The sequence below is a fragment of the Falco biarmicus genome, chromosome 8, assembly GCF_023638135.1.
Source record: "Falco biarmicus isolate bFalBia1 chromosome 8, bFalBia1.pri, whole genome shotgun sequence".
Classification (NCBI taxonomy): domain Eukaryota; kingdom Metazoa; phylum Chordata; class Aves; order Falconiformes; family Falconidae; genus Falco; species Falco biarmicus.
The window spans coordinates 46,196,037-46,337,346 of NC_079295.1; the positions used below are offsets into that span (position 1 = coordinate 46,196,037).

A 141,310-nucleotide genomic window follows, 5' to 3' on the forward strand; every position below is an offset into this window, starting at 1 on the left:
GCCTTTACATCTCCCCCGAAGCAGCCCTAGCCCTGCAGTGCTGGAGGCGACAGCTACCTTTTAAGGGTAATTTGGAGCCACAGAATTACCAGGGGGCTTCACGCCTTGCATTGTTAGTGCTTGTCAAATATTTATGAAAAAACAATCTGGGGATAATTAATTCAACAGCGATGGCAAAGCTTGGCTGAGATTTATTTGATGAATATGATTGGAGCATGGACAGAGTTCTTCCAAGTCCAGGAAAGTGTATCATCAATAATAGATTTGTCAATAGATGAAAACATCATCAGATAAGCTAGCCTTGAGTGCCACCTGGCCAGTACATCCCAGCAGTCATCCATGGCCAGTGCCTTAGAGATGTGCTCCAACCTGTCTGGGCAAAACAGCTGTCGCTCAGCTCCCAGTGCCACCTTTCTAGGCTGGAACCCTGGCAGCCAGTGGCAGGGGACCAGCAAGAGCATCTCCAGGGCCACTCCACGAAGCTGGCCCCACAGTGGACAAGGGGTGGAACACAACCAGCTGCAAGGAGGAGAGGCTGGGGGTAAAGAGCCCCGGCACTGGCCATGTGCCATCCTTCCTCTCTTTGGTGTCAGTGCTGTCCCCAGGGGAGCCCCAGCCCTGGGATTTGTGGCACAAAGGCGACCTTGAGCACTGGGAGGTCCGTGCTCTTTCCCTGAATAGCTGCCCCGCTGTGCCATGCCCGCAGGGTACCCCTGACCCCAGTCCTGCAGCCCAGCAGCGGCTGGTCTGGGCTGTGGGGTCTCATGGGGGGCTGCACACACTGAGCCCATTCATCGGGCAGAAAGGGGCCCTTGTTCCCTGCAGACAGGCTGCAGGGGCCGGGCCAGCTGCAGCAGTGTGGGTCCACCCGGGGCAGCGCCAGCCCCGGGGCACTTCACAGTCTCGCTGGCTCCAGCAGGGCTGGCCGAGGAGCTTACGCGATGTTTCCCACTTCTGGCAGCTGCCGGCTGCTACTCCTCCAGCACCCACTCCTCTCCCGAGGCTGGGGCAGGCTGTGCTGGGACATACCCTCTCGTTCCCAATGCACCAGCAGGGACAAGACCCCACTGCTCCTGCGTCCGTACCTGTTGGATCCAGGCAGCCAGGGGACCATCACCGTCCCCTGGCCTATGCCACGCTGGGTGGACACGGAGCAGCACAGCAGGGAAGCACTGTGAGCTGGCTCAGGTGGAAGCAGAAGGGGTGTCAGGGGCGGGGGGGGTGATGTAGTGATGACCCCATCTTTCCCTGCAGCCTCTCCTCTCTCCGATGCTCCTGCTCTGACAAATCCCAGCACCTTGCTTGCAGCACTCTGCAGCCCCTGGCATGTGGGGCCATGAGTGGGGCATCTTCCATGGGGAACGACCCAGGCAGGAGGTGCTGGGCTGGGCTGAACCTGGGGGTCTGTGCCTCCCTGGGCAGGGGTACCCCTGCTCCCCATGGGCATTGGGAATCCCCAGCAGCCCAGGTCGTTGGCTCAGGCTGCTTCTCATCCATCTGCTCTCCTGTCACATCCCTGTCTCCCTGATTATTTTAATGAGGATAATGATTCACACCTGGGCAATTCAAACCCGCTAACAATAACAATTTTAATTAGTTTCCACTACAAATCTGAAACATCGTCATTAACATTTAAAATGCTTGCGATTGGCAACTCCATATAAAACAAGGCCTGGGTGGGCTGTGGGAGGGTCAGGCAAGGCTCAAGGGTGGAGGTGGGATGGGGAACCCACTAGCAGGGGGCAAGGCCAGATACCCACACACCATGGCCCTGAGCAGGTCCCTTTTACTTCGGCCAGCCCCCAGCCCATCATGGAGGCAGGTGGCAGGGAAATGGATCACCCAGGCACTTTGGTAAGTGCAGGCAGGGACCAGCACCCAGCAGGTGGTGGCACTTTGGCTGCTCACTGTGGCATGTGAGCTGCAGCCTTCAGGGACCTGTGTAGGCGGGCAGACCCACGGTGGGGGACACCCATCACCCAGGCAGCAGTGCATGCCTTGGCAGGGGCACCTACATGCCAAGTACAGCAGGTCACCATGTCCCACGCCATGCATACAGGGCATCAGGAGAAGGGAACGTGTCCCAGGGGCTCATCACACTTCTTGAAAGCTCTCTTGAACCCCAGAAAGCTTCTGCTCCAACAAAAAGCTTTGCTACAGACTTCCCACTACACCACAGCATCTGAAGACCATGAGCGTTGGGATCAAGGTTGTCTCAGTCCTACACCCTGGTGTGTGCCCCACAGCAGCTCCCGGTGCCCCTCCCACCAGGCAGTCCTGTCCAGCCCCAGCACAACTCTGCCCAAGCAGCCCTGCAAAGATGGGGAAGACCTTGCAGGGAACCTGGCAAGGATGCAAAAATGCTCCTCTCTCACATAAGGTGTAAGACTGACTGGGGAAGAAGTGATGATGCCCTGGAGGTGGATAAGAGGTTTTTTTCACGGGAGTGGAAAGAGACAGTGCCCTGGAGTGCAGAGCAGGGTTAAGCAGGCTCTGGCTTGTGCAGTCTGTGTGCAGATCATCCATCACCTGTGGGCACACATGAGGAATGCTACCTGGATCAGCAAGCCTTTCTGATCCAGCCCCTCCAAGCTCACCTCACAGTACATCTCCTATACCCAAGGGCCCTTGTCACCCAGGGTACAGCTGCAGTGGGTGGGATAAAGGGAGGGGGGCTCTGGACCTGCTCCTGCAGTGTCTGGAGAGTGGGCAGCACAGGTCTGGGGCTCCAGAGGTGCTGAGAGCAGAGCAGCTTAAATACAGCTGCAGAAGAGATCTGCTGTTGTTACCCTGCACATGCTGGGGTCCCACAGCCACTCACCCTTTCCTCTGCACAGCGGAGGATTGCCTGCTCACCCCGGCTCCTTTGCAGCCTGACACAAGCTAACATAGCCCTGTGCTCCCACTGCTCTTGCATCTGCCTGCAGCCTTTCCTCCACTGGAGGCATTTGTGGCCCTGTTGGTGGGCTTTACTCTTGCTTGGCTTGCTCAGGCATGTGTGGCAGGGGACCTCACTCCAAGAAGATGCTCCAGGCACTACAGGGAACAAGGGGAAAAGACAATGCCAATGATGCTGTGGTCCAGCTGCTACCCCTGGGACACAGGGTCCATGTCCCCTAGGATCCTGGGGTCAGCTTTCCATCAACACCAGGTTTGCCTTTGCAAAGTGAAGCCTTTCTCAGGCTGCTCCTGCAGCTCCTGGCACTGATGCTTGCCTGTCCCTGGAGGAAGCTGGAGGAAGAAACACTTCCACAGTGCCCAGCTCAGGCAACCTGTCAGCGATCACATCAATCATTCAGCCAAGCCTGGTCTCACGGGATGTGTTTAGCAGGAGGATCTGGCATAATGCTGGGCAAGGATGTCGAGTGGCACATGTGAGGCCCGCGTGTGTGTCACTGCAGCAGCAAGGCAGTGAGATGCTCTCCCGAAGGCAGCAGAAATGAGCAGCACAGCTGAAGCTGTGGTTTCAGGGCAACAGGGACTTGGCAGCCCCCCAGGGGTGCCCCAGTAACAGGGGAGCAGGCAGGGCTCCTTGGGCCCAATATGTCCTGTTAGCTGGATGGCACAGGGTGGGAGGGTGCAGGATGGAGGCTTTGGCTGCTGGGAAGGGATGTGGCAGCTGCTTGGGGAAGGATGATCCACAGCCTGGACAGAGACCTTGGGGTCAGACTGGGGACAGGGCTGCAGTCCTGAGGCTGATGTCCTTGGAGCTGTTTCTCTCCAGGCTTGTCCAGCTCTTGGCATGCTGATGGAGGGAGCTGCCCGCGTCCTGCCCTGCTGAGAGCTTTTCCCCAACCTGGCAAACCTGAGGGTCACCAGGGCTGGAGCTATTTCCTTTGTGCCTCCCCTGCTAGTTGTTGTACAGGGACATGAGGGGCAGTCCTGGGGCTATGAAAGGGCCCGCGGGTTTGGGGTGCCTGAGTGGGAAGGGGACGGGGTCTGTGCCTCTCCACAGCAGTCCAAGGCCACCATCAGCCAGGACACCCTTCAGCCCCTCACCTCCTGGACTCCCACACCGGTAGGGAAGGCCCAGTTGTGCTAGCAAATCCCCTACCCCAGCTACATCCCAGTGCTGGTGCTCTCCCTCTTGGCACGGTGAGATCCTGCCTGTCTTGTGCCCAAGGTGCAGTGGTCTCTGGCCCTGGGACATGGGGCAGGGAGGAGCTGTGCACCTTTCCTGCATCTCTTATGAATGGGAGGTGCTGGGCAGTGGGGAACAGCATTGTGCCCAGGTCTTGGGCATGGTGAGTCCTGTTGTGGTCCTAATCCTGCATCCTTCTCCTAGGTAGAGATGCCCCTCTAACACTTCCCTCAAGGGCCCCATGCCCAGGGAGCAGGCAAAACCAGCTCTTTTGCAGAATGGACACTGGCAGGCTTAAGGCAGCATGGGCAGCTGAACCCCTTGTCCCCGAGAGCCCCCTAACCTCAGCACCATGCAGGGGATCCCTGGGCAGACGTGAGTGCTGCAGAACATCCTGCCCTCACTGGCCCACAGCAGAGAGGAAGACCACAGCAGAGATGGGATGATGAAGCCAACATGCAGGGCTTGAGATAGAGTGGTAGCATCACTGCTGAGCACCCTGGACCATCCCTGCAGCCAGGCCCTGGCCAAACCCAGGTTCAGCAGCTTCCTGAGGGGCTGCCAGGAGGCAAGCTGCCGGGGCAGAAAGAATTAGTGAAGATTACAGCCACCTCCTCTCCCTCCCCCAGCTACACCGGCTGTTGTCTTAGTGTAAACAAGGTATTTAATATGCAGAAGCACTCATTAGCATCTCCTGGTTTCAGCGGCACCGTGTCTGCAGCTGGACTCGTGGGACATGTCACAGGAAATCTCTACACACAACTTTTAATTACAGACAAATGGGTGGACACGTTGTCATTACCAGCTCCTGGTGCTTCCTGCCAGTCCAGCTCTGCCTCACCTCCAGAGGAGCCTGTGGCCAGGCTGGGGCTGCCTGAGCTGCTGGGGGTCCCAAGGCAGCGGGAATGGGGGAACGCTGGGGGTGGTGGGCACCTGGGGGATAAACAGATCGGGCAGCAGAGATGCAGCCTGGACATCGCCAACTTGCTGCAGCTTGGAGCCAGGTGTAGGAGCCCCATCCCCACTTTTAAGGCTGGGGTCTTGGCAGCGTGGGTCAGACCCTTGTGAGTGCCTGAGGTGACATGAATGAAGCCCGCCCTCCTTCCCTGGGATCCTTCCAGACCCTGCTTTAAGGTGTTCAAGCTGCTGTGTCCTCCATATATGCTTTCTGGATCACAGCCATGGACTGTAGCCATCCTTGACCCCCTTTGTCACTCCTTGTGGTCCTGTGGGTCATGATGACAAGGGGACAAGGAAATACTCATCCCTTTGCTGGGGTCAAACCAAAGAATCCTGGAATGGACCTCGTTCTTCCCAGTGTGCCAACACAGAGGCTGTGTGGGCTTGAAGGTCATTGTGCAGACAGAGGGCCACTGCTCAACCATTTTTACCCAAAATCAGAGGTGTTGGCCCAAACCAGCCACTCCAGCATCCCAGTGCCCATACACTTCCAGAGCTCAGACCTGCCCATCTGTGATGAGATGGGCAGCCAGGTCCTGCTGGCTGGTTGCAGAGGGGAGCAGCGGGGACAGGACAGCTGGATATAAACGCCACATCCCCGGAGGGAGCGGTGTGCAGGCAGGCACCAGGGCTGGTGCTGAGGCACCTCATGCGGTGGGGATGGCAGCCCGAGGCTGACCCACAGCCTGCATCCCACTCTGCAGGCAGGCATCGACCAGGGGAAACTGGGGCGCATCTGGATGGAGACCCCTCCTGCACAGCCCAGCTGTGCTCTGGCACTGCTGGAGCTTGCACAGACACCCCCTACCCCCCCACCCCCCTTCCCTCTGCCTGGTGTCAAGAGCATGTCTAGGGAAGTGGTTTGGCCTGGGGCATGGGCGGATGTGTTGATTACTCTTTCCATCACACAAGGAGCTGTAGGCCTGGTTTCTGATGCTGGGCTGGTTGAGAAAGCAGCTGTTGTCCTCCTGGGTTCACCTCTGATGCTCTGGGACATCAACCAGCTTGCTCGGGCAGGGGCTGCCTACTTGAGAGCAACACTTTTTGAAGGCAATCTCGTGCAGGTTTGCTTTTGCAAGCAATCAACAGCTGATGGTTTCTTACTTGCTTTCCCTTGGGGACACTTGTGTGCTCAAGGGGGGGTGGAGAGGGGCATGCAGGCATTTTGCACACAACCTTTGGATATTTTTGAGGCTGCAGTAAGCGGTGCTCAGGCCGCAGGGTGCTGCAGACAGCTGGCACCGGCGACCGCAGCTGCGCCAGGGCCCTTCCCTGCACAGACCGCTGCTCCCAGGCGGGTGCTTCCCTGGGGAGGCAGCTGGGCAACAGCAGGTTATAATTTCTCTTCCTGAAAAGCTTTTATCAAAAGCCGTTTGTTGGCTGCTGGAGATACCTGTGATACCATCCCAGCCATGAAATGGCCCTCCTGAGGTGGGCAGCAGGCAGCAACCGGGAGCCTTCCATTTAGCTGAAAGGATGCCCCGCTCACACTGGCACCAGCCTTCCCATCCCAGTACATCCTGGACAGCTGATGCAGGCTGTGATGTGGGGTGCTGGAGGCAGGCTTGGATCTGTACAGTGTTGCAAGGAAGAACTGGCTCATTCATGTGTAGTTTGGGTATCTTCACGTTGTGTGGCAATGAGGCAGCTGTGCTTCCCCCTTGTTCCCTTGGAGTGGCCAACCAGAGGGCCACAGAGACCAAAATCTTGGGTCTGGCCTGGGTTTCAGGAGCCTACACTCCATAAGAGGGCAGGAGGGAGTTACAGCAGCTTCCCCATGTCACACTCCCAAACACCCATGGCACTCCAGTCTGTGAGGGTGCCAGCTGCATTTGTCATGCACCTGGCCCAGACCTCGGAAGGCATCTCCTCCTCCTTGTCAGGGCTGAGTGTGCTGCTGGCACCACTTTGCTGCATCCTCCCCAGGGACCGCCAAGCAAAGCGCAGGCAGAGATGCTCTGCAGCCCGGGCGTCACTGGAGGTGAGCAGAAAGGTGATGTGTGGGCATGTGTCCTCTCCTGACGTAGCCTGGGTGCCCTCCCATTCCCTGTTGCCCTCCCCTTGACTATGAAGTGATCTGGGATCCCCTGGAAGCATCAGAGATGACAGATAAAAGGATCTCACACATCCGCCTGTTCCTTCCTCTCTCCAAATTGCAGTCCCTTAAATTGCTCTGGCCCTGCGGATCCTCACGGCCAGCCACATCCCAAAATCAGCTGTCTTAAAAATAAGTCTCCAAAAACCCCAGCCTGGCTTGGCACATGTGCAGCCGGGGGCTGGGAGTGAGCACAGGGAGCTGGGATGTGGCTCAGCAAGCGGCAACCTCTGAGACCCTGTGCCCTCTTGGCTGTGCGGATGGGTGTGTGCGCTCACCCATATAACTATGTGCTTATATATAGCCTGGGCTTTCTGCACCACAGTGCTCTTGGAGCTGCCATTTCCTCCCCACAGTGCTGGCACCAGGGCCATGCAGCCACATCAGTGCCAGGGTGACACCTTTCCCAAGGGACCACAGCGCCCATCCCAGGGGAAAGGCAGGGAGAGATGCAGCAAGGACACGTGCCTGGCAGGAGGTGGGATTTGAGGGTGATGAGATGGGTGTCTGTGAAGGGAGCGCTGGCTGGGGGTGCTGGCTGTGTGGGGGTGGCTGTCACAGCTTTGGGTGGAGGCATGGAGAGATGACCATCCCAGCCAGGAGTAAGAGGGGTGGATAATGAAAGCCTAGCTGGAAAAGTCTGAGGGCTTTTGCAGAGATGCTGCACTCGGAAAATCAGCAGGATTTTCACCTGGAATGTGAAAACTGAGAGAGAGAGAGCTGAGAGGAGGGTCTCAACCAGGGTAGGGGGTGAAAAGAAGTGTTCTGTGGTGCTCTCCATGGCAACTGCTGGAGCTGGAGGAGGGAGTGCTGGGAGGAGGATTAAACAATGTATTTTGGCCATGCTGATCCCAAGCTATTGCCTGAACGTCTGTGAAGCATGGTGGGTGTCCCTGTGCCTCCGTGTGCCCTCCAGAGTGCTCCCAATAGCGGTCCAGAGGGGCATCCACCTGCTGCTTAGCAGGAGGTACCACCACCATCTGACTTGACAGCAGAGAAAGGGGTGATATGGGGCAAACCCCACCCAGCTGCCTCCCAAAACCCAACAGCAGGGCATCCAGCACCCTCTAGTTGATGCCCCCAGGTTAAGCCCCTGCCCTGATGGGAATAAGCCTCCTGCTCCCTTGAATGCTCAGGTCTTGCTGCTGCCTGCTGAGCTCTGCAAGGGGACCGCTTCTCTCTGGGGAGGGATTTTTAGGCCTGGCTCCTACACCCTCCTGATGCTCAAAGCCTTACAGCATCACTGCTGTCTAAAAACACGGCCCCTTTCCAGTTTATCTGTCCCACACGGTCCATTCCTGAGCATGCAGCCCTGCGCTGCATGTATCGGGTATCGGGAGGCGAGTGGCCATCATGTGGCCTCGTATGCCAAAGCAGAGGTGTCCCAGCTCCACTGAGAGCCAGGCAAGGAGTGTCTCCCTCACCCCACATCACCACCACCACTGACCTGGATTCCTCCCTGAGACACAAGCCGGTGACCTCAGCAATAAACAAAGAAGTGGAATAAAACCAGGGCAAGATAGATGCCTGTATTATAGGCTTTTTAAAAGCTTTTGACTCATTCTGGCAGTCAGGACTAACCTTAAATTGCTATGTGATGGAACTGGTGGAAAATCATCTGGCCACATCGAAGATATACAGTGATCCATCAAGTGCAGGATAAAAATAAACAGCATGCAAACGGGCCCTGGGGCTGGTGGGAGGAGCAGGACCCTGTACCTCAACACAGCACCCTCCCTTCACTCTCAGGGATGGGGCTCAGTGCTTTGCAGGGCTGAGCATCCTCAGTTCCCTTACAACACAGGAGGTATTAGCCCTGTGCAGGATTTGGCCCAAGGGCTGGCATCTCCCCCCCTCACAAGATTCTCCAGTGGAAATGTCCTTGGCTGGGATCCCATCGCTGTGCCTGGGCCTCTGCATCACCCCACGGGACTAAAGCTGGCATATTTTCTTCCCTGGCAAGGTTTATAAAACAGACCCAGGTAAGCATCCTGCTCCAAGGAGGGAGGGGAAGCTTCATTCCTAAACAGAGCTGAGATGTCTGCTCTGGAGAGGGTGCACCTGCCACATCCCCTCCCCGGGCCAATGCCACAAGGAGCATTGCCTACCTCAACACCTGGATGGAAGAGCAGGACTGGAGGGATAAGCCCAGCAAAGCTGTACCCTGCATGTCAGAAAGCCAGACAAACTCAACCCCATGAGCAAGCCCAGCTGTGTGTGGTGAGGGACCAGCACCAGCCACTCGGGCATCATCTGTCGCCTTCCCATTGGGGCCCCCACTGCCCCAACAGCAGCATCCCCAGGAGAACTGACCTGCTCCTAGCTGCATCCTCAGGTCACTAACCCTGTGTGCAACCCCCAGATCTGATCTTCCCCAGCACCCAGGGATGACTTACCAGGAGTGTCCTCATCAGACCTGCATCCGAGCAAACCTGCAAGGAGCTGGGTGCAGAGGCAGGTCCAATCCCCTGGCACCCTTGGCGTGCCTGTGGGTGCTGGCAAGCATGGATCTTTCCCAGGATGTGGCACTTGTGTTGGGGCATCCAGGGACCAGGGTGGGTGCGCAGTCTTGATACTGGCCAGCCAGCAGCGTGGTGGCTGGTAAGCCCATGTCACCCTGGGGACACAGAGCTGGGAGAGCCCATGTGACTGCCTGTTTTGCCTGCCTTTCAGCAGAGAGCATTTGCAGCATCAGATGTGCTGCTCCGATCTGGAGGGCTTTGAAGCCGCTTCTAATGCATTTCTAATTCCTGCTTATCGCTGGAGCCTGTCAGAGCTTGTCTCCCCAGCCCCTCTCAGTGTGGTGCTCTCAGCTCAGCTCTGTTACAGAAAGATCTCAGCTTCAGACCTGCGGTTTTTGCCTGGAAAATCTCCCACAGGCCCCTGCCCTTGTACTGCGGTGAGGGAAGCTCACACCACATCAGCTCCCTGCCTGTTTCTCTCCCACTCCGTGGATCCTTCGGCACTGGATGGCATGAGGTCCTGGCCCTTGCTAAGCTCTGTTGGCATCTCTGGGCTGGCAGGTGCCCCTCTGCACTCTCTCTGTCCACAGGCCAGGTTACCTTTAGGAGCTGAGGGGAGAACTTGCAGGATGAACTGTGCAACCCATCTCTGACCCCAGAATCCCTGAGAGACCTTTTTGGGGTGACAGAAAGTTCTCAGTGGAGAGGACAAGTGAAGTGCCACCTATGCTGGAGGACTGGCTGGCCCAGAGCCATGGCCATGGGGCAGGGAGCTGAGTCCCAGCCCCTGGTCCTCCTGTTTCAGCCCCTGGCAGTACTGGAAGGGCAGTGGAAGTAGCAGCCTTGGCATCCCTACACCAGCCAGCGCTCCCGGATGAGGTGCTTCTGGGCTCCTCGTATCTCATGTAATGGGGAAATGGCTCAGCGCAAAGTGCTCTGAGGCTGTGGATGGGAAGTGCCCTCTGCACTGTGCTGAAAGCTGTTATTAGTGCTAATGGCTCTTTTGCTGGGGATATTCAAATAGCAACCACTCCGTTTTCATTGCAAATCTTTTCCCCCCTCCCGCTCCCCCGCGAGGAAGACAAAGGCTCCTCACTGCAGAGTTCGGCTCCCAGGGACCATCCGTGCTGCCAGGGGCCGAGCCCGGGCGGAGCAGGCTGCAGACACATGCATGGATTGAATGTTTGCAAAGGAAAGGTCCAAAGAAGCTGCTAAACCAGCACTGGGGGGGCAAAGAAAGACCCCTTGTGCAAGGAGCAGATGTACCCAGGTAGAAAGCAGGGATGGAGGCCAGCACGCACAGCCCGTCGAGGCCACAGGCACCGGTGGGAGCCAGAAGCTGGCAGCGGCAGTGCAAAAGCGCAGAGCATCTCCTCCGTGCAGCCCTCAGCCCGAGGGGGGGGGGGGGGGGGGGGCTTGGGGCTGGCTCCTGGTCAGCAGCAGCCCTGGGGCAGATGGTGACCCAGCCTGCCTGGCACTGACTGCTGTATTTGCATTTCTGGGATTCACCGAAAACGAGAGTGATTTTTTTTTTTTACTTAGTAAGCACAGAGTTTATGTTAGTTGAAAATTGAGTCAATAAATATTTCAGCCAGTATTTTAACTGCATGTGCGGGTTTCAAAGGCTATTAGGGGAACAGATTTATACAAACAGGCACCATATCACACTGGCCAGAGCACTTTATGGACCAAGGTATGAAGACTGCTCCTGGGGGAGCTGTTCTTGCCACTGTCCAGTTGGGATAAAGTAATTTCGCCTGCAAGCTGGTAGGGATGGGACCTGGGACTGGCATCCCTGAAATGCCAGCAGGCACCACTCACTGAGGAAGATGCTCAGCTGGGGTTTTGCAACATGTGGTACAAGCCTTGGTGCTTCCTTGCTCTGGGAAAGTTCATGTGACTGATGTCTCTGCAGGACCTGCTGCCAAGCATTGAGACCTGGGTGCTGCTATGGGGCTGGAGGGGCTGAGGCACTGGGAAGGCCAGTAGCTGCCACTGCCGGACTGCTCCCTGGTGCTGCAGAAATGAGCTGAGAAGTGGCAGGGGAGGGTGCAAAGCCCTGGGGGAATCGTCTTCCTCCTGCCTGGTGGGGAGAGGGAGGCAATTACCGCTTGCAGAGCCCTCCCCGTCTGCCTGTGCACTGAAATGGCCCCATGGGCAGGCTGCCAGGCATGCGTGGCTTGGCCAGCTCAGGCTCTGCAGCTCCCAGCATCGGCACTGCTCACGCCCTGTGCTGCTCTGAGCTGCCTCATCCCAGCAAGGCACAGCTAGATGCACTGTGAAAGCAAGGATTGTGTTTTGGGCACCTTGACACCCCCGTCACCCCCACCAGGTGCTGTCCTCCCTCCCTGCCTACCTCCCCATCAATGCTGGTGCAGGCATGTGTGCTGGAGCCCAGCAGACCTGGAAATGCTCACAGCCAGCCAGACAAGTGGAAACCACTCCTCTCCATTTGGAAATTAAACGGGAGCTTTAAATATTGCTGAAGCCAATCGATGGGGTGGGCAGGAGCCCAGTGCAGCCCTTGCCAAGAGCTGTCCGGCATGGAAGGGAGAGGGCTCAGGTGCCTGGCTGCCTCAGCCCCAGCCCCAGCATCATCACCTCAGATATCCCCATCCCTGTTCCCCTCAGCCAGAGCATCCACACCGGTGCATGGGGACACCCCATCATCCTGAGCCCTCCCTGATGGCCACAGCATCCCTGGAGTGACAGATGAGGGTGGCCCTGGTCCATCAGTGCCCCAAGCCGCATCCCTGACCCATGGTGCAGATCGGTTACAGATCTGCTGGCAGGCGGGGGGCAGGGAGCCTTGCGCCAGGATTAGAGCAGTTTGTTCTGGGATTAGAGCGCTGTTTAGCCATAGCACGGCGCAGTAACGCCGCTCTGCTTTACTGAGCTCCACGGGATTAATACTTTGTTTCAAAGGATTAGGGCGATTAGGAGTGTTGTGGGGGGTGCTGCAGGATGCAGAGTTGCTCAGTGGTGCCACACAGCAAACAAGCACTGAGTCAAAAGGACTTGGTCCCTCAACTGGCTGGGAGGGCTCTGGGGGTGCCCCAAACTCACATTCCCACCTCTGTGGGCTGCTGGTGCTCATGGGTCCATGCCCAGAGCATCGGGGCCATGAACAAAGCTGCAGAAGACACACTGTGCCTAGCCCCTCAGGGGGGGTGCAAATTTACTCTGAACCATGCCAACTGCACCCAAGCCTGGCCTGATCTCATCTTCCCCAGCCACACAGCTCAGCTGCCTTCTCCACATTCCTGCACAGCCTTGGCTCAGGGACCCATGCAGCAGGCAGGGAACAGAGACAACATGTGGAGAGTCCTTGGAGAACAGGGAAATGTGAAAAAACAATGTTACGAGCTGTCCCCAAGTCCCCATACCCAGCAGGGACCTCTCATCCCTGACACACTGGCCAGCAGCTTCTGGCCCTGGGACCCTCTGCACCACCCTGGCACCACAAACCAGCTGTGTCAGTGCAACAGCTCCTGCAGCCCTCCATGGCCAGGATGCTGCATTGGGCAGAGCTGGTGCCTGCATCCCACGATCACCTCCAGCCACTCAGGGCTCCCTGGCACATCACGTGCTCTCTCTGACTGGTTTCCCAGTGAGCTGAGGTGCTCCTGTGATTCCCTTGCTCCCCAAGCCATCCACAGGACTCCAGTTCCTCCTCTGAAATACTGTTCTGGGGCAGGAACCACTGGAGTCCAGTACAAGGAGCTCAGTGGGGCTGGAAGCAGGACCAGAGGAACTGTTTCCCTCGAGTCTATCAGAGCAGGAGTGAACCTAAAACTGCAAAACCCACCCAAGGCTAGAAGCTGGAAAAGCCAATGAACAGCAGCTGGAGACTTCGGCCCTGGGTGTCTGGCTGGGTATGATGCTCCACGTAACAGGGTGCAATGGCAGGCAGCCCTATGTCATGATTGCAGTGCCAGGGATGGTTTCTGAGCTCCCACATCTGAGCTCTCATTCTCTGCCAATATATTTGCTTGCCACGTTATGCTGCAGCCCAGATCACTGAATTGATCCAGTGACAGAGGACTTGGCTCCATTCCTGGCAAAGCCCCACCAGCAGCATGGCTGAGGGCAGGCGAGAGGCTGTGGCGAGTGAGAGGGGTGCACAGGACCCCTGCCCCACAGCTCCTGATGGCTAATGCTCCTGGGTCAGCAGCATTAGAGCCTGGAGGGCTGTGGGGAATGAAGCAGCCCCCAAACCTCTGCTCCTTGCCTGCAGCCAAGATCCTGAAGTCACATCTGTCGTTACCATCTCGGGTGGACACAAAGCTCTTTGCTGGGGTCCCATCACCGTCTTTTCTGCCCTTGCTGCCTCACAGGTAACACCCTGCAAGGGGGCTATAAGCTCTTCTTGACCTACAACCCATGCTGCACGAGGCGAGGCTGTGGGATTTGGTCTGGTTTAGCTGATCAGGAGGTAGCTAACAGCAGCATGCAACAACCTAAAGTGGCAAAGATGCTGGAGGTGAACCCCTCTATGGTGGCAGATGGCATCCCAGGCAGCCAGAGGCTGCATCTCAGCGGCTTGTGCTGGCTGTAAGGAAAAACTTCTTCCCCTGGCACAGGTTGGTAGAGAGGAGGAAGGATCTGCCTCTTCAAAGGTTTGGCTGGGCAGAGCCAGGGCCGACCTTGCCTGGTGCTGGCAACAGTACCACACACAGACCCCAGCATACCTGTGTGTGCAGGTGTGCCCACCAAGGGAAGTTGCACGTGTAAATTCACACTTGCAGAGATGTGACTGCATGCACTGAGGGAGAGGCACACACCAGCACACATACAGAAAAGCACATGCTGTGAGTCTACCAGCCACTGGCATTTTGCAGAGGGATAACCTGCGTGCAGAGAAATTTTCTCCTTTGCAAAGAAAATGTGTAAATGCTGCTTTGGGTAGAGCCACACTCAGACCCCAGGGCAGACTCAGCGACCTGGGACTTCACGTGTCAGTGCCCAGCTCCTGCTAAGGGCCAGCCCCTTCCCAGTCCCTTCTTTGGGAGAGAACCCAGCTGTGCTGAGGACCGGCTGTGCCTGGAGAAAGGAGATCTGCAGGTCTGGGGTTGAGCTGGAGAGCATCTGCAGAGGAGGGAGGGCTGGGTGGGTCGGGGTTGGGGGGGTGCTACTGCCTGGGGGCTGGTGTAAGCAGAGATGGTTTTCATCCTTTCCCCTCCTCCAGCCTGTAAGGAGAGCTTTATTTTAAATCCTTTTCTGCTGCTTACTCCCCCCCACCCCCCCTGAGCTCGCGCTGTGCTGGAATGGTTTAATATTGAAGAGAGACAAATGAGTGACTCACACACATGCAGAGGATAAAAATACTTGGGCCCCATACATCCCACAGCCCGGACCCGTGTGGTGTGGCCATGCAGAGCAGGGCGGTCGAGCATGTCAGAGGTGACAAGCCTGCTCTGGTGAGCCTAGCTGGGGACCGGGCACTCCGGGGACCTGGTGAGTGTTGCTGCTGCTGCCTTGGTGTTCAGATAATGCTGCTCTCACACCAGGCGGCTCTGGCTTTGCTGTCCATGAACGAATGGGATGTGCCGTGGGGAGCTAACCAGGGCTCATGTGGACTTTGTGTCCTTCATCAAGCAGAGGAAGATGCAGCTTTTGGCAATAGTCCTGGATCCCACTGCTGTGTGAGCACCAGGCCAGGTGATATGCCATGTTGCGAAACCAGCAGCATGTACACACAGCCTAGCTGCAATGCTGCATCCAAGGGATGGCCACAGGGCAGGATCTTGTCTCCTTTGGTCTCTTGAGGGGTAACACAGCCCTTTCGGGCAATGTCAGCAAGGTGTGCCCAGCTTTCAGTACCACCCTGCCTTGCCAACAGTGGCTTAGCTTGACATGTGCAAGCGTCAGACCAGAGCAGCTTGTACTAACCCTTGCTTTCCTGTTCCTAGGTGGAGGAAGGAGGTTTGGAAGCAGAGCCTTTAAGTTTGAGTTTCTTGTCTTTTGCATAGCTGATTTTTGAAAACAGGACATTTTCCAATGTTTTTGCATGCTTTACACTGCTTTTTGCAAGCTTTACGATGAAAGACTCTTATGCCAGTGAGTGCACACACTGCTGTTAAAACCCAGGGACCATTCATGCCCACCCTTCCTGTTGCTTTGTCTCCCAGTGCAGAACTGGTGGGTCACTTGTCCCATGCCCTTGTGGAGCCTGCTGCAGTGTATGTTGGTGGCAGGCAGCAGCAGGGTTGGGAAGGGGCATCACTCAAATGTCTCTGAAGGCTGGTCAAGCCCTGCTGAACTGCAGAACATGGCACTGCCCAGCTGGCAGCAGCAAATGGGCAGAAAACATAGAAACCCCCTTGGCACAGCAGGTGTGCAAGAGGAGGACATGTCCTTTGGATGAAGGTTTCTGTGACTCAGCCTGATAGAGTCCCCTGCCAGAGTGTGGTTGGTGGTGACTTGTCCTCCACTTCATGCTGCTGCTTCTTCCATGTTGGCTGAGGAAGAGGATGGCAGCCAGAGGAGCTCCCGCAGGTGTCCCCGTGGCACCCACAGGTACGTGGGCACTGTGGTGGGAGTCACCAGTGATGCTGTGCTCTGTCCCCAGGTCCATGTAGCACCCAACTTCCCACTGGGTTCCCTGGGACCACAGCCTGGGAGTCAGCAGAGGGCAGTGGGGGTGTGGGGAGGGGGTCTGAGCACCTCACGGTGCCTGCGCCCCATGCTCCCAGCCAAGTCACCCACATCCTGGGCGTTACTTGTCCAGTTAGTGATTTTCCAAAGGGGGAGATGACCACCATCAATTTGCCCAAAGAAAGGTTAGACGAGGAGCAGGGGAGTCTCCTGGCTTGGGTATGATCTCAGGTCTTGTCAGACATTTTTAGGGTCCTGCCCCACTCCCCCCCAGTGCTTCTGAAGCATGAACTGCTTCCCTTTGCATCCCCCAACCTGCTGGTGCCCATCAAGGAGTTTTCTTCAGCTCTGAATCTCAAGAGGCTCTGGTGGGTTTTGGTTCACCAGAAAGTTCTCAGACAGGGGCAGAGAAGAGGTCCAGATGTTCTGGCAGTGGGACCACTGGCAATGTACCTCACAGTGAGGCATGGACCACACCAGCTGCCCCACTGCCATAGCTGTGGGCAGCAGTGTGGGGCAGTGGGAGAAAACGTTCCTCCCCATAACCTGGCAGGCTTGAGAGATCACGTTTCTGACATTTAGCTGGAAGCTGAAATGCAGGAGACGGGGGTCTGGCAGGGATCCCAGCACTCTCCGCTTTACTGGTAGCAGGGTGGGGAGCTGCTATGGCTAGGCAGGAGGCCAGCCCAGGGCTGGGGAGCAGAGGGAAGGATGCTTTTGCATGGATGCAGCCCTGGGAACCGGCTGGAGCAGGAAAGGGCAGAAAGCCAGGGTGGGCAGAAAGCAGGGTGGAAAAGCAAGCAAGGTGCCAGGCAGGAGTGGTGGGTGAGGTGGGAGCCCTGCTCGGCGTAGGGCTGCAGTCCACCTCGGGAGGCTGTGCAGAACTCAGGCACGTTAGCAGATGCAAATTGCTCCATCCCTGTTCACCTGCTCCTCTTAGCTCTCCTACATGGCTCTGTGCACACGCCTGCTCTCCCAAAGGCAAATGTGAGAAAGCAGAGGCTGTTTGTCACCCTCTTTAAACCTGTGTGCAAGTGAGCATGGGGACACGCTCCTGGGCTGAATGCAGCTTACCTCCACCACAGAGTGCTGCCTGGAGGAGACCGAGTGGTCGACTGCAAGGGGGATTCTTACTTTGACTACAGAGGCTGCGTGATTTTGTGGGTCCCATGTGCTGTAGGGCTCTCTCCCCACTGCTAGCCTTGCTCACTCCGCTGGCAGTGGTGGCATACTGGGCAGAGGGGGCAACTGGGGCAGTGCTGAGACAGTGTTGGGCTCTCCCACTCCTGGTTGTACACTCCTTGAGCTTGTCAGGCCACTGGGCTGGGGGTGATGCAGGGAGCTACCTTGCAGAACTAAGCCAGGTTAAAATATATGTATATGTATGGCAAAAGGAAGGGCTATTTTTAGCCTGAATTAGCTCCTGGATCTGGATCTGACTCCCACTGTCAGTCTGCATGGCTGTGCCAGAAATGCTGGGTGGCACTGGGGCAGGAGCAAGGGGACGCGAGGCAGGGTGCCCTGAGCTGACATCGGTGCCAGTGCAGGCAGGACACAAATGGGGACACAGGGTCACCTCCCAGAGGCAATTGCACCAGTGCAGTCTGCCCAAGCCAGCTGGGGCACCAGGAGAGGCAGAGGTGCTCTGCCATCCCATCCCTAGCTGCATGGTCCTGCCACCCCAAGTCATGACAATCCAGACATGAGTCAGTTTGATGAAAAAAGGCTCCTTTTCTCTTTTTTTTTCTTTGCTGTATCACTTCCTAGCTGGATAGCTTGCTGAGCTCTCTGCTTCGCAGCCTCCCTGTGGCCAGTGCCAGCACAAGGAGGGAGTGAGACGGTTTATTCTTGAGGGAGATGGGCATTCTCTGCAGATGGGAGTATTTCTGCCGTCTTTTCCCTAGGGATATATCCAGCAGCAACAACCCCTCACTGCTCCCATAGCTTTCTAAGTCTTCAGGACACGTTTATCTGGTTTTCATGGGAACTTAAACGCATCTTAGCAGCCAGGGCCTGGCCAGTGCTTCAGCCTCAGAAACACAGGGAGGGCAGGAGCCTCCTGCCTGGGGTGCAAGGGAGCTGAGAGGGAAATCCATGGTGCATAAGGCACTGCATCTCACATCAGCTGCATGGCTCAATCTGTGCCATGCCTCGCTCACCAGCAGGCTGCAGGACTGTGCATGCTCCTTAGCCAGGGCTGCGCTGCCAGGTCCTGTTTGCTCCTGCAAACACCTGCCTTGTCTTTCTCTGTGGCTTGACTATCTGTAGCCAGGCAGAGGGGTTCATTGGCATGGATCTAGGTGCAACTTTGAGAAAGCCAAGAGCTAATGCTGCGAACCCTACGTGCCTCCTCAGGCAGGGGCTGAGGCCTAGTACTTCTTTGCACATCCATGAGCCATCAGTAGCACATCTCTCCTCCTCTGCTCAGGATCACAGCTGCCCTTTCCTCAGTGCTTGTAGGGATGCTAATGCTCACTTGCTATGGCTCCCGCATATTTCTTTTCAAAACACAAGTCTCAGTTTGGCAGGAACAGCCTGCACTGCTTGTTCCTAGTTATAACTCTCAGCTGGTTGTATTAAATAGGATGGTTGGATTGGCCTGTGCTGGTCTGAAGACTGCTGTCTCTTCATCACTATTTACTGCTCTGCCAGGCTCGTGTGTCAGCTGCAAATATTAGCAGCAAGATCTTAGATTTACTTCCAGACCACTGATGAAAATGTGGCATAGCAACAAACAGCACTTTTGCTGGTCTCCACATCCTCTGGGGAAGTTTCCAGCAAGAGAGTTTCAGGGTGCGGGGGTGGATTCATGGGTGGAGGGGACCACCTTGGGCTGGTAGGTGTGACACCCCCTGCCGTGACCACCATGCCTGGTCTCATGGGTGCTCCCACTGCCGCTGTGGGGTGACCCTGCAGCTGCTGTGCGGCTGTAAATCACTGCCCAGCATGTTTGCAGTGTCCGTCTTCTGCCACAGAGGTTCAGTGGCTGCTTCACCAGCAGTGCAACAAGTCTGGCAGCCCAGGCAGAGGGTGGAGCAGGGGCAGGAAACACTGTCCTCAAATTAGCCCACCCGGGTGTGAATCAGAGCCTTTCTTAACCCCAGCTATTCAACTACTGATTGATTGAATAAACATGCCATAATAACAGCTCATAGCCTGTAATGTGGCACCCATTATGTGCAGCCACCCTGATCCCAGAGCAGATACTGGCAGAAAGTATCTTGCTGCTCTGTACCCAGCAAGGAAACCCTGTGCAGGTGAGAAAACCTACACATAGCAAGATGAGGCTCTTACAGGCTTTTGAGCTTTGCCCCAGAAGGAGTCAGGCTGGTCCCTACCATGCCACCAACACACCTTCAGCATCATCGCTGTGTGAAAGAAGGGAAAACCTAGTCCTTGCTCTTGCTCTTTTTTTTTTTTTTTTTTGACATGAGATAGCAAGACTGCATGACTCAGTTCCTTGCAATGCAGCTCCTCTGTGGCTTCCTGTGTCTTGAGGACTGCCACTGGCTAAGCGTCACTATGTCGGTTTTGTCTCTAGCTAAATTCCTCTTCTGTGGGAAATGTGGGGTCCTCCAGGCTTGACATCCCCTGAGCAAATTGCCTGTCCTGTTAGAGGATGGGGTGATCTTGCGTGGGCCCCCAGGTCTCGCAAAAACAGGCAGCAGGACATGAAAGCCTGAATCCATGGAGGATGTATAGGGAGGATGGGTCACACTGGGGGAGTGAAATGAAGCCAAGCAAAGCCATCCTGAGCAAGAGCCTGCCTGCAGCTTTCCAAGGGGCTCTGGGTCCCATTCATTTGGTGGTCTGGTGCTGCTGCAGGAAGCCATGGGCTTTCTGGTGCTGACGGTATGCATGCTGCTCACTGGGGCTTGCTTGCATTTTCTCCACGTGGGCATTCAGAGCAGGTTTGCTCTGTGGGTCTGGTGCGAAGTGTGGCAGGCATTTTCATGCACTGATAATCTGTAACAATAGGGTGAAAATCTCTCCTGCATTGTTGTCAAGTTTCAAATCTCTGATGGATTGGAACAGAGACAAAGCTCTTCTGGTTTGCTCCTTTTTCATCTCTCATCATTTGGGCTGAGTGGGCAGATCTCTCCAGAGCTAGGCAGGCAGGGAGCTGCATGATGTTTTCTGGTTTCATGCTCTTTACACTGTGATGTGTCCTCCAGGACCTCTTGTTTCCATTTTGTTGGATGAGAGGCAGCATGTGGCCCATTGCTCCCCCTCAGATCCATTCCCTGAGGTCTCAGGTGTTTACCTGAGCAAGGGGAGCTGAAGGGAGCTGCTCCAGCATACCCAGCCTTCATGCTTCCCACAGCTCTTGAGGTGCTGCCTACCCAGAGATCAGAGGAATTGTAGTCTGTGTTGGCCATCCCCAAGAGTCCAGGAGCTTTCAAAGCAGGGAGCAAACCTTGCTCTTTATGGGCACTTTGATGAGTGCTGGTCAGAGGAGGAGGGGTGGGGGGATGAGTTTGCAGGATCTTTCTGGGGATGGGAGTGCTGCCCGTGCCTCCCTGATTCACGGGTGTCCACAGACCACCAGTTCCCTTCCCTGCAGTGGCTGGTGGGAAGGTGACATCTCTACCATCTAGAACTGGAGACACATTGTCTAAGGTGTTGCAGACTCAGGAGCATCTCTCCACCATCCTTATCCCTACATCTCCATCACTGCTGGTGCTGTATTCATCTGCCTCCAGTGCAGAACAGTCTGCATCAACAGAGCAAACATCACTACATCAACCCCACAGTGATGCCACTGCTGCAAGCCACCGCTACAATGCCCCTATCCCACCAGCCATGTCCCCCCACTTATAGTGTCCACCCCTAGCTCCCTAGCCCCGCTGCCATCAGCCCCATGTCCTTGCTGATGCATTTCTCCCAGGTCTGGCAGTTCCTTTGCTGCCCTGGGGAGAAGGCAGGGAAAGATACCAACCCTCTAGTATTTTCCTAGCCTGTCTCCCCCAGAGCTACACCTCCCACTGTGTCTGGAGGCAGCGCCGAGCTGCCAGCTGGGCTGAGCTTCTTGGGCACTCATCTCCACTGCGAGGGCTGCGCCATGGAGCCCACGCCGGCAGCACCAGGTCACGCCGCAAGACTCATTTATATTCCTTAGCGTGTGGTGGGTGCCTGTCTCTGCTCTGGGTGGTTCTGGCTCTCCGCTAGCAGGTGGCCTGCTGGAGTTTGCTGGCAGCCGTGAGGGGAGGGTATTTTTAGCTTTCCACTCCCTCTTGCTGTGGGCGGTATGTGGCATTTATTTGTCGTTAAAGTATTTGTAATTAGGGTAGCAGGCTGCTTACATGGCAGGAGTGATGGCATGGAGCTGAAACGTGCTAAAGGTACCATCACTAACCCCCAAGCCCCTGCGTGCTGGGGCAGCAGTTACACGGGCTCTCCCTGCTCCCATGCCCAAAGGTCCAGTTGACTCTCCCCATGTCATAGGGAAGCTGGATGTCTTGGTTGGAAATGCAAGAGACCCAAGTCAGCTGGTCATAAGCTGTAGATAGAAGCACAGGTGAAGTCCCAGGGTCACAAATCCATCTGTGTTTACGCCACCATTGAAGCCATGCTCAAGCTCTATGTGACAGCATTTGGGTGTCCTGCTTCCCCACACCCCTGGGAGATGCCATCTTTAATCAGGCAAGAGCTGCCTGCTCTTTCTAGCTTCCGTGTGTCTATGCCCAGGTTGGGCACGTTTTTTCTCATGCCAGCCCCTTGGCTCAGCTCCTGTTATTCCCAGGCCTGCATCCAAGATCCCTGCCTGCCTGTCCTGCTCCTCTGTGCCTGCCTGTGTGACTCCTGCACAGGTGTCTCCAGGGAGAAAACACCTTGTAGCTGTGAAATGGTGCCCTGCAGGAAAATGCTATCCAACCTGTCAGGGTAGTTCTCTGCAAGGAGTCCTGTGCCTTTCCCAAACCTCTGCAGATTGCTGGAGCCTCCCTGGCACATGAAGTCCTCACTGCAAGGATCACACATGCGCTGGTGTGGGGGAGAGCCCTGCTGGAGGCAGCTCCAGGGCATGGGGCCAGGCGTAGCATCATGCTGGGAACCCGAGCGGGAGCACTGCGCCTGCACGTGGAGTGCATGCAGGCTGCTGGCTGCACCAGTGGTCCTGGTGCAGGGCCAGGCTGCCGGGCTGTAGGCAAGCCCTGCACTCTGCAGCGTGGTGCGGAGGCTGAGTCCAGCCTCTCTGCCGGCCTTGGCTCCTTCTTGCATGGGTGTCACACCTCTGGCTCCGCTGACCACATGGACACATCCTGCTCCCCCCCATCTCCTTCTCCTCCAACCTGATTGCAGGGGCTGATTCCCTGTGAGCACGCTGAGGTGTGGTGTGTCAGAGCCAGACTTTCAGAAGCTGGCATCGGCCCAGGTTTGCTGCTGCAGCTCCTTGTGCTGGCATTAGAAACCCAGATCAGAGGCAGGGGGAGCATTAACTGGTGCTCGTGAGAGTACTGGCTGCGGGAAATGTGTGGAAATCAAACACAGGGGAGAAAACAGAGGCTGGGAAAGCAGATGCCAAGATGAACCTTGGAGACATCTCCCAGAGCTGAACAGGAGGGTGTCTTGGCTGTTTTGCTGCCTTGGACCTTCTGTTGCTCACCCCACAATAAGATGTGTGCTTGCACATATGTGCACATCTGTGTGAATGCACATACACCTGTCTGTGTGTGCAAGCTCACAGGTATCTTCCCTGCAGTGACACAGCTCTTGGGCAGCCTCCTTAGAAAGGACCTGTTGCAGCAGCCTCTCCGGTGCCTGCATGGCAGAGAGCAGACAAGAGGTGACTCACTCACTGCAGGGCCCGATGCCATGGGAGGCCTCGTTTCAGGTCCTGGCTGCACTAGGCTCCAAGTACGACCAGTGACAGCTCCTGGCTTGTGCCTACACCACGAGCTGTAGCAGGAGCCCAGGTTCAAAGGTGGTGTCTCACAACTGCACTGCTCCACCTGAGAACCTTCACACTGCCTAGGAAGAATGGAGGGCAAGATTTCTGCCAAACAGTAATGCATTTGGCTTCTGCATGTCCAAATTATATCCCCATACGAGTGGGAGCTTATGCTTTCATACGGATCCATGCCAGTGTTTCTTCAGGAGCTGAGCCACTGCTGGTACCTCAACACCACCAGTGTCTATACGCACACAGTGGAGCAGCAGAAACAGAGACATGCTCAGGATAGGTGCCTGCATGTTCCCAGAAAGGCAGGCTGCATCTCGGGGTCATCAGGCATTGTGAGCAACCAAGGGATATCATATTCCTAGGGCCCCTCAAGTCTTCTGCTCTTGTTGCAGCTGGGTGCCTGCAGCACTAGGTCTGGAGGAATGCCCATGGGTGCCGGGTGATGGACGAGCAGGCAAAGAAACCTTCCTGATGCAGGATGATGCAGTAACCGTGGATACCAGAAAGGTAATTGGCGAGAAAGAAAAAATCTGTAAAAGGCACCTGCTGCTGAATTCAGCCATCACGAAGCTCTTTGAGGTAGCTGCCGATTTACACATCAAAAGAGGAAACTGAGAAAAGCCTGCCCAAAGGTTGCAGCTGAACTGTGCTCAGGTCCTCACCCAGATGGCTACTGGCCTCAGAAGATGGGGTAGGATGCGTTTCTCCCAGCTCAAACTGCATCCCCGTTGAGTCTGCTCTGAGTTGTCCCTTTATAGGCTGTGGGGGAGGCAGACACCTCTGGAAGACAATTTGTGACATTCTCAGGTAACTCCAAGACAGGACTCTTGACTGCTCCTGGAGCAGCCTGTGGACACAGATCCTGGGATTTGGTTACATGAGGGAACAACTGGTGGGATGGAGAGCACCATGGCAAAGTTCTCATGGCCAGGGATCCCACACGTGTGTGGCCAGACAGGCACCATCTCTGACACCTTAGCAGCTGTGTTAGGGGTTGTTGTTGTCAGCCTTTTGTCTTGTGCTTTACACTGTCGCCTTGTCCCAGGCCTCACAGAAGGCTGGGCAGTGGAAGGGGCATTCTCCACCCAGGGCTCGTACCTACAAAATCCCATGGTTCCTTTCTTGCTCTCCCACCATCAAACGTTTTCAAAAGAGCTGGCACCACATGCACACCCCTAGCAGATCAGGATGGAAGGGATAGCTTTCTGAGTCGTGGAGTAAAAATGCTTTCTGAAGGATTGGCTGGAACCAGCCAGATGTTGCCACCATAGTTTTGCAGGCCCAAATATCTTCTCTGATAAAGCAAATTTTGGACCATCATCATCATCATTAGTTTAAGTTACACCTCCTTCTTCTGCTCATAGAGTTGGACCTGGAGGAGAACAAGACTGGGGTGCAGAAGGAGAAGGCTGAGAAGCTGTTTCACAAGGGACCTCTTCTTGAACTGTCTTTATCCTGCACGTGGCTAAGCTGGTAATGGGTGGGAGCAGAGGCTCAGCTGCAAGCCAGGGCTCAGAAGCTCTGGCTGCAGCACTCCAGGATGGCAACAGCAATTCCTGTGGTGTTTTACAACCTGTTAGTGGGGCAGACTGGCTCTTGGGGTCCTGCTGAAGGGGACAGGCATCATGTGGTCACCATCTGCTAATATGTTTGTCCATCCAGCTCCTGTCTTCTCTTGTTTCCTGGATGGTATCCACACATATTGGGTTTTGGACCTGCAGCCCTGCCTTCGCTGGGCTATCAGGAGGCTGTTGACTGCCAGCAGCCTCCACTGTCCTATTCCAAAAATCAGCTCCCAGGGCAGCTTCTCTGGCACAAGGGATGGGGCCAGGGCTAAGCCCCCCTGAAGTCTTGGTGCTTGCAAGGAAGGGATGTACCCTTCCATGCTCACCCAGCAGCCCCCTGCAGCTTTGGCCATGGCATTTCCAGCCAGCAAGCCTCTAGGAAGCTGTTTGCCAAATACAACAAAACCAGCTGCAGCTGATTACACTGGCTTGTCCTCCTTCAGGGACGTGGCGGTGAGGAGCAAATGTCCAACATCCAGCGTGGAGTGCCTGGCTGTCTCACTGTGCAGGGAAGAGAGGAGCATCCCATATCACCTAAGACCTGCCACAGCCAGCCAAAGCCAGGAGCCCTGCTCAGAAACCAGGGCCAGGCTGGAGATATCCACTGCTCCCAGGGAGCAGGGGGAGCAGAGTGGTGGCCTGGCGAGGCAGAAGCAGCGTGTGGCCGGCTGGACCCGGCCTCAGATGCAGCCCACATTAGCAGCCTGCCTGGAGTCTGTGTATTAGCCGTGAATTAATGTCCTGCAGAGACTGGGAACCAGGATCATGTGGGGATTAAAGAGGCATTACCCCTTTGTTAAGGCTGATGTTTTGGGGATAATCTGGAAGCTTTAGCTAATACATTATTACAGAAACTCCTTCAATCACAGCGGCAGACAGTAAGCAGATTTGGATATTACTGCATAACTGTGCACAGGCCTGCTGCTGCTATTCTTCTTTGCCTGGGCAGCATCATGGCACAGCCGTGTGTGTCCTGCCCTGGGAGCTCGCCAAGGACCCCATGGTGGCCTCGTCTCTTAGAAGAGATCCCTGTCTGGAGATGCTACAAGCACAACCGAAGGAAGACTGCATCCTGGCAGGGGTGCTCAGTGCTCCTCTGGGGAAATCAGCAACTTCAGAGCCACTCAAGAGGCTTTATCCATGGTGGAGTGCACCAGGAGCTCCAGCCCAGGTACCTGAATCCCCAGACCAAGTACCGTGAAGCATCTCTGAGCCAGTGAAGCTGGTAGCGTTGGCACAAATCTTTCCTTGGTGCTCCTGCCCTGTTGGATCTGATGCTGCTTGGACCTCAGAACTGCTCCATTCTCTTTTCTCAAGAACCACAGCAGGTCTAACACAAGATAGCCTTTCTCCATCCCAATGTGGACAGCAGCACCAGAATTTGGGGTTTGTGGAAGAAGCCATTTGGAAGATGCTGCAGGACTTCACACATGGCTTCTTGACACTGATTTCCCAAGCCTCATTGGGACTTTGGTGGAGATGCGTTCCCAGTTTTCTGTTTCTCCATCACATATTGTGTCTCCTCAGGTGTGATGCCCCAGGGCACAGGTGGCTGCCAGGGATGCTTTCCTAAATCCTGGCTGGGAGGCTGCATGAAGCTCATGTGTTCAACAGTTCATTGCTGACCTGGACTGTGCAGGTGGGGCCAGGCCCTCAGGTGCTCATCAGCACAAATCATGGCAAGACACTGATGGTCCGCAAAGTCCCTCTCCTCTGGCTGAGGATGCCAGTGGTCTGCAAGCAATATGCCAGTCTCTCTTCCTGGGAGCCCTCCACCCTGCCCAGGTTCCTGCCTGCTGGCAGATTGTCCTGAAGCTCAGCACTTCCCATCCCTCCACAAAAGCTTACAGAAATAGGGAAGTCATAAGGAAAGATCACAAAATCCTGCTGGGAGTAGTCCCCTGGGTACGTGGCATGGTGTCTGCAGAAGGGCATGTGGAGCAGGAGGCAGCACCTGTGAAATGAAGGTTGAGGTGGGAGAAAAACAGCAGCTGCGGGAGCTGTTCCTGCTGGGGTATCAGCTCGCTGCTCCAATGCTGTCCACACCGGGTGGTACTACCTTCCCCACCTATGCACCCCTGCACATCCACTTCCCAAGCCTTGCCGTGCCACCTCAGCACACAGAGCACATAATTTATGCATACCCAAAGCTCACGCTTGCCCTAGCATCAACATGAACCCAAGCCCTCGCCCTAAGCAGAGTGGCATGCCCTTTCCCTTCCCATGGAGGTCCCTGTTTAGGCTGTCCTGCCCTGTAAATCTGGCACAAACCAGAGCTGGGCTTAATCTCAGTCCCTGCTTGTGACTTTGCCCGATGCTGCCTCGCGGGGATGCTGTGATTCCCACACGGCAAGCCCGCAGACATGGAGGCAGGTGATTAAAGCTGCCCCACCTGGGAATGAAGGAAGGGCAGTTCTCACTGCAGCACACCTCCTAGAAGTGGTGGGTGGAGGTGACGGAGGCTAAACCGTGGCCCTGCAGAGCTGCGGGAAAGGCAGAGACCTGAATGTGCCAGTGTGCAATGTGATGGGACTCGGGCTCACGCCTGCTTAGCAGTGCTTTGGGGACAACTGGGAAGAGAAACAGGGAAGGTTCATATTGCTTTTATGGCAGATGCATGAAATTGTTTGAGCCAAATGCTGTTGAGGAAATAGATATTAACCTCCAGAGAGCTAACAAAAAGAAAGAGAAAACGCAGCGGGTAAAACGTGGGATGGAAATTGGGAGGCAGAGATGGCTGAGAGCACACAGAGCCGATGTGATGCATGCGCAGGGGAGCCTGCTGGGAATGGGGCTGTGGAGGAAAGTTGGTGAAGCTGTGGGACCACATGGCCAAACTGAGGCATCCCAAAATGAAATCCTCGTGCAGGAGCAGGGAGCCATGTTCCTGAGCTCATCTTCCTCAGGCAAGGAAGCAAAAGACAGAGATGAAGGATTCAAAGCCACGATGCTGGAATGCACAAAAGGTAGCAAATCCCCGAGCCCGGGTGACACATCTGGAGTCCTCAAAGAGCTAAAAACAAAGTGACTAAGCTCTTAGCAATAACACACAAATTCACATCCTCCAACTATTGGACCGGGGGCAGTAAATGCTGGGCCTACATTTTAAAGAAGGCCCCGGGGTGTGCTAGGGATTACAAACCAATAAGCTTTGCTTCAGCGCAAGGAAACGGTTGAAACAATTATGCAGAAAAGTAATTAGAAATCTCATAGAGCAGGGGTTCCTGAGCTGCTGTATCCAGCCACTTCAAACGAGTGCACATCGCCTGAGCAGCTCCCTTTTCTAGGCCAGGTTATTTGTAGGTCTGGTCCCCTCATGGGCACACAAGTTCTGTTGCCCATGCAACAGGAGGCACAGTTTGGAGCCAGGGTGGAGGGGCTGGCAGCAAGCAGGGCTGCCATGAAGCTGTGGGCAGACCCCAGGGGCTCGGGGCCAGCAGGACCCTTATCAGACAGAGGGGTATAGACTCTGCCAGGTTGCTGGTACCTACACTAACAGCAGCAGGTCAGACCCAGAACAGCCCAGGGCATGCAGCTTTGTCCCTGCGCTCCAAAAAGTCACTTTCCTCTTCATTTCCCCAAGATGCTGCATCTGGCATGGATGCTCTCCATAAACAAGGAGGGGATTGCTGTGAGGAAGGAGCACATTCAAGTATGGAAGGGAACCTGCTGTTAGTGCACAGACAAGGAAGTTGCCGTGGGAGCACTGGGCAGCTCCATCCCTGGTGTTTCTGCATGTCTGCACATCAGGATCTGGCCCCTAACTGAGAACTGGCCCCTGCCACCAGCACCGTGGCTCAGAGGTACTGCAGTGCTGGGAAGATGCTGGAAGCCATGCAGGAGGTTGCCATTTGCTCATGTCGTGCCTCTTCCTCTTCCAGGGTACCTTCTGCACCTCCCCACAGCCACCCGCCAGTTATGGGGTCACCACAAAGAACATAAATCCTGCAGAGCTTGCTCCCATTAGTGAAATCAGCCAAGAGGTAAAATTGCTTCATTTCCTTAGAAAACCAGGCTGAAATACAAGGAACATAAGCAAAACACCGAAATGACCAAATAGCCATCAGTCCCCTGCAGCCAGCCAGCATGTCTGTGAGTGGGCTGGTTGCACCGGTGGGGATTGGGCATGCTGCCTTCCATTGATGCTGGTTTGGGTTATAATTTTTCCATGCTAACAATAGCAATTGCAAAACAAAAACATATTATGGGATCTGTTGTATCACTTCCTCCCCTCCCACTTTCCTAAATAGGTGGTGGGGCATGGAAAGGTTCATAGGGTTTTAAATACCTGACTCAGACTGAAAAAAAAACACCCCAAAAAAACCCCAAACCAGCTCAGAAAGACTTTTCTTTAATACCTTTTGTGACAAAGCTCCTGCAAGGAACTTCAGGCCCTTGGGACCAGAGGTCCTGATGCTCAGAGAGTACCTCTTTGCCTGCTCCAGTCCTTTGGAGCTCACCATACCCCCAAACCAGCCCTGCTGAACCCCTAGTTGTTAAGAGATGGGGGTACAGGCAGCCAGCCAGCACAGATGAATGTTTCTGCCCTGGGCTTTTCTTGGCAGAACGAAGAGCAAGCACCTCCCTCAAGGGCCTCCTCTGCCTGCCTTGTGCCCTGGGGCGTTCATGCACCTTTCTCTAGAGCATTTGCACAGGGCACCACAGAGACTGCAGGCTAGTCTGGAGGGATGCTGGTCTAGAAATCCCTGCTGCAGCTTCCCACAACATATGCCAAGGGGCCTGAGGACAAGAAATCAGGAGGGACCCCCGCCCTGGCTCTTAACTGTTGAGAAAGTAGGACAGGTCTCCCAGGCTCTCCTGTGCTCCTTCCATCACTCCCAGCATCTCTCCAGTTCACTCCTGCCTAACCCTGCCCTCTTTTGCTCCACCAATGCAATCCGTAAACTCAATAGTCCCTGATTTAACTGCACCCCTTTAGCTGGGTCTGCCTGGTGTCTCACAGGGCACTAATACTGCAGGCATGGAGTCACAAAGAGCTTTTGCTAGGGAAGGGCAGGGAAGAGGAGCACACTGCCCAGCCTGGGAACTGCCCCTTCAGCCCAACTAAAACTGCCGCCGCAGACAGCTCAGGAGCCTCTTGGTGCTTGATGAGGCACTTGCACTCTCTGACATCCCCAAGATGGACCAGAAGGTGATAAGCACCATGCACATCACCACTGGATCTGGTGCTGGTGTCCCTGCAGTATTGACGTGGTGGAGCAGTGGTGTTACAATTGCCCTGTCCTCCCTATATCTCCTACACCTTCCATAATTGCACCATCACAACCGTCTGTGGGGCCCCACTGAGGTGGAGTGTGTTTTGTACAAGGGCCAACAGCTGGGCTTTCACTTGGGACCAGCCCTGCTTCAGCTTGATGGGTTTTGAACCCACAGGGCAGCCCCTACACAGAGTAGGGGAGCAGGAGGTGGAGTGCAGTGTCCCCTTCCCCCTTGTGTTTCAGCAGCCTGTGTGCTGGGTGTATCTTGCATCCTCTGTCCCCCATCTGCTATCTCTCCTCATGGAGCACCCTGGTGACACCAGCATGCTGCCCCCTTCACCTTTCGCCACTTACAAGGGACTGAGCAGCTCCCTGCGCCACTTCACAACACCCTTTGTCTGCAGCTTTTCAGCCCACTCCAGGTCCAAGTGACACTGCTGTAATCACGCCAAGAGATTTAATTTTGTGAGCACAACATAATGCGATCAAGTTCACTAAAAACGTCTCGCTGAGACCCAGGTCAACACTCTCCAGTGTTTTTCCTCTCTCTGCTCTTCTACCCTTCTCCTTCAAAATGTGTCCAGCACACAGAGCCCTCTCAAACCCCAGTGGCGCTTCCCATGCTTGGTTCCACTTACATTGCTTTCACGTCTCATGCACAGTGCCACTGAGCTTGCTGGGTGGGAGAGATCAGTTTCTTGCCACACAGCACCAAATTCACTTTCCTCTGGCTCTTACCAAAGCTGCCTGTGACACCTCTCTGACTCAGAGAGCCATCTCCATACTCTGGCTTGGGATGCCATGACTTCAGAAAGGCTTTCCTTGCTGCCTGCTGGCCAGGTCATGGTGGTTTTGCCAGGGACCTTGGATGGATGGATGGGATCTCATTATCCAAACCTCCCCTCCAGATTGTCTAAGGACATTGGTTTTACTTCTTGCTATGGAGAAGACCCAGACACCAAGGTTGCCTTTTCTTCTTTGGCCCCTAGATCCTACAGCTCAAAGCCTTTTGTCATTAAAGCTTTGATTACTGTGGGCCAGGATGGAGTTGGAGGGCCAGGGCAAGGCTCTGGCCATGAGAGGGGTAACAGGAAAAACATCCCCCCCATGTTGGTGACTGTCCCCATCACTCCCTAGAAAGACACAGACTGCCTCAAAAGCCTAGTCCCTATCTTCTCCAGTCCCTGTGTGTCTCTTTACACCCCATCACTCCTTGCTCTCAGTCCATCCCATCGATGTGCCCACCTTGCACTTTCTCATTTCACAGCTCTTAAATCCAGGCACACTCCACCCATTTCCAAAACTAGCCCCTGGGCAGCGGAGTCCAGAGCTGGGCACAGCACCTGGGCCAATGCACCATCGCCTCTGCAAGAGGGCACGCCAGGCATGCTGCTTGCCCCCCTCCCAGACTCCAGCAAGGAAACATCTCCCTGTCACCCTTTGCAAGCTCTGGCCTGGAGGTAGCCACCCTATTTTCCAGGGGCTAAGCTTGTCTCTGGGTCACCCCACATCATTGCTAGCCCTAGCAGAGGGCAGGGTCCAGTTCTAGCAGTGCAGGGCCAGCTCACGCCCTGTGCCAGGCCACCAGTGACGCATGCTGCAGGCGGTGGCCGTGGACTTGTTTGCCTGCCTTGCTCTCTCACCCCCTCACTTGCCAGGCTCACACGCATGTGGGCTGCAGTGCCCCTCAGGGGCCCTTGCACCATGCCAAGGGAGCTTTTCTTATCTTCACAGGAATTAAAACCTTTCCAAAATCAAAGTGCTTGGGTGGCTTTGAAGAGTTTCCTCTGGAGACGAAATAAGGCTGTTTGCAAGCGTGAGCAATTGCTGCTGAAGCTGGAGCTCCTGGTGGGACAGTGGGCTGCTGGTGAGCTCTGGGCCAGGTCAGTGGTCCTGCTGCTACCCCAAGCTGGGCACTTTGGTGACCTCAGCAGGCTTGAGGCCAAGGGAGCCATCCTCCAGGCTGAAACTCCCCCCCTCAGACAGTGCCCACCAACACAGGGCTTTTCTAATTCCTTTCTAACTGGCCGCATGCTGGCAATTGTGTGGCATGAAAGACAACTAACAAAGGAACATTTTAGAGGATTATGTGGAGATGCTATAGATGTTCAAAGGGCACCCTGCACAATAATGTGCTGCACAAATCCTCAAGTCTCCAGGACCCACAGGGCCCATCTGGAAGGGAAAAATAAATGCAAGGGCCAGTGCAGCAAATCAGTCTGAAGAAAGCTTCGCCTCCTGGAGGAAACTACCCAGACTGGGCTGTTCTGCTTTGAGATGCTGGATGAACAGTAGAAGTGGACAGACCAGAGACAATCTTGCTGTGGGCTTGATCTGGGGCTCCCCAGCACAGGCTGTACCTGCCAGCATGCCCTGGGGACCAGAGAATGCCTGGGAAGCCAGTATGCATGTAGATTATTTGTTGTTTGATATTTTCCCTTTAATGCTTTTGTCCTAAAATAAACATACAAAAGTTCAGGGCCCTGCAGGTTGTGTCTGTTAGCAAGAGAAACGGATGACTGAGTCAGTTATTGCTTTGGAGCAATCGATGCTATTTGTTTACTAGGATGGGCAAAGTCTAGTCTCCCTGGGCATGTCTTGCTCACAGCTCCTCATAAGCCTGCCCCAAAGCTGTCTTGTCACCCTGCCCACACAACCCTGCCCGCTCTCCTCTGCCTCCCTGGTCTTCCTGCTTGTGGGAAGAGCCCACTCAGCTGCATGGCACCACGCAAATCAGCTGACAGGCTGCTGCACAGGTCAGGGGGTCTCCTGGGCTTTGGGGACAGAAAGACTTTGTCAAGGAGCAGGAGAGGCGAAGGCCCACACTGGATCCCAGCCTGGGGTGGTGATGCTCAGGGACAAGAGGAAGCAGGATGTGTTGTGCGCTGTGTTACCCATGAGTCCATCACCCCGGCACCTGGGCACAAGCAGGGAGCGTACAGAGCACAGAAACACTCACCACATGCATCCCATATGCAGTATGCTACCCACTGCATCCCGGGTCCAGCTGATCCCCACACCAGCACAGATACCCTGGCACATCCATCAGCCTCATGCGCCCCAGCCTCGCATGAAGATCCCTACACAAGGATCCCACCACACTGCAGGTCTCCAGACCTCCCAGTTCAGGCTCATTCTCTCCCTAGGGATATGCTGTTCCTTCATGGGCTCAATCAAGGGCCCTGTGGACAGCCCTGCTGTGCAGGGATCCCACTGCTGGGAACTGCATCCCTTGTGAGAGTCTCAGTTAGACTTTTCAGCAGAGTTTGTCACTTGTTTAGCACTGCATTCCCCTTGGAATCTCATTCAAGTGTCTCTGGATTTTGCCCTGGAAGAGTGTTGGCTCTGGGATACTGGAGAGCAAACAAGCAGAGATAAAGGGACAGCATCATCCTGTCAGAGCGAAAACAACTCTCCAACCTCCATGCCAGTGATTGCAAAGGCCACACAGGTCCACTACTGCCATCACCTCCCACTCCAGCCCCTTGCTGGCCCCAGGCCTCTGCCTGTGCTCCTGCCTGGTGGTGCAAGGGGAGCCACGTGCCTTCTCCAGCAGGCAGCACACCAACCTCCCACCAGATACTGCCACATGCCCTCAGTATTTCTCCATTTCCAGCCCCATGCTCTCCTGGTCTTCCCTATCCATGAGGTCCTAGTGTCAGGGCTGCCTGTTCCGTGCCCACAGTGATCTTGTTTCCACCCTGCTGGTGCTCATGGCACCTTGGGGTCCCTGTCCTCCACCTCTTCTCCTCTGCTGTCTCCATCCACTAATCTTGCCTTGGGCCCCCACCTCTCAGCCTGTTCCCACCATCTCCTGCCAAGTCCATGCTGACCCTGAGTTCTCCATCTTCTAGTGTCCATGCACGTGGTCTGCCTGCCCCTACCGTGGTGCCTGGGGCATGGTTGGTACCCAGCACCCTCCCTGCCATGATGCCTGCTCCTGATGTGACCCTGAGCCCTGCAGAAGCACATTTGACAGCACAGCTAGCCAGGGCTCCCTGAGATGTGCCTGTCCTGCCAGGAGTGGGGCTGAGGGGAGCCCAAACTCTCCCTTTCTCCATACACAGAGCAGCTCCTCTCCTGCCCAACCTGTGTGGGCAAGTCAGAACGTGAGTTTTCTGCTCCTGTGTCTCCTGTTGCCCATGTAAGTCACACTGGGCAGGGCAGGTCTGATCTGGTCTCCTCTTCCCAAGCTTCCTCCTTCCTCCCTTAGACCAGCTAAGAGGCAGGATCTGTGGGGAGAGGTCACGGCTGCCTTGACAGCTGACGACTCCTGTTCTGAGGATGTGGAAACCTCTTTTCACCAGTGCTTGCTCATAGAGACTGTCTCCAGGGCTGGACCATCTACCAACAGCAGCTGGAGGATGTCTGGAGGTGAGCTTACAAGCAGGAGAATATTGGAGCCTAACAAAAGCAGGAAATGGATGTAATTCTCCTTGTGGAGGAAGTATGAGTAGCAGATCCCCCAGAGGAGGTGAGGCCAGCTTAAAGAGCAGCAGGGATGTGGCAGATTCAGCTAATTGCTTGCAAAGCTGTGCTTCCAGACATCTTCCCTCTTTCTGCTCCTGTGCAGCTTGTCCTCTCTTTGGGCCAACTCTGCTGGACCCCGTGCTAAGCCCCAGGAGCAAAAATTTGAGTCTGTAGGGTAACAAACGGAGTGCCAGAGGCAGGGGATGGGAGGGAGGCCACCACAGCCCAAGTCCCTGGCATGGGCATGGTGCTGGGAACAGCAGGAGCTGCCCCTTGCGAGTGGCTCACAGTCCAGGGAAGTAAAGCATCCCCATGGGCTTCTGATAGTCTGATAATCTCTGGGAAGCTCCTGTCAAGTCTGAATCCCAAGACCAGCTCGGGCTTTGGGCACCAAAGCTCAATTTTCCAGCAGGGTTTCAGTTTTGGTGCTCTGCTGTTTCTACTTGAAGAAATCTCTGGTGCGGCAGCAGATGGGTGGAGATTGGAGAAACCTTCCGGTTCTCTGCAGAAGTCTGCCTGAACCCTGAAGCAAGAGATTGATTAATCATTGCTTGAATAATTGCAGGGCACTGCAGACAATCTGTTCCCAACGGCCTGTGAAGGGAAGGGATGAGTTGGACGATTGGGCCCTGAGAGGCCAGGGGAGGTCACTCACCCCAGCCCATTCGCACATCAGCCTCAGAGTTACTCCCAGAAGCAGGATTAAAAGGTTTCTTTTTAAAAAAGAGATCTATCTCTTTACAAAATCTTGAGCAATGCTGTGAGCCCATCAGCTCCCTGAGACAAGCTCTTCCAACCTTCAAATGCTTTCACCACTAGGACACTGGCTTTCAATTCAAGACTGAATCTGCCTCTCTTCAGCTCCCAGCCCACTCTTGTATGCCTTTCTGTGGGATTTAACAGTTCCCCACTATCTTTTCCACGTGGCAGAACATAGGCCAGGTCCTCAGATCACCTGACAACATACTTTTTAACACGCATAACATCATTAGACCTGGCTTTCCAGCCCATGGTCAGGTCTGCAGTGCTCCTCCAAGCTCCCCCGGTACTTCCCTGCCTTCCTCCCAGTGTGGGTGCCCGATGCAGCACGCCGGCAGCGAGCCATTTACTCACTCTCCCCTTTCAGACACCCACAGCAGGGTGCACCAAGTTCATTTTGGGGTACCTGTTCTTCCCTAATTCCTTTTCCACAAACAGATCTGCTTCACTGGAAGAGGCAGATACTCCTGAGACGACTTCAAATGAGCTCCCTTGGTTGCTGGTTAAAAGGCAGTGTTCATATCTCCACCCCGTATAGGCATGCCGAGAGTCACTGCTTTCCAAGATCTAGCCTGCAGGCTTAACATGCAAGCTTCATTTCCAGATATATTCCTGTGTTTATCTGTATTCAAATACACCCTGACCATTTAACCAGGTGATTCAGCATGAAACCATCCTCGCTCCTTTCTATCTCATCATTCTTGGTGTCATTTTCAAGCTTTACCAGCAAAGATTTCGTATCTTCATCTACATCATTGATAAAAATGTTTAATAGCAGTGGACAAAGAACGGGTCCCCAGAGGGAGGGAGGTAGAAATAGTGCTACTTACTGATATCTACCCATTAGCAACTACCTCTGAGATCTGCCAGGGAAGCATTTTTAATCCATCTAATATGTGCCCTGTTAATTCCTTATAATGCAAGTTTTAATCAAAATGTCAGGTGGAAGTAAGTCAAATGCCTCGGAGAGATCCGAGTGTACTATATCAACACAATTGCCTTTCTCAACCAAACCAGTAATCCTGTCAGAAAAAGACAACAGGTTTGTGTGATAAGCCCCACCATCCATGCCACCACGCTGGCTGTAGCTCCTGATTCTGGGGGCCTCACATTACCATTTGTTCCTCCAGCCAGGGATCCACGTGTGGACCGAACACCCACTGGACACCAGCAAACCCCACTGAGTAATAACCTCACCCCCTTCTCCTAGCTTATTATCCATGTTTCTTCCTCATTTGCAGTGATGTTTTGGGGACGGTGGTCCCTGAGGAAAAGGGTGAGCTTTCAAGGTTGGACAAAGAGTTCTGTGATGTTCAGCCCCAAGGGTCCAGCCCAGTAGGAGCTTCCAGCGTGGCAGTGGTGGGGCCCTTGTGGCCCTGAGATGCGAGGCGGGCTGAGCACCGTGGGAGGACCAGAGCTCAGGGGCTTCCCCGGCTTGCAGGATCTTTCATCCTCCGTCACCACAAAGCTGGGCCAGATCTGCATTTGCAGCAGCCCACAGAAGCTGCCTCTGTTGTCTTATTTTTGTTATTTTTGAGAGGATATTTTAGCGCTGAGCACATTCCCTCCTGTTGCCATGGCAGCCATGACAGGGGTTATATACCGTGAGAAAAATACCAAAATTAATGAGTGAGTGAAAGTGCAGCCAAGAGAAAAACAAGGTTAAAAAAAGAGTTAAAACAGTAATAAAAACAATCTCCCAATAATTTGGCAGCAAGCGTCCCACAGGCAAGACAGGCAGTGACCATCCGAGCCGTTCAGGCCCTCCATCGATCCCGGCACAGGGGTTGGCCACCTGCATCCCATGGCCAGCACATCTCCTGGCTATGCCCGCCAGCACGGCATGGTCCAAGAGACGCACCTCTCCCACAGCATCCCGCTTACGCTCTGGATCGGGCTGAAGCCGCCCAGCCCCTTCCCCCGCAAATCTGCAGCCCTTCATTACGTGGTAGGCATGCGGAGGAGAAGTTCTTTAAAGTGCTCATTTCCTTGCATTTGGGTTTTGAGGATCTTTTTGTTTTTAATTGTAGAAACAAGCGAATTGTCAGAACATCTGTGTTATTAGCATTTGCTGCCCAAATCCGCGCTGCTGCTTCTCCTGTGGAGCCCAGAGCTGATAAGAGAGAGAACAGAAGAGCCTTTGAACTCCTTGCAGCAGACGGCAGCCAGGTTGCTGCGTGTGTGTGTTGGGGAGGGGGTATTTATTCTCTTGTAAGGTTCATTTGCTCTCCGTGTTTCCCTTTCTTCTCGCTTTCCCAGAGATTTAGCTGGATGCTCGTCCCTCGCAGGCTTTGTTCTTCTGACAAGGCCCCACCGGCACCACGAAGCAGCTGTCTCTGCGTGATGCTGGAGCATCCCAGCACGGGGTACCCACTGCACAGGGCAAGCCAGCGCCTCCAGCAGCATCTCCAGGGTTGGTGGCACTGTTAGCACTGGGGCAGGTGTGTGGGAAGGGTCTGGAGGGTCTCACAAAAAAACTCTGTGACCAAGGCTGTGGTTTGATGGTTTCCCATTGCTTAGACTAGCCCTGCTTTCTGGGAAATGGCCAAGACAAGGTAAGGACTGGTGACTTATACTGTAAGACCCAAGCAAAGGGAGGATAGGCAATGCCAGCATCAGGCTTTCCTTGCTGCCAGACGGCAACAGGCACTCTGGGAGGAGCCCAGTTTCTTTCAAAGGCAGCAGGCACAGGACGAAGGTGGAGACAGACAAATCAGCCCTGGGATGCCACGTCTTTGGCCTTCCACCATGTCCCGTGGCCAGCAAGTGTTGGCACTGCAAAGGGCTTTGCCAGGCAGCTCCTATGGGTTGCAGAGAGGCAGCTCCTGAGACTGGGGCACTTTTTCCCTCCATAACCTTAGAGCCTGGACCTGCCTCTCAGAAACATGCCTGAGCAAAGGCTGCAGATGGCAGTCACTGGTCCCACACACATAGGCAGCATCTAGTAACCTTCGTGCATGCTCAGCTTCCCTGGGTGCTCCCAGCGCAGCCTCTCAACTAGCTGTGTCTCTTGCCAAATGGAAAGCTCTGGTCACCAGCGATCTCTTACGGTTGCCTTTACTGCTCCACAGACAGCCTTGGATCCACAGTGTCACTTCCTCGGTTCTTCCCTTTGCTACAGTCCTTCAAAGAGGGCTGCCAGTGACTGACAGATTAAATCTCACGTTGTTTCCAGAGAGTTTAATTCCTTCTCTCTGTCCAGCTCCCCAGCTCACACTGTATCAGCAGGGTAAACCCTGACAAACCCCGCAGCTCCTTTCTCTGCCCTTCTGTGGTGGGCTTTGACCTTCCCCGGGTTCTCACTTCTCATCTCCTGCTAAATTGGCTTCACAAGAATTGACACCCTGAAAAAACAACACGCAGAAGAAGACGCCGACATGGAGAAGCGGACGTCTCTGCAGGAACAGAGATGGCCCTGCCACAGGAAAGTCTCAGAGACCTGGATTTTTCACCCAGAGGGGATGACTCTCCAGCCCCTCTTCCACCCGGCAGCAAGAAGCCCTGCCAGGGGCTGAGCTCCCTTCTTGCCGGGAAAAGCAGGGTTGCTCCGGGCTGAGCCGGAGCCAGGGCTGCTCCGAGAAGCCGGCGCAGCCTCTAGATGGTGCAGCGATCGCAGCCGAGCTGAGCATGTGTGCAGCCGAGGGAGCTGCGCAACAGGTTGGCGAAGCTCCGCGGGAGGCAGCGCTCCTGTCCTCCCGCTGCGGGGGAGCGGGGGGGGACCGTCCAGCACCCTGGCGACAAACCTGCGCTGCAACCGTCCGAGAAGGCGGGGGCAGATTGGTGAGGGGGGGGGCTGCAGCCCTGTGGGGTGCCCAGCCCCCGCAGGGTGCCAGGAGCCACCCAAGCATTTCCATCCGAGAGCGCTGAGGCCTTAGGCAGGGCCAGGCTGCAGAGCCAGGCCGTGGGCAGGGAGCACCGGCTCTCCTCGCAGGAGCACAGAGGCCAGTGGAGGCCTGGAGGGAAGGGGTCCCCCTGGAGCACGATGTCCCCTGGTCCCCCGGGTCTTGCACTTGCCCACCTGAGGTCCCACGGGGGCCATCTGGGCAGTGAGGACCCGGCTGAGGTAGCACAGCTTGCGAAGGCATTGTGAGGGCAGCCGGGAGCTTGCAGGTGCTCTGGGGAGCTGGCAGGTGCTCGCTGTTCCCAGCATCCTGCAACACAAGCAGGATTCACCACGGTGTGACGGGAGGGGACAATTGCTTTTCCAGGCCCCACTACCTCGCCCCGACAGGGCTGCAGGAGCCATTGCTTGCTGGCTGCCTGCCAGGAGCCCTGCTCGGCTGGGGGGATCTGAGGAGGGGTGGGCGCAGCCCCCCGGTGGGCTCGCTCCCACGAAGGGGCCCTCTCCTTAGCAGAGCGGGTGCGCTGCTCTCCGGGCCCCCTTCCCCGCGCGGCGGGGCTGTGGAAGTGCAAAGCACCAGGTGGAAAAATCAATGAATGAATAAATTAAAAACATCAAGAGGGGAGTGAAAGAAGAGACTCATCCCACACGTGTGCGGGCCAGGAGTGGAGGGGCCCCCGGGGGTGAAGGGGTCCTGGGTGGCTCCGAGGATCCCCCCCTCGCTACCGCCACGGGGCTTGGCGCGGTGCCTGCAGCCCGGAGCCGGGCGGTGCGAGGGGCAGGCGGCTCTGCCCGGCAGCCGGTGCCCGCTCGGCCCGGCCCGGCTGGGCTGGGGATCTGATAAGGAGCCGGAGCTCCACCTCCCCGTGGTGGCGGCGAGAGGCGGAGGCAGCGGGGGGGGCGGGGGGGAAGGGGCCGTGCCTGCGCTGCGCTTCCCTTGCACATCCTCACACACACCGAGGGACGGAGGCGGGCACGGACGGAGCTGCCCACCGGGGCTGCCGCCAGCCCTGCCGCCGCCGCTCCGCCGGAGGAACCGCAGCCCCGGCCCGGGGGAGGGGGGCGGTTCCCACGGGACAATTTTTTTTTGCCCCCCCCCCTTTTTCTTTTTCTTTTTTTTTTTTTTTTAATTGGGTTTTCATCCGTGAATAACGATCGAGAGGAGCCGGGGGGTTGGGGGGAGCCCGGTCCCGGTGGGGAGGAGGCGATGCAGACGCCGCTGGATCAGCGCGCAAAGGGCCGGCACGGAGCGCAGCGCTGTCCGCATCCAAGTAAGAGCTGCGGCAGGGCCGGGAGCCCGCAGCCGCGGAGGGCTGCGGAGCTGTGCGGAGCGGTGCGGGGCGGTGCGGGGTGCCCCGGGCGGGAACCCGCCGCTGTGCGGGAGCTCGGGGCCGGGCGGCGGCGGGAGCGGCGCTGGCGAGCATCCTGCTGCCCTCCGCGCCGGGATGCGCGGGCGGCGGCACCGGGGGCGCGGGGCTCGCGGGCAGCAGCGGCCGGGCGGCTCCCGGTTACCGGTCTCGCCCGGCGCTGCCACTTGTTGTGCGGCGCGGGAGCGGAGCCAGCTCCGGCCCGGGCAGGGTGGGCGGCGTGGGGTGACTGTGGGTGCGCGGCTGTGTCGGGGGGAGCTCGTGTTTTTCCGCCCCCTCCGCTTCCCGTCGGGGGTGGCTCTGGGTGTGTGTGTCCTTTCCACCCCTGGGTGTGTGCGCTCGGGGCGGGTGCTCGGGGTGCGCGATGCGTGGGAGCGAGAGAAGTTGCGGGTGAGCTGGGAACCGGGGCGGGCGCTGGGTGCTGGGAGCGGGGCTGTGCCTGTGCGAGGGGCGCGGGGTGCGGAGGCCGGCAGGTGTGCGCGCCCCTGGCCGTCGCGGGGGTCCCTGCCTGTGCCTGTGCCGCCGGGCTGGGGGGCTGCGGGGGCGGTGTGCGTGTCGAGGAGCGGGCTGCGCTGGCGTGCGGGGAGGGAGGTGTGTGCTGGTGTGTGTTATGGGAGCGGGGTGTGTGTGTGTGCGAGTGTGTCAGCGGGATGTGCATGCCTGCGCCTTCGAAAATCTGTTTCCCTGCCTGTATGCGAGGCTGAGTGGGAAGCCGGGGCTGGGAGAGCGGCTCCCGCGTGTTTTCCACGGGTGTCTGCGTGTGTGTGTATATATGTGTGTGCGTGTGTGTGTGCGCGGGGCTGGCGGGAGGGTCCGCGTTCATCCCCCGGCGCTCGCCGGGGAGCGGAGCGCTTTGCCGGGGCTTCGCCGGCTGCGGGAGCCTCAGCCCGGGCAGCCCCGCCAGGGGCCGGCAGCGAAGCCTCCATTCCCCTTCCCGGGGAAGGTACCGGCGGGAAGCAGGGCGCTCCCCCGCATCCTGAGCGGCAGGGGGTCCCCTAGCCCCCCACCCCTCCCCGAGCCCCCTCAGGGCCGCAGTCCCAGCCGGCTCCCCGCGGCCCTGCCCGGGTGCTTCAGGCCCGCGATTATTTTTGCCTTTCCCCCAACACCCCTCCTCCAGGTCTGGACGGTGGGTGGGACGGTGGCAGGAGGGGACAGGAGCCCACAGAATCCCGCAGGGGCTATGGGGGACCCCTGGGGTGGGAGGATGGGGGCTGCCACCCTTGGGAGGCTCTGACAGGTCTCTGCCTCGCTGGCTGCCAATTGGTAATGATGTGGAAAAGGAGGGAGGGCCCTGGGCTTCACCCTCTTTTCATCACCGTGCAGCTCTAAGAGATGATTTGGGGGTAAAGCTGTTCACAGGCAAGTGGGGTTCCTCATCATGGGGTGCTTCGGCTCGGGGTGCTTGGGCCCTGCCTGCATAAATGCAGAGCAGCCGCAGTGGCAGCCAGAGCCGAAGGAGACTGTGGGACTTGCCACAAAATGCCCGGGATTCAGCCCATCCGTGCCTTCTATGCAAGACTGAACATCAGGGGCCGCTTTTTGGACAATATGGTCCTTGATCTCAGCCCCTCACACAGAGTGGAGCCATGATTAGCATTTGCTGCTTGCTTGGATGTTGCTCCAGCTTCGAGCATCAGAGTACAGCTTGGGCAGAGGGGGGGGGGGGACGGGGGGGGGAGCGGATTAGTACTTGTGTGCTTAGTGCAGGGTTTGGATAGACTTGTAAGTGTGGCTCCGAGCCACGCAATCAGCCGTTGGGAGCAATAAAGAGGGTGGACTTTGGTGCCCGTTCCCGGAGTGGTGCTGCCTTCTGTGGAACCGGGCCAAGGGGCTGTGGGAATCACAGGGAGCACAGGCTTGTTCAAGCAGATGCTGAAATTCTTGGTGCTTTGTAACCTCTCTCATTAGAGCTTGGGTTGTTGGTTGGGGTTTTTTTTGGGTTTTTTTGGTTTTGTTTTTTTTTGGGGGGGGGATGGCTGAATTCGGTAGGATTTTGCATGCCACTGTCCTCCGAGAGCTTCCCAGTCATGCATTAAGCAGCGTGACTAACGCCTCTCTCATGTGGTTCAGTCTCCCTCACACTCTCCCCGTAGGGAGAATTGTGTGTGCGGAGGAATAGTTGTTTTGGGAGGGGTTTTTATTTTTAAGTGCTCTGTGCTCTGCCAGCAGGTCGGAAAAAGGTGCCTGGCACCGGAGAAGAAAGTGTGGGATGGTCCTTAGATCCCATGGGAAAATAGTCCGATGCCTTGGACTGGCCCCTGGGAAGCCTGTCTCCTGCACAGACGTGCTTTTCCCTGGTGGTAGAGGCTTCCTCCTCTTCCTCCTCCTCACACCCAGCTCTGGGCTCTCATGTCTGCGCTGTGTCATTCACTGGTGCCAAGCAGGATCCCTTACCCTGGTGAACCCAAGGCCCCATCAGCAGTCCCTTGTGGGGTGGTGGTCCCACTCAGGTTCCCAGCCCATCTCTTCTTCCAGCCTCCCTGCTTTGGGAGTTTCCTTCACCTGCTGGAAAGGGACTTGGGTTCAGGCTCCAACCCCTTTTCTGGAGCAGAAAGCACTGTTTCTGGGCACCCTTGGGTGACTCCCTTCCTCCTCCAGCTGGCACAGGGCTCCTGACGTTTCCGGCTCTGGGGCCCTCCCTCCTGGCTCAGTCAGGGCCATGTGAGGCATCGCACCGCGTTGAGACTTTCACCATTACCTGTGATCTTCCACCTCACAACAAGGCTTAGTCAGGATGGCACTACGTCATCGGCAGTCATGGCCCAGCCTAGTGCAAACAGCCTTGTGCAAACAGTTTGCCAGTGAGTGCGGGTGCCTCTCCCGGCTGGGTCATCCTCTGGGAGCCCCTTCCCAGTGGCCGGGGCTCCTTCCTCTTCCGCTTGTCCTCACCGCACAGCCATTTCCAAAGGGAGCACAGAGCAACGGGATGATGATGGTCAGTGTGGGTTTGGACACCCTGTGAAGGCTGGTGGACATGCGTGGGGGATCTGGTGTGAGTGCACACGCATGCAGCAGGCAAACACGTGTGTCACCCAGCCGGGGTATGCACATGCACAAGGTGCAAGTACCCCTGCACAGGGTGACATCACACAGATGCACACCCGGCAGTGACAGGGGCATGCGCACATGCTCCCCCTGCACAGGCACACGCGTCACCCGGTGCACACACACGTGCGCTTGGTGCAGGAATGCAAACTTGTGTCTGGTGCACAGGCTCTCCTGGTGCAGGCACAGATGTGCTCCTCGCTGTGCGTGCATGCGTGTGGCACACCTGCACACCGTGCTAGCGTGCATGCATGCACAGGTATGCTTTCTCCTACAGATAAGCAGTCGTGCTCTGTTGTACATATAGCCATATGTTCGTAGTGTGCACACGGGTATGCACGCACTCAGTGCAGACACACGCATGTGCACATACATGCGTTGCTGGGTTCTGCCTGTATTGATGCAGAGACGTGCTGTGTTTCTGCTCAACTTCTCACTTCCATCGTCAGCACCATGCAGGGAGGGAACAAGTCTTGTTTGCCTCTTCCCTTCCTCCTGGGGATGTGCATCTCGGAGGTATCTGCATGCAGCACCACTCTGGACAGTTATGCATGCCCTCAGCATGAAGGATGCTTATGGAACAAGGGTCAGGCTAGGCTTCAGGACCATAGTTTCATCTCCTGAAACAGAGGTGTATTTTCACCTGCGGCAGGAGAGCTCCTTTCTTCCCTGCCACTGATGGGGCACTTGCCCATGGGCAAGCAGAGTGGAGGGACTGGGAGCTGCTGGCTTGCAGGAAGTGCCAGGGTAGACAGTGCAGGATGCTCCACTTGTTGAGGATCTGTAAAACGTCGGGGTAATGAGGAATTAGGCATTTGCTATGTGGCACCGTGGAGGGGAGATGGTGGAGGAGTGCCCTTCCGTCCCACAGGCTGGGTGCAGAGTATGGAGAGAGGGAGCGATGGGAGTGGTGAGAGAGGGTTGTGGCTGTGAGGCCATGGCAGATCCTTGTGGGTGTTGATTTTAGGGTACCCAGCCACTGGGCTTCCTGGGTGCCGGTGAGCTGGGCTGCACCCCTTCATGTTCATGGCTCAGCAGTAGCTGCAAGGGTGCACCTTGACCCTGGAGGAGGGTGTGTTCTCAGAGAAAGCTGGGGATAGGAAAGCTGGTGGCTGAGAAGAGCAACAGGCAGAGGCTTGGTGACAGGGCATGTGGCTTGACGCAGAAGTGGACAGTCTCTATGGGGCTGGCAGTGCGCCTGGCACTGCCTCTGCAGTGTGTGCGTACTGGGAGGAGGTTTCCAGTGGCTGGGTGCCTGCGCTACAGCGTGTGCAGTGTGTGTCTCTGCAATGCAGGGGGGCAGTACTTCTGTCACTGCCTCTGCAGCGGGTGGGGTGGACACTGGTGCTGGGTGGGCAGCGCGGGGCTGTCCCTGCAGGCAGGGTGGGCACCCAGTGTGTGTGTGCAGTGTCCCAGTTTGGAGTGGTAGGGAATGGTGGAACAGTGTGTCTGCAGTGAGTGAAGGGAACAGTATTTGCTGGTGCAGGGTGTGGGGTTGCCTAGTGACTGCAGCAGAGGGGAGATGCTGTGCCTACCATTGCAGTGTTGCTGGGGCTGTGCAGTGCCGCTGCTCTGCGGGGAGGCACGGGGTCTGCCCTGCGGGGTCTGCCTGCAGTGCAGTGCAAGGTGGGCGGTGAGTCAGTGTCCCCCTAACACGGAGCTGGGCAGTACCCCTCTGTCTGAGAGGGGCACAGGGGGATGGCAGTGCCCCGCATGCAGTGCAGGCTGGATGGTGCACGGGGCTTCAGCATCCCTGCAGTGCTGGATGGGTGGTGCCTTCGTATCTCGCAGTGGGAGGCTGGCAGTGCTGCTGTGTCGGCAGTGCAGGGAGGGCAGTGCTGCTCTGTCCCTGCAATGGCAGTGCCCTGTGTCCCTGCAGTGATTGGATGGGTGTTACTCCGGCAGCACAGGCAGTGCTCTGAATCCCTGCAGTGATGGATGGGAGGTAGCTCTGTATCCTGGCAGTGCCCCATGTCCCTGCAGTCCTGGATGGGTGGCATCCCTGTGCTGCCTTGTGTTCCTGCAGGGCTGGGTGGGTGGCAGCCCTGTATCCCTGCAGAGCAGGCAGAGCCCCTGCCCCCCTTTTGGTGCTCCTGTTTCTGCAGTGCTGGCAGATGCATGCAGTGCCTCTGTGTCCCTGCCGTGCGTGGCAGGCAGTGCCCCTGCAGTGCGTGACACACAATGCTCCTGTGTTTCTGTGGTGAGAAGCTGTCTCTGAGCCTGGCTGGCTCCCATTGGGTCGCTGACAGCAGGCTGCGTGCAGTCCACCCTGTTAGTGTGCTTCCTTGGGTCTAATTACAGTTTGCATGGTGACAAAGAGGGTGGACAGTGGCAGGAGTGGCTTCCTGCAAGTGAGAGGAAGCCAGGGCCGAGGTTTCAATGACTGGGTTGCTCACTCAAGCAGAGCGTTGCAGGCACTTTGCAAGCTGGGACTGGTCCTCCTGGGCACTTGCTTGCGGAGGCTGCCAGGAAACCACGGCTGGGGCCAGTTCTGCCAGGTGAGCCCCTGAAGCCCCATCCTTTTGGGGGGCTGCTTTGGGACCATGTGCAGCCCTGCATGGCACAGGGGATGGACCAAAAAGGATGCACCAGGGAAGTGGGCTGGAGCAGAGTGGTCCTGGGGGCCTGGGGCTGCCTAACCTCCAGTGTCTGTGTCTCCTTGCAGCTCCCCTGCAGCGCAGGATGAAACAGCTGGCATCCTGCATGGGCCTGTGGCTCCTCTTGCAGCTCCCTGCCCTGGTCTCTGGGACACGTGTGGTCTACAAAGTGCAGGAGGAGCAACCTCCCAACACCCTCATAGGGAGCCTGGCCTCCGACTATGGCTTCCCAGATGTGGGGCACCTCTACAAGCTGGAGGTGGGGGCCCCGTACCTACGTGTGGACGGCAAAACTGGGGACATCTACACCACAGAGACCTCCATTGACCGGGAGAGCTTGCGTGAGTGCCAGCACCTCCTGCCTGGAGAGCCCTGCTTCCTGGAGTTTGAAGTGTCCATCACTGACCTGATCTTGAACAGCAGCCCGCGCCTGCTTGAGGGTCAGATAGAGGTGCTTGATATCAATGACAACACCCCCAACTTTGCCTCACCTGTTCTCACCCTCTCCATCCCTGAAAACACCAACATTGGGGCACTCTTCCCCATCCCCTTAGCCATGGACCGGGACTCAGGCCCCAACGGTGTTGCCTCCTATGAGCTGACGGCTGGTCCGGAGGCACAGGAGCTCTTTGGACTGCAGGTGGCGGAGGATCAGGATGAGAAGCAGCCGCAACTGATTGTCATGGGGAACCTGGACCGGGAGCAGTGGGACTCCTATGATCTGACCATCAAGGTGCAGGATGGAGGCAACCCGCCACGGGCAAGCAGCGCCCTGCTTCGCATCACCATCCTGGACATGAACGACAATGCACCTAAGTTCGAGAAGGCTCTGTATGAAGCGGAGCTCTCTGAAAACAGCCCTGTGGGGCACTCTGTCCTTCAGGTGAGTGTGTGGGCTTTCTTCTCCTCCCCATCTCTCTTACCTGGCTGCAACAGGGACAACGGGGGAGCATTTATATGGCCACTTGCCACAGTTCCTCAAGGGAGGAGTGAGCCCAGAAGGGTTGCAAGGCATAGGACCCCACAGTGTCACCTGGGGCCAGCAGGCAGGCAGGTCCCAGGGACATCACATCTGCTAAAACAATGTTGGAAAGGATAGGTGGGAAGGTGCAGCCAGATCAGGGGCTGCAGGACATGACTGTGGGGTGGCAGCAGGGCTGGCGGGTACATGGGAGCAAGGCTCTGGGTTATGGAGAGGGCGGGGACCCGAGGTCCACGGGGAGTCTGGCTTCATGCCAGGCCAGTCTCAATGCTGCCCGCAGACAAGACATAGACCCTTTCATAAGTTGCATTCCCTTGGCCGCTCCATGGAAACTCAGGCTTGCACAGGAGATGGGGGGCAGGCAGCATCCCTGCTGCCTGTCTAGGGGGGCTGCCCATGACTCTGGGGGTGCCTTGGTGTCTGCAGGGGCCAGGGGCTCTGCCTCATCTTGGGCAGCAGTGCAAACTGGCCCGCAGAGCCCAAGGGGATGGATCTTGGTGGATTTGGCTTGGAGGGGGCATTGAGATGATAGTAGCCGACATCTGTTTATCTGCAGCTGCCATCTTAATAAGCGGTGCGCAGCCAGCTCTCATCTGCTTGCTAATTCTGATGTGAAATTTTTAAGAATTCATTTTTCACTGTTAAAAGAATGGAAGTTGGAAGCAGATAAGGGAGCTGCATGGCCGGGAGGAGAATGGGCTGAGACGCCGATGCTGCCATTGCTCAGCTTTTATCTTTCAGGGGGAAAATGACTTCCGCCTTTTTTGTGAGTGGAGGTAAAAGGTGGAATTTACATTTAACAACTTTCGTTCTCCATCCAAATCTGCTGAGCAAGATAACGGCGGAGCAGCAAATGGTGCAGAGAAGAGGCTGCTCGGAGAGCCGATTAGGGAGGCAAATGTTAGACAAACCTCATCTTCTTTAGAAAGCAAATAATAGGCGTAGAGGCAGGTTTATGTGAATGAAGAACTCCTGATGGGTGGGCAGGGATGGCTGGTGCTGTGCAGAGCTTAGGCAGCCCTGGTCCCCTCTTGGATGCATCCCTGAATGCCGGGATGGAGCTGCTGCAGCTCCACAAATCCTCAGCTCCCACTTCCTCATCCTCACCTCAGCCAGGCAGCTGCTGCAACTTCTCCTTGGGGAGGGTTTTGTGGAGCAGGAACAGCCAGAGGCTTCCCTCCCTGCTGCTGCCTGGGTCGCAGCGGCAAGTGTTCCTGGAGGATTCCCTGCATGCCGGAGCTGGCCGGGACAGGAGTGGGGCCAACCGGCCCAGCCAGTTTTGCTGGAAGAGCAAAGAAAAGCCTCTGTGCCAGAGGGCCGCTCCCAGCTGCTCTGCTGGTCTCAGGCTCTTTGCCCCATAGTCTTGGCCCCAGAAGAGGAAATCCTGGTTTTTCCCCCCAAGCTGTACCCAGAGGAGTCTATGATGGGCAGCGTGGCAGTTTGTGGAGGGGCTCTCGCTGCCTTGCCCTCCTGCTCACCGTTTCTCCCTCCATCCCACAGGTGAAAGCCAACGACTCAGACCAGGGTGCCAACGCTGAAATTGAGTACTCCTTCCACCAAGCCTCAGACATGGTGCGTCGGCTGCTGCGCCTGGACCGCGCCACGGGGCTCATCACCGTGCAGGGGCCCATTGACCGTGAGGACGTCAACATCCTCAAGTTCTCTGTCATGGCCAAAGACAAGGGGGCCAACCCCAAGAGCGCCCGTACCCAGGTGGTGGTCACCATCAAGGACATGAATGACAATGCACCCTCCATAGAGATTCGGGGCATTGGGCTTGTCACCCACCAGGATGGCATGGCAAACATCTCGGAGGATGTGCCAGTAGAGACAGCAGTGGCTCTGGTGCAGGTGTCCGACCGAGATGAAGGTGAAAATGCTGTGGTGACGTGTGTGGTGGCTGGTGACGTCCCATTCCAGCTGCGGCAGGCTAGTGAAACAGGGAGTGACAGCAAGAAGAAATACTTCCTACAGACCACCACGCCACTGGACTACGAGTCAGTGAAGGACTACACTATTGAGATTGTAGCAGTGGACTCGGGGAACCCGCCCCTCTCCAGCACCAACTCTTTGAAGGTGCAGGTGGTGGACGTGAATGACAATGCTCCTGTCTTCAGCCAGAGCTTCACCGAGGTGGCATTCCCTGAGAACAATGAGCCTGATGACCTGGTGATGGAGGTGAGTGCCAGCGACGCTGACAGTGGCTCCAATGCCAAGCTAGTTTACTCCCTGGTGACGGACCCCTCCTCCAAGGGCTCCTTCACCATTGACCCTGACTCTGGGGAGATCCGGGTGAAGGCCGTGCTGGACCGAGAGCAGCGGGAGCGCTATGAGTTTTTGGTGGTGGCGGCAGACAAGGGCAGCCCCAGCCTCAAGGGCACAGCATCTGTGGCCATCAACGTCATGGACAGGAATGACAATGACCCCAAGTTCATGCTGAGTGGCTACAACTTCTCAGTGATGGAGAACATGCCGCCCCTCAGCCCTGTGGGCATGGTGACGGTGATCGATGCTGACAAAGGAGAAAATGCCCGCATTCAGCTGTCAGTGGAACAAGACAATGGGGATTTTGTCATCCAAAATGGCACTGGCACCATCCTCTCCAGCATCTCTTTTGACCGGGAGCAGCAGAGCACATACACTTTCCGACTCAAGGCAGTAGATGGTGGGGATCCTCCCAGGTCTGCCTATGTGGGGGTGACCATCAACGTCTTGGATGAGAATGATAATGCTCCCTTCATCACTTCACCCTCCAATGCTACCTACAAACACATCCTGCCCCACACCAGCCCTGGCCAGCAGGTGAGCAAGGTCAAGGCGGAGGACATTGACTCTGGTGTCAATGCAGAGCTGACCTACAGCATCACAGGAGGCAACCCCTTCGAGCTCTTCCAGATCTCCCCGCACAGTGGAGACATCACCCTGGAGAAGGAGATCCTGCGCAAGCACCATGGCCTGCACCGCTTGGTAGTGCGTGTCAATGACAAGGGCAAGCCTTCACGTCACGGCACAGCACTGGTGCACTTCTATGTCAACGAGACACTGGCCAACCGCACACTGCTGGACACACTGGTGGGGCACAGCCTGGACACACCACTCGACATAGACATTGCCGGAGACCCCGAATATGAGCGCAGCAAGCAGCGAAGCAACATCCTCTTTGGAGTCATCGCTGGCATTGTGGCCGTCACCCTGGTCATCGTGCTGGTCGTCCTGGTGCGCTACTGCCGGCAGCGGGAGGCCAAGAGCGGCTACCAGGCAGGCAAGAAGGAGACCAAGGACCTGTATGCACCCAAGCAGGCCAGCAAGAGCGGTAAGAGCAAGAGCAAGGTGAAGAAGAGCAAGTCTCCGAAGCCGCCCAAGCCCACGGAGGATGAGGAGGAGACGGGGCTGCAGAAATCACTCAAGTTCAACCTCATGAATGACTCTGTCAGCGACAGCCCCCGAATCCACCTGCCCCTCAACTACCCGCCGGGCAGCCCAGACCTGGGTCGCCACTACCGCTCCAACTCACCGCTGCCCTCCATCCAGCTGCAGCCTCAGTCGCCCTCTGCCTCCAAGAAGCACCAAGTGGTGCAGGACCTGCCAGCCACTAACACCTTTGTTGGCACCGGGGACAACAACTCAACGGGCTCCGAGCAGTACTCGGACTACAGCTACCGCACCAATCCCCAGAAATACACCAATAAGCAGGTAGGAGAGCTCATCCTGAGGCCGGCAGCGGCCCCCCCCCCTGCACCGGGGAGCCATCTGGACAGAGGTGTGGGAGTGAGCGTGGACTGGCCCCCAGCCCTGCATGTGTGACCTGGGGGCTGGCAGAGGACTGCCCCGGAGCCGAGCCACGGAGCCTGGTTGTGGGGTGGGGAGGGGATGGGACGGGGGTTGGGGGGAGACCAAAAACTGTTGGAGCCCTTGCCAGAGCGCCCGGGGCTGGGTCCTGGTGGCGCTGCCTGGGTGATGGTGATACGAAGGGCGCTGCATGCGTGTGCCTCTGCATGTGGAGCTCCGGGGAGGGAATCCCACCCACCTGGGTCCCTTTTGGGGACTGGCTTTAAGAGCACTGAGGAGGAGGGCAATGCCCACCCTCCCATCCATCCCTCTACTTTGTGGGGAGGAGAGACTGGTGCAGCTCCTGGTGCAGCTCTGGGCAGCTAGTTTCCAGCAAAGGTCCTAGCCTTGCTGTTGCCAGCCCAGCTCTCCTGGTGCTCACCATCCCTGTGCAAAGCCGCCTGAAAAGGAGTTTTGCACGCACTGTGGCTGCCCATGCAGGTGGAGCTGGGTGGAGGAGCAAAGCTCTGCCTTTTCCCAGGCTCAGACTCTGGCTTCCCCCAGGCTTGGGCCCTCTGCCATAGCCAGCACGGTGGAAACTGGGCTTCCCTTAGCGTGAGCATCAGGCCCAGAGCTGCGGGAGCCATGCTGCAGCCACTGTGGAGAGGGAGAGCGGATCCCAGTGGCCGGGGCGCTTCCCCCAGGTGGCACGGGACCGGCTGTGAGCCGGGGCTGGGGCTGGGTTCTCATGCTCGGGCTGGAGGAGCGGGGCACTGGGGTCTCTGCTGCGTGCTGTGGTCAGGTCACTGCTCATGGTCTAGCTGGGGGTTTCTGCTGTGCGCAGGGCAAGGCAGAGGCAGGTCTTGGCTGTGGACTGGGAAGGGCTGCTCGCTAGTGTGCACTGGAGCTTGGAGGTGTCCCAGGAGGTTGTGGGATGAGCCCAGAGCTTGCAGGACCCTCTTTCCTTCGGCTGTCTGGCCAGTTAGCTTGCACCACGTTTCTGCTTTGGCGCCTGTCGGGTCTATCCTTAACTAGCTAGGGAGGGAGAGGGGGGACAAGTGCCTGTGGCTTTGCCTTCTTCCTGGGGCCCCATGGGTAAGGACCACCAACTTCCGCACCATGCTGTACCCTCTGCGCCCTGTGGAGACCCCTGCTCCCTTCTTTGTATCCCGGTGAGCGGCAGGCTGGGCTCCTGCCGTGGGGCTGGGCTCAGCTGCCCTGTTGGATTTGACTTCAATAAAGTTTTCTATTTTTGACCAGTTGTGCCTTATTTTCCCTGATGCCCCTGAAGATGCTCTTGCTCCCAGCAATTCCCAGGCATATTTTCGACGTCCTTGGCCATTGGAGCACCCAGGTCCTGCAGCAGCCAGAAGCGATGCTCACATGGGCCAGCCATCTCCACAAGCCCTCCACTGTGCCCCAGCGTGGCCAGTCCAGAGGTCTCATGGTACTGACCACTTTCCCCAGATTGACATCTTCCATCTCCAGCCACTGCCTGGCCCTCTGAGGAGACAGCTTCCTCCAGGACATGGTTCAAAACATGCATGTACCTATGCACATACATGTACATGTGTGGACGTGGAGGCAGTCTGAGCCATAGACCAGCCAGCCCAGCTTTCTTCCACCCCAACATCCCCCTGCATATCTTCTCCTGGTTCACCCCCACATCCTTTTGAGACCCACCCATGTCCCAAGCCAGCACATGGAGGAACAGATATCCTGGCTGCGCGGTGCCTGGCTAGCATGACCCAAATCCTGTCAGCAAGGGCTGGAAGATGCCTCTCACCCGCCGCAGTGCTGAAATGAGGATGCATGCGGTTGCAGATGGAGCCTTGTGTGTCAGCAGCGCTGGGTAGAAACACCCGAAGCAAGGTGCTCCCCCCAACCCAGGATGTGATGGGCACCCTTGCAGCAAAGGAGAGGTCCTCCCAGGGAGGCTTGCTTGTGGCAGTGGGGCTGGGGGAAGGCAATGGAACCAGGCAGCCATACTCCCAGCAAAGATGGCTCAGCCTCTGCTGCCAGGCAGGTGGGGGGTGATGCTGCTGCCATGGGGCTTGCTCAGGCTCATGTCTCCAGCAGGCTGGAGAGAGGATGGGTCCTGGCAGGCTGGAGCAGTGTAGCATCCCTTCCCCAGGCCCTGGATGGGGCCATCCTGTACCCCCCTCCCTCCAGCCAAACATCACATCTCAGGGCCCCCCCTGAGAGAAAGAGAAAATCTTTCTCATGATTTTTCTTTGGGGGAAAACTGGGGCAGACATCCCTGCCGTCACACCAGCTTCACCTATTCCCCAGGGGCTCCAGCTGGCCTCACCAGGCTGCTGGAGGAGAGGAGCTCTGGCGCTGGGAGAGATTAGATTATCTGGGGAAACCAGTGGTTCTGGCTTCGGTGGTTTCAGCCCTGTGCCAGCCTTGGCTCTCACAGCCTCCTAGTTTGTTTTGCTAACAGCGTAAGGTTTTATCTTGAACCATCCAGGAAGTGTCTGGGCCTCCTAGGCAGGCAGGGCTGGGACCTGCGGGGAGATGCGATGGCTGCAGAGGAGGAAAGGAGACACCAGCAACCACCTAAATAAGTAGTCCCTGCAGGGCTGGGCAGGGCAGTCTGGGGGCTTGGCTCAGCGCTGCTATCTGCTTCCCTTTGGGAACTTTCTGAAAGAAGTTTCCCTTCTTTCCTTGTCCTCGGCAGCTCTTTGATGAACCCCGGGGCGAGAACACAGCCTCCCAGATGCTGGTGTGGGGAGTGTCTCTTTCTTCTGCCCGTCTCCCAGGCTCCATGCTTTGGGCCCTTTCGATACCAGAGGGGGCTATGCTCCATCCTTTCCTGGCTGCAAAGCTGAAGACCGCCCCAGGTCCTCACAGAGCCCCCTACCATCTGAGAAGCTGGCTGGAGTGGTGTTAACTTCAGCATGTTACTGCGAGCTCAGCAGAGGTGCCTGCACCTGCCTGCAGGCTCAGGAGCACGGTGCAGTATTAATTACTCTCTGCAGGGTGGGGATAAGAGGAATATTGTAACTGTAATGGACAGAAATGAAATTGTCTTGTTTTAGAATTTAGCTTAGAGTCTTCATAAATTGCAGGTTTAGGTGTTGGCAGATGTCTGGGAAAGTCCCCTACTGTCCTGGGTCAGTGGATTTTCTCAAGGTCGTTCATGTGGAGTGAGCTGATAAATGGATCCAGCAATGAGCTGCAGATGGAGCTGAGAGTTCATGGGGGACCTGCCCTGTTTTTCCCCAGTTTCAGAAAGGCATTGTGCTGGGAGCAGTTCCCAGGCACTGCAAATCAGCTCCTGCTCCCAGGATCAATTGGATTTCGTTCAGATTTGGCTCTGGTGTGCGGAGACCAAATGAAGGAGAGTGTCGGTGAGGTCCCAGAGGCTGTAGTGTGGGGGCCTGAGCCCTAGCTGTGCAGGGAAGGATGACTGGGTTCTGCAAAACTGTGAATCCACAGCGGCTTGTGACCATCAGTGGCGTGCTTGTGGAGGTGGGGGAGCACAAGAGGGGGCGAGGAGTGGGTTGTACACTGTGCTGGCTTCTGGGCTGTCGGTGAGGATGCTGAGAGCCCTGTGAACAAGGCAGGAATGTGCAGTGGCTCCTGGCAGGTCTGTGCTGGGGGACTTTGGTTTATGGCAGGGAGGGGTGCCTAAGCTTGGGGGAGCACCATGGGGCATTTGGGACCTCAAAATGAAGAGTTTCAGCCATGAGGGATGAACAACCCCATGGTACAGTCTGGTGTGTACAGCCAGAGACAGTGTGGGTGTGCGCAGGCTGTGCTGTGGAGGGAGGTGACAGTGGGGTGTGCTCAGCCTGCGTGCCCTGTGTGGGAGTTGACAGCAGGGCTCTCACGGCCCTTGCTCCACAGAGGGGTGGCACAGAGGGGTGCATGGTCTCGGTGGTGGGGCGTGGCAGAGGCATGTGTACAGGTTGTGCGCTGAGGGTAGGTGATGCAGGGAGTGCAGCCTGTGTCTCCTGTGGGAGGAGGTGGCACAGGGAGGTGCAACTTCTGTCCCCAGGGGAGGTGGCAGCACAGCCTGTGCTGCAGGCGGAGTGGGCATGAGGGGTACACAGCTGGTACCACAGGGAGAAGTGGCACAGGGTTATGCACAAGCTGTACTGTGTGGAGTGGTGGCAGCGGGGTGTACACAGCCTGTATGCGGTGGGAGGTGACACTGGAGTGTACCTAACATCCAGCCTTGGGCAAGTGACCACTCCTGTTAGTGTGTCTGCAAAGAGGCAGTGGTGCTTAATGTCCCTATCCCATCAAGGAGAGCATTGGTTCTCCCCTGCCTGACAGTCCCCGGCTGCACCAGCACTTGGGACCTTGTACTTTGCACCCTTGAAGGCTCATCCAGCCTGTGCTACCCGCCCGGGGCTCCTCACATCAGGCTGGGCTGCCTGGGTGTCTGGCAGCTCTGGCTAGTTCTCCTCTTTCCACCCTGTGAGCCAGATGCTGCTCATTCCTCCTTGCCCTCCTCTTCCTCTCACTTCTCAGACCCCCAGGCTCTCTCCCCTGCTTGATGCCCTTGCAGCCAGTGTTGGTCTGCGGTGAACACAGGCTTCCCTAGCCTGCATGTGTGGGACTTCTTCCCACCTCACCCCCCTCGTTTCTTTCTCAGTTGTGTCTGCTCCCTCTCTGTCCCTGTCTTCTGATGTCTCCCCCTGCTCTGCTGGGGCAGTGACACCCGCACCCCCTGCTCCCTGTCACTTTTCCCTCCCCATTGGTCTCTCCTGACCGGCTGTCTGCTGGCCCCGGTACACAGGGATGCTGAGCCCTCTGCAGCGCAGGGCCAAGTCCCCGGCTGGCTCTGACAGCCGAGCTGTGGATCCTCTGTGCGATGAAAGCGTTGGCTGTGTGGGCAGCCGCCTGGTCCAAGCCGCACTGATTGATATTCCCAGCACTGCTCTGCCCGCTCGGCCGGGCTCTCAGCTGCAGTGCTGTTCCCTGTGAGCACAGACCAGCCTGGAGCAGGGCCCAGCCCTGCAGCCTGCTTAATCAGTCACCCAAATCCTGAGGCAAAACCTGATGATGCCACAGGGTGTGTCCCTGGGCACCTTGTGGTCCCTCCGCCAGGGAGCAGCCAGGAGGCTGTGGTGGGGTGAAGGGCGGAGGGTGGGATGCAGCTGAAGGGGGTGGAGGGTGGGGTGCACCCAGGTGAGGACAGAGCTGGGATGTTCTGGGACGGAATGGAGAGGAAGCTGGGGTAATGAGAGGGTGGATGATGTAGGGCAGGATGGGTGGGGTGGTGGCAGGGGAGAGCGAGAGCTAAAGGATGTGTTGGAGGGAAGGGGCACAGAGCAGCTCTGCCCCTGGGAACTGTGTCAGCTCAAGGTGGGGAGGGCAGCCCTAGGAGGGCGTGGGGCAGCAGCAAAGAGGTGGATGCTGAGCGCCTGTGTCTCCACAGCTGGTGTCCACCCAGGACCACTGGAGTGAATCATGAGCAAGAGCCTGGCAGCTGTGCACAGACTGACTCATGTGGGGCTGTGCTGGGGTGGGTGGCAAAGAGGAGGAGCTCCCCTTCATGGTTTGTGGGATGTTGGACATTCAGCCCCTGCAGTACCCTGCCAAATCTCTTACCAGCATGTTCATTTGAATGCTGCCCCTGGAGCTGAGCCCTGTGCCAAGCCCAAAGCACTTTTCCCCCCCTCCACCCTCCATCCCCACACATACCTGTTGCATGAGAGCACCTGCCCATGAAACCCCAGGCACAACCCATCTCTGTGGAAGAGCTCTGCTCCTATGTACTGACCTGCAAGCCCTTCCATCCAAGCTGCAGTTACACAACCCAAGCTCTGCTCTTGGGAGAAACCAAGATGGTCAATATAGATTACTCCAAAAGGGGCTCTTCCCACAGTCCCCTGCTCCTTCAGTGCCCCAAGAAGCACAGTCTGCTCGCCTGAGGCAGAGAAGGATTGAAAGGGGGTGAGGAGGAGCCTGTCTGCAGGGGCATGTGCCACCTCTGGCACCTTGGTCACGCTCTTCTCACCTCTGACACTGGCTTTAACATCCATCGGTCCAATCTGTATGAAGCTTGGTCTTGGTTTCACCTCTGGGAGCCAGGGTCTCTTGCGACTCAGACCCGCTCAGCCTCCGCCCCATTAGGTCCCCTGTTGATCTTGTCTTCTCTCTGACTTTCTGGACTTTTATGGAGGTCTTAGTCTGCAGCCTTGAGGACCTTCTTTTCACTTCCCACCAGTAGTATAGGCTTCTTTTCCTAGTGGCTTTCCCAAGGGTTGAGAGCACAAGAGGAAGAGGTCACACAAAGGAACAGAAAGAAAACAATTCCTCAAGATCCCTTAAAAATATCTCTTGACTGTTTTGCAGCAATGTCTTCCTGTGCTGTAATCTGTTTACTGCCTCAGTTCTTCAGATGCTCACAGGAAAGAGTGGGTGGGAGAGTAGGTTTGTGGCAGTGGCCTGCTAGGAGGGCAGGAGAAAGCCCATATGTTATCTCATCGTTTACATCCATTTTGGCATTCACAGCAATGCCTTGTGGATCCTGCCCAAAGATCCTAAAGACGACCCTGCCCTGGGAGGTAAACATCCTTCAGAGCACCTCTTCACTTGCAAAATACCTGCCTCCTGATCCACTATCTAAAGATGGCATGGCTGGGCAGCTGCTGATCTTGGCAGGTTTCATCAAAGCTGTCTTTAGAGCCATCATGTTGGGAGGGCAGCGCATCACCTCCTCTCCCTTGGAACTGATCCTGCTCTGCAGCGAAGCTGTCGGAGCAGAGTGCCCTGATTCAGCTCCTCTGAGACATCTCTAAAGGCCTGAAAAACCTGAAAGCCTGGAGCTATTTAGCTCCCACATGGCTGGGTTCTCACATGCTCCAAACTCCCTGATGCTCCTGAGCAGCTGCAAAGCTGCTGCCAGGGAGACTGACAGTTATTCATCCCTGCTGGGGGGGGAACTTCTTGTCTGAGCTCAGGACTGAGTTCGTGCTCTAAATGTCTTGCTGATGTAGTCTGATGTTCCTCTTACACTAATCTGTTAATCTTTCTGCTTCTTCATCAAAAGCACTCAAGCCCAGCAGAAAGCAAAATCAGTATTTCAGATGTTTGAAGAGCCCTTCGTTATCATTCAGGCTGGGCAAGACCTTTTGGGGTGTTGTGATTCAAGACTCTGGGAGTGCCTGAAGGAGTTTGGGCTGTTTTTTCTAAGGATTTAAAGTAGATCATAGCTTACTAGGGACTCTCGGGATGTGATGCCTAGAGAAGAGAGCTCAGAAACCTCTAACGCTCAGGTAATTTTTTTGAGCCACGATCTGCAAAGTCTGGCCCAAGGACTTGACAGCTCACCCAGAATTTGAGGGCAAGGTAAAAGCAAGCTGTCCTCAGCTCCTTCGTACTGGGGGGCTTGTGCCAGTAAGAGTAGTAAAGCTAGACCCGTGCAGGCAAGATAGGTGGCCTTAACAATATTGCTTACAATATTACTTGCCTTACCTGTTTGATCTCTCCAAATGAAGGCTTGTCTTACCCAGTCCCATCATTCATCATTAGGTGCGGGTTGGTTGCAGACCACTAAAGTGAAGGCTCTGCCAATGGCTAGAGCGTGTTGGTGCACAGACTCCTGGAATAGACACTTGACCAATTCTGTGACCAAGCAGGAAATGCTTCTACCCTTTGCCTATGGAAATGGAGGTGGTTAGAAAACAGAGGAAAATTTTCAATTTAAAAAAAACAACCTGCAAAAAAAGATAATTTTTTCCCCTAATTTGGCTCAAGTCAATCAACGGATATAGAGGTATAAATATATATATATTTCCTAGTAATTTCTAAAGCTGTGATTCTGACTGACCTTTTTGAATTTAGCTTTGTAATTAATACTTGGCTTGAATTCTGAAGGGAAAGTTCCCTTTGCAAGAGCATTTTTTTCATTTTTACATGTCAGCAAAGATATCCCTCCTGCCCCAACTTTGAAACAAGAAACTCACTTGAAAAATTATCTGATTTTAACAAATTGACGTTTTTTTCATGCAAGTCTTCCCTTGAAGCATTTGTGGTTATGTCTCTTTTTTTAGAGTCCCGAGTCTATGGCTTGGGACCACCTGCTTTCCCCAGAGCTTTCAGTACTATCTGTCAGCTCTGCTGGGTGCAACTGGGAGCCAGATTAGCTCATTATTTTCCCAGCATTATTTTCCCACTCTACAGCTGTTGGATTCCTCGAGGGCTTTATTCAAGTGTTGCTCCCAGTCCTGGAACCTTTTCCTCCCTGGGATTTTCAGATGGTTTTAACGTGATTATGAGACCTCCTTCTGTGTCCCGAGCAATTTCCGCTGTGCACCAACTATCTACAAAATGGCTCTATTATCAGCTTGAAGGTGATAGACATTTCAGGACACCATGGTCAGTCCAATTTAGACATTATTCCGTAAAGATTATGACCCCTTTAGATTTTATGACTCCTCAGATGATTTATTTCCATATTTTCCTTTCCAGTCTTCGTTTCAACCAAAGAAAAGCCAAATTGCACATCCTTGATGGGCTCAGAGCTCTGATAGGCTGAGAGGTTAGGCAATCTCTGTCCTGAGGCTGTCTAAATGGGTTTCTAATTGCGTTAGATCTTGCTATGACTTAGATAAATTCGATCTGACCAGGCAGGTTGGCACGGGGCTTTGGCGGCTTCTTTAAGCAGCATGCAAATTTCAGGAGGCTTCAGGGCACCTGTGTGGAGTCAGCCCACATTTTACCCAGATTTATTCATTAAATGGTGCCTTGGGATCTGATGTCCATTTTAGGATGGCTGTTCTGCTATCATTATTTCAGCAGGACTTGTGGCACCTCTTTTCTGACTGCAAGGTCAGCACCTGCTAATTGTCAGCAATGGAAGCCATGCGAACAGCCACTTAGAAGGGTGAGCAGTTGCTTTTCAGATAATCCCAAAGTAATACCTGGTTTTGGGAGGTGTAATTCACATGAATTCCTGTGAGTCTTTCCTCCAGTTGTGGATTCCTTCTGCAGCTTCATTTGCCAACAGCGAAGGAGCTGAAGGGTTGTTGGGAACAGCCCTGACTTCAGACACCGGGGATGGACACAAGGATTTGTGGGTAGAGCACAGCCGTCAAACGAGATCTCATGAACATCAGGTGGACCAGAACTGTCAGCCCCATTGCTAATGTGCCTTGTGCAACCACAGCATCTGTGATGGAGGTGACCCCAGCAAATCGTCAGACTGGTAGATCAGAAAAGCGGCCCTTTCAGTCTGCTAGTAGTCCTGTTCAGAATAGCCAGTGCTTGTTCGGAGACACCACCTTCCATGACAAAACTTTGGCAAGGCCTGAATGATTTTTGAATGCAGGAGGGGACTTAGCCCTGTGAATAGACCACACCTTTGCTTGAGCTGGGTCCGGTCCGTCTATCTCCATCCTTTGTTTCTGGGACAGCTGGAGCTGCACGCAGGCAGTTGTGCTGTCTGATTGCTCCATCCCTCCTTTGTCCAAAGCAAGCAGAGCCCCTGGGACCTGTTCCCTTGCACTGCACCAGCTCTTTCCTCAATTCCTTTGTGTTGTGCTAAAAGGGGGCAACCCAGTACTGCTGGGAACTGCAGCCCTGGCATGCTTTGGCCCACTTTACAAAGTGACAGTTAGCCCTTGAGACTCTGAAAATCTGGACCTGGAGATGCTGTGGCAGGGCAGAAAGGGACCTCTGGGGCAGACAGAACCCCCAGACCATGAAGGTTACCAGAGGGGCACAGGGGGCAGAAGTGCAGTCCGTGAGGAGTGGAGGGTTACCATGGGTTCTAGGAGGCTGACACCAAGCCAGGGCAGCATTTGCCTTTGCTGCTTGTATGCAAACACTCTCCCTCACTGTGCTGCTCTACCTGGTGCCACATCATGTTGTGAGCTCTTCACATCATGTGCAGGTATGACAGCCCTGGGCATCGGGGTGGGTGCAGGAGGAGTGGGAGATGCCTTTGCAGGCTTTCATCTCCAAAAATCAGTGCAGAGGCTGGATGGTGTGCTGCATGGGAAAGGATGGGAAGAGCTATCTGCTCTGATTCCATCCTCACCCCAGAACACCGGCATAAGCACGTGCTGTTGCTCAGACAAGCCATAAAATGGTCGACTGCTTACAGCCATGAGCTGAGCTTGTGTCCTGTTTCCTAGAGCTAGAGCGTTGCCCTGGATGGTTCTTGGCAATTCAGGTCCAGCTTTCCTTGAGGCTTGCCCTGGTTTCCATGGGCATAATATTCCCCTCAGCCTCCTGCTCCGAAGCTTGTGTTGCATTGCGCTGGAGCTGTACTCATCTGCAGACATGACACTAGCAAATAAAATAATTCCCACATGCAGCAAAGCCTCCATACATGAAAAGCTGGATCTGTGTAGTTTGGAGCATGGTCCCTGGTCTTATCTTTTCATTTTTTCAGTAACCAGGGATGTTGCATAGCTCCAGGTTGGTTTGTAAAAGAGAGGGGTTCATGAATTAATCTGAAGTTGACTGACTCATGTGCTACAATGGCTCCCTTGTCACTTATTTTTATATTCTGGGCATTGGGTCTGACATTGCCTTTCACTTTCAGCCCTGTGAGTTGCTGCATTGTGGTGGCTGTTGGGGAAGCAAGCTCCTTTGGCAGCTGGCTGAAAGGCCGTTGAGGCTTCTGGCATGTGGGGAGGCGCAGGAGCAATTGGAGGCTGCCAGATGAGCCCATTAGCCGCGGATCCTGCTTTTGGATCAGCAGCGAGGTAGTTAACAATTTTGATATTTCCACCACTCCAGCATTACTCGGCGCTTGGGGAAGGGAGGGGGAGCAGGGTGGCTCACCTCTGTGGGGGCTGTTGCACTGCACCATTCCTGTTGGCAGGAAAAGGGTGCCTGGGGTGGATTTTAAGGTTTCCTTTGTGAACAGTGCAATTTCTGGTCTGTCAGATGGGACCGCATCTCCTGCCACTTGGTCCATGCCTTCTGTGCAGGGGGTGATGCTGCACATTTGCGGGGAGCTGGTGTAGCACCCTGCAGCCCTCTTCCCTCGTAGCACTGCTCTCACTTTGGCTGGGTTTGTTTTCCCCAGGTTTAGCCAGGAGAATCAGCTTGGAGCAGGGTCCAAATGAGAGGTTTGTGATGAAGGGAACAGGCAGGAGGGAGCAGAGTGGGACTGAGAAGGGAGGGGGTCTCCTTAGTCCCCCTCCAGCATCTGTGGGTGAGGACCCTCATGGTAAAGGACATCAGGATAGAGAAGCCCCTTGGCAGGGGCTGGTATTGGGGGGGTTTGGGGTGTGCTGCCAGGACCAGGCAGGCTGGGGAAGGCTGCTGGGGAAAGCCTGAGAGAATTTCTCATTAAAACAAGTCCCTGCTACTGTCAGATGAACCCCAAAACTGGAACCGTGGGTGTGACCCTGACTTCCCCATTGCAGAAAGGCAGTGGCAGAGCTGGCCCGGGTGGAAAGAAGGGCAGCAAAGCTGGTCTGACCTGCCCAGTGTCTGCAGGAGGACAGGCTGCACGTACTCGCACGCTGCAGCTCGCAGAGGACACAGTGGAGCAGGATGCAGTGCGGATCTGTGAAATTGGAAAGGGGTAGAGCGAGAAGCAATTACTCATGTTTTCTCATAACCCTGCAGGTAGGAGAAGTTCAAGGAAAAATTACCAGGCAGCAGATGTAAAACCAAAGGGAAGTGCTTTTTCCATGTAGAGTTCATTGCTGCAGGATGCCATGGAGGCCAGAAGCAGGTGTGGACTCAAAAAGGTGTGAGAGCACTTCACAGAGGATGGGGGTCATTAAACGTATGAGCTACAAACGATTCCTTGCTCAGGAAAAAAACCTGAGCTGCAGTACCACAGAAACCCGCAGGACTTAGCAGGGGATGAATGTTTTCATCAGAGCGTACACCGCGGTGTGCTGGGGAAGCCGCCGGGGCCAGTGCTCGCTGCGGAAAGCGGGGGACGGGGGCTCAGCATGCCCCTCTGGTATGCCCGCTGGCACACACGGGTCTCCCCATCAGGAGTATCAGAGCAAGTACTGGGGAGCCCTTGGAAGGAGATTTTTCAGAGCCACAGTTCCTCAGCTAAGAAAATAGACAGCGTTGCCCCAGATCCCATTCTAGTGCAGTGGCAAGGTGGAGACAGCAGTTAGAAATAGAAAAACAGTAAATAGTGGGGGGGGAAAGGGAGGCAGTGTATAGCAATTAGTAGAAATGAGTAGTTATGGAGTGCAGAACATTGACAAGGAAAGCCAAAGACATTGGGGGAAAATCAATTTTGACAAGCCAAACACAATAAGGAGCACTTTAAAAAATGTGCTAGCAAGAGGTGGAATCCAGTAACTGTAATTTCCAAATGGAAATTGCAAAATTGTTAATTATGTAGAAAAATGCAAAAGTATTCAATAAATAGGTCTACTAATTTGGACTGAGACATAACAACATAGAATGCAGTACCTGCCAATGCATTGGTAACCAGCAAAGACATTCAAAATACCATCTCCTTGAAATAGTCATATTTGAAATAATCAAATAAAATAATTTGTGCCAAAGAGTCTTCAAAGGCCTGGAGTAGGAGCTCTCTGATCCAGGGGTGTTAATGGAGCTGGGGACCCCAGGATGGGCTAGGAGGAGTGGGAGAGCAGCTGGAATAGTGATGGGGATGCTGGGTGCAGAGCAGGCTGTCCTCGCCAGCCCCGGGGAACAACTGGATTAATAGCTGAGGCAGGAAACTCAATGATGGAAATAGCATTGACGTCAGTCAATGTGTTTTGATGGGAAGGGATACTGGGCAGTGTCATTACATGACAGGTCCAGCTCTTAAACCTTTCCTTATGCATCTGCTCCTTGCCACTGTGGGGAACAGGATCTGCTCCAGGCATAGCTGTGGGTCTGAAGCAGCAGAACTGGTTGTATGTTGGTGTGAGGTTACAGCATGCAGCTGATCAACTTGGAGTTTGATAAAGATGCTGAGTTAATAATGTGGTGGTGTTGTTGTTGTTATTATTATTATTTAACACTACTCATTATAAGTAAAGCACTGTTAGATAGATGAAGATCTGGTTTATCAAGAGCTTAGCAAAGAAAAGCAGTCGCTGGTTGGGAGTCCTCGTGGAATGAGGTTCTCCCGGAGGAGCTCTTCAGCAGCAGTGCTGTGCCCGCTGCCATTCAATGTTGTAATCAACGATCTGGAAGTAAATATAAAATCACCGCTGATAAAATTTGCAGCTGACACGGAGATTGGTGGAGTGGGAGATCATGATGAGGATAGAGCAGTCATGCAGAGCAATCCAGATTGCTTGGTAAACTGGGCCCATTTAAACAAAGTGCATTTTAACAGAGCCAAATGCAAGGCTGTACATTGAGAAATAGGGAATGCTGGTTTATATCCTGGAAAGCACTGACTTTAAAATGGATTTAAGGGTCACACTGCATGAGTAGCTCAGTGTGAGCACTTGCGGTGCTTCCACCAAAGGGCTAATACAGTCCTCAGACGAAAAAAACTGAGAGGCAGGAGGAGAAGCAAGGCTCTGCAGAAAGCCCTGGTGAGATGGCACTAGCAGTTCTGCAGGCATTGCCTCTGCTGAGGAATGGGGGAAAACGGGCAAGTAAAGATGAGGACCACAAAACTGACTTGGTGGCTTGTAGGCTGAGACTTAAGGAACCCAGTTTGTTTAACTTCTTAAAAAAGATTGAGGTGTGCCTTGATGTACAAGCAACTTCTTGTGTAGAAAACACTGCGTGCTGAAAGGCTCTTTAACCTAGCAGAGAAAGGTCAAACAAACCCCAATTTCTGTACGTCAGTGCCAGACAAATTGTTTCAGTGTCTTTCCCTGACTCCAGAACAAGGCTCTTTGGGTGGAGAGCTTCAGCCAGGCACAAGCTACTAGCACTGCACGGGGTGCAAGGGGGGCACTAACCCCTGCCAGTGCCGTGCTGGGTTGGAGGGGAGTGGGGTTAAATGTGGGTTGGCTTTGCCCTGCAGTGAGGAGAGCCCTTTCAAGGGCTGCCAGGCAGGATCTGACATTTAAAGGAGGTGTTTTTTAGGTAAAACCGATGCTGTTTGGAAGGAGACCACTCAGGGGAGGGATAGTAGCTGTCACAGACTGGGTTTCTGAGGCTGTTTGTATTATTACAGGCACCCCAAGGAGCCCTAGTTGTTTCGGGGTTTTTACAAATGCAGAGAGAAAGCAGAAGCTTCTAGCTAGGGATAAGCTGCAGTGGTGGAGGAAAGCGGTTTCAGGCAGGCAGGCAGGGTGCAGGAGCAAGCTGTGGGACACATTACCTGGCCTGGTGGGCAGACACCTGTGCGGTGGAGGCTGCTGCAGATTTACACAGCGACACAGCCTGCAGAGTGGGCTGGGAGTGACTCTGGAGAGTCATCTGCACACAGCTGTGCTGAGGCAGGGCTGCCCTCACCTCAGCTCCTCCAGACACACGAAGACCTGAGAGGTGCCTGCCTATCCCTTCATGACACACATTGCACCTTCCGCTTTGGCATTCTATCGCACTTGCCTAAATCTAGCACTGTTTTTTTCCATAGCGGCTAACCTCTGTCTTGCCTGCTGCAGCTGAAGGCCATCCCTCTTGCCTGTCCATGGTCAAAAGCAGCAGCTTTCTCTTTGCAGAAGGCTTTTAGGGGCTTGCCTTTGCCACCCTTAGCCTTTTCTTCCCCAGACCAGTTTCTTCAGTCTTTTTATGTTTTGTCATGGCTTCTGACAGCTGTTTCTGTTCCCCTCTGCTGAACTGGTGCACACGTTCTTGAAAGCAGTGGCCAGACTGGACACAGCTCTGCTTCCGAATTCCTGACGAATTCCTGGCTGAGCCCAGCCACAGACAGATCCCAGAGTGACTTAAAGACAAAATGCCTGTTTACGCATCCCAATATAGACGCATTTTTCGGTGAGAGATTGACACGGCTGATGGATAGTCAACCCGTGATCTGCTGTAACCCCCAATCCTTCAGCCAGCCTGCTGCTTGCGCGGTGATTATTTTTCGCAAGTGTGCAAATGTGACAGATATATTCCACATCTGTCATCCAAGCAGTTAATGAAAATACAGGCTAGTGATGGACTCAGGACACAACCAAAGAATTTCATTTGATACATTGTCCTGGCTGAAAGGCCTGTCTTCGGTAATTACTTTCTGAATACAACTTTCCAAATGCCCTGCAGTGGATTGCACTGTATTACCTGAGCAGAGAAGTACTGTGCTCCACCTACACTGTTTTCCTGTTTTACTTATGAGAAAATAATCTAGAATAGTGTCAAAAATCTTCCTAAAGTCAAGATATAACATTTACTGCTCCTCCTCCATCCACAAGGCCTGATGCCTTTTCAAAGGAAGAAGTTCAATGGCTTGACATGTTTGTTTGTGAGAAACCTACAGTGACTGTTACTCATTTTCTTGTTATCTTATAGGTACTTACAAAGAGATCTTTTATCTGTTTCAGTATTTTTCCAGGAACTGAAATTAAGCTAACTGTTTTATAATTCTCTAGCTCTTCTTTTTTCTCATCTTTAGAGACAGGCGCTATTTTAGCTTACTTCCAGTCTTCTGGAAGCTGCCTGATTCTCTACAAATTCTTTAAAAACATATTAAAAAAGAAGAAGAAGAAGAAGAAAAAAAAAAACCCTAACAGCTCTGAAGTTACTTAAATCAGGTCTCTAAGCACCTGGGGTGAATTTAATCAGGTCCAACCAACCTAAAAGCAGCTAGCTCATCTAAATGCTCCCTGTGTGTTCTTACCCTCAGTTAGGCTCAATTCCTTCCCCTTCCTCATCGGTGCTAGCTGTGTGGGATGCCTGATTGCCACTCAGTTTTAGTAAAGACATCAGCAAAAAAGCTTAAATGGTGCGTTGGTTCCTCTCTCTACTGATCACCTTCAGATCCCCATCGAATAGTTCCTTTCTTAGGCTCCTTACTACATTTATGGGTGATTTTGTGTCTTTTGCTTCTTTTGGTGTGTGCGTTTCATTCTCTGCACGCATCAGCCTGCTCTTGCCCTGTGAACTTGTGCTACCCTTTCCACTCCTTGGTAATCACAACAAAGAAGGATTTTATGGAAGGATTTGGAGGAGGATAATGATGTAGCTTAATGGCTGTTTGCAGGGAGCTCCTCCCAAGCACGAGGCAAAGCTGGGGAGAGAAAGTGTGAGGTAGGGTCTCTGAAATGTTTAACAAGCAGACAAAAGGAGCAATGGTGACCCTTGATGCAGAACCTCTTAGGATGAGAGATGGTGTCAGGTGAGAGGCTGGAAGGTGAAGGATGATGTCATCTTAGCTCTGTGCTGGGCAGTGATCCCATTAGAGAGGTTATTGGGTGGGCTTGGCGAGGTAGGTCTCTGAGAGCAGCAAGGGTGCATGCAGTGTCTGAGTGCAAAGTGAAGACCCCAGATGAAGGGTGGGCTGTGAGCCGGTGATTCAGGATGCTGTGCTAATGGGTGGCCTTTCTGGAGCCTGCCTGTCATGGGAGAGGGCCACCTGCCCAGGGCTGTCTCTGGGTGGAAGGGGAGGCTGGAGCACGAGCTATGGAGGGAGCTGCTGGATCAGGGAGCGCAGGGACTGTGCAAGGTGTGCTCCCTGTGTGAGGTGATGCCTGATAGGGTGCTATGGTTGGGGTAGAGCCCAGCACCACGTCTGTTGGTCTGGCTGCAGGGGGCTGATGATGGACCCTGCTCGTGTTGGGAGCACTGGGCAGGAGCCCTCTGCCTCTGTTTAGGGATCAGGTTTGATGACCCTCTGCCTTTGCCTTCATCTGCTGGGTGGGTGATACAACAGCTTTTCTCTTCTCTCCCAGTTACCTCATCGCCGAGTGACGTTCTCTGCAGCCAGCCAGGCTCAGGACCTGCAGGATCCCTCCCAGCACAGCTACTACGACAGCGGGCTGGAGGAATCAGAGACTCCAAGCAGCAAATCATCATCAGGGCCCCGCATCGGGCCACTAGCCCTGCCTGAGGATCACTATGAACGCACCACGCCCGATGGCAGCATCGGGGAGATGGAGCACCCTGAGAACGGTATGTGCTTGCGGCATGTGTGCCTGCCCCCTCCCCAGGGACCCTGTGCCTGAGGCTCTTCATCCCCAATGCTGCACCTCCCCTGGTGCAGGTGAGATGGGGCGAGGAGTTTGGTTGGGACAGGCTTGTCATGCTTAAGTCTGGTGGGGCTGGGGGGCTGGAGAAGAGGGGAGGCTCAAAGCAAGAGAGCTGCAAGGACATGGTGGGGAGGGCAGATGGGAGTGAGGGAGGGGAGGTCTGGGAGAGGCTAGGAGATGTGGGAGTGGGAAGAGTCAAGGAGGCAGATGGGTTTGGCAGGGGGCAGGTAGGTTTGGCATGATGTAGCCAGGGGGCCCAGCAGGATGGTCCAAGATGGCAGTGCAGGGGTCATGGGGAGGGCATTGCAGCCCAGCCGATGAAGAGCTTGCATGCCGCAGTCAGGTGGTCCCATGGGTACCTGCCCCTGTGGCAGGACAGGGGTGCAGAGGCAGGTGGAGCGTGATGCAGCTCTTGGTGCTGTGGTGGGTGTTGGAGCCGTGGGAGTTGCCCGGGGAGCAGAGCCGGAGAGCAGGTTTAGTGGCACAGACTGGGGCAAGGAGAGAGATGGAGTCGAGGGTCAGAGAGTGTGGTGGTGGCAAACCCGAGAGTGACGTGTCTTGCCTTCATTGGGCCCTTCAGGTCACCTCCTGCTCGGGTCCACCTTTACCTGAGAACCTCACCGGAGGTGTCTGTGATCTCACTGTGGGAGAGCTGGTTTTCCCCCGCCCTGGCGCAGCTTCAACCCCAGTTCTGCTCCTTGTGCTGCCTCTGTGCTGCCTGCCTGACTACCCTCAATGAGCCCACTCCCCAAGCTATCTTTTCTGGCCAGCTTAAGTTGCTTCCTTGGACTTGGCTCTGGCTGTGCACATAACATCTACTTTCCTGTACCTGCTGCCTTCTGTGCTCGTGTACTGAGGGGAGGTTGCATGGAGCTGGCAAATTCAAAGAAAACTCTGGGAGGGAAAAAAAAGAGGTGCAAAGGGTTCTCCTGAAGTCTCCTCCTGCTTCTGGGAGCATCCTTGACTTGGAGGCAGGTCTGTGTGTGGTGTGAAAATGACTGAGAGTGTGTTCAGCTGGTCTAGGGATCTGGTCTAGCTGCTGGGTCCCCCTATTAAGGAGCGAATGGGTCCCAGGGAGATTTGTGGTCTTGAAGGTCTGGTGGAGCATCTCTTCCTTCTTCCCAGGTTAGTTCCTGGAGTGACACTGGAGTTCACAATGCTACAACCATTGAAGCAAGGCATGGTGGTGCCAGGTCTGACAGGGTTCCCAAATCCATTTGTTGCTCTTGCAATATGAGGCATCCTCCTGTTGTGCACATCATTTTCTTCCCGAAAGTACTAGTCAGTCAACTGGGAAAAGTAGTATGGAGAGGTTCCTGGAGTTCTGGCACAGGATGGACAGTACTGGACTTCCCAAGTGCCTGCAAGGAAGGCTGGAAGGACACGTGGGTGAGGAGATGCCACATGGCTGTGCTAAAGGATATGGCAGGGCAATGATGATGATACACCTGGAATAAGAAAGTTTGATCCCCTGAAGGTGACAAGCAACCCAGAGATGATGAGGGAGGAGCAGGGCTAAAAGTAGAAGGAGGAGGACCTGGAGCATCTGCAGCAGGAGATGGAAGACAGAGGGGGCTGCCTGTAGTCCTTGGAATCTTCATTGTCTGCCTGGTGGGGATGAGCAGACCTGAGGAAGGCTAGGGGACACTGCCTGGAGCAGTAGCTCCCACAGGGACAGAGCACCCAGGCACGGCATCACCAAAACCCAACCTGCCCTATAGATCAGGCAGCTCCCTACCTTTGCACAAGAGACCCTGTGTATGTTCACAACCCAGAAGGACAGAACTCACCACACACCCATCCATGAGCTTCCGAAGCTCTACAGAGGTTTGCAGGGGATAACCATAACCCTCTTCTGCTCGCTATCCCCCAGCCTGGCCTGACTCCCTTCACGTGGTGGTCGTTGGGCAGTCAGGCTCCAATGCTTCCAGCAGTCATCCTGGCCTGTATAAACCAGGTGCAGTGCAGAGGCCATGGCAGGCCAAGGCTCTGGGGAATCTACTGGCATTAACCCTAGTTGGTCCTGGTGCTCTGCAGATAATCTGGCAAAGGCAGTTCAATGAACTTGAGGGGCTGGGGTCAGGGTCATGATCTGTTAAGCAGACTATTAGGGGACACTGGCACCAGGCCAGGTGATTTGGAGATTAGGAGGTACTGATCGTGTTAGGTCAGTTCATCAGAGTTGTGTTTCCCACGGTCTGCCTGCCTGAGATGTGGCACATCAGATCGCTCCGTGGTGCAAACAAGACCTCTCTGTCTTGTTTGTCCAGAGAAGGGTCACGTCTTGCTTCCTGCAAAGAGTCTCCAGTGATGTGGGACCATCATGACCTTTTTGGGGACTGTCTCACCATGCCCTTGTCTTGGCTTCTGCAGCTGCTCAAGCAGCACGATCCCCTCAAAGAGATCAGATTTTGGTTTTTTGTGAAGCTGGGAAGACTAAGCCATTCTTGACCTTATATTAAACCGAAGAGACGAATTGGATCCCACACACCCTATCTCACGGCATGAGCGCAAGACTGACACGACTGTGCATTTTCTAGGCTTTCATCTAGTTATAAATATCCAACATAACAGGGCTTCCATTGCTTTCTCCAGGAGATTATCCCTGCAGCCGAACCAATCTGATAAGCAACTATGGAAGGCTATTTATAGCTTTTCAACTGGAAGACAGATCCATGCCTTTTCTTTGTAGATGGTTCTTCACTTGATTAACACACATATCAGTGTCCTCCTTTTTTGGACACTTTTTACTGTGCAGACTGCAGTAAAATGCTGTATTGCAGGGGCTGAGCCAGGTCCTTTTCAGGAGGAATTACGATGTTTCTGATGAAGACTTCTCCAGTATCTTGGCACTGATGTGCCAGCTCCTCAGTCATCCCAGGCATTTGTCATCCCTGGTATTTTACCTAGCTGCCCACTGTTTCCTCCCCAACATTTTGCCATGCTGTTATCTACTTTTGTGGGGTACACTGAGCTGGGAACTAAGCTCAGTCTCCCACTAGGCCACCCGTTGCTTTTGCTAAAGACATCTGCTCCCCCTGTATCACAGATTTGCTTTAGTTGGAAGGAACCTGGGAGTGATTCTGCTCTTCAGAGGATCTGCCCTGCCATAATGCATGCAGAGCTTGGATCGTGAAAGTGCCAGTCTCTCTCAGTTGACGATGGAGAGAATTTAGTAAGATTACAGGACCAAATATGTGCAATTTAGGAAATGCTACATGAAGGCATTTCACTCTGTCCCTGTGTGGTACAAAGGTACCTGAGATGATGATATATTGGATGAAATATTTCGGAATTATGTTCTTCAGCCCAGAGGACAGGGGCAAATGTTTAATCTGTTTTATCCCTGTTATTTGAAATGAGGACCCCATGCCATTTTTAATGCATGCCGTTACAACCCCACACTGAATATGTAATTAACAATCATCTCATGAGCTTTTGCAATGCACTTGATGCAGTAGTATCTGTACTTCACAGATGTTAATGAGTTTATCCTCATAGCTCTCCTTCCAGGGAAGAAATTCCACCATAGGTAGGGAATGAAATAGAAAATTATAATCTGCATTTCTGAGATGTCTGCTAGCTTTGGGTGACCCCCGGAAGAGCTGGCAGCTTCTCGGTCTGCTCTTCTTGGAAGGTGAGAGCCACCATAGCATCTCAGTACTCCTGAGTCATGAGGCAGGTCTCCAGCTGCTCCTGGACGGCGAAGCCAAGGCTGCATCGTCTGCCTCCGGGCAGCTGTGACGTACGAGATGCGAGCAGCATGGTTTTGGGACTTTGTGGCAACGCTAGATATAAAACCCTCTTGCCTGGTTCACGGCCATAGGCTTTTCTGACAAGACCAGCCTTTTTCTTACGGACTCCTACTTTCTCTGTACACCTCAGCACAGCTTGAACAACTGAATTGAGATACCACTTCCAGGGTTTGACTGCTGGACTTAATAAAACCCTTTTGGTCCAGATTTTTCTTTGTTTCAAGAGAGACTGCTAGGCTGATGCATTGTGAAGCCAGAAGGAGCAGCTTGTCTAACCCCCCGCATGACACAGGCCATAAAATTTCACCCTGTGATTTCTTCATCTCACCATGGCTGTACGGAAGCACTTCTTTGGAAAGAGCCCATTCTGACAGCAGATTGCAAATGGTGGCAAGTACGTGAAGCCTCTGATGAGCCTTGCCAATGGTAGATCCTCCCTGCCCCTGGTTTCACAAGCCTATGCTTAAATTCTGCTTGACCTTCTCTAGCTCCCGTTTCTTTCCATTGAAGCTTATGATATTAGAATACACCTCGCTTGATGCATGCTTGTAGATCACATGCAAGCAAGTCAACATCTAAAGTTCTTTTTGATACACTCAAAAACTGAGTCAAGTCCCTTACTGTGAGCAGAGCCAAGGCAAGACATTTTGGCAGCTGGGTCTCTCTTCCTTTCCTCCCACCCTTCCTCACGCTCCTCCCAGCCATTGCCATGTGCTCATGACACCACCACAGACCTGCAGCCCCATTCCTGGGCAGCAGCAACATCTGGCACATCTTGGATGTATGTGCTATTTTTTGGCAACCCTTGTGAAGGCAGCCTGGGGAGATTTTTTCCTCCTGCTCCCCTTTGCTACACTCCTGATTATAGTTGGAATTCTTCTGTTCCTTCATATAATTTTTTTCTCTGCGTGATCACCCATTTGCCAACAAGCTTTTAGCAGTGTGGATGTGTCCAGATGATAGCCCACAGCTCTGCAGAAGCACTCAGTGGCATCCATAGCAGCACCAGGCACAGAGATAACGTGACTGCTAGGATTTGTCTTTATAGTCTCATGACAAGCATGTGTGTCCGTCGTATGCAAACAGAGGTGCTTCCGGCTAGCACTGGGCTGTGTGTGCACCCTGCAATAGCACAGCACCTTGAGAAGGCAAGTGGCTCAGAAGGGGACTCCCAAGCCAGCGGTCCCTTCTCATACTCGTGGTGATGAGATGGATTTGCAGCACTGGGAAGCTACTAGCTCCTGTCTTCTGTTTAGTATCAGTCCAACCATTAGCTTCCTTTTAAGGTTCTCAGTGCTATTGTTCAGTTCCTTCCAGCCAGCAGATGGGACAAAAAAAATTACTTTGTGTCTTTTCTCTGGCAGAGTGAAGTCTCTAGATCTTAAAACCTATTCTTCTTTTTTGGTTTTTTTTTGTTGGGGTTTTTTTTTTCATTATCTTTAAATGTCCCTTTTGTCTTGCAGAAAGTGTTCCAGGCACATGTTCAGTCTGCAGATTTTTTTTTTTCAAACATACCCTGCAGCATTTTTGCTTTGTTGCAGAGCGCTGAGGAATGCTTTTTACTGGGCTCCAGTCTGGGATGTGGGTTTCGAACTAGCTCTGTGCCGTTCCTGCTCAAACACCACGGTGAGCCCAGATAGGTTGTCTGGTACACAGACCTCTTCTGTTGCTTAAAGATCTCACACCTTGTAGGAGAAAACGGAGGGTATAGCATAGGACAGGATAAATGCTGCTGCCTGTGAAGTAAAGAGATATGGTCTCTGGCTGGTGCTGTGCACAGTCTCCCCTTTTTTTGCTGACTGAGGACAAGCAAGTCACACATCTGACCAGCTGAGGACCATTGGCTTGGGTCTGACTGGTGCCTGGACTCCTCTCTAGCTGAGATCTTGTGCGGTTTTTTTTAGCTGATCTGCCACCCTTTCTTTTTTTAACATGACTGTTGACATCAGGGCTGGAATTACTTGTTGCAGATGTTTTGTCATTACTAGTAGTTTCCAAGTCCTGCTCTTGTTTAGCATACGCATACTCTCCCTGACCATCTTCTGCATCTCATCTAGTTCTACAGATCACATCTGGGTTTCTCAGTGGTCTTCAGCTCTACAGGCATGCATTTATTCATAATAAATTGTAAGCTTCTCTACTTTCTTCACTTAATGTTGGTTCATCTCCAAAGACAGCTTCTGATTTTCCTAATCACTACTGAAGAGAGATGTGGGAAAAGATTTGTATCGTGAGAGACAACATCCAGCAGATTGCAAATGCTCATGGATTACACCATCTTGGTTTCAACATGCCATTTCTGCCTGAGCAGTAATTTCAAACTTGTTCTCACACTATTTCTTCTTTTCCGTATTTTCCAGCACCCGTGTCTGGGTAAACTGTCTCTTACGAAAGAGCCATTCAGGTCAGAGCAGTTGTGACATGCCACATCAACCAGGTCACCTTCCTTAATTGTACCAAAGATCCCAGGGTAAACAGGGTACAGCTGTTTTTTCTTTTCCAGACTGAGTAACAAGTACATTACTACTAGCTACAGAGATGTCTTTAATCCTCTCAAGACCTTCTAAGAAGGATGCTACTTGCTTCAGATGTTGTCCAAAATAGCTTTAATAACTTATTTGACAGTGTCTTTCTTGTCTCATAGGATTATGTGGTCTTGCACATGTAAGACTGTCCTCAAGTTCTCCAAAGATCTGTGGCAGATCCTGGACATCTCTAGAGGAGTTATTTGAAGGAACCAGATTTCCCTGTTGGATTCTGATTACTTTTTTCACTCTTTCTGTCCCTGAACTGTGGTTGCATTATGTGATTATGAAAAATCTAGGCAGGGCAGTCATTCTGAGTCAATGCTCGAGAGACAAAAGGCTTCATATTTCAGCAGGAAGGTGCCTTCTCTTGTAGAATATATAGGTCCCTATGGTTGTATGTGTGCCTCCTGCATTTGAGATTGGATTTTGGAGTTTTCTGCTATTCCTTGTGATCCTGGTCTGAGCTGTGATGTCTTCCATTCCCTCTTGCTCTCTGTAGCAAGATGATGGAAATTAGCGAGTGTCATCTCCCTTCTTTTACGTCCTTCACATTCTTCCTGCTCTGAACCTACTGGGTGGAGAAAATCCTGTCATTTTTCTTGATCTTTATTCTTTCTTCCTTTGAAAGCCCTACCCAACTTGATCCTCATCCTGCACTATCGTGAGTGCACATCTCCAGGAGTGACCCTGCTCTAAATTTGCTGATTTACTGGGCAGTACTGCAGAGACCCCAGGCTTGGAGAGTGTGCTGAAAGCTAGCCCAAAACTCACCTTGCTTTTTGGAACCACTCTTCCCTGTTCACTAGGCTTTGTCAGCTCCACAGCAAACTTTGAGACTTTTATAGGATCCAACTGCAAACAGATGGGACAGTAGAATTTTTATCTAAGAACTATAAATGAGCTTATGCAGGGAAGGCGACTTCTACTGCCCCAGGGAAAGGAGGATTTCCCAGTGTCCCAGACCAGGGAGACCAAACAATGTCAGATACCTCCTCCAGTCCAGGGTAGGAACACTTTCCACCACCATTTCACCTCAATACCATAGCTCTCACCTGGCAGGACATGCATTCCTGCAGCCCTAGTGACATTAAAACAGGGAACTCTTCACCTTCATAGGGTGGCTGCAAAGTGAGGTGCAGGTTACTGCCACTCAGTCTTCACAGGACTTAGGTTTTTTTTGCTTTTGCCTGTGATGGTTGCAAATGCCCATGTAAATGGTCATGCACGGTATTCTTATCTGGACCAAATCTAAACACCCCTTCTTTGGTATAAAGTCTATTTTCCAAAGAATAGTTTTTGTCATCCTCAAACTATTCATGCGTTCAACTCAAGTTTGCTATACTGTGTTACAGGAAGAAGCTTTCAGGATCAGATCTGCGACAGGAACAAGAGGGTGGGTCCCTTCTTTGTACCATGTTGCTCTCCAGAGAGAGCATTTCCTCAGAATGAGGGGCTGGATGAAGTTCCTTTGGATTCTTCTTTTGTGTTTTCTGTAACAATTCAAAATATGCATTTGAACAGGGCTTGAAAGCTGGTGTCCTGCCTTTGGGACAGGTGCTCTGGAGCAGTTGCAGGTGCTCCATGTGACATCCATGGGGGAGAGCCAGCAGCTGAGTGATGAGCATTTCTGTTGATGAACCTGTTAACCACAGCCAGCACCCCATGTATTTTGCTAGCAAGAATGCCAAAATGAGCAACTCCCCTCCTCTCTGTCTTGGTTGGCTCATCCTTGTCCTGTGCCACAGGCTCTGTTGTGCCAACGCAGCTGTTTGTCTGGCTGCATGATGAACTGGACTGGGGAGCTGACCAGGCTGAAGTTTTGCTGGATCACTTTTTTTGGCCATATTACTCTTCAGTCAGAGCAATTTTCCTAACCTGGCTGCTCTGTGGCTCCACAAAGAGCTGAACTTGTTGAAAGCAGGGATTTTGCAGAAAGGCAGTGAGCAGCCAGATGAGGTCGGCATTCAGGTTTAGAATACATCTAAACCAGAAAAAGCGACCAAGTGTAAAAGCAGTAGACAACTAAGATCCCTCAGCAGTGCCAGACAATTTGTTGTTTTCAAAGACCTGTTTCCTTAGAAAGCTTCTTTTGAAGTAATTTGACATGCCATTTCCAGCTCGTGTGTGATCTAACTCAGTTATTTCCCCTTTATCTGCCTCTGAATGCTCCTGAATGTCTCTATAAAACTTCCTGCTTGGCAGTACATCTTCACATGTAAAGGTACTGCTTTAGTGTTGGATTTAAACTTAATGCTAGAGAAGCTTATGAAGTTTCCTATTTGAGCTTCTTGAGGACTTCACACTGCATTTTCTTTCTCATAAAAATAGCATGTGCCTGAGTTTGAAGGATCGGTCAGGTGTAGATCCCTCAGGTGGAAAATCCCTCTCACAGGCATGAGATAGAGGATAAGGGATTCATTCCTATCCCCAGTGAAATCAATGCGGGCTTTGCTATTGAGACAGGTCAAATGTCAGTCTCAGATGTTCGCTCTTCCCCAGTATTTTATCCTTTCTGCTCTCACTATTAATGAATCTCTCTTCCTGTCTCCTTCCCAGAAGCTCTCATCCATCCTGATTTGAAGTCACCCCCATTAAGTGGTTGTAACGCTAGCTCTTTGCTTTACTTGCAGAGAGGACACTCCATAAATCTAACATTAGTCATGGCATCTGGCGAGAGATACCAAGGATAGGCTGCTTTGACTCAGAGGTTATCTAACCGTATCAGCCCCGGCGTTTGCCTTGCCTTTCAGAAAGCTGAGGTTCCCCAGCAGGAACCAGGCCTCATTTCATGTGAACTGATGCAACCATGCAGTCTGCTCAGGGCCAGGGCTGACACAACAGCGGTGTAGAGAAGCCACGTGGTGGTTAGCTCCCTCTTCCCTGGGTAGTGTGGGTGGACCTGGGCTCCCTTTTCCAACACCTCAGCCCTCTATCAGGTCTGAACAGGACAAGAAGATTTCAACAAGCAGAAATGGGGGAAGTATAAGTACTTCATGGCTGGAGGGCTCTGTTTTCCCAACAGGCACATCTAGACAGATCTCAGAGGCATGCAGTGAGAAGTTGTCCATGTTTGTTGGTGCTGCAGACCACAGGAGAAGGGGCCTGTGCCTTTGCACCGGGCACAAGGCTTCCCAGATAATCCCTGCAACGGGCTTCATCCCTGTGGGATGATTTCCTCGTGGGAAAGGAGGGCTGCACCTCACTGATGGAAGGACAGGACCACCCAGGGTCTGATGAATACTGAGTCCTGCATGGGTGCTTCTTCCACTGCTGTATCACTAGAAAATAAGAGCCAGATCTTGTTCTTGGGCTTTGAGGCCAACTGCCCCAGCACAGCTCATGTCTGCTAGGCTAAACTGTTTCAGTCAGTGTTGCTTCATCCATCCTGTCCATTGGGAAGGGTTCCTCCACAGTACTCACCCCCACCAAAACTGCACCAGGGCTCTTGTCTGGCAGAGGACTGCTCTGAACCAGGTGAAAGCAGGCTAACCTCAAAACGAGCTGGACGATGAGGACAGTGCTTGTGGCAGATTTTGGAGATGCTTAGATTTACACTCAGGACCCTTACTCCAGCCTAAGACTGGCATTATCAGGTTTAACTGATTTAACTTTAAAAATCATTTAGGGTAAACCGGCAAGAGTTGGGAATAAATCAGCTCAGATGGCCCATGTGTGAGAGGATGTGTGCCACTGTTTTAGTCTACCTGTGTTCATATGCTTATTTGGGAATAAAAGGTAAAATGTTCTTACATGGGCAGCCATAAAACCTCTGTACAAGAAACACTGGCTGGGGCTGGGGAAGGGGTCCGGCAGTGAAGAGCACGATGCTGGCGTACATGGGCACGAGTTCATAAAACCAGCAGTTCTGATCGGTTATATGTCTGTGTCTGGTTTAAACAATCTTACTCGGAAGTGAAAAAACAAAGAGGCAGCAAGAGGGAGGAGGAGAGGGTTAGGATATGATCTTTGTTCAGGGATGTGTCAGAACAGCGTGTTGTGTTGTTTTATAGCTGCTGAGGAAAGAGAAGATGGAGTAGGGAATGTAAAATGACAGAGAGCGAGTAGATGTGATATTTGCCTGATGTATTTTGCTGGTAATTAGTATAATGCCAATTAGACAGAAGTAATCTTTTTCTTCTTCTTCTTCTTCGGCTGTGTAAGTTATTGCTTGAAAATATGCCAGCTAAAATCAAGATATTAAACTTTGAGGGCTATAGAGATCTCTGTTCCTTAAGGATCTTTAGATGAAATTACTCAGACAACAGGGATCTTGACAAAAGCAAGACTTATTATATCTGGAAAGCAAATGAGTAAAAGCAAAATAAATTGTGTATTCTGTGTCTAGCATCTTGCTGCTTATTAGCCACACAGGAAGGGGCACCCACAGAGATGCAGATAAATCAGTGAGAGAAGGCAAATATCTTGTCTTTCCTGAAAACAATGCTGCTTTGGTGTTATTGTTCACCCTATCAGTTTCCCTCAGCAGCCAAATCCCAAACATTTCCCATGTTCAGGCAGCTCCCCGCCGCAGGTAAACCCTGCTGCCCACATGCATTTTGTTTTTCATTCTCCAAGCCCTGTTTTCTCTCTTTGATAACCCACACCATAAGACACAGGACTCCTGTTGTTTCGCCTCTTGTTCCCTTAGGACATAAACCTCCTTAATGATGATTAATGGCTTCCTTCAAAGGGTCAATTGCTGATCCTAGACCTCTCAAATCACAGATTCTTTTGAGCTCTCTACCTGTACAGTTCTGGGCTGCTCTCTCAAACAGGTACACTGCTGCTTTGCTCAATGCCACACGCATTTTTTCTATTGCTATGGACTATGCATAAGAAGCAGACCTGCTAGTACCATCTTCTTCCTTTTGAAAAACAATCTGTAAAAATTATGCCCTTGGACTGAATCTGGAAGTTTTTCATACAGCTCTGTTGGACCGTGAAATCAAAATCTTCTCATGATCATCCTGCTGTTCCCTTGTGCTGTGCTTTGGGGGTGACAGAGCTGGCAAATCCCCTTTGCCAATCTGCTTCTAATGCAAGGTGATGATGTATCCCCATTGTCCTGCTAGGACATTAGGCAGCAGGTTTAAACCTCACTCCTTTTTAAAAGTGTGTTTTATTCATTCTGTGCCTTTAGGACTGCCTCTGGCCGGTTTCCCTCGAGTGGTGCAAACTTTATTGCACCTAACCTCCAGCAGTCTGTAAACCGCAGCACCCAGGGGTAGCTGGAGGTTGATATTCCCTCTCGGAAGTGATTATCCTTCTTTCTCTTATTCTTCCACAAGATTGTCTTTCTGCCATCCTAATAACAAACATGGGGCAGATTAGTGTTCATCAGGATATGGTTGGGTTTTTTCCCCTGGGTTTTCCCAAACAAACCACAACCAGTTTGCCTCATTCCTAAACCTCCTCATTTGCATCAGCATGCTGATATCCTCCTGTTTGCTCAGAGCTGCACCTTTAGCAAGCTGCATTGGTGTTGATATGTCCTATTTTTACACGAGGAGGTGACTTCTCTCCAGCCGTGGCTATCAACACTGCGAATCCTTTCAGTGCCTCAGTGGGGAATCGTGTGCCAGCAAGATGGCAAGTGGTTCAATTCAGAAATATTAGCCACCTGGGTTGATTTCTTCGTGTGTGTTTTGGCTGCACCACAGGAGGGTTTGACCAGTGCGTATGCTGTTTCTGCCATGTGCCAGCCACAAAATCTCTCCCCATCTAGCTTCCAGTGTGGATTTTCAACCTCTGAGTCTGTAGGAGTTTGAGGCATCAATAACATGCATTCGGAGCTGTGTTTATGGCACGTCTCTTCACTGCAGAGAAATGGGCTGGGTAGTTCAGAAGTTCAGGTTCTCCTGCGTGGGCTACTCTTGATCTTAAGCAATCAGCAGTCAAGGCACCCTCATTTGGTGTCAGATCATTCCTCCAAATTTTCGTGACTGTACCCCTGGTCTAATGCTCACAAAACTGCTGTGTGCTGGATTTCATCTGCCTTTGGTTCTCCGTGGCTGGGTGTGGCAGCCGGGTCAGTGTGTGGTGGTCTGTCTCCATCAGCAGACAAACCTTTCCTCCTCAGGGCAGCCCAAGTGTATCAGCCCTGAGTTTAGTGCGGGCCCCCCGATTCTTCAAATATCCACCACAAATTCTGGCAAGGATCTGGCCTTTTCTTCCTCAGTGTCTATGCTATGGTTCAGGCAACCAGCAAGTTTCTGCAGTCAGAACAGACTGAAAAAAATTTGAAATGACAATGGAATGTGCTCACGTTACTCTTAAACAGCCCAGGAAAAATCTGTGGAAAGAAAACAAAGCGTATGCATGCACATCCACGCTGCCATTTCCTCTCCCAGTTTCCTTGGGGTCTGCCTTGACTCTCTTCCAAAGGCTCTTCCGTCTCCCCTGCTCTGCTTCTCTCTGAGTGGTCTTGGTTTTCTTTGTTTCCAGATCCCCTTGTTGAGGCAAGCCCTTTTCATAAAGTTGTGATTTCTTTTGTCAGTTAAACACCTATGTGGCTTCAAAGGCCTTGAACAATGCTTTGCTGTGTGGCTACCGGCCCCCCCCTGCAAGAGTAATTTCCCCCGATTCATTGTCCTGCTGGTGAAAGATTATTAAATTGTTGATGGAGCTTAACAATGGTTTTGTTCAAAGGCAGACATGCGTATGCCAGTTCTTTTCTCCTTGACACAAGAGCTTTAATAGAAGCACACAATGAAAGGCAGCCACCAAGGAGCAAACACAGGGAGTGCTCATAAAACCAGACCAGTATCCCCAAGTCCCTGTGCACATGAACTGGTGCACCTTGCAACGCACTCCTAGGCTGCGCCTGTGGCTGCCCATTCGCTCCTGTCCAACACAAGCCTGTGGGTGAGGTGAGAAAACTGATCTTGCTGAAAATGAATTTTAAAAAATTTAAAGTATCGTGCATTAGTTCTCGCTCCTGTGGTTAGGATGCTAGGAGACTTGAGTGACTAGCAGGTGAGTGGTGGTGGGAGAGGTCCACCCTTCTCAGGAGCAGTGGAAGGTCTGTACAGCAATGGCATAAGGCTAAAACAATTGCTCTATTCCTCCTGCTTGGAGCATGCCAAACACTTGCATACATCTCCCAGCCGAGCTGCACTTTCAGAGCAGCTTTTGGAACCTGCAATGGGGATCGTTATATAGACTGCGCAGCCTCAGGTTGCTTGACATTTTGTATTATACAGACTTATTTTCGATTGCTTATCACTTCAGCAGATTTCCAACACTAAAGCTTAAATTTTCCATGCTGGGTTTCCCTCAGGTTGATTTCTTTTTTTCTTAAGTTTTAGCAGAGGTGCTCCAGCTGTTTTTTGAGAACAAGACATGCTGTCTCAGCCCTGCTAAACAAAGTGGTTATAAGAGTTTCTTTTCAAGACCCATTAGCTTAACTATGCTTTGCAAGAGAGGTGTGGAATTTGGCACGGAAGCTGTCAGCATTGGCTAGGGGTTGTTTGCCCCAAAATATCTGAGTCTCTCTTTGAACGTATGACAGCATGCACCCCTGTGTACCTGTGCCCACACACTGTTGTGTGGCCTTCAAACAGCAGCATTTCTTAGGGCTTATGCATCCTCGCCCTCCTGCAGAGACCTGATGCAGGAGCTTGATGCAGTTGCTGTTGCTTGATGTCATCCCTCCTGGACATGCCCCTTCCCCAGTACTCTGGGGGTCCCCAGTTTTCTTTGGTGTGCTGGGTACTGCATGGCATAGGTTGTTCCTTGCCTGTGGGAGGACTGAGCCTGGTTTTCTGTGCCACTGGGGCATGTAGCATGCATGGGCTCTGGTGTCAAGGTGCCTCTGAGCGTGCCTTGCTGGGAGAGCTGCTTTGGGGCGGGGTGGGGGATCCAGGGTTCTGTTCCTCCTGGGAGATGGAGCTAGCCTGTAGTGTCTCCCAGCCAGCCTGTGGTGAAGGTCACTTTCTTGGCTTGCTCCCAGGCTGACATGGCAGTTGTCCATCCAGAGACGAGAGGACCCTGCATCTCCCCCTCCCACAGCACTGCAGCTGGCAGACTAGGGCTGGGGCTCCATCCCTCACTGCCCTCCCATCCACGGGCTGACAGCACAAAGGGGCTCTTTCTTTATCTTCTTCTCCCTTTTACTGTCCTTCCTGGGGCATGTTCCCTGCCCTTCTCCTGCTTCTTCCCTGGCAAACTGGCAAAGGCTGCCTCAAGCTCCAGTGCCCTCCCTGATTAGTTGCTGCCAGGGTGGGAAGCACGGCTGCAGCTTTAATTAAATGATAAGGGCAGAGCCCCAGAAGTGGGGAGATAAGTGCAGCGGTGTCTGCCACCACACTACCACACTTGCCCGGGCTCTTTCTAATTAGCTTTGGGAAGCTCTAGAGAGGAAGATTAACCCTTGCAGGAAGGCTGACTGGAGTGGTGGGCTGCAGCAGATGGAGAGTGCTGAGGCCAGCCCCGGGGGGGGGGGGGGCGGGGGGCGCTGCAATTCGCCTAGAAGTGTGTGTGGGACATGGGCTGGAGGGGACCCCTCCGTGTGCTCCCCCCAACTCCCTGGGCCTGGGCAGAGAGGCTGAGTCAGAGGATTAGAGCCCTGCCTTCCACAGGCTCAGGCCAAGGTAAAGCTCAAGGATTAGCCGCTTTGGTTCCTTCTGTGAGAAGCCTTGCTTCTTTAACACATCGCCTGGCAGCTGTGGGGTGGCCTGGGGCACTTGCCCCCACTGCTGACCCAAGGCTTTCAGTGCAAGTAGACAAGTGTCCTCAGCCTCTGGAACAGTGGCAGGAGTGCAGGGCACAGTCCTCGTGCAGGGTCCGTGGGACAGGTCTCCAGTCCCCTCCAGAACCCATGATTTGTCTCAGTGATGCTTGGTGAGGGGAGGAGGGAGATAGGGTAAGAGGACCACTGTATGTCAGCAACCCATAATAATACAGACCAGGAGCTCCTCAGGACCTGGTGCCACAAGGGCCCCAACCTTAGCTCTGCTGCTGTTGTTCACCCAGACGCAGCAGACCCAGGCTGCAGGGTGCATTGCACCTGAGGGCCGGGCAAGGGCACCTCGGCTGTGGGCACCCTGTATCCAGGTTGGGAGGTAGCTGGAGCTCTCACTGCCATGGGTGGCACTGCTGGTCCTTGGTGGCTTGGCGCCTTCTGGTCACCCCCTCCCATCTACTGGCAGCACACCGGTAGCCGGAACATGGCAGGAGGCTCTGCATGTGTCCCCAGGGAGAGCCAGGCTGGGACCCCCACTGGGAGGGCCTGGGAGGAGTCCTGTGCACGGGGGGGTGGGGGGGGGGGTGGGGGGGGGTGGGGGGGGGCAGGGAGGAGGGCATCAGCAAAGGCAAGGTGGGAATGTGGAAGGAGCAATTGTGTAGGTATTTGGGTAGCAGGAATGCGCATACAAGGCATGCATGAGCTGACAGCCCCGGGGATAGCAGGTGGTGTTCCTCTGCCTATTTACATAATCATCATTAGCCCTTGCAAAGGAGGACTCCAAAGCCAGAAAAGCCCTGTGCTCCCTGCCCCTCCTCCTTGGCCAGGGGAGGTAGTAGGGCAGTAGCTCTGCTGCCCACTGTTTCTTGTGTGCTACTGAAGGTACCGCCGAGTTGTTACTCACCGGGGCTTGATATTGCAGCAGCAAGTAATGAGGCTGGGAAGGTGATTGGGTTATTGCATGGTTTGGTTTGGTTATTGCGTGACTGTCTGGTGGTTATTTGTTTAAGTTCTTGGTTGGCCAGAGGATAGTGTTTGGATATTATAGGAACTGGGATTTCATTTTGGAGCTAGACTTGTTACTGTATTTTATACAACGTGGGTGAAGAGAATTGCCCAGTAATGCTCATTACCTGACTTTGTTTTCAGTTGCTTGAAGTTCTGGTGAACTTGAACGCAAGCACACAGTTTTTCACACTGGACGTGCCACTTACCAAATATTTTGAAAAGTGGCAGTGGAATGTGTCCAGGTATTTCACTTCCAAAAGGAGGTAGGAAAGGAAATTGCTAAGTTTTCCTCAGTAGTAAAGCAATCCTGTTGTCCTCCAGCCCTAAGCTTTAGAGAAGTAATTTTCAGTGATCTCTTGACCCTTTCATTGTACCTTCCCAATTTCTGTAGCCTGTGGGGCAGAGTCTCACTGGCAAAGCTTCATCTTCCCCAAAAGCCTGATGTATCTCCCAGGGGGTTCTGTCCTCTTCCCCAGAGGCACAAAGGGACCCCAAGGAAAAGGTTTTACAGCAGACCGTCATTCTGGTCTGCATCACGAAGCAGACTTTCATGAAGCAAATTAAGACTGCATGGGCAATCCTAATTTTGGCATTTCATAACCTTTGAACCCTGTAATCCTATTAGGATAGTTCTTAACATAATTATTCAGTAATTTAATGTAACTGTGCCAGGGTAGGAGGTCATGTAAGTGGCACCACAAGCACAAAGTCTGTTATAGAGGGATTGAATTTGTTTCACTGGGTATTGCAGATATTGCTGAGAAGCTGGGGGGCAGATGGTGGTTTTGGGAGTCCCGTGGGTGCTGTTGTCTGTTGCTAAACCCTGTGACCTCTGCCTGGTCCCTGCAGGATCACGGTCAGTGTTCAGAGCCATCCGTCTGGGTGCTCCTGCCGCTGGCATGGAGTATGGATTGCCTTCTGTCACTCTGGTGATGTGGTGGTGGAATGCCTGCCGCTTCCCAGCCAGCCTGCCACTGTCCCAGCCAGCCTGCCACTGTCGCACAGCCGCCTGCACTTTGCAGGAGGAACGGCAGTGGGGAAGTGGTCCCTCAAGCTCCAGCTATGTCAAGCAAGGAAAGAACATGTCCTCTGGGAGCCTGGGCTCAGACCCTCGCTGCCGACAAAGTGGTTTAGCACTACCTGTCCTGGTGAGGCTGAGGCTGGTGGGTGCATCAGTCCACATTAATTACGTGCTGGTTCTGCTGTGATACCCTTAGCAGGATCTGGGAAGTCATTTGCTTTGGTGCTGCAGTTAGTGTGTGCTGTTGTAATATACTCCAGAGGCCATGGTTTGATCCGTGTGTGCATCTGGGGGCTGACAGGCCATTAACTTTGGAGCAAGCTGTCTGTACTGGTGTTTAGATACTATTGTTTAGCATGAAGGGAGAGATGCTCAGTGCTGTAGGGTCTGGGGGAGAAGGCTGTGCATGTTATAGCTCTTGACTTTGGTGCCTAGGAGAAATCCATCTGTGTGCTGGCATCAGTCTGAGGATCTTTCTCAGTATTTATTGTAAGAGCGGGTGTTGCTCGTTATTGCCCTGAGAGCTGTAGGTGTGGCGTTGAACTGCAGTAACCACCTTTATGGGCAGTGTTGGGTTGGTCTCAGATACCAGAAGCCATCTGTCTGCGTGCTGTAGTGACAGTGTTAAGTTTGGAAAGCCATCTGTCTGGGTGTTGTAGTGCTAGAATTGGTCCCCAAAGCCGTCTGTCTGGGTGTTGTAGTGCTAGGAATGGTCCTGCAAACCGTCTGCCTGGGTGTTGTAGGGATGATGTTAGCTCAGTCTAGGAAAAATAGGGACTGACGTGGACTGCAGGGAGCTCTCTGCTTGTGCTTTCAGCTCCTGGTATTTCTGTACTCATTGATCGCTGGAGCATCACTGTGGAAATGGGCAACAGTCCAGCAGCCTTCCCCAAGGCCTGGAAAGTTAAATTGGTGTTGTGCTTGTGCTGCTCTGGAGGTAGAGGGCTCTGCTCAAGAAAGGGGCCGGAAAGATGGACTGAAGAGGTGCAGAAGGCAAGCTTGCCACTCTGGTCCCCAGTGTCCAGAGGGTAGGCGTTCCCTGCTGGGGATAATGTGGTGGTCGTGGCTACCTCATCTGGGGACCTTGAAGGGCGACCTTGTGTCTGGGCTTTGCAAAGGAGATCATGGCTCCACAGGTACCTACAGCACAACTGCCCTCTCCCAAAAGCCCTTGCAAGGGGATGATGTGTTGGGAAGGAGCCACTGAGCTCCTCTCCACCAAAGGAACCTCATGCTGAGCTGGCCACATGGGGATGGACTGTTGAGCATTTCTTGCTGCCAGTGTAGGGGGACTTCTCCAGGCTACTGGGTCGGGCATGCTGCTGTGGGGCAGGGAAGGCATGGAGAGGAGTGAATTGGGGGGTTGGATAGTGCAAGGCGCTCATGCAAGTAGTGACAGGATGCAAAGGTGATGCAAAGGATGCAAAGAAGAATAGTACAGCATAGCATTGCATAGCCATGGGGCTGCTGGTATAACAGGATGCTGGGGCATGCTATCCAAACAGCTGTACTGTTAGGGGGTAGTGAAGAGGGAACAGACCATGAAACAACAGTGCCTGGAGGAAGCAGCACCGCAGGGGAGTGGTATCTGGAGGGAACAGTGCTGTAAAACATGGTACCTGGAGGAAATGGCACCATTAGAGCAGCAGTGCCTGGGGGGAAGACAATGGGGGGGAGGGGGGGTGCGGGGGAAGGCAATACCTGGAGGGAGCAGCAGCATAGAACATGGCACCTGGAGGACATGGCACCATGGGAGACCAGTACCTGTAGGTAGCAGCGCTGCGAGGGACTGGTGCTTCCTGGGAACGGCACTGCGGGGGAATGGCACCTATAAAGAGCAACACTGTGAGAGAGTGGTACCTTCGGTAACTGCGCCATGGGGGCCAGTACCTGTAGGGAACAGCGCTGTAGGGAAATGATACCTGTAGGTAGTTGCGCTGTAGGGGACTGGTACCTATAGAGAACAGTGGCATGGGAGAATGGTACCTGTCAGCAGTACCGCGGTAGGGGAATGGTGCCTGTAGAGAACAGTGCTGTAGGCAATGGTACCTGTAGGTGTGAGCACTCCGGGGAGTGGTACCTGGAGGGGGTGGTGGTGCAGGAGAACAGCACTAGTAAGCTGTGGTGGAGTGGGGCAATGGTGCCTACTTTCAGGAGTTGTGCCCCAGGAAGGCAGCCATTGGAAAGAGCAGCACTGAGAAGGCTGTTTCCATTGCAAAGATGCTGTAGGGGCAGGCAGAGAGGACGCTGCTGCTGGGATATGATGTCATGGGAGGTCACCACCATAAGGGATGTCCAAGAGGTGGTCTGCAGAGCCTGAGGGCTCGGTGTGGGAGAAGGGGTGCTTCCAGGTGCCCACACCAGGACAACAGAGGTGATGAAGCTGCCTGTACTGGAAACACCGCATCCTTGCCTGACATTTTAAAAGAAATACCTTGTACCCCAGCCCTCAGTTTGCAGTGTGGGGCATGTTCCACCCTTGTACCCCCTGACTGAGGCTAGAAGAGGTACAGTGCTTTTGGGCTCTGAATGGGGGTAGCTGATTGAAATTAGTGCCCAATGTTCTCTTTTTCACCGGGTAAAGATGAGTCATTCTGATCTAATGCTTTGGGAAAGCATCCTGCTTTTCCTCCAAGCTGCTCTCCCCACACCATCTTATGCCCCATTTCTTTGTACCACTGAACCTCTCCAGTCCCTCCTAGCATGCTGTGCTTCCCCCTTCCTCCCTTCCAGGCTTCTCTGCATCCTCTGCCATGCTCTGCTGTGTCACGTCCCCACAGTCCCACTGTCTCTCCTCCCAGAGCTGCTCCAGTACATCCCCTCTCCCACAAGATCTGGCCTCCTGTGCTGCATCATCCCTGCTCACCCGGCACCACACATACAGTGTTGATACCTAATGCAAATGGAAGACAGGAGAGAACCAAACCAAACTGTGGATGTTGCAGATGGTGGCAAAAAAACCCAGTGGTTAAGGCTGGCTCTCAGCCTCTGCTTGAAGCTACCTGGCTTGCAGCGAACCTCTGCACATCTCCTGCAGGAGATGGAAGTGTCTGCTGAATGAGGCTGCCTGCTTTTGTCTCCTGTCTAACAGTACTCAAGTGCACTGTTGAAATCCCCCACTCAGAGCAATAATACTATTAGAGGAGCCCTTGTAAGTGGCTGCAACAGGATGTGTTTCTGCCCTGCATGGGGATCTATAGAGAGAAATAATTAGCAGCAGCACCAATATGTGCCTCTTCCCGGAGGAGACGGCCTGGCACAGTCTCCTTCACAAAGAGCAGAGGTGCCCTGGATGTCAGGAGATGAGAACAGCCACACCAGCATGAGAACAGAGCCACAGCTCGAGAGAGCTCCCTTCCTCCAGCCAGAACAAGGGCCCAGGATGCACCTCTGAATGCATCTCGGTGTAAAGCCCCAGCTGTGCCCCCTTTTGATCTGAAATATTCAAAGGGATGTGACTTTTACTACCCCGGATTCATTCCCAAGCAATGTGCTGAGGCAGAGCAGCCTGGAGGCAGCTAACAAGAGGATGCCAGAGAAATGGAAAGCTGTAGGAAGGAGAGAGCTAGAAGACTGTGAGGACTGTGAATGCCCAAACAGCCACAGCAACCCTCCTGGCTGAGAAGTACAGCCTTCTGGCATGGGAATGCTGGTAAGAGGATGGGCCAGCCCTCCAAAGGAACGCAGTGAGAGGGCAAAGCTCAGGAAAACATGGCAGCTGCACAGACATCGCTTTTCCTTTGCACAGCTAGGATGCTGTGGAGGCATGAGGTGCTGGAGAGGGCATGGCCATCCTCTTCATCACCTGGGAACTTTGTCAGATTCCAGGGGTTCAGAGTCACAAAACTGCATTCCTGGGGTGGAGGAGGGATCCAAAATCCTGAGTATACTTTGTAAGGTGAAGTGGACACCGTGACCCTGAGGTGAGGCTTGGAGTCTGCCTCCTCCCCACACTGCAGGGCATTCAGGATCAGCACTTTGTGGGGAAAATTTCCACCAGTGTTTACCCCCAAAGAAAGATTTCTGCTTGTCTGTGGTGGCACATCGAAGTCTCTGAACCACCGGCATGTGCTGAGAATTAGGCCATAGGGTTGTGTTTGCTCTAAATCACAGCTATTCACAAATTACACCCTGCCCCGTTCCTGGGCTCTTAAAGCGGAGTGGGTTGTGCTCATGGCACATAATACGCTCTTTAGCAGCAGAGCTCCGATGCCAGCATCTCACTGCAAGTGAAGGGACAACACTGGAAAAAGACTTTAGTGCCAGAAACAGACAATGGGAAAAACAGAATAAAAGACCCTGAACACAGAGTTCCTGCTTGATCCTGCGATTTCTAAGCTGCCATTGGCACAAGGAAATCACCATAGCTTTTTTTACTGGAGAGGTAGCTTTTATTTCAGTCCTGCCAGTACTCTCCATAGACTCAGCATCACTTTTGCCAGAGCAAGAAGTGATGGCACTCATCCACTCCCCACCCTGGAAGTGCACAGCACCAAGGCGTTTCTGGAAGTGGAAACGATGATGAGCTGTCCCGTTTGTCCAGTAGGAAAGTGGATGAGAGACAGACAGCAATACAGGCTCTTGAACAGATGAAGCGAAACACGATCTCAAACTGACTGAGCCGGTGGCCACCGGGGCATCCTGTTGTCCTCGGAGGAAGACCTGGCGGATCATCTGGGACACAGGCTCCAGTCTCTACTTTGACTTGCACAGAGCAGAGATGGAAACTGAACTGTCTTGCCTCTGGTTTTGTATCTTGCTTTCTATCTGTAGCTAGGAGAAAGAAACAAGGCGACTTTCCACGTGCTCAGGAAATAGGACAGTTGGTCTGTGGCCAGCCCTGAGAATGACCCCAAGGACACACACTGCAGGCTATGCTCTCACACTGGCCTATGTGGGCATCTTGTCCCCTGTGATGCTTGGGCTCCTGCTTTTGCACCCTGCAGCGTGAGCATGGCTGTCCCCTGCGCATGGTTCCTTGGAGCGTGCCCGTTTGTGGTGCATGAGCACGTCAGGATGCATCCAGCCGGGCTGTATCTGTGTGTGTGTGCGCGCGTTGTCTTGTGATGCACAGCCCCAGCCCCTCTGCACAGAGGGGCTCAGGGTGCCACAAGCCAGGTGGCTTCAGGCTTTGCCTCTAGTTCCCTTGTGAGTCCTGTGAGGACCAGTGGGCTCCAGTGAGGCTTTGTTAAGGCTGGAGAAACTAGTGAGAGATCAGCAGTGGTGGCCAAGCAGCCTGAAGGAGGCTGGAGCAGAGCTAGGAGAGGCCAAGGGACTCCTGAAGGGAGCGGGTATCAGAGGGATGCTGTGGGGCTCAGTGCAATGCGATGGGGAGGGCTAGCAGAGGCTGAAGGGTCCAGGAGGATCCTGAGGGTGGGTGTGGAGGCTGGGGGCTGTGCAATGATGTGACCCTCTCGTCCTTTTTCTGCTCCTCATTAGAGTCCCCTGAGCGGAGCAGGCTGTGAAGGGGGTCTGCGCTGAGGTATGTCCTTATGGCTTCTGCCAGGATATCACAGCATACATATGCGCCAGGGGACGGGACACAGAAGGCAGCTCCCAGCATGGGGAGCAGTGTGGGTGCCAGAGCCTCTGCAGGAACCCCGGGGAACACCCAGGGTGCCTCAGCACCTGGAGGAGCTGAGAATTTGGGATACAGTCCCTGGGGCTGTTTTAGGGCAAGATATGCTTACACACTGGTTTGCTGCTAACTTTGCCCCTTCTTCCATGCCCGTCTCTTTAGCCATTCCTGGCATTGTATGGAGCCTTCTCCTGCAGAGACCTTCCTCCCATCCTGGGTTTACCTGTGTGTGAAAGCTGTGCTAGGGTGACTCAGGGATGCCTGTGTCTGAGAGCCCCAAAGTGGTGGCAGGAGGGTCGTGCTGACGAGGCCAGAGCCCCCAGCATGGTGTGAATGGCTCTGCTTTGCTTCTTCCCAGGGCTGAGGGACTGCCAATGGGTCTGTCCTTTGGGAGGAAGGGATTACGTGCACCAGTGTGTATCTGGTGGGAAGGGGCAAGCCCTGAGCTGGTGAAAGCCCTGTAAGTCTCAGATGCCCAGAGGTCCTCAGTATCTCCCTCCTTTAGCCTGCAGTTTGTCAGCAGTGCAGTGGAATGAGCTTCTGTGTGATGGAGGGGACTTCTGTGAACCAGAAGGGATGTCTGCAAGTCAGAACAGTCTCAAGGTCATGAGCAGTCCCTCCTTTCATCTCAGCATCAGCACCAGGCTTGATCTGCCAGCAGGTGCTTGTGGTAGTGGGCAGTGATACATCCCAGGCAGTGGGGGGGGGGGGGGGGGGGGGGGGGGGAGGGGCTGTGGTGTGCCCCAAGCTGGGGTAGATGGCAAGGAGTGGCTTGTGTCTGGGATGGCTTTTGGGGGGGACACTCACCTCTGCATGGAAATGCCAAATTTTGGCCCTTGAAGACTTGTGACAGGTACTCCCTGTGTAAAGGACACATGGCCAAGGTTCAAGAAGGCCTTGTAGTGTCCAGGGTAGAGGGTGGTTGGTGTGTGAGGACACCAGACCATGAACTGGTGTAGCTGGTGGTCAGTTTCTCCCAGGAGCAGGGAGCTATCGATGCCCTCAGATTCCTGGTTCTCTCAGGGGCAGGTGTTTGGTGCACAGAGAGGCTTGGGCGCTCCTGGGGCAGGGACTCGTGAGCATCAGGTACGTCCAGCCTCTCTGGGGCTAGACGTGGCTTTGCCCATGTGTGTTTTGCTGCGCTTGGGGATTTCAGGCTCTGTGGGAGACTAGCTGATGTCTGAGGACTTCTGGCTGGTTTTGGGGTTCCTGCTGATGGGGTGCTTGGGGAGGCTTGCAGGTGGCCTGGCATGCCTGATGGTGAGCAGGGCAGGACTGCCCAAGGATGGTGCTCCGGAAATATGGTTGTACCTCAGGGCAGTGAGGAACCTGACTGTGTTTAGGGCATTTCCCCATCTCTGCATGGTGAAGCTGTCAGTGGTGCCCAGAAGCATTGGACAAAGGGAGTTCATGGAGCCTAGCAGGGTCCAGGTGGTGCCCATAGCTGTGGGCTGATGCGTCTGGCGACAGCCTGTTTTCTGCTGTGCAAATCCAGGCTATGGAGCCCCTCCTGTGCAATGCTTGTCTCCAGGGGGGGTGGGCTCAGCAAGCTCTGCCCTGTGTTCTGACTTCCATTTCCCTGCATGCTCCTGCCTCAGGGAGGATGCTTGTCCAGGGGGACCTGGGACAGGAGGCATCAGTTGCCAGGAGCCTTGCGTACCCCTCCCAGATCTGCCTTCGCTCCCTGGGTGGCTGTGGGTCTGGCTGTGCCCTCCCACTGTGGGAGGGTGTGGGTAGGACAGAGATGTCCAGGCTTTGCTGCTCGTCCTTGTGCTCCATCCAGCTGGTGGTATCTGTGTGTGTGTAACGATGCTCTTGCTTGGTTCCCTGCAGATCTCCGGCCTCTGCCCGATGTAGCCATGACTGGGACCTGTACCCGGGAGTGCACAGAGTTCGGCCACTCCGATACCTGCTGGATGCCCGGCCAGTCCTCCCCTAGCCGCAGGCCCAAGAACGCCCTCAAACTCTCCACTTTTGTGCCTTACCAAGACAGAGGGAGTCAAGAGCAAGTCGGGAATGGCAGCCCCAGACTCTCAGAAGAGCGCAGCACCAAAATGGCCAACCTCCGCCTGCTCCCCACGTACAGTGCCTTCTCCAATAGTAGCCATGAGCCCTGCAAGGACTCTCCCATGGAGGAAATTCCTCTCACCCAGACCTCGGACTTCCAGCCAGCCACCACCCCCTCGTCCCAGACCACCAAGAGGGAGATTTACCTGTGAGGCTGGGTGTGAGGGACAGGGAGCAGATGCGCTTCTGAGGCCAGTGTCCAGAGGAACATTTTAAACTTCAATGCTTTATCACTCCTGCGGCCAGTTCTCCAGGCAGTGGGCTCTGTGGACAGCAGAGCAGGGCAAGGCAGGGATGAGAGGAGCGTCTTTTTAACCCATTGTTTCCTGGGGCCGGGGGTGGGTGGGAAGGATGAAAGCATCCAAACCCCTATTTCTGAGCACTTGCGGGTGCGTGTCTCCGAACTGCTGCGTTACTGGGGAGGGCTGGGCAGGCTCCTGGTGTGGAGGGCATGGCTGGGGAGAAGGGCTTACGTACCAAAGGTCCACGCAGAGCTGGTGGAGTTCCTGGGGCATAGGACAAGGGGTGTCTCCACGCACGGGGAGCGAGCTGCCTGTCTCTTTGCTGTAGACTCCTGTAAATACGAATCTTAGGAATGACATTCAAGTCCTGCCTGATCGAAACTTTTTATTGTCCTTGAAACGAAAGACGTTTAAACAAAAACAAAAAACACAAAAAAAAAAAAGGAAAAAAAAAAAGGAAAAGCAAACAAAACAAAAAAAAAAGAAAACAGAAACAAACCACAGGGAGCAAGTTCCAGCTTTGAATGGTTTGCTGCGTGGAAGAGCCCGCAGGAGCGCAGCGTCCGGCCCACACTCATGTTCTATATTGTAAATAGAGATGTGACCAGTCCCTGAAACAGCAGCTGGGGAGCTGGAAGAGAGAGGCAGCATCCTAGCCGGACTGTAGGGACTTTGCTATTTTTCAGCCTAGATCTCTTTCTGAACGTTGTCACTGTGCCCACAAGCTGCAGGGTCCCTAGGGACTGCCTGGTGCCATAGGTGGGGTCTGCTTTGGGGGGAGGGGGTTCCCTGGTGGTGGCCCTGTGCCCGGCAGGTGGAGGAGGGATGGGAAAGCCCCCAGTCAAGGGACTGGCATGGTCCGGGGAAGGCCCCAGTGAAGGGACCGGCTGGGTCCGGAGAAGCCCTCAGTCCAACTCTGCTGGCAGGGAGGTCGTCATCGGCTGTGGTGTCTCAGCCCATCTCCTTGTGCCTCCTCCGGGGCAGGGGATGCCCATGAGGCCGGCTGTGCCATGCCTTCGACCTCCGTCCCATCCGCCTCTAAGCCACCATTGCCTTTGTGAGGAGGAGCTTTGTCTCAGGGTCACACCGGGGGCCACCGAGCCCCTGCCCGCTGGACTCCCGCTGCCCTTAGGCCACAGGGCCACTCTCACGGGATCCAGCTTTCTCTTCCATTGTCAAAGGTCAACCGGTCTCCCCAGCAGGTCCCCACTGCCCTGGCATCCTTGGCTTCCTTGCAGGGTACCCAAGTGGGGCTACGCTGTGCATGCGGTGGGGAGAGGACTCCCTCACCCCTCAAGGGGCTCCCCAGAGGGGGATTCCTGGGCGCTTTCCTGAGCATCCCTGCTCCCTCGGCAGCTGGGGCACAGTCCTGTTTTGGGGGGGTCCATGTGCACCCCTGGCAGGAGGGGTCTGGGGCACTCACGCCTCATTCCTGGGTAGCCCTTCCCTGTCCTCCCCTGCCAGGACACGGGGAGGGACTGTGCTGCACCACTGTTCTTCCCGTTCTTGTGCGCGCATCAATTGTCTTCATCTCTGGGATCTTCCTTAGGGAGCGGGGCCAGTAGTAGCTGCAGGATGGTTCCCCTCCGTGGCTCATCTTTGGTTCACATGGTCCATCACTGCAGGGCTCGTGGATGGCTCTGCCGGGCTTAATCAGCAGGGGGACACCACAGGGATAGGGGACACCACAGGGACAGGGCACCCCAGCCGCTGCGGGTCAGAGACTGCCCTGCCATAGCTGTAGTGCCTGTTGGGGTGCAGCGCACCAGGGCCCCCCCCCGCCCAGCCTCCTCCCGCCCTCCAGCATCCCTCTCTCTGAGCAGCTCCTCTCCCTTTGCTTCAGCAGCAGTGGCAAGAGGTGGCCGGCTCCCTGGTGCGGCCCCGGCTGACCTGAGGGGATGCGGTGCAAGCCGAGCCCAGGTAACAAGGGAATGGCGGCAGAAGCCGCCTGCTCACACTTGCTCCCTCTTGCTCCCTCATGCCCCAGCCCTGTTCCTTGCCTTCCCTGGGTGGCACCGCACCACACTGCATCGTCCGCAGCCCCGGCACCTTGGGGTGCCATCCGGAGGAGGCAGGACCCTCCTCCTGGTCTCCTGCTGCTGATCCCTGCCGACCAGCTGGGAGTCCCTCGAGGCAGGCGTGATGCTCCCGGTGGATGTCCGCCTGCCTGCCTGTCTGGGCATCCCTGCTCTACCCTCGCCCACAGTGGCCGCCCGGCGGGGCCCACGTTCCTCTGGTCTGGCTGCCTGAGCAAGTCACGCTCCTGAACTTGTTTTTATTGTAGCTCTGTAGTTTCAGGGCCAAACTGGGCAGAATGTGCAATTTGGCCGTGCTGGCCAGGATCTTTGACTCCACTGCCAACTCGACTGCTCATGCCTCCCCTGGGCTCAGGCAGCGGCAGTGTCCAGTGCCCCGCATGGGGACCCCCCAGGAGAGTGACGTAGCCACGTCTGAGGGGTGCTTGTCCAAGACCAGCTTACCCCAGCCTCCTGCCTGCGGGTGGGCTCCCTACCTTCTGCTCAGGGTCACCAGAGGGACCCTGAAGCTCAAAGCCCTGTGGCTGGAGTTGCTGTCTTGTCTCCTGGAGCAGCTGGTGATGTTCTCAGTGTGACTATGGTGCAAGGCAGTGCGGGGTGAGTGCAGAGGGGGTCCCTGGGGGTTGGGAGGCATAGGTGCTGGGCATGTCTGCCATGGGGAGGGAGGGTAGGGGGATGAGTTTTGGGTGGGGCACAGAGGGATGGTGGGTCTTTGGAGGGGAGCACAGTGGGGAGAGGGCATGGGTATCTGGGGGACGGAGAGGGGATGGGTGTCTAGGGGGAGTGTGCGGGGGGTAAGGGTGGGTCTGTGGGGAAGAATAAAGGGGGGCAGTGGGAGTGGGTCCTTGGTGGGGTGCCAAGGGGTGGGAGGCTATGTGGGGTGCAGTGGGGATGGGTCCCTTGGGAGGAGAAGGAGCTGGACATCGGTCCTGGGAGAGGGGATGCTGGGGATTTGTCCTGGGGTGAAGTTGACAGTGTCACTGGGGATCAGTCCTGGGGGAGGGTGAAGAAGAGGTGCTGTTGGAAAGAAGCTCATTTGCACAATTATAAGCCAGAAGGATAAAGCCTCTGTGCATGTAGGGGGTGTGGGGGGAAGCTCCCCCCAGGCTCCAGTCTAGACAAGCACAGGGAAAAGGAGGGGGGTTCATCGCCTCTGCGGAGGGGTTCACTGTATCTCACACTGCACTAGGACAAGCCAGGGGTAAAACCAAAGGTGGGAGCCAGGGAGCAGGCGGGCTGCGTGGGAAGGATCTAAGCGACCCCTTTGTAGCTCTTCAGTGTTGGTTCTATTTATACGAGATTTCATTTCCTTGCTTGTGATGCCTTGTTTTTTGTACAGTTTTATGTACATGCAGGTGTAGCTTTTCTAAAGGAGAAATCCTATGGCAGAGTAAAGTACCCAACTATTTTTCAGATGGTGACCTATGTCTAAGGCAACGCCTCTTGCTAAGATTGTATTGCTCTCAATGTGTGATGCATTTCCCTGTGCGGGGAAGGCTTTGGGCCTTGGGCTTGGTTTTCCTCGGGCGCTGTGAGCACAATTGATTCCCTTGTAATTCTTTCTGTTCAGAGCAGTGAGCATGACACCGTCGTGATCCCCTTTCTGTTCTCTCCTGTTCTGTTTGTTTGCTGAGCTGTCAGATGACCAACTCCATTGTAATTAGCCCTTCCTAAAGCTTTACAATAAAAGTGTGAAAACCGGGGTGCCTGTGCCTGACGGATTCTTCCCACATGTCACATCCTTGGGGACAGCCTGAAGCGTCCTCAGGGAAGAAAGCACATGGAGGCAGTGAAGAGTCTTGGCTGTGGGGAGATACCTGCCCCTGTCGCCCTCCTCCAGGTGCAAGGAGCCCTGGCTTTTGTCCTCCCCGCTCCTGCTTTCCAGCTTAAGGATGTTTCAGCAGGTACAAGTCAGATAACACCACAAAGCAGTTTGCCACAGACCAGTCTCCTTTATTTAAAACCAAAATGGTTCAGTGAAAAGACATCTTCAGCTTCAAGGCTGCCTGCACTTGGGCCTGCCACCAGCTAAAGTGGGAAACGGGGAAAATCCCACCAGCGAGCTCCAGGCTTACCCCCACCTCCATCGCTGCTCCGTTGAGACCTGATGACATTTCCCACCATTTCACCATCTCTTTTGCCAAGCATAGTTGTTGTTGGGTTTTTTAGGTAGTTTAGACCCTTCAAAAACAGCTGGGCCACTTCAAACCAGGGCATATTTATGGCTGCTTCCTACTACAGATGCAGGGAGCTTGCTCAGCTGTGGTTGTGTTTTCCTGCTTGCCTTTGCGCAGGACTGTGCTAGGCAAGATCAATAGCTGTGCAGGGTAGTTCCTTAGCTCAGAGCAGAGATGCTTCCCTCATTAGTTGGCTCACATACGAGTGCTATGTGTCTTGACTGTGCTGGGCTGACACACAGCACTGCGCCTCTCCCTTTGCTGAGCTGCAGGCACTGGGTTTGCAGTCATCTTAGCACTGGGCAAAGGCAAGACTCAGCCCCTGCTTGGAAGCCACTAGCAAGTGCCCCTGGGAAGGAAAAATTTCCAGGTGAAGATGTAGACCACCGTTCCCTCAGTGGGGTTTTGTAGAGACTCCTTTTCTACCACCCCCTTCTCCCTGGGCTCTCCTCTGGGCCATGCAAAGGGGAACTGATGCTCCCCACTCCCAAGGGATCACATCCTCATGGATGAGGGGTGAGGGGGCTCTCAGTTTCCCCTCTGTGTAGGTACATGCCAGCTGGGCAAAAGGGTTGTATCCCCAGGGATCATGGGGAACCAAGTGGCCTTGCTGCCTGCTGATGCCCTATCCCAAGGAAAGAGGATCCAGATGTTGAGGATGGTGCCAGGTTCCCACAGCTGGCAGAGGGGGGCAGGTAGCACCCACACAGAGCTGTCAGAACCTGCCTGTCCCAAGGACCACCGAAGAGCATCTTCCTAAGTCAAGACACAGTCTCAGGACCTCTATGTCCCTCCTGAATATGGCTGGCTTTGTGCCATGCCCTACAGTTGCTCCTCATGCTCCCTCCTCCTCCCGAGTCAATCCAGGCTGTGCAGGCCCCCTGTGCCCCCTTTTTGTGCCTCCTTCCCCTCCTCTGCTCTATCCTCCTCTGCCCCCCCAGCATGCCCCATTCCACCCACTCCCTCACCTTGTCTGTTCCCTCTTTGCCTCTCCTCCCCTACTCCACTGTGCTCCCCCCCACCGGCACCCGCTGCCCTCTCCTCAGCCCACCCCAGTGCAGCAAGCCTTCCCAGTCCTCTGGCACAGCCCTGAGCATCACATCCAGACAGCTATGTGCTGGTCTGGAAACCGTTTGGTTTCCATGGCAGCACACATTGATTACTGGGGTGGGAAGGGGTCTCATGGATGCTGCGGCTGCCTGGCATGTCTTGGGATTTGGGCACAAGGCTCCCCAGCCAGTACTGCCCTTGGGATAGGTTTCAGTGACCAGTGAGCCCCGCAGGTGGATGTGGAAGGAGTGTCCTCCTGTCCAGGATGGTCCCAGTGGGCTGGGCCAAAATGAGCGACAAAATGGAGTTGAGTGATGTGCTCCTGCTGAGTCCACTGGTCCTTGGAGCTTTGCACAGCCTGGGGCTCCACAAGAATCGTTCCTAGCCTGAGTGGTTTTCTTGCTTGGGTGAGCAACAGGATGGCACATCCTCTGCTGCCTACCTGGCACAGCCTCTGCTGCCTACCTATGCTGTGGTGGTGCACACAGATGTACTCCTGGCATGGCAGCATGGCGCTGAGCCACTGCTGTGCCAGCCCGGTGCTTGGGTAGAGGTTCAAAAAAGCTGAAAGCGGTTTAAGAGTTGGCACCATCTCTTCTGGGAGGGAATATGTTTTATGCCGTGATACCCACAGGCAGCTGTGGACAGCAATGGAGCCAGAGCAGGGCTGGGTATGGATCAAGCAGTGATGGGCTTCAACAACTGAACCCCCCAGTGAGAGTCTGTGAGGAGCAGAGCCTACCTTCTCTGTGAGGAGCAGGAGGAGCAGGACCACGGTACGGGAAAACTGCAGAGCCCTCCTTCCCCAGCTGGCTCTATGATGCGGGGATGTTGTCTCTGCCTTGCTCATCCCTCCTGCGTACAGCTCTTAATAGGATGAGCGGCGTTGCCTCTGCTGGCGTGGCCATGGAGCCCAGACCTGCATATGCTGCGGTGGCCTCTGGGGGAGATTGGATATTGTGCTACAGGAGAAGCCCCTGTAATCACCCACAGGATGACTGGGATTTGCAAACAGCTCAGGGGAGGCAGGGGGGCCCAGCCCCAGGCGGTTTGCTTCGGTGTCTCTGGTTGTCTGGCAGTATGATGAAGGGGATTAGGAGATTTAGAGCAAGCCCAGCCCCCTCTCCGGGGGGCTCTCGAACTAAAGCCCCAGCAGAATATGTATCTCAGTTTATTCCCATAGGCAGATTGATGGAGAGAAGGCTGGGGTGCTGCTAACAGCAGCTAATCTAAGAGCAGGAGCTTTTCCCCCTTTGCTAGCAGAGAATTGGCATCATCCAAGACAGGGAAAGTCTATCAGCTTCTTCCACAGCCAGATGATCAGCCCCCTGCAGCTTTCACCCCACATTGCTGTTCCCATTCCTTTCTTGAGCTGATCCCAGCCCCAGCCCCCCTGCGGTACTGCAAGCACCCTTTAGCCTGGCATGAACCTCCGAGCTCCCACGCCAGGATGGCCTGGCATCATGTCTTAATCACACAAGGAGGAACAGTTGGTTGGACTGTGCTCTTCTTCCCCATCTGCTCTTGGCTGTCGTGGAGCTGAGCCTGGCCCACACAAAAGCAGACACTCTCTCACAAGGGAGAGCTCGTGGGGGCTTAGTGCAAACAGACCTAATGGGATTAGTGCAAATGGGAGCCACGCTCTGTTCCAGCGGAGAGGGAAGTGCGCCTGCCCTCCCTCCCTGAGCTCACCTTCCCCTCCCCACTTGTCCATCAATGCTGAGCAGGGTGCCAATCAACAGATATTTCAGCATCCATGTTCTCAGAAACGGCAGCTTTCTAAAACTTGCTGTCCTGGGCTCCTTCAAATCAACAGATGTGATGTATCAGATACCTTAGCTCCCTGAGCCCATTTTTCCACCCTGATCTCATTATGGACAGCCAGCCTCTGTTGTGGAACCCAGCTGAGTCCCACTTTCACTTGTGAAAAAACCCTACATTGCAAAGTTACCAGATTTTACTCCAGAGAGAGAAGTTTTTCGAAAGGCTTTGAAATGGAGGTTTGCGATGTCAAGGTGGAGACCAAACCCTTCCTCAGTTCTCCCTTTGCAGCAGCCTTGTCCCGGCTCCAGTGCTGCAGGGAGCCAGGGTGCTCTGGAGCCCCATGATGCTGTGCTTGTCTCTCCAGGCAGTGTGGGAAGGGTCTGGAGGACCATGAGCACCTACTGTTGATTAGTTGGCATTGCAATAACACCAAGGATCCCACCATAAACCACTGCACTGTTACACATGGCACCATGCAAATATGGACCAGGGATATTTTCTTCTTTGGCGTTGCCACACTGATAGGATTTATGACATGCTTATGCCGGACTGTGGGCAGACAACCAACCCATGCAAACACAACCCCAAGCAGACACCTTTCCCACCAGCTACCCTACCTGGGAAGCTCAGCTGCCTGCCAGCAGGTAGCTGCACATGTAGACTGAACCTGAGCATCAACGATTGTAACTCTACAGCTGAGATGAACCCTTGGAGATGGCCCAAAGATAGCTGTCAGCTGGAGGGGACTGTAGTTAGGCAAAGTTGATGGTGGCTGTCACACAAGGCCATCATGGGCAGGGTGGTGTTCTGGCGGCATGGTGCCAGCCACCCTCTCCTGGCTGCTGCCGCTTGGAAAGGACGGAGGGATGGCTGCTGCTGCAGAAACTGCTCCTGGGTCTCCCACCACACAGGAGAAGGTGTCTGAGGGCAGCTGCATGGCAAGATCTAGAGCAGCATCTCCGCACCCATCGGAGAGAAGCTTTGAGTGTCTTTGCAGTCAGCAAGGGAAATTCATGGATCTTTTGCAGCTGTGTCTCCCAGTGCTGTCCTTAGCTGAATTTTGCTTCCTCTCTTGCTCTATGAAATAATTCCAGATCTCGGGAAAGGACTGCACAGACTGCTTTCCAGACTCAGAAAGGTAGCAGGGAGTGAATGTCTTAAATGTCTTTTCCAAAGACCCTACAGATTTGGAATAGTCCTTCATTGCAGGTCCAGCAGGTCCGGCAGGTGAAGCTCTCCCAGCACTTTGTGTGGCCTTTGGGCAACATCTCTCAAGTCAGCTGGGGTGAATCAGGCCTCAGTTTCCCTGTGAATACATGGATCTGAAACCACTGAAGCAGGCTGCTCTGCCCACTCCCAATTTGTTGCCTGCATGGCAGGATCACAGCCCAACATCACATCCTTCACTCAGGCAGACTCAAACATAAACCAGTTGCAAAGCTGGGGAAACCCCCAAAGCTCAGTGCTTTCTACCCAAGCACTGTGGAAGTTTGCAAATGGAGGATGCCTGTCATTAGGGAATGGATAATAAGGGCCATCTTGCCTTGCCCACACACTAAACACATCACCCTGACTGTGCACCCCATGTGTTCCACTGACAAACCACTTCCACTTGCCCCCACACGTGTACTGCCTTGCTGCAACAGAAATTGAAGCCAGCAGGAAAGCCTTGAAGGAAGCAAACAGCGGTGTGCTGGCGGTGTGCCAGCAGTGCTTGGCTCTAACTGCACCAAGCCATGGCAGGACAGTGGGGAAGGTGCTGGCCACAGCTGGACATGCAAAACGCTGTGGCTGAGCTTGTGTGCAGGGGAGAGAAAACCAGGGGAAGCAATGAGGCAGGAGGGAGATGCAGAACAGTGAAGAGAGCGGGAAGGTGTCAGGAGGGATGGAACCTTCTTTCCCTACCTTATCTTACCTTGGTCTAAAGCCTTCCCCCATGCTCTCCATCCCATCCCACTCACTGCCCTGCTTGGGTTCTAGTCAGTGTTCCTGCTGTTTCCAGGTTTGCAGGGGACCTTCCCTGGCCCAAGCAGGTCAGACTCCTCCGTGTACACTCAGTGCACAGATTGAGCAGCTCCCACACACTATGCTTGCTCACTGCAAGCAGACCCACCACTCACGTGTAGGAGGTCCGGCGGCATCACATCCCCTGTGTTATTTATATCACAGCCCAGCAGCCACCTCCCAAGCACGGCTGCGAGGGCATGACATTCCTTTCCCGGGATAAGCTGTGTTCATCCCACCCCTTTCCAAGCTTGCTGGAAAGGATGGCATCTTTCCCAGGGCCTCTCCAACTGCCCAAGTGGGTTTGTCATGGCACAGCTCCCTCACCATGTGGAGAACCTCATCTGAAATGCTGACGACATCACCTGCACCCCAAAATGCTTTGCTGAAGGTAAGGCAGATGGAGAAGGACTGGCCATTTCCAAAAAGCAAAAAGCAAAGGAAAGGCTGTTTTGCCCTGCCTTGTGTAGCTCTTCGTAGCCTGAAACCTGCTGAATTATGCTCATGGATCTAATTTGCAGGAGATGAAGAGATGATAAAATCCTACTTGCTGTTCGAAGGCTCTGCTGCCAGCCTAATGCGATGCTGGCGTATGCTCCAACAGCACAACTACCAGCAACAGCTGAGCATGGCAGCACATCGGAGGCAACGCTTGAACCCTTCATAGATGTGGCCCATCAAACAGCCTTTGGGACACAGTGAGATCCCAAATGGGTCACGTACATGAAATAAAATCAGCCACAGCTGAGCCTTCTGGGAGTTGGTTCTCCCCATGCCTGGCAAAACTGGGCACTTGCTCTGTGAGATCCTCACCCTGCCTGGGAGCTACCAGGAAACACCAAATACCACAGTTTTCACGCTGAAACTGTGGGCTGTCTCAACCAGCTTTCTCTCCTGTCTTTCTTCATCCCTCATGTTTTTCCTCCCATCCTCTTCCTCCAGGACAGTCCAGCACCAGTCCTTGAGGATCCTCGGAGCCTGCCTTGTGCCTGGAGAGAGGTCCCGGTCACCTTGGCAGCATGTCCCCAGTGCTGGTGACCTAGAATGAGTCACCAGACTGAGTCTGGCCAGTCTGAGGTCTGCTCTTCCTCATTCCTGTTCTACAGCACAAGACTTTTCTCAGTCAGCCAGCATCCCACCTCCCCAAGCTAAAACGACAGACAACAGAGCTCCCACATGCTCCAGAGATGGACTCAGTTAATCAACTCCTGCCTCATCTGGAGCTGGACATTCTCTGGGAGTTTTCCAGGGACAGAGGTCAGTGGTGGTAGGGGGGGATCGATACAGACAAGGCATTGCTCTGGGAGCAATCTGCTGCTTACCCTGTCAGCTCTCGTTTAACCTAGCAGCCTGCAAGGCTGAGTGGGGACAGCAAAGGAGTGGGAGGCTAAGCCTGCCCCACCAGCAAACATGGTGCACAGTCATTTTTGGGATAGCTGTCTGTAGCCTGGCACTGTGCATGGGGAGGGGTAGCCAGAGCAGATCTCTTGCCCTGGCCCATAGCCTCACTGGGGCAGGAAGGGTGTCCAAGCAAGGGCTGGGATGGAGGGAAGCCTAAGGAGGCTGGCTGTGAAGAGGAAGGAGCAGAAAGGGCATGCCCATACTCGCTCAGCATCTCAAGTTGTAAAAGAAACAGAGGAGCAATGTCAGGACCAGCCGGTGTATATACCTGCTGCAGGGATGGGCAGAGACCAGGTGGCATGTGTAAATCCCCTGAAGGGAAAGACAGTGTTGAACCCAGGGGGACAGGATTTGTGGGGTCCTGCATCCTGGTCTGCACAGCTGGGTCTTGCCTGCTAACCCTGTTAACGGCAAAACAAATTTGCTAACGGCAAAACAAATACCTTAAGGGCAAACCTTTTTCCAAGCGCCTTCATCCTTCCCCTGTCCTGGGGTGAAGGGATGTCCACAGCAGCCTGGGTACTATGGGGGTACATGGCACATATGGGGGGACAGTGACCAGCATCAGTGTGCGGTCAGTAGCTGCTGGCGGTGCCTGGGTTTGCGCACACGTGCCATCCTCCTCCTCACGCAGCTGGGTGCGCTCCGTGGGGCTACCAACAGGGCTGTGTGTGTGTGCAGGCCTGTGCCAGCAGAGATGATCTGTGGGTGACCATATGTCAGAGGGGTGGTGTGTGTATGTAGGCAGCCACAGAGCATGCCCCTATGTGTCCTGGGCACGAGGTGGGGGGGCGCACACTGCCTGTGCTCACACATGCAGCCACAGGCAGGTGCGTGTGCTGCATTCGGCCAGCGGTGGTTATTATTCTTTATTAGTTTTCCTGTCCATCTGACATATTCTTTATCACTCTGTCTCAATCTTTCACTCGTCCTCCTTCTCTCCCTCAATCATCCTCGATTAGTTTTTCTGTCTGCCTCACATTTCCGTATTCTTCATCAGGCGCTCCCTCTCCTGCCCTCCCCCACTCTCCCTCCCCTCCTCTCTCTCCATCTCCCCTCCACGCAGCTTTTCTCCCTCCTGTCTCATCTCCCCTGCTGCTGTGGGAGCCTGTGAGCACGGAGTGGTCAGGAAGTGTGGGGCCATCGTGGCTCTTTTCCAGGAGCTGGTGGCTGCTCAGCCACCGGCCCTCCGAGTGCTCCCACTCGGTCCCCATCACTGCCCTGGCTGCCAGGCACTGGGGGTTTTCACAGCTGCCAGGAGCAGCCTTGGGATGCTGTGTGCCTCCAGCCCCCACACTGGCATGGATGCTGCTATGCTGCTGAATTGGTTACAAATTAAGCCCCTTGGCTTGAAGCAGCTCAGGAGCTGACGTCTCCTTTGAGAAGCAACAGATCCCCTTGGATGCTTGTGCCTTGCTTCCACTTTCCCATCCCTCTTCTCCTCCTCCAGTCCATCCCAGCACGAATCCTCCAGCAGGGAAAGCACTCGTCTTGTGTCTCATTCCCATTCCCCTTCCAGGCTAGCAGTAGAAGTCCCTGAATAGGCTGGTGCTGTAGGAATCATCTGTGAGACTGAAGGCAGCTTGCCAGTCACCAGAAGAGGCCCTGGCTGACAGCCCCAGGCCAATTCACAGCCTTTATTGCCTCTTATCCCAGCGTCTGTGCTGCTCCCGCGGGATGGCTCTGCCTGCACAGACCTGCAGTCCCCAGCCACACATGGGGCAGATCAGAGCATGGGGACAGCCATGGGGTGGGATGGAGTTGCATGGCCAGAGACTGTGGAGACCAAATAGAGAACAGAGTTGGTGGACCTCAGGCTCTGAGGCATGGGGAGAAGGCACAGCATGAACGGATGCTCTGGAAGGCACCTGTGGCTAAAGACAAGGGACGGATGAAAATATACCCTGCATCCCCCAACAAAGAAGGCACAAATATTTTGAATCATCAACGTCCCTTTGGGGTCCAGAAGGTGAAAGTCTGGTGTGCTGGAGGACTCAAGTAAATGAAATAGGCTGGCAGTGGCTGCTGTGCCCCAGGCACCCAGAGGAATCGATTAGCCCGGACTGATGGCAGCTCCTCATGGAAATGGTGTCTGCTCAGTCGCTGCCCTCCCCTGACCCTGCAGGAAGAGGATGCCTGCAGGACCCAGTGCTGGCTGCAGCTGGCAGCTCTCTGCACCCTTGTCCCTTCCTCTCAGCATGGAGAAAATCAGAGCTGGTATTGTGGGGAAGACCCTCAGTGCCACAGCAGCCCCCTCGCTGCTGCATGTGCATGGCAGGGGTGGGTGTCTCGACCTGTCAGCTGGGACAAGCACAAGGTTTCTGCAGCTGGGTCCAGCATTGTGCTCGATTTTGGGAGTGAGCCATCCTATCGAAAGTCTCGTTTCCTGACACTGCCTTTGCTCCTGTTGCTGGCTGAGAAGCCTTGTCACTGCCCAGCCCCAGAGCTGCCTTTACTCTTGCCCACAGTGCCAGAAAAGCCCATTTCAAGAGGTGTGGGGGGGTGCTGAGTGGCAGCTGGGAGGCCACATCAGATGGGAGACCCCATTAGCACCCAGTGAAACCCCAGGACCCTCGCTATATGGTGGCCAGCTCCCCTCTTGGCAGAGGGGTGCTGCAAGAGGCGATCGGTCCTGCATTGCATCCGCTGCTGATGCTGATGTATGTGACAGCACGGGGGTTGCCAGGAGACAGCATCCTCCTCCCTGGGCTCTGCGCGGGGTGACGTAATGCTCCTCCGGCCTGCCCTGCCCTGCCTCTGGTGGGGGGGGATGGAAAACCCTTCACAGACGTTTCTGTGGCCTTCTCAGTCTGTGCTCTGCTCCCTCCCCTCATACGGGTGCAGCCAGCAAGGTTTGCAGAAACGGCCTTCAGCATCGGCACCGAAAGCCTTCCCTGGTGGGCCGCCGGCCCCGTCTCAAGGTGTGCGAGGTCTGTCACGGACCCCCCTGCTCAGGTTCTGCCTGTGTGCAAATGGTCTGTGGCAAGACCTCAAAAGGTCTTCATCTCTTGTTCGGGGCGGGGAGAGGGAGAGGCTGATGGCCGCTCACGCACACAGAGGTTCATTGAATAAATATCTGGCTACAAATTATCTGCTGATCTAATAAAAAAGATATTACCTACCTCTACAAACCTAGTTTCAAATTATTCCTTCTGCTCTGTTCAGTAGCCTGCTGGGAGATCACTGGCAGGTTAATTTGCTATTGAACGGGTCCCAACTGGAATTAGCACTTCAGCCTGCCTCTGGTTTCACTTGACAGTTAATGAAAGTCGCTGTTATTCACTCCTGGCTCTGAACTTTATGCACTGCACCATGTTTCACAGGTGTGAAAGAGCTGACCAGGATATTTTTCTTTGAACTTGCAAGATATTCAATGCTTGCAAGACCCAAAAGGTGCTGAGATAGAAAATAAACTGCCATTTGTATGCTTTTACATGAGAACTTGGTGTGTTCCGAACAAAAGTGGCCTTTATCTGGGGACTGTCATTTTGATTATTTTATATCTGTACAGTGCCCCAGAGGTGTGCATAGAAAATGAAAACAGATAAAGAGCCTGAACAAGGCAGAGCTCTGCCAGAGGCCCTAATAAACCAGCAGGCTGGGCTGATGGGGGGAGGCTGGCATGAGGGGGTGAGTTAAAATGATCTGTCCTGCAAGCCAGCGCTGCTGCCTGCTCTGCAGCTGGGGAAGGTGCCGTGGGAGGCGGCAGGTCTGGTCCCAGCTCTGGGAGATGTGCCTTGCAAATGTCACTGGAGAGGACCAGCGGCACCCAGAACCATCCCTCCCCAACACCCACCGGGCTGAGCTCTCTCCATGATGACAAGTGCTTGGCTGGCCTCTGTCCCTGTGGCATTTGAAGAGGGTATGGCCAGGCACTGCATATGGACTGCTGCACAGAGGGCCACCTTCCCCTGCGCTGGGATCTCCCACCACAGCTTCTGCCCAGAGATCTGCAGGACAGAAAGCTGACTCAAACATGCTCCATGCAGGCATGATGGCAGCACCCCATGGAGCCATGTTGCCAAAGTCAAGGTCTGTAACAACACAGATGCAACAGAAAATGTAATCTTTGCCATTGCTTATCAGTTTCATCCCACCTTCCTCACCCTGCTGCTCTCCTCGCACAGCCTTGTTATCTCACCATGTTCTCCATGCTCCATCACCCTCCCCTCATCCCATATACAGTTTCTGCAGATCATCTTGACCTGCCAACCCTGGCATGGCTTGGGGCTCAGTCCCATCCCCTACCCATGAAGACTAGCAGGAAGAGCTGAGTCAGTGGCTCTGGCATTCCTCTTCCCCCTCTGACACCCTGAAGTCCCAGAAGTAATTTCCGTCTCCCTCAGTGTTTGCACCCTTCAGGCACTCAGAGACAGTTATCCGGCTCCTGCCTGCATGATTGATCGGCAAAGCTAGACAGATTTAGTTCATTTAATCTGCCTCCTAAATCCCATCCTTCAGCCCCTTCATCATTTTCCTTGTGTCTCTCTATTGTGTCTGTATCTCCTTGGGACAGCAGTGCCTCCAGCTGTGCCCAAGCACACAAGTTGCAACCAGGGGCTGCTGGTGCCAGCCCAATGCCTGGCAGCCCTGGTGTGTGGTACAACTGCTGCACCGGGGCACCCTGCATGCCTGGGCTGTCCCTGTGGGGTGCTGTCCTGGGGACCCAGGATTCCTGGGTTCCTAAGGATGCTTGGGAGCCCCTTGCATGTCAGGCACATTCGCCTCTGGCTGTCCTTTCTGCCTGTAGGACCCTCCTTTGCAAAATGCTACTCCAAGCCCAAGACCCTTCGATGTGATGGGCAGTCCCAAGTGCCCTCATAAGACCCTCTTACTGTTTGCTCCTTGATAAACATTGAAGCAAAGAGCTGCCAAAGCTGGAAACACCAGGGCAGGAAGAGAAGGCATGTGGCACAGCTGCGCTCACTCCGATCTCCATGCTGGCACCTGTTGTGTTGCAGCACCTCCTTCACATGGCCCACCATGTGCCTCGGTGTCCACTCTGTCCCCAGCTGAGTACCAGCAACTGGAGAGTGTCTTCTGGGCAAACCCAGGGCTCTGCTCTTGTGAAGATTCACTGCTGCAGAATTTTCTCTATGCAAAATCTGGGCCAAAATCTCTGCTCTGGGCTAAACCCAGCAATGTTTCTTGTGGAGAAAAATCCTATAATGGTGAAGATGTGTGACTTACCTGGCAAGGCTTGCCTGATCCTGCAGAGACTAGGGCTGCAGGTTGGAGAGCAGGAACCTGTCTGCCCCTCTGGGTCGGGGCTTTGGGGACTTTTCTCCCATTCCTGTGCAACAAGACATTTTGTCCAGGTGACCTAGAATCCAGTGTTTCTGTCCCAGAATCATCCAACAGAAGTACCTACAATTGCTGTTTCTGCATCTCTGTCTGATTAGGACCCTCTGTCTGATTAGGACCTTCCTCTGGCTTTCTCTGACTGTCCACATTCCCAGAGAGAGTTGTGAATGCATTTCCAGCACCAGGAGCCCTGCGTGGCTCCATCCAAAGCAGCAGCACTGTAGCTGCTGCTGAGATCCCCAGAGCGGCTGCTCCACAAGAAGGAGCCTGACAGCAGAAAACCCATCTCCCCAAGTACCAGGGGTGCGTTTTGCACCAGCCCTCTGATTGCTGGCACAAAAGACCGTATGGGGAGAGGGCAGGAGTGTCAAGGGTAAGTCATGGGGGCAAAACCACATGCAGAGCCTGCAGACACTGTGGGTTGTGTGCCTGTTCCCCCTCTGCCCTCATGGTCCTGCCAGGCACTGCCGCAATTTTGTTATTTTCCAGAAGTCTCCCTGGCTATCGGCTCTATTGTTGGGTTGAAGATGGAGCCGTAAAGTTATCGCTGCTGGGATCACTGTCTTTTCATGAAGGCTGGTGTACTTCCTTTTTCCAAATCCTCTGGTAATTTCCTGCTTCTCTGTAACTTAAACAACTCTATTGTCCATCCCTGCTTTATTTCATAAGCTCAGTCCCACCCCATTCCCTGCTGCATGCCCCCAACCCTGCTGAGCCATACAGGTTCACCCTGCCCTTGCTCAAGAATTACATTTGACAATTTGACAAGGTTTTCTTTGTTTTCTTATTGTCTGTAGATGCTCTTTAGCTTTCCTTTCCTTTCCTTTTTTTTTTTTTTTTTTTTTGGTTAAAGGCAGATTTTAGAAAGCTGTGCAGCAGTTCAGCCATTGGAGAGTCATCATTAATTTAATCTTCTTCCTAATTTATTAATGGCTCCTACTTTCTCTCCACTATTTGAGACTCCCCTGGTATATTTGTAAAAACCATCTTATTCCCCTTAACCTCTTTGGCAGCATTAGTTCACTCTGCCTTTCCTCCCTGTCTCTGGCAGGTTGAAGTCAGTCACTGCCCTCCCTGGTTTCAGGACAGTCACGTCCCATCCCATCAGATCTCCCAGCAGTTTTGCTGCCTGTTCTTTGTGTGCTTCATGTTAGGTGACTTGCTGGAAGCTGCCTCTGTGTTGAGGGAGCATGTCAGGCTTTTCCCATGCCACCGCAAAAAATAACACCCATTCCTCCTCATGTATCTCACTGGCAGGCAGGGGAGATGGGGGCACTGTGCAGGGTCCGTAGCTTGCTGGTTTATTAATTAGAGCTCAGCAAAGGTGCATCCCTCCCTCAGCTGGTAAGGCAGCCCTAGACTTTGAGAAAAAATCTCTCCTAATCAACCATACTCTGCAGGCAAGACCCGGAGTTGCTAGTGCACACCAGCTAACACTTGATAAATGGAGTAAACGGATAAGCAAACATCACTTAAAGAGCAGGAGAAAAGTGCCGAGACTGACCTGCAACAGTAAATATATTAAGCTTAATCCATCACTGGTTGAAGTCCCCTGTATGGCACAAGATCCCAGTGGCTGCAAATCCCTCTGAAGTGCTCCAGCAGCTAGCAGGGGGCCCTGAAATCTCCCCGTCACTTGAAACATGATTATAATTGATCCACTGGTGACCAAGCTTGTAGAAACTGGGTCTTGTCAAAGCATGGGCTGGGAGAACGATGGCTGGCGTCTGCCGGGGGCAGCTTCTGCTTAAGAGCAACTTGGCTCAGACTGGGAGGTCCCACTGCTGGGGACCTGGGACCGGGTCAGCCCAGGTCCTGGGAAAACCCCAGACCCTGAGCTCTGCCCTGGTGCCACCTGCACCTGCATCCCCTTCACCCTCCTCACCACGCACAGGGCTCTGCACCAACACCTCCAGCTGCAAATGCACCCCCAGCTGGGAAGCAGCTGGTTACCCCATGGAGACAGCATCTCCCATCTGCCCCATGTGTCTTCAGTGACCACGACCACGGGGAGGAAAGGAGCTGTGTTTTTACAAGGAAATGCTGAGGATGTGACTTTTCCCCCCCCTTAATTTGCAAATGAAACAGGCCCATCAAAGACTGATTCTTTTCTAGAAATGAAGTTCTGGAAGCATTTCTTTTGGATTAGTCCAAATGTTCAGTGTCAACAAAGCCAAAATACGTCATTGCAATTTGGACTTTTTCAACAGAAGTAGAAAGAACACGTAAATTAAATTTGTTCCTAAATGTCATTTTGAACAAAGAGAGAAATTCCTCAGCCTGGAAATGTTGAAATAGACATTTTTGATAGCACTTGAATAGTTAATCCTATTAAAATAAAATAAGATGGGAATAGACACATTTTATTTCATTTTTTGATTTGAGCAAAACCACCATAAAAGATAAAATCTCAAACTTCTTAAGAGAGACATATAGCACTGTGTGGGACCCCTGCTCTGTGCTGAAGGCATTTGGGCCTGTAGCAATGACTGGATGAGAAGGGAAGCAGCCATGGGGCTCCACCACACCACCTCCTGCAGGATGCTGTGTTGGGGTTCCAGCTCTGCCCACGGTGTCTTGGGTGCCCCCATGGTATCATCCCATGGGTGCTGCAGCTCTGTGTGACCGCATGGGCACTGCATGCTGTACGGCTGAAGAATCTCTGAAATAATCTAACCAAAAAATTGTCCCTTTTTGTGACACATCATGAAATGCTGATTTGTTAAGCAAGAAATCTTTTGCTCAGAGCACCTTGGATCTGCCAGATTTTCACCAGCACTGCAGCTAAATTCCTACATGTGCCCACAGCGTGCCCAGAGCAGGCACCCTGAAAGCACCTGGGGTCTTGCCCAATAGCTGCCTCTCTAGGATGACTCCAGTCTTGTAGGACCCATGAACATCTGTGTCAGTTCATTTCAGAGCAAAATCAAGTTAGGAGAAAAAAAATATTATTATGAACTGGAGCTGTTGAAGCAAAATTGTGTTCCCAGATTGCTAGAAATGAGCAAAATGGAGCCTGGTCAGCAGCAGCTGGGGCTCCTTTGCCCTGTCTTTTGCTCAGGCTTGTTTTAGACCTCTCCCTGTGATGTGGTTGCCCTTCCTCATACTGCAAATGTTGATGTGTGTGACAGCCCCTTGCATTTGCAGCACCCATTTCCCCGGTGTGGAGGGTGCTAGGTGCATGCCTACCCCTGCAGGACTTGTCCCTGGGTTTGAGCCACCTTGCCAACCACCAGGTCTTCTCTTCAACCCTTCTTGGGCTCAGCCACCCTTACAAGCACTCCTGGCTCTGGAGCACTAAAAATCCCCATCTCTCCAGCTACCATGCCTCTCTGTCTCAGGTTCCCCAGGTTTTCTATCTGTTGACCAGAACGTTACTTAAAATATCTTGGGGTTTTTTCTCACTCAAAATTGCACGCTATTTAGCCAATGTGTTTTGACTACAGTGACGAGATTTTTCATCTAAATTGCTAGCAGCTGTAGATGCAGACACTGCCTAAAAGGGAGCCAAGGCCACGTCCCCACCAGCCCCATGGATGGCAGACCAGGAACGCTGTGCCTCCCTGCCAGCTCACTGCTGCTGGTAGCTGCCTGCAATGCCCTACCACATGCCGGTGACAACCCCGCTCGCCCTGCAGCAGCCAGGATCCTGGTCAGAAGCCAGACGAGAGCCTGTCTCCCATGTGAGCCATTGTAACTTCATCACTGACCATCAATGCTCTTGCAAACCTCTTGCCACGCTTTTCACAAGCTGAAGAGACACTAGTTCCCATTCCCAGAGCATCCCCTGGAAAGGAAAATGGGAGAAGGGTGAGCACAGGTGCTAAAAGGCTGAGGGCAAAGACCCTCTCTCACGCACAGCCCCGTGCAGCACACAGCACCTCTTATTTCCATACCCAGCAGCAGAGGTGGCTTGGGCGGCACGAGAGCAGCTTGGCTTCCTCCCCTCCCAGCACTCCTCCTGAGCAGGGCTCAGCGACAGGAGTCTGGCTGCAGCGTGGACTGGGGCCAGGACTGGCATGTCAGTGTATTCATTCATTTTTTTTCAGATGGATGAAAGCAGAAATCATCAGCACTTGGACTGGAATGCCCCGTGGTTGCCTGACAGCAGAAGCCAACCTCAGATACAGTCACACAAATGCCGAACAGACAATGAGAAAATCTAATTATAGAGAGGAGAAAAGCAGCCATCTAACCAGGCAAAGATTTGTATTTCTACCAGCAGACTCAGAGGGGAAGGCAGGAGGACAAAAGAAACAGGAAAACACTGCTTTGGGCTGACTCATGGTTCACTTGACCTCAAGGAAGAAATGTCCCTGTCTGCTGGAGTGAGCACACAGCGATGACAAGCAGGTGTCACATCAGTCCACCTGGATGCTGGCAGGTCCCTGCATCACCAGCTGCGCCTTGCACAAAGCAGCCCTTCCCCACCCCGGCACAGGCAGCTAGACATCGTTCCAGTACCTCCTAACCCACGCATCCGTATTTAACACCGTGGAAAAACAGTCATCTCTGCAGGATGGGCTCTAAAGGCTTGAAAGGACTCGCACCCAGCTCTTGTGTGCTCTCAGGGCATAGCCTCTCACCCCAGCTGCAAACTTGCTTCTTTCACACTTGCAGGCACATCAAGGTGGCAGAGATTGCTTAGCTGCTTAATGACTACGCTGTTTATTCTCATGTACTTGGGCATATATAGCAAGTAATGAAGCTGATAATGTATGGGATTGACTTCCCAGCCAGGCTTTGAGGATCTCAAATCAAGTTTCTGGATGCTATCATAACAATAATGTGGAGAAATCGCTGATGTGTCAGGACCGAGCACTGTACTTGCAGCAGCAATTGGGGTCACCCTGCAGGGGATGCAGGGTAGTGGGTCCCAGGAGAGCTGCAGGAATGAACAAGGATGCTGCGTGCCCTTGGCACCAGGGGCCAGGAGCACTGCTCAACCTGCACCAGTTCCCAAATTCTTCCTGGTGCAAACAGCATGGGAAGCAGAGGTCGTGGCTATGGCAAACTGCAGGGCAAGCTGGTGGAGATGCCCATTTGCAGGCAATTTGGGGGTCAGGCTGTGTACGGATGCTGCACTCCACAGAGTGTGCACTGGCTAAGACAGCCTTGGGCCGCAGGGTGATGGGCGCCCTTGCTATGAGCAGGGAGCTCATAGGGACAGCTCAGAGACTGCATGAGTCTCAGAGGGTATCTGGAGTGCCTTTTCCAGCTGATGTGCATCTCCCAGGACCAAGATGGATGTCTAGGTTGTATTGAAAACACTTCTTTCTGCCAGATGCCTGCTCTGGCTGCTGCCATGAGCAAAGCCCAGGCAGTCCATGATGGGTTTTTTTGACCAAGGATGATGGTAGTTTGGATTCACTCTCTGCTCAGAAGTACAGAAGTGGGGCTGTGTTTTTAGCCTTAAAACATGGAGTAAATATACTTTAGAGAAGGAGAGACCCCTGTGGGAAGAGGTGAATAATGGTTTCGTGGCTTTTCTCCAGGAGTTCAGCTGGAGGCAGCAGCATCAGCAGCATCTTCTGCCTGGGGAAAGGGGTCATTCTTCTAACCTTCCTTCAGGCTGGACTTTAGAGACCCAAGGCTTTGAGTACCTGTGACTCTCTCCAGCAGTTTCCCCTGCAGGCATCCCACAGCCAGGCTCGCAACCTGCCCGGGCAGCCACTTTGCTGCACCACAAAAGTGCCATGTCACAACGGGATGCCTGGCAATCCTGTCACCGGCCTGACACAGATGCACAGTCTTTCTCCAAGAGATGACGTCCATGAGGTCTCAAGTCAAGGAGCTGCTGCTGCTGCCAGTGCTGAAGACCCAGTCCAAGAGGAGTGATGAAGTGGAAGCAGAAACAGCTGGCACCAGTACTGGGACCTGCTGCGCTCGGCAAGTGGCACGTACGTCCTGCCAGCCTGACTGAATTTCCTGAGCTGTCAGGTTGGATGGAGAAGTGCCATGTCAGCCTTGTCAGGTCACGTCATTGCGAGGATGCAGCGTGGCAGCAGCGGCATGTGCAGCTCTTGCCAGCTACAGAGCCCCATAGGCTTTGTGGAGGCCAAAAGAAATGACATCTCGAAGGGAGGCAGTGCTGCGGCTTGGCACAGGGAACTGGGGTTTTCAGTGGGGATGGGTGATGGCCGGATTGCACATCTGCATGGGTCCACTGGTTTATCACCCATCAGTAGAAGCCAGGACACGCTTGCTCTCAGCAAGTGGCCATGGAGAACATTTGGCCTCTGCCAACACTGAGGCTGGGCCACCACATTACATAGTGGCTTGTCTTGTCAGGTCTGGGGAAGGAGCCGAATGTGTGACAGGTGACATATTTTGATGGGTGTCCTTTTCCCCTCATTTGGTTCCAAACCTCTAGGCAGCAGGCAGGGAAAGAGCAGCGATACGTGCGGGCAGCAGCATTATATCATCTGGCTGATTGTGCAAACCTGGAGCATGGTGTACAGCAGCTCTGCACGGTCTCAGGGCTGGAGATCTTGGGGGGTCCCAGACCCCTTCCAGTGTTTACAGCATGGTGTGTAGCCCGTCACACAAACTGTTCAATACATTTTGCTGTGACTTTTCACCCCATCCCACTCCTAGCGGGTTTTTCCAGGACTCATGGCTTGTTCAAACCTGTTTTCCTTTGTGCCGATGTCACCCATCAGCTCAAAGGATTCTCCTCCATCACCCTCCCTGGCGCATTTTGTGGTGAGTGGGCTGGCCTCTGAGCCATCCTGGTGGGCAGGCAGGCCAAATCCTTACAAAGATGGGAAGGGGGCTATGGTGGGAGAGTCCTGGAGCAGGCAGGACTGGAAAGACTGTTCCTGATGAGGCCTCCCTAATGCACCATCTGCAGCACCAATGGGTTTCTCTTGCTAGGAAATATTGCAGCTCGGCTCACACGTCTTTTTCACTGCTGAACCACATTGGTAGTTTATGGCCCTTCGGTGACTGACTACCCCAACAAGCTCCTTGTGCTTTTCATTTACTTCCACCTCCAGCTGAAGTTCCTGCATCAGTTCCTAAGCACCTGACCTCATATTTGTACTATTGAATTTCCTTCCAGGTCTCTTACTGCGCTCTTTAAGGTCACCCAGTTTCTTCTGTTTGATATTCCACTGCTGCCATGCATTGGCTTTCTCCTTTGAATCCTCAGCAGGTTTTATCAGCAGTCTCATACCTTTTGTGCAAAGATCATTAGTGGAAATATTAAGCAAAATCAGACCCCAAATGGATCTTTGAGAAACTCCATTAGTAGCCTGCCCGCAGCTTAGCGCTTGCTGTTTTAACACTATCCATTGCTGCCTCCCCTCCAGCCATTTCCCATCTTACCCTTGTTCCTTATCATTTCTCCATTAATCCCCATCTTCACCAGTTTAATTAATAATTTCTCATGTGCGTTACATCAAATGCTTGACTGAGGTTCAGGGAGATGAGATCTACTTCAATTCTTTTGTCTGGGAAAGCAGATACTTCCTTAAAGAAAGCTATCAAGCCAACCTGCCACAGTATGCCTTTGGTAAATCCATGTGGTATTTAATCCCGTTTTCTATTTACTTCAATGCTTTTAATTACAATTTCCTTTAAAGTCTATTTTAAAGCCTGACCTATTGCTCAGGTCAGGTCTCAAGTAATCTTTTCCCCAGATCCTGTTTTTTCCTGCTTCTGCCAGCTCTACAGCCCAGTGAAATGCTGCCATGGGCACAAGCACCGATGTGGTCTAGAAGAGAGTTATTGGAAATGCAGTTTGGGAAAGGTTGGACATTTGGAAAAGGCTGCCATCTGTGACCCCCAGCCAGCTGCTGGGGGTGTCCTGCTCCACAGCAGGAGCTGGAAGCCTTACTGGCAAGGGGGTGATGTCTGGTGGGAGCGGGCAATCAAAGCCCAGAGCATGGCTGCTCTGGGGCAGGGAACCACCATGTCCATGTATCCACTGCAAGCAACCTTCCTGGGGGAGCCTCTTGTGCAGGGGTGGTTCCCCACCACATGCTGTGCAGGTCACAGGGTCTACATACAGGGAAGCTGGGGAGCTCAGAATCCAGGTCAACACGTGTCCCCAGGATGTGATGGTGCCAGTTAATGCTGTCGCGTGCCAAGATCACATGCTTACAGATGTGTTTCTGTGCTAGAGGTTCCAGAGGGCACCAGAAGGCTTTGGGCTTCATGGGATCAAGCCTGGCATGTTGGACGGGATCAGTCATCAGATGACACCAGAGTAAGGCTGGAAGGACCCACATCTTCTCTACATCTGATTTCAATACTCAGGGAGAATAAATTTTAAAAAAGGATGGATAGACATCCAGGAAGGAGAAGGTGTGGACACTTGTAAGGAGAGCACCCAGGTGGACCCCTGCCAAGGAAGGCCATCTGTCTAACCCAGCCCAGAGACCTGCAGAGCTTGGAGAGGAGGGACTGTTGGGCAGTATAGTGAGGCAAGGAACCTAAGGGAGGAGGAACCAGAGCAACTTGTGCAGCACATGAGATGGGACATCACAAAACTAGGCTCCTTTCCTGCTGAGATTCCTGGTTGGAGCTCCTCTCCAACCTTCCCACCTGCTGGAAACCAGTGCAGGGATGCACTGTGCCCACAGGCTTCTTCTCATTAAAAGCGGGTGATGCAGTTGTGCCCCTTTGTGTTGGCATTTCATGAGGCTGTTGAGCTACTTCAGTTGTGGGATGCTTCCTGCCTTGTGTGCCTCAGGCTGCCCAGTGCACACGCTCAGCGCGCCCTGCAGTAGACTACTCCCAGCTTAGCTCATGTATAAACCATGGGACTGCCCATAATGTTTAATGCAGAAAAATGATGGCTGAAAAACATGTGATAGCTCTCTATAAATATTTTGGGGAGAAAGAGAGGAAGAGAAGGGCAAACATCAGCATAGCAGCTTGTTATTTAAACTATAGACCAGTGTTGGCACAAGAGCAAATGGGATAAAATATTCTTGAATATATTTTGAGTAGAATTTGGAAAAACTGCTGAAGCCATCAGAAGATCAGGGTGGCTGTGGAAAAGCCTCCTAAGAGGAGCCGGGAGGGTCTGGCTCAGAGCCTTTTCACTGTTTATGAAATTGAGCCTTAGAGCCTCTTGGGCTGTGCAGCACATCCTGCTCCCAGGGGAAAGGAGGGAGGGTCCCACACCCCAGGGGTCCACATGGGAGGAGCTGCACCATGCCCTGTTGCCTCCCCATCCCTCTGCCCTTCTCAGATGCCATCGCTGCCCCAGGAGGCTTGTGTTGTGCCTTGTTGTGGGGCTCAGAGCTTTCCCCTGGAGAGGTGGAAAAAGACTTGTGGAAACCAACACCCCTGGAATTACCATGTTTGAACATTGCTTGTTCCTTATTTATCCAGCTCTTTATTTTCTTTGCTTAAGATAAAGGAATTTTTTCTTTCCTAGTAGCAGTAACTACAAACCACTCTCCCCTTATCTGGGCCCTCTGCTCAATCAGGACAAGCAACATTGTTTTAAATCCCTAAACTTTTTGCTGGGAAAGAGTCCCCAGAAATGCAAGTGGGTGCAGCAGTGAGGGACACAGGTGGTGGTCACTTTGCAGGAGGGGAGTGGGGCTGGAGCCACCAGCCCTGTCATGCAGGAGGGGACGGAAATCACTCCCAAGGAGCTGCTTGGGTTTGGTATGAGGCACGATGGTGATGGTGATGGGTGGTGGGTGAGGAGGGTGCAAGGGTGCCTCACAGGCACCTTGACCCTGAAGTATACCACATGACTGGAGGTGGCTCTCAGAACACTGCTGTGTCCAGAGCCAGCACCCCCACACAAGGACAGGAATGAGATGGCAGGTCTGGGTCTCTTCCCAAACACAAGTTGCCTAACAGCATGGGGCACCACACCATAAAATCATGTACCTGTGTGCTCCCGCCTGAGCTTTGCCTGGAAACACGTTCTTATCTCTTGGTAGGTCCCAGTGTAGAATAAGGGCATCAAATGTCTGCAGCAGAAGCTACAACAAGCCCTTTCCCCAGAAGATGCACTCCAAACTGGAGACCCTCAGAGAGCCCCCACTCCTCCCTGACTCCTGCACCATGCCTGCCTCTATTCTTCTGTCTCCCCCATCCTTCTCCCTGCACCCTCTTGCTCTATTTTCCAGGGAAGCTGGCACAGCTGGGATGGACACCAGCTCTGCTAGGCCTTGTCTGAGCTTGCTCCTGACCTTCAGCTGATAGATCCATGGGAAGTTCCATTGACCCTGCGCCCAGCTCCCAGAAGGCTTGACTCTGAGATTGCTATGCAGGATACAACCGACAGGTCATCTCCCAGCTTCAGAGAACCCTATCCTGAATAGAGAGAAGTGCCTGTGAAACAGAAACAAACTAAAAGACTGTGTTTGTATTTATGGGGTTTTTTTCAGCAACATATGTCTAGTAGCAGATGCTTCTTATGGGAATGTGACCAAAGAAGGGAAGCCTTTGCTTGACCCTCTTTCCACACTGTGCAGACCCAAGGGGAAAATGGAGAGCAAACATTTGTTTTCAGAGGTTTAGGAAGCTGCATTTCCACCCCGACAGCCCCTTCGCCCTGCACAGAAAGTCTCTGTGTGTTTGCAAAATCTGTGCTTACCGACTCTGGTGTATAAACAACTGTGTCCTCTTGCCAGCCTGTATGTATCTCGTAGCAAAACTCAGATGCAGATTATATACAAATGAGGTGTAGCCTAGGATTTTTTGGTTAGTTCCCAAAGCAGCCTGAAGAGCTGAAAACATTGCACGTCTTTGAACTAGGGAATGAAAGAGTCTGAGGAGTTCCTGGAGATTCCCCAGAGCCTGAATTTTGGACACCGATGACTTACATACGCTCTTCAGACACTAAGAATTTGCGAGCACTTCCTACTAAAAGCCCAAAAATGCCTTTTAACTGGACCAAGACCTGGTCCCCGAAGCCTTGGATCACAGGGAGCTCCAGAGCAGAGGATGCTCATGGGCAGCAGCTCCCCCCCCGCCCCGATCCAGGAGCACATCTCCATCTGTCGGCTCATTTCCCACTCCCCACATGGATCCTCTTCCATTTTTCCTCCTCTTTGTCCCTATCATGTTTAAACACAGAAGGCAGAGGCATGCTATGCACCCGTATGTACCAATATGGGTGACTGGACGAGTGGGACAGGGGTGAAAACTGAGCTTCTGTGTCCAGATCCCAGACAGCCTCTTGGTCATCTCTGGAGTTTATCCAGATGAATTGATTGTCTCCAGAGTTTGCAGCCATGTACTGGGGCTAAACCACACACTCCAGGCTAAAGACACAATCCCCCTTTGCAGCCTAGATGGTAAAACGTGTTGGAGCAGCATGTAACCTGTTACAGTCATCAGCCTACTTCTGCCTTTCCCTGCGAGCAATGCCTGGATCTCCTACCACACACACGTGCTATGCCTCACTGGCTGCAGAAGCAAATCTGCTGGAAGGAAAAGAGGGATTCTCTGATTCTGCCTGTGCCACAGTGGCATCAGCTCCAGGGCAGGGCCTCCAGCAGTGAGCTGCAGCTGTGAGAAATGCCAAGTGGACCGTTAGTGCCAAGAACATCTCCTCCCTTGGCAAAATGAGCCTGGCTTTTGTCACTTCCCATTTCGCAACTTTCAAAAACTGGACATTCAACTTTGCAGTCTCCAGCCTTCTCCCTACTGACTCCTTCATGCCCCTTGTCACTGCCTCCAAATAGGAACCAGCGCTTTCATGCACCTGAACTAGCAGATGGTGTCAGCAGGTCTTGCACCCTCATTCAAGCATGCCTGTGCACAGCCCTGGCTCTCAGGGATTTTTTTCAGCTGGTGCAATTGCCCAATGTACAAGCAAACACCAGGAGCAGGGTCTATCAAACTAAACGAGCTCTCCCGTGGAGCTCCTCAGTGTTAGATGCTGCTGCTGCTGCTTGTCAGCTGAGCTGCGACAGAGGTCCTCACCAAGGTAAGCCCTGCAGGAGTGCTGCTGAGAGGGGGCACAGTACGGGATCACACAAAGCCCATTCTGTGGATGCAGAGTTGTGCTTTCTGTGATCTGGATGGGTCTGCTTGCTTGCTTTGGGTTTCCTAGGGTGGGTGTGAAAGACTGCTTCGCTGGGACAGCTCCGCCTGTGCAAGGGGTTTTGCTGGTATAATGCGGTGGCATTTGTGCACCAGCAAGGCATTCTTCCTGTCAAAAATCCCCAGTGAGGTTATTATAAAACTAGTAGCTTAGCTGTGATGCTAACCTCAGCCAGGTGGCAACAGGCAGCTGCCTGCTCATAAAACCTTTTCCATGTGCCTTTGTCTCTCTGGTTTTTGCTAATGCATTATGATCAGCCAAAACATACAGCCTTACATCTTGATATCACAGCTATTTGCTGTCTGTCCAAGGGGCACAGTTTCACTAAAGTTTCAGGGACAGCAGGGGAAAATGGCTGGACCTGGGGGCCTGAGGGAGAAAGAAGCCTCCTCCTCAGCAAGAGCAAGCTCCTTGAACCACAGACCCATTTGACCCAGCACTCTGATACACAGGAAGGATCCCATGGCAGTAACCAACTCCTAGGAGAGAAGACAATTTTCTCGGATCAGGTCCTGGAGACAGATTTTGGAAAGAAAACTCCTCTGGGACAACTGTCAAAGCCTATCTGTGACATCTAAGTCCCCTGACTCATGAAACAGCAGCTGAGGAGCCTTGCAGCCCAATGGCTGGAAATAGCAATCCTGCCAGGAGGCAACAGCCATGCCTCAGAGAGGTACAGCGCAAAGGGCTCCCCTAGCTCCATGTCACTGCCTGGTCCCCATCCCAGGAGGCTGCCAGCATGCTCTCACAAACTCCAGAGGATTTTGCTCATTCTCCTTTGGCAGATATTGCTAAAACCAAAGGTTGCAAAATACCATCGCTGGCAAGCATGGAGAGGAGTACCTATGATCCTTGCTTCAGGTCTCATGATTACAATTAGCACAAATGTACTTCCACGAGCTATTTTAGATAGAGTCTTCTCATAACAATCTGTCAATTTCTGAACATAAAGTCCTCCAAATTACTTTAGCTGATGCCAGCACAGAAACCCAATATCTATAGAGTTGCCTGTGATTTAGATATGAGGTTTTAAGATGCTTCCAGACTCACTTTTCTCTGCTCCTTCCCATCAGCCCAGAACTTCAATCTCACAGACACCTTTGCCTGTTGTGCTCCTTACAGCTCCCACCTGCCTCATCAGCTTCGTAACTGGGGTTTGCTGGGATGGTGCTAGGTCTCAGAAGTTGCACAAATGTCTTTGGAGTTTCTTACTTGGAAATGCCTTGGGCGTGTTCATCTCATCAATCTATCGATCTATCAATGATTTTTTAAATATTATCTGTCAGCAGCTGCAGAAATGTTTGTGTTGGAGGCATAGCCCCCTCACAGGGGAGCCAGCTCTGAGATGGCAGGAGCAAGCTGTTCAGGGTGACAAGCATTCTGGGTCATGAACGGTGAAGGACAGTGTGAGGAGCTGTGATGTGTTAAGCCCAGGTTGGCATGCTTGTGCAAACTGGCCTCATACTCTTACTCTGCTTTCCAGAGCCTCCAAAGCCACCAGTAACTCCCCAGGCCAAGCAATTTGCTCATCTTCCTGCAGAAGCTGACAGTCTCAAGTCCAAGAGACATTACAAAAAGATACATGCATTTAGAGGGACACCAAAAGGTACCTTTCTGCCTCAGCTCCCCCATAATTTGGAGGCCAGAGCTTTTCCCTTTCCCTTCAAACCTGTTCCCTGCTTTACATCACAAACTGCAAACCCAATGTGTCCAGCGGACCCACTTAGTCACTCCCCTTGGGCAGGACACAAAAGGCAGAGCCCTCGCTGGTGGGATGGAGCTGTCCCCAGGTGCACTGCAGACACCACACCACTCAGCCTGGGGCTCCTGCCCTGGCTCTTGCAGAGAGGCTGCCAGCAGCAGGGCATGGGCTGAGGAGCTCCCTTGGCTCATAATCAGCCACACATGGATGGAAATGAGTCTTCAGTGGGGTCTGCACTGTAAGAGTTTGGATAACCTCAGGGGCAGGGCTGAAAACTGACTAGCTGCCACAGGGGATTTTAATAGCCAAAGAGGTATTTTGGGAAGTCTCACAGAAGTCCAGCGGGGACCATGCCACCCACGCAGGCTGGGAGCTTCCTGTGCTCCTTCAGGCCCTGCTGAGCTGCACTTTGAGGCTATGGGTGAAAGATGCTGCAGCACACTGATCTGTATCCCACCCAGCCCTCACTCCAACACACCCCATGCCTGTCTGGGGCAGAGCATCTGTGCAACCCTCCAGATGTCCTGCTGCTCTGGAAAATCTCTGCTGGAGAAGGAGTCCATCAGGCACCCTGGGAAATGGCTGTTGCTGGTTTCCTTTTCATTTTCAAAATGCTGACAATTACTCTTTGTCCCTGGATGATGTTTTTGCTTTGGGCTTTTCTTTCAGTTCTTGTGAAACCGAATCATTTTGTGACCTGATGGGAGCCTGGACCTGCTCTGAGCTTACAACCACAGCAACAGCTAATACTGCTGTCGCAGCTCTTGGCTCACAGCCTGACCCTGCTGCCCACATGTGTCCCCAACTGTGTGTCACATGGTACTGGAGTGCCTGGAGGTGGGACTGCCTGCTCACGGCAAGGGTAGTCACCTGTCATCCAGGTACTCCCATTGTTAGTAAGTTGAATTAGTCATGATGAAATTTGAGGCACGTCCTAGCTCTCCCCCATCTCACCATCCCTTCCCTGCACGTCAAGGCTGCTGTTTTACTGCACACTCTGCCTAATCGCTGTCCTGCCTGAGCATCCCTGTGCTCTGCATCCCAGCCCTCGGCACTTCTCACATGTCCGCTTTCATCACCGTTACCCCACGAGCCGTTGACTGCAGCTCCCAGGCTCTTCCCAGGCACCCTGGTGCACACTGCGGCCGAGCTCCCACCACTGCTGCTCCACTGCCCATGTCTATGGGAGAGCCATGGGGCCACTGCCCACGTTACTGGTCTTTACTCACTCCGCTCGGCATCTGCCGATTTCCTGAGCAGGGCAATGCCTGGCCTTGATGTTTGTGACACTCTGGCCTGGCTCGCTTTGAATTAATAACATTCATTTCACAGTGCCAGGATTTCACTGAACCCTTTTCCTTATTTTTCACATGATTGCCAATCTCTTTTGTTTCACTAGTCGAGTCTAACAATTTCTCTAACTGTCCAAAAGGGCTATTAATCAAATGAGCAGCCTCTGCTCCACACTGTACGTGAGACACATTCATGTGTGCAGCCCCGTGGAAGTCAACCTCTCCTTCGCATGGCTGAACTCGAGCTCTTCAGCACGTCCTGCAGCCTCACCACACGCCTGCTCTTCTCCATTGACTGGCTGCTGTCCTGGCTGTTCTCAGCATGCGAGCTTGAGCTTCTCACTGGGACCTGTCTGTGCTGCCCTGACATGCTCCTCAGCTCCCTGGCTAGCACAGGTGGAGGTCCTGCTGAACCTCCTCCCCTGGACCTCTGCTGAGTCCTGGCCAATGCAGGCTGTCATTTGGTCCCAGGCAACACACAGGGATCGGTGCCAGCTCTGGCTCAGCCAGTCCAAGGGCTTCTGCAGCAGTACCAGGGCTTGGCTGCTCAGCCAGGAATCAGCCCCCTGCCTTGTCCAGCACCCTGCCTGCTTCATCTCCTGCCCGTACCCACCTCGTTCATCTTCCCTTCTGCTTCATCTCCCTGCCTTCTTCATCTCCCTACCTCACCCATTTGAACTGCAACATGGACCTGAGCCACTATTGCATGGAGAAGGGTAGGAGCAGCGGCAAGAGAAGGGTTCCTGAGCAGGAACCGCCTGACTGCGCTCCCGTGGGATGCAGAGAGGGCAGAAAGAGCTTGGGCTGTCACACCTTAAACTGGTCTGTGCTGGATGGCTGCTGTGCTTTGCCAGCCTTCAGGTTTGTGCACAAGGCAGTTCTCTGGGCCTCTCATCTCTTAGCAAGTGCCAGGGAGGCCAGGACATGCTGGCTTCTTTCTGTTTTCATGAAGCCTTATGGTTCCAGGGAAACATGTTGGGGGTCAGCTCCTCAAGTCCCTTTGCCAGCCATGGTTGGGCAGTTTGAGGCTGCACTTGAAACTGTGCCTGAACATCTGAGCCCTCAGCAGAGCTTCTACTTCCAGGCAATTGGCTTTGACCTCTTCGTAGCTGTAGGGCATCTCTCTGTGTCTCCTAGAAAGCCTCTAGACAGAGCTTGAATTCCTTCCAGCCCTCCTAGATTTTTTTTTATATGCTTCAGCTATTTGCTTCCTCTCCATTTAGGAATAAGAGCTCCCAGCTTCTTCAGACGCAGTGTTTGTACAGCCTCTTTTTTTGTCACTGGGCCTTCTTGCAAAATGCTTCCTGGAAAGATGAAACTAGGCAGAGGGTCAGCCTATTCTGACCAGAGGTAGGCATATTCATCAGAGTTAATCACCCTGGGCTCCTCTTACAGCAGGTTTGGGGTGTGTGCCAGACTATATCAGATGTACCTTGCCTGGAAGTTTATTTTTCTCTGCAGTGAGTGCAAATGAAACAGAAATGAGTAGCCCAGCTGGTGAGACGTACACTACAGACATCTAAAGCCAAGTGAAAAGAACTCTGCCCAGGTGTCTGAGCACACTCCTTCTGCACACCCACACCCACACGCACATGCACACACTACATCAGGCAGGGCAATATCTTTTTCCAGGAACCATAGCACAGTATCAGCACCTGCAGAGGGGAACTCAGCAGCAGTGAATTGATTTTCCTGCAGGGCTTTTAGCTAATAGATGTCCTGCTCTCACCCACTTCCATCCCACGTGTCCCTTATTCCAGAGACACTGCCTGCCTTCCCAAAAATAAATGCTTTCTCACTTGCTAGGGAAGATCCAAAAGACTTTGTCTAGTGGTACAACTTATCAGCTGTGGCACAAAGACTTAGCTGATAACACGGGAAAAAGGGGCAACAGTGACCTTGCATATGACACAAATGATAAAAGCAAGTCAGGCCTGTAGAAGCACAAGGAGAATGACATGAGAGTGTAAATATGCACACCAGCAAGAGAAAGAGCCTGCATTTGAGAAAGGAGGTGAGCATGACTGTGAATTCATGCGCCATGGCCACGGTTCACCATGGACATCCCCCTCTGCTTGCATCTTCTTTGATGAGGGACCCACCAGCCATGCCAGGATGCAGAAGTGGGATAATAGTTGCTATGGATCTGTCTTCATGCTGGAGGTTGGGCAAAAACGGCCACAGGCGAAATCCTTGAGTTGCAGCTGATCACAGGTGAAGCTCACAGGTTTGCTTTCTTGCAGGCAAATTGTAAGGAAAAGCTGGATGATCCTTTTTGTCATGCTACCTGGAAGCAAGCACGCCAGGAAGCAGCTAGCATCAGGGTGATGGAAATGCTGCACTCCAGGGACTTGGTATGTGGGGAACTGGAAAGGGCTGGGACCACTTTGTTTGGGGAAGAGGTGGGGACGTGTGCAGCGTACCTGCTCATTACAGGTATCATGTAATGAACAGCCTGTTCCCCTGCTCGCCTTTCCTCAAAGCGAAGAAGAAAGTGCCAGACCATTAAACCAGAAGGCAACCTAATTAAAACTGATAAAAGGAAACAATTTCATATGTACAGCAAAAGCTTAGCTGGAGGGACTTATGGCCACAAGGCATGCCTAAGGATGTGGATTTAGCAGGGATCAGAAGAGGGTTACATGTAAATAGGTTAGATGAGGTCCCTGGTGGCCACCCTTGGACAGGATCACAAATTCGACTTAGCCAGGAGATAAGCCTGCATGCTTTGGGCCATAAACCAACCACTTGCTCATGCTCTCAGGCATCTGCAAGGAAAGGGATCCCTGCTTGGGGCTATGGCAGAACTGTGTCTTGGAGGCTGGAGATGAGGCCAGACAATAGCCTAAAGAGGAGCTGCAGGCTGCAATGGTAGCAGTTGGGACTGGCAAAGGAAACAAGGCAGTCATGGGGAAAAGCAGCAAAGCTGGAGTGTCCCACTGGAGGCAGGACCTGACCACCGCTTCCCTGGATCCACCAGAAGCCTCGTCCTTGCCATGGGACTGCGAGGTCTGCCAGCTCTCTCTTTCTGGGGAAAACTGGTTGTTGACTGAGAGTGGAGACAAGAGAACAGGAATCTGCTTCTGACTGTAGAAACAAGGAGGGAACCGAGCTGGAGCTGGTTTCTGAGCAGGATGTCACAAGAAGGGGGACTGTGGGCAAAACCCCTGGTGGTGCAGGGATGCTCAGCCCTTTGGGGGACAGGCTGGTGCAGGCACGAGAATGCAGCTGTGCTTACAAATGTCAAAGACTGAAGACCCCAATAGTTAAGTGGGGACAGAAACACCTCGGTCACAGAAGTCAGGCTGCAGAGCCTGTGCCTTGTAGCCACTGCTGCTGGTGCCCATTTGGCCTGGTATCTCTGGGAGGAGCCCTGACACATCCTTTTGGACATCTGGGACCCTGCAAAATTGGTGCTGCTTTACAGATCCCCTGGCAGAGCACGGTCGCCAGACGAGCGCTCCCCAGTCCCACAGCCCCTTGGGGAGGGTGCCCGTGCAGGCAGCCATCCCCCCAGCCAGGGGGAGAAGCAAAGGGCACTGGCAGCCTCAGCCTGGAGAAAGAGACTGGGGCTCTTCCCACACAGAAAGAGCAGCATCAGTGACAAATCTATACAAAATCCTTTCTAAACACAAACAGACAGAACATTATATGAAAGAGCTTTAAAGAATAGAGAAAGGCACGCTAATAACTCTTGGTAGGAGCCATGACCCCAGCAATGAAAGCGTCAGTCTGGCTATTTAAAGTGCAGGGATTTTCAAAGAGACTCCGAGTGTGGCAGGGACCCACAGGCACTTCAGAAAGGGGGGAGATGTGAATGGTGAAATTTGGGCTGCTTTGACATACCAACCTCTCCAGCACAGATAAAGGATCTCTTTCTAATCAGCAGTGCTGGGACCCAGCAGAGCACACGCAGAGCAGGGGTTCCCAGGGTACATTATGAACATTGAATTCACACACCAAATAGCAACCAAAAGGAAGAAAAAACCCCAGTTCATATAATTAAACTGCGACTGAAGAGAGAAACAGCCTTGGCGCTGGGTGAGCTGGGAGTGCTGGAGTCAGGCAGCTGGAAAGAGGGAATGAGGGGGCGGGGGGAGCAATTGTGGTAAAAACCTGGAAAATTCATTTTGAACAAACTCATTAGAAAGATTGCAGCCCTGTCCTCAGAGGGGCAGAGGAAGAGCTATTGTAGAGAGCTATTGTGCTGCTCAGGAAGGACTCGGTGCTGCAATGGCACCAGACTATGGGAGGCGGATGGCAGGGCTCCAGGGCTCTCTGTGCCGGCAGCGTTAAGCCCTCTCAGGCCAGCAGCTCCAAGGAGCAGGTGGATTAGGAATTTCCTTGGAGGCAGAGCAACCACACGTGGGGGATTTGTCTTATCTAGCCACTGTGCTGGCCAGTGCCAAGCATTCCCGTTGGCAGAAATAGAGGCTGCCTCTATGCCATCTTTCTTAAAGCTGCCCACCATTGCGGGTTTGCAGTTTTGATCCAGCAGTTTTACCAGCACCCCAGGGCCATGGGGGCTAGAGCAAGTGGCAGAAGCACCGGGAAAGAACAGAGTAGGACCCCGAGAGAAGGCAGCTGTTCCAGTTTAACCTGCATGAACCAGTGCTTCACTCTAAAATCAAGCTAGTGCTTGTTTTGCTCCTTGTAGACATGTGTCCATTTTCTCACAGCAAAGCTTTTAGCCATGAGGGCTGGCAGCTGTCTGCACTGCTCCAGGCTGCCTGGTGCACCATCCCCAGGGGACACCAACAACAGAGTGGGGGAAGCGGGGACCGATCACCCCAGACCTCCACTATGCATGCCTGAGTTTGGTAAGCAGAACCCCAAAGACACTGTAAGACTGCTTTTCCTTCCCACTTGGGGCTGCAGGTGTTTTTGAGTTGTTTTTTTTTTTGTTTGGGTTTTTTTTTTATTTTGGGGGGGGGTGGTTTGGTTGGTTGGTTTTGGTTTTTTGTGGTTTGTTTTTTTGTTGGGTTTTTTTGTTTGTTTTGTTTTGTTTTGTTTTGTGATATGCCCATGTCCATGTCTGTTATACATTTTGCAGTATGAGAGTATTCAGGACCAGTTCCCCTTCCAGGCACCAGTGTCATGTGGGCTGTCCTTGCCAGCTGAGGGATGTTGAACACCCAGGGTTGCACCTAAGGAGCAAAAGCTCCTTGCAGGTGGTGGCAGGAGGAAAGGATCCTATCTCTAGCAATGCTGCAGGGTGCTAGTGTGATGGGGACCTTCCACTTCATCTGTCAGCAGTGGCCTGTATATGAACAAATCCCCACACCAAGCACTTGCCATACCCTTAGTGGTGAAATGGAGCTCAGTGCTTAGACCTGACTCCAAGGAACTGATTCCATCACCTCTGACTTCCCACAGCTTCAAACAGTGTGCAGGTGGGGAGCACAGCTGGCAATAAACTCAGATTTGCCCTGTGTTATTATGGCATGGTTTATAGGGGGAATTAACTGGTGAATGAGGTTGTTTTTACTGGCCTGATGATCTCTGCCATGAGGTTTCTCACTGGGGGCAATTCAAAACATCCTTTATGCTGCCGTGCGTGCTGGCTTTTTTGTGCAGCAATATGAGGAGGAGATATCATGAAAGCAGCTGGGCTGGGAGTACATGTAACTGTTGTTGAGGTTCAATGCAAAACTTTATTGCCAGGAGAAACTGCAGAACAGCTGCTGTTGCTTTGACAACAGCCGAAGCAGCCCTGTCCCTAGGTGAGGAGGATGTGAGCTCAGTGTGAGCTGTATGACTGTGTCTACCAGCACCATCAGCTCTCGTGCACCCATTGATCGGCTTGGCTTTGAAGGCACAGCATGTGCCTTTCCTTGCCCCAGCAGGCAATAAAATCTCTGGCCTTATGAATACTCACTTTTTGGAGAAAACCATACCTCAGAGGTATTAAAAAGCTCCAGTCCCTGCAATAAAGCCCTTGCTTTCCAGGGTGGTCTAGCTGTCAGCTCAGCCACACAGCACTCCATCAGTCAGAAGGTACCATGTAGAGGCCCACCTAAACCCAGAGCAGATATTTTTGAGGACTCCTGTTTCCCACACAGGGACGCTTGCTAGAATCAAACTGGTGAAAAGAAGTATAAAAAAATCTCAGTATATGGGTCCACCATTCCTCCAGCATCTGGACCAAATGAAAGAACAGGTCAGGGTGCAGGCAACAGAGTACATGATGTCTGGTGATCGTTATGCCCAGCCATGCATCAGGGCTTGACACCGTGATCTCTTCTGCTTGGCTGGGGTGCCCTGTGTGGTGTCATTTGCAGCGCCGCTCACCCCCAGGCTCTGCAAACCTGGGATTTGGTTTCCAAGTCACTTTGCATGTGGCTTATCCTAGGTCTCGGATGTGGCTGTTCACCTCCCTGCTCCAGGACCCTGACTTGGTGTCCTTTTTCCCATACCAAACATTGTCTGGCTTTCCTTCATGTTCTGGATCTTGTCCAGGACCATTCCCAGCATCACAGAAATTCCCATGCCTCACTCCAGAGGAATGTATGTTGAGAGAGACCAAGTGGAGACAGAAAAGAGCTGCAACATCAGCAACCTTCAGCTGAGCACAACAAACGTCATAACCCATTATCTCCCAAAAAAGAAACTTCATTTTATGAAGGGCTTTCCAGGCCCGTGCAAGATCTCCATCCAGGTCAGGTACCTCCAGCAGTTCAGATAAGAAAAGCTGAGGAGCATGGGAGCATGTTGGGTGCCTGGAATCATGAAAAGAATGATGGGACCATCTCAGCCTGCAAGTGGAGGTGAGGACAAATCCCCAGGAAGGGTTAGGGGAGATCCTGCCTCAAAACTGAGAAAGAGAGGGCAACCACAGGCATGGAGGGACACAGCATCTGTGAGCATGACCATGCTGCAGAGCAGGGGGGACAAGGTCTGACTTGGAGAAGTGTTTTGCTGGTGCAAAACACTCTCACAGGCAGAGGGACCCAAGGCAGGCTGATCACGCTGGGGTATTTTCATTCAGTTTTCCTTCCCTGCTAAGCTTGACGTTTCTTAGCATGAGCAGGGCCTGACACATAAAGATGGGGAAGCAAATCCCAGCCTGCTTGCTTTCAGCCACATTATGAATGGCTACAGGGGTTAGTCCTATCCAGAGTGAGGATGCGCTTCTGGGAATGTCATTAAGAACATGCTCATCTGCCTTCAGCGCTGAAGTGGTCATTGCACATGCAGGGGACAGGAGGCAGGAGGGCCTGATATTAACCGCCTGGGTTACAATAATGTCATTTACTTTTCCCAGGGGACAGGAGGCAGCTCAGATGACAAATGTGTCAGTGCTTAGTCAGAGCATTGTGAGATAGGTTACTTGCTAAGTGAGCATGTAGCACAGTGCTGTAGGTTTTCTGGTATCTCATGGGTCTGGGTTGTGGGACCCCCTCAGAAACCACAGCTCTGAACCAACTATGAACTAACATCTAGATGTTTTTAAAAAGTGATGATGTGTACAAGGCAGGAGGTTCCACTCAAACCAGAGAGAAAGGGAAAGCTGATGTAGAGTTCAAGGAAGAGCATAACAAATCATCCTGAACTCGGTCATAAGGCTTGGGGAGAAAAAAAAAGCCATAATCTAGGATCAAGGGACTCATCTGATTGAATTTCATCTTTAGCATGGCCTTGGCCCCAATGGAGACCTGCTCTGTCTTGCTGAGTGTACAAATGCCTCATCCTCAGGTAGGTCAGATAAACTGTCACCTACTCCTCCCCACCAACTAGGGAAGCTGAGTGTGACCAGCAGAGCTCTAGCCAAGCAAAAGCTGGATGAGATCCCATCTTACCCTGGAGCTGGCAGGGAGCAAAGGGGATACAGAAACAGTACGTGTGGGCTGCCTGCCCTCCCTGCCACCTGGGCTGCCTGCCAGCCAGGTGTTGCAGCTCCTGCAAGCACCTTGGAGCCATACACTGGGTGCTGGGGTCCTCCTGGCACCGCTCTGGTGTGGTGCTTGCCCAGGCAGCGTTCTGGCCAGAGCTGAGCACCACCCTGCACATTGACCCTGGGCCTGGCTGCTTTGCCCAGCACTACAGTTCCCAGAAGGTTTCTTGGTTATTTCAGCACCATCCATGCCACTCAACATCCAAATACCCATGGAGACAAGACACCACCTTCACCAAGCCTTTCCTGCGCAGAAGACAGTGCCCTCTACACTCTGGCAACAGTGAGCTGCACATTTTTGACCTCCGGGCTCAATTACTGCAGCTCATTATATCTGGGAATGGAGCCAAGCAGGCTGAGAAAGCTTCCACTGGTGCAAAACGTAGCAGCCTGCGTGCTCAGACGCCTGGGGGCTGTGATCCATCAGCCTGCAGCTCCTGCTCCTTTACCTGTATTCCCAGCTAACCCAGCATCCCTGCCAGACTCCAACCCGGGACCTGAGGCGTCTCACACTTGCTGAGATCAGCTTTATCCCAGCAGCCAGCTTCTTGTTGGCCACGGCTGGGGCTGAAAGGGGGGATCATGGCAGAGGACAGCCCTTCCCAGGCAAGAGGCACGACGTCCATCACTCCTGGTGGACTCTGTGATCGCTCTCACTTGCTGTCTCTGGGTCTGGATTTTTTTTCGCTGGAGATGTGGGGCTTTGTGATCTCAGCTTGGGGTCAGGCTCCCTGGCAGAAGAAGGGGAAGGTGGCAGGGGCAGAAGATGGGGCAGCCGTAGGCACAGAGGAGGTGGCAGAGGAGGGCAGGTGAAGCAGCCCTGGCTGATGCATGTCCCTGCCAAACCAGGAATCCTCGCAGCTGAAGCAGCCAGATCCCTTGCTCCTGGGTCTCTGTTGGCCTCGGAGGGCAGGACCCGGCACTAGTACTCCTGGGCTGCCCTCAGGGGTGCAGATAGTCCAGATTCACATTTGAACATGCAGCACCTGTGGAGACTGGCAGAAGGTGCTCTCCTTTGAGCTTCACACATCTGCGTGCCTCTCTGCTTTCAGCCTCATCATCCTTTTGCCTCCTGCCTTGGTCTCTTCTGACCAGCTCTTCTGCTGCCCTCGCGGGTAAATTGGCGAACACTGCAGCGATAGCTGAGCAACAGTGCAACAGCGGCATCCCTTTCACCCCTCTCCCACCCTCTCCTTTCATCCCCTCCCCCAGCCTCACTAACTCACTCCCCTGCTAGTTTATGGCCAGAACATTTTGTTTGCAAAGTGCTGTCAGATGCGACATTAAGAGGCGCAGTAAATCAGAGCACAGGGGCCTCTCCAAGCCTCTGCAGATGAAAACCTTTTATCACAATTTGGATCTGTTTGCACTGGTATGAAAATTATGGCTCCAGTTTAGCATCAACTTCCCATTATTCATGTCCCTGTGAGCAGCGCCTGCTAAATTGGATTGTTTCAAGCCTCCCCGCCCTGCTGGCCCTGAGAGCCCAGCAGATCCCGCCCGGCTTCCCATCCTCACCTTGATGTTTTCTCTCCTGGTGGGATGTGAGCAGGAGGGAGGTTGTGCCACACTGTGCATGCTCCTGGCTGGAGGAGGGCCGGGGAGTGAGGAGAAGAGGGATGCCAGAGTAGATGGAGAGGCTTCTGCATCAGTGTGCCGGCATCCCGTGCAGAAGCAGGCACGGTCCCCACGCTGAGCTGCAGCCTGATCCCTGCTCTTGCCACCCCCTGAGATGGGAAGTGCAAGCTGCTGCCTGCGGCTCTGACCCCGTCCCTTCCCCTGCTCCTCCCTGCCCACGGGCTTTCTGGTTACTGATAAGTGGAAAAGAGAAACAGTCGATGGGTTCAGGAAGGAGGGAAGAACAAGGGAGAAAGCTCTAGCAGGGATGCAGATGGAGCTCAGAGGAAAGCAAGTGATTTTCAGCCACACCTTAATCCTTGATACATGGTAAGAAATCAGGATGCATCTCCTCCCCATCCTGCTAAAGAGGCCAGCTGAGGGATTCCTCAGGGCAGAGAGGGACAGTGGCCAGGAGTTGGGACAAAGTGTGGGGCAGGCTGGAGGGGAGAGCCTTGCTCCTTGTGTGCGCTGTCCTAGGCAGGAGCTGGGAGCAGCGCTGAGCCCTGGCGGGCAGCTCACCCTTGCTTTGGCCAGAGGCTGTGGCCCTTCCCAGCAGCAGCAGAACAAACCTGCTTCATGCAAGGGGCTTTGTCTCTCTCTTCCCTAGTGCTGCAAGGGTTGCAGTTTCAGGGTGCAAAGTTTAAGTCAAGACTCATTGCGGATCAGTGTGTCATGGCAAGTTATGAGGGGCAACAGATGGACCAAGAGACAAGGTCTGAGGGGGCAGCTCAGTGGTGGGCACCTGCTGATCTAGGCAGTGGTCCTCAAGATGGCCAGGCACGGGCTGGTTAACATGTGGTGTCCCAAGGAGCCTAGACCAGCACAGCCTTTGGGTTTTGAGGAGGGAGTAACCTGAGCTCCCCCCAACATCTGGAAGCGCATCTCTGCACCTGCACCACTGTCCTGACAAACTGGAAAATGCATTGCATGTTGGTTGTTGGTTCCCATGTGAAACACTGAGGTTTGTGTTGATGAGGCACAAGATTTTCTTTGCAACAAAATAAACTAGAAGCCTCCATTGGAAACTGGTAAGAGGCACTGTCAAGCCCTGTTTGAAAGTGTTGGATGTTCCTGCCAAATTCAGTCCAGGCTCCACGGAAAGAAGACTTAAATTTTCCACTGGACAGCATCAGCTGGAACAGTATGGAACCATTATCCAAGGGGATGATCCCCAAAAGGAGGCCCATGGACAGCTGTACCGTGTAAGCAGGGCTCATGGTGTCAGTGGGCGCGCAGGGTGGAGGAAGGACTGGCCGCTTTCACCTGCACGCACGTGTGATTTGCACGTGCCCATGAGAGACGGAGCAGGAGCAAAGCTAATACAAAATCAAGAGTCAGCAGGCACAGGATGAGAGGAACAGCAATGTGTGTGATATCAGGAGAGGAAGAGGAGGAAGAGCTTCTTCCTGATGAGGTTGGCTAGCCACACAGGTTGATTTCACATGGCCAGCAGCTTTCTGCTAATGTTCACACTTGCTGAGTTGAGGGATGCAGTGCTGCAGGTTTGTTCTCGCTGCCCAAGAGGGACCGTGCGTGCCTGTCACCATGCCCTCTCGCTGCGTACACCACATAATGACACCAGAAAACTGCTCAGCCATGGCACAATGACATCCGTCTGAAGGAGAAGCTGATTCTGCAAAGACAGACAAATCTTGTAACTACTACCCAGCCACCTTGAGGTCCCCACCGTGGGAAGCATTGTACCCAAGTCCTCACAGACCTCTTTTTTTTCCCCCATTGTGTGAGGGAGTTCAAGCAGCAGCTGCAAAGACCTGGTTCTCAAGAAACAGGGAGCTGGTGCAAGGGCTTTCACATAGCAGACTTTCTGACACAGCTGGGAACATTTATTTTCTTTTTTGCACCTCACTGCAGAGATCTTGCCGCAATTGTAATTGCACATTTTTTTTAGATAATATGGCCAGATGCTCTCCAAACAAACCTTGAAGTCTGTTGTTGCAAGGCAATAGGTATTTTAATTTTAACTTAATACCAGTGTGACTGCTCAGAATGAGACAATGTCACCGTCCAGCAAACCCCTCAGGGTTTATCTACCACAGACAGATTTGGAGGGAGTTTTGCTGAGCAGGTGACCATCCCAATAAATCTGGGTATTTCTTTTTTTTTTTTTGTTTTTTTCTTTTTTTCTTTTATTAACACTCACCCAGTGCTTGGCCCCCAGGCTATCATCTCGCTCCAGTCAAGTCCATGCTAAAGATCCCCATCTCCCCATCAGAAGTGAGATGACACTAATAAATATGCTTGCAATGCTGTGAGTCTCTGGTGCTCTCTGTATTCTCCCTTGCATTGCAGACTGTTCAGAGTAAGGCTGGCTTTATTTCTCTCTCGTACATCACTGATTTGCTATGCTGTCAGAGTTCAACAATAGCAGTAATAATTAACCATTTAATCTGAATCAGACACTGGGTCTTGTTTGCTCTTTCTGTGTATAAGACGGAAAACACTTGCAAAGATCAGATTCTGATGTTCCTCAGCTTAGTGTTAAGTGTCTTGACTCTGCAAAATTGCTTGGAGTCTTTCATTTTGCTCTTTAAGCTCGTTAGTCCAAATTAAAAACAGCATTCATTCTAATTTCAGCTTCTTGAAATCCCTCAAAGATCAGTGCTATTATTCTTTCAAATGCCTTGGGAGCAGAACTAACACCAAAAGACATTTGCTTACATTCCTGATGTCCAAATGGTTTAATAAAAGCCACTAGCTTCAGCTTAGTGATCCTGTCATCCACCTTGCCAAAGTGCACATCGTGCTCCTCCCGAAAGCTTCGCTGCCATTTCTGTAATGTCTGTGCTGCCTAGCCCTCACTTTTAAGGTTTTCTGTGAATCACGTAGATGAATGCCCCTCATTTTATTTATGACCTCTGAATTAATTGGGTGTGCATGTGGCTTTGCTTTTTCAGTGGTTTATGATTTCTGAATTTTTTCATATTTAGATTTAGGTTGAGCTTGTAGGGAGGATGGATTTCTCTTGGTCACTGGACTGCTTGAGCCATCTGTCCTCCTGCAGACCGCACCATCAGAGGAGGACTGCAAAAAGCTCGACCAGGCTCCTGCTGCCCTACATCTCCACTCAGACAGCAAAGCGAGGACTTTAAATCCTGTATGTGTCGTGAGTCTGAGGTCCAAACAGGACCTCAGAGAAGCTTCAGCCTCATGTCAGGTATGACTGTAGTCTTGCATGCAACTCCTTCTCCACCACAGCAAACAACTCTCTGTTATCTTACCAGGCACTTATCTCTTTATTCTTGAAATGGTCCATCAAGCCACACGCCTGCTAGGTCATGCAACCCCAGTTTACAACGGAGGAAGTTAGTGAGTCAGGCAGGGTTTACAGTCTTTTCCTAAGGGATGTTCGGCTTCATTTCATGAACTAATAAAGTTGGGCAATGAGAGAGAAGGAGATGTAGCAGGAGCAAAGCTGCATTTACGAATCAGCCCTTAGCAAGCAGGCAGTTTTGGAGAGACCCCCGACAAAGGCTGAAGGGAGTCCCAGAGTGTCTGTTCACTGCCTGCATCAGACTCCTGGTGTGAGGATCCAGGAGAGGCACAAGGATGCTTTTCCAAATGCAGCCCTCCTTTCCTCTCTCCACAGCAACTCAGCAGCCCAGCTAAGGGTCCTGATGGTGTCCAACCCAGGCAGCATGCCCAGAGATATTGCAAGTCAGCAGCCAGAACACTGCCAGGAGATTTTGAAAGAGTTTCCCGGATGCCCACACATGCAGCTTGCAGATCCCACAGCGCGGAGCCACTCACTGAGAGCAATCCATTGCTCTGGGACATTCCATACCAGCTCAGCAGGCAGTTGCTCTGTCTCCATGCACAAACTGATTCCTAGCCCCCTCCTGTTCTTACTAAAGAAGCCTCATGAAAGCTCTCCAGTGGCTTCCCACCACGCTCTGCCTTATCCTGGAGGAGAACAATGAGGGCTGTCCTGGAGAAAGGGGCAGATCTAACCAGGGCTCTGCAGCCTTGCACAGCTCTTGAGGAGCTGGAGGAGGCAAGCAGCAGAGTAGGTGATGAAAGGGCATCTGCATTTATTTCCAACTCAGTGCGGTCACACAAAAGGAGCAAGGGTAGGGGAGAATGGCAGGAAGGTCTTTTGTTCACCAAGATGCACCAGGGAAGGTAATTCAGAAAGCACTGCCTGAAGTCACGTCTGCCTCCAAGTCTTGCGTAGTCTTTGGAGAGCTCAACAGAAGATGGAAAACATGAGTCTAGGAAGATATGGATGCAGTTAATACCTGTTTTACATGTACAGTCTATAATATGTTGCCATAGTCTTGAAAATGTTGTGACTTGGAAACTATAAAAGCTGGAAGAACATGCTAATTGAGAACACAGGTAGGCTATAAATCCGGAGAAGATACCAGGGCTGGCAGGAGAGAAACCCAGTCCCAGGGAAAAAGGGAGGGGGAGGAACTCCACAAGAGAGTCAGGAAGGAAATTAAAGACAAAGGGGAAAGAGGAAGAAAGTGGGACTCCTTGGTTCCCCAAGGCTGTCTTAGCCTCAGGTAACACTCCAGGTTGATATTAGAAAATCAAAGGAATTGATTCAAATGGAAGTACCATTAGAAGAGAGAATTTAGAACAAATTGGCAGCATGAATAAGAACTAATTGCCAGAACCAGGGAGATTCACCCAAAAAAATGTCGGGAAAGAAAAGATGACATTTCCCATCTAGCCACTGTAACACATAAACTGTAGCTTAAAATGGTCTCTCTAGCAAAGTAAGGGAAAGTATCAAATATGACACTAGGGGTTTTGTGTGTGTGGTTTTTTTTTTTAAAGTATTAAATGGGATGTAGACTCTTACAGAGCAGTAGGTCAGACCTCTGTGTCAGGCAAATAGGCAGAAATTGTAACAAAGAATAGAGCTATTGAGTAAATGAAAAAATAGGATATAATACCAGAAAGTTGCTTTAGCTTCTGTGGAAGGAAATCATGCATCAGAAATCCATTCATGTTCACTGAAGGGATCAATATGTGCACAGGCGTGATCTGGTCAATATAATCTGTTAGGATTTTCCGAATGTTTTTGGGCAATGTCTCTCATCAGAGACTCATTGGGAAATTAACTTGTTATGGGTCAAAAAGGAAATTCCTCTGATGGGTAATTCTCCCGGCTGAAAAAAGGGAAAGAAAGGGTACAAAAAATTAGTGATTTTTCACGGGTGGAAGGCGGTTGGCCTGTGAAGTCAAATGAGGAGCTGAGCTGTGGTGCTTACAGGCATAAATGGTCTGGGAATGCAGAGAGCAGCGAGGCTGCAGAACTACCGATGGTATCAAATAAATTTGGGCAGACAAACAAAATCTGACTGTGAGGAGCTGCCAAACATTGTCCTGGGACCGAGTGCCTAGGCCAGAAGATGATCTGATGACATTCAACTTCAGTGGAAAGTAATGTGTGGGGGAGACAAAACTGCCTCACCTGTACATGCAGGGCACAGGGAAGAGACCTTGGAGTTGCACCACCTGCTTCCAGCAGAAAGGTTACCTTGGTCCATGGTGGTGGCAGGAAAATCAAGGCAGTGATGTGAGCCATCATGACAGAAATGCAAAGCAAAATACACAACTTCAGTTTGCCACTTTATAAATTGGAAGTGGAGCCAGCTTTGAAGGGTTGAATGGGGTGGACAGCTCACAGGTGGCATGGGAATGGCAAGCAGCAATTATTACCCAGAAGTCAGAGTTTTAGAGCAAAGATTTAAAATAGTATGTAGCATAAGCAGAACTGGCCCAGGATCTGGCACATTGGTGAGAAGCAGCAGCCCCACGCTCAGCTTGGGCCTGCCTTTTGCTGCAGGAGGATGCCATGAAGCAGTTGACTGCCTCCAAGAGGGACACTATCTCCCAGATTTCAGGGAGTTTAACCTCTCATTTGAGTCAGAAAAATGCAATCTCCTGCATGTCTTGCAAAAACTAATCTGTCTTCATCACTTTGGAAAGCTTGCCAGCTCCTGCACGGTATCTATCTGGCTCTTAGGAAGGCTTGCACAGATCTTCCCTGCAGGTTGAACCCCAAAATTATACCTGGAGGACTGGAAGGCTGTAACTCTACTCACAGCAAACAGTCCTCTCCTCTCCCATGGTCTGGTCTGGCAAACCCCAGCAGCTGTCAACACTTCCAACATTTTTAGCTGCATTTCAGTTCTCATGTTTAATAAGAGGGATAACTCCATGGCTCTAGCTCTGTGTGTGTGACCAAAAGGGATGCCTAGGAGGGACCCGGCCTCTTGTGCAGTGCTGTTGCTGGTGGCACTGCCCTCGCTGCAGCAGTGATGCTTAGCACATCACTCGTCATGCTGGGGCTGATGCAATCCCCGCTCCGAGCCCCCAGCATGGAGCGCATTGAGCAGGCAGGGCGTGCTGGCAGACTGAAGGGGAAAGCTCCCACGAGAGAGCTGCTCTCTTATAGAGCAGGCATGAGAACAGAGAAGTGCATAAAGATCACAAGAGCATAACGTGGCTGTGCCGACTCAGGCCAAAGGTTCACATAGCCTGGCAGTCAGCCTCCAGACGGACGTTAGAGGATGCAGAGGGGATGGCTGTAAGAAATAACGGAGGTTTAGAGAGGTCCTTCTCCTCTCAGCCCTCCCCCAGCATCCCACAAACAGCATTTCAGGGGCTTTCAGAGCTGGAAGTTGTACCCAGGTCATGTTCACTGTTCCAGCTTTCTCTGATCTCTTTTCAGATCTGTTTGTGGTTTTGCGCGCTGCCCCCCCTCTCACCTCCCAGGGCAAAGAGTTCCAGGTTTTAATTAAGCACCAGATAAATTGGTATGCTTCAGCTGCTGCCCATCCAGCATGCTGGGGCTGGTGCTCTCAATAGCTGTTCCCGATCCCTTTCTCACGCTTGTCCCCTCTGGTGTCCTCCCTCCCCATGCTCAGTTTTGGCATCTTCAGTGCCTTTGCTGGGATGAACTCTTCACAGGTCCCACCTCTATGGGATGGAGGAGGAGAGTGGGAAAGCATCCACAGCTCCCAGTCTGCTGAAGCAGCAGTGATATGCTCAACTGTTTTCCTAATAATCCCTTGCTTCTGTGGGGCTGTTTTGCTCCCTCCTAGGGTAATATTTTAAGAGCACACTCCACGTTGATCCCTGGGACTCTTCCTGGCAGCCATGTGCTGGATGGGCACTGGACAATTGGTTTTCATCACATACCTGGATCTTCAGTGAACCTTTATAGCTGTTTGTGTTTCACCTATCCTGTGAACTCCTCTCAGCAAACTGCAGTTCAGCACACTGAGTCAGCCCCATTTTCAGACCATGAAGATGCTGGTGGTCTCAGCCCTGGTGCGAGCCCACTTGGACACCACTTTGGAAGCCCTGTGCCGTTGTTTTGTGGTGCTATTTACTTGGCTGTCATATCCTTTGCTTGCACCGTGTGCAATGTCTGCCTTGTGGTGTTTTGTGGGCTGACTGTTTTATAGAAATGAGTGAATATTGCATGCAGCTGTACAACCACCCAGAGGAAACCCAGAGCTGGAATATGCCCAGTAGCAGGGTGAAACTGTGGCATGTACCCTGGGGCAGAGCCTGCACACTTCTCCTTCTGCTCACTCAGACTGGATCATGCCAGATCAGGCAGGGATTGCGTTCCCCTCCGCCCTCTGTTAGCACTGCGAGCTGCAGTAATAGCTATTGGCAACATCACTTGCCTGCCTGCCTCTCATTTCCGTGCTCTGTGCTCACCAGGGACCGCCTGCAGACCCTCTCCCAGGCTTTCTGAGTGACCCTCTGCTGCTTTCTGCCTCCCTCTTCCCCTGTGCTGCCCAAGCAGTCCCAGCTCTCCCACTGACCTGTGTGCCCCTTGGCACAGTGGCACCCCAAATGGATGGCAGCTCTGCTTTGACTAACATTCTTACTAGCAAAAAAAAAAACAACCAACAACCACCTAGGAGCTTGGGAAATGCCTGGTCCCTATAGCTGCAGGGCATTTGTGTTGCAATAGCATTTCGCTCATGCTAAATTAATCTGCCTGTAAGTTCAGTGCTGTTGGTTTGGGAAAAGTGATGCTCTTGGTCCTTACCCTGCTTCCCCTCCCAAACCCTGGGACAGTGGGGTAATGAGGTGCCAGGTGTGGGGTGGCTGCAGCTGGGGGACCCTCTCTGCAGTGGGGCTGCCCAGGCAGAGGCCAGGCTGGCTAATAGGAAATGCTGTCAGGGCAGGGAAGGGAACTCTGCATCAGGCATTAACTCTTGTAAGGCAGGGATGCTCCAAGCACCCAGCTGCTGAGGTCCCCTGAGCCCCAGGGAAGGGGCTGAACACTTGCCAGAGGTCCATGGGGAGGCTGCTGCTCATGTGGTTTCCTCCCCATTTCCAGCCACAAAATTGCATTTACAAGAAGTAAAACATACATTAAATAACTCGGATGTCAGAGTGAGCAACTGCTGTGGGGGATGTTGTGGGAGAGAGAAGGAGAAACAGCT

At 53.4% G+C, this 141,310-nt stretch overlaps 1 protein-coding gene across 2 annotated transcripts; it reads left to right on the forward strand.

Moving 5' to 3' along the window:
• Positions 1–39,895: 39,895 nt before the first annotated feature.
• On the forward strand, positions 39,896–92,961 carry PCDH1 (protocadherin 1). 2 transcript variants are annotated; one of them, XM_056349476.1, is made up of 6 exons: positions 39,896–40,221; positions 46,028–46,842; positions 48,442–50,634; positions 67,419–67,638; positions 90,150–90,192; positions 92,122–92,256. In XM_056349476.1, the coding sequence occupies exons 1-5, from the start codon at positions 40,158–40,160 to the stop codon at positions 90,173–90,175; spliced, it is 3,318 nt and encodes a 1,105-aa protein (XP_056205451.1). In that variant the 5' UTR covers positions 39,896–40,157; the 3' UTR covers positions 90,176–90,192; positions 92,122–92,256. The 2 variants fall into 2 exon arrangements, with proteins under 2 accessions (XP_056205451.1, XP_056205450.1); XM_056349475.1 differs by lacking the exon at positions 90,150–90,192 and having other exon boundaries at positions 92,122–92,961.
• The last annotated feature ends 48,349 nt before the right edge of the window (positions 92,962–141,310 follow it).

Bases quoted from the DNA above. Each gene is read 5' to 3' on its own strand.
- PCDH1 (XM_056349475.1), top strand. From the start codon at position 40,158: ATGCAGACGCCGCTGGATCAGCGCGCAAAGGGCCGGCACGGAGCGCAG. The intron at 40,222-46,027 runs GTAAGAGCTGCG...GTCTCCTTGCAG, and splicing joins GCAGCGCTGTCCGCATCCAA to CTCCCCTGCAGCGCAGGATG. The intron at 50,635-67,418 runs GTAGGAGAGCTC...CTTCTCTCCCAG, and splicing joins AGAAATACACCAATAAGCAG to TTACCTCATCGCCGAGTGAC.